A 128,511-nucleotide genomic window follows, 5' to 3' on the forward strand; every position below is an offset into this window, starting at 1 on the left:
TTGAGAAATCTCAAGCAAAAGCACAGGTACAGTCGTTTCTCCGGAGACGGGATCCCTTCCTTTTCAATGCCTGGCTTCCCATCGTTCACGTTTCACGCAGCTATCCGCACTCTTCGTGTATACGCTTTAAGGAAATGTACAAGGAATGCAAATCATTGTTAAACAACTAATATTCACGCATAATACTCTCGCAAGACTCGGTCTAGTACCAATAGCGAAGAAATCTTTTGAGCGTTCCGTAGCCTTTAAGAAATATTTGTCTTTGTTTTCACAGCTTTATCATAACTATTTTCTTCTGCCAAATATCGGCGCTGTCCTCGCGGTAAAATATTGAGGTTTCTGCTCGCCTTGTGGCATTTGCGTTCAATGAAAATAATTCTCCTTCACTTTACTGCAGGTATTTATGACAAGGACTAGTACTTCTTCGGGAATGAAGCTGGTTATGCCCAGGGGTCTGTAAGATATGTATTTCCCCCAGCCTTCATCCTAGCTAGAATACTAGTCGCAAGCGAAAAACCGTCGATGTGTATTTCTATTTCTTTAGACATCACTGGGCAAGTGTATAGCTAAGGCTTAGTCGTTTTGCGTATACGCCTTGTTCCTAACGACTTTCCGAATAGCAACAACGTATACAAAGACACAGAAATGTCAAGCGACCGCACTAAAATTATGATGTGGGGAGACAGCCGTCATGTGAAACGCTGACATTGTCTCAAAGGGAAAGCATGATGTCGTTGTCAGTGCCCATCGAATGGACTGAAATAAGCGGGAGAAAGAGGTGACTTCGGGCGATACAGACGAGCAGTACTCGCGACGTCAAGCAACTCACTGAAGTAACCGATCAATGAACGATGCAGAAAAGTGAAACCAAAGCTGTTTCGCAATACTATACCCGATGAGATAAATGAAATTACCAGTTATGATCGTTCATTTTTCGTTTATTTACGTTTCCTCTTGCGTACTTTTTCTCTTTTGGTAGATGATCATGGACTTTGCAGCCTTTCCAGTAACAGTGTCTGCCGAATGTCTCACACATTTAGCTTGGTTTTAACGCCTCACGAAGTACATTCTAGATAAGACCAACGCCATGCGTCGGCTCGGCTTCTCTCAGTGTGTCTCGGCTCAACAGTTCAACAGTAATAAAGCCATACTCTCAGTGATACAATCTCCGGCGTCCGCCGAATGGGGAACTCGCTTTCTAGCGCCTTTTTATACGGTTGGCCATTTTTACACCCGTTGTGAACTGGGAGAAAGATTCGGCCGTTGTGATGGGCATAGCGAGCGAATGGAACTTAAATTTCGGCGGCCCAATCACGGTTCCTAGCGCCAGCAAGTCACAGTAACGGAAGAAAAAAAGTTTCCTCCCTATAACCTCGGTCGTCTAAGCGTATGCAAATTCTCGAGGAGATAACTCTCCATGCATGCGTCGCTCCCGGGAGAAATCGACGGCGGGGGTGCCAGGCGAAGCCAGCGCTGCACTCCGGTTTCGGAGCCCTGCCTGTAACCCACTTATCTTTATTTTTTTCAAGAACGTGCGCTGAACCTTACGTAACATTTACGTGGCTAAGCATGCCCTTTCTCTGTCTGCCGACGCAAAAGATAAAGCCAATTCAGTGTAAATAAAGGCAGCACCCTCGTCATACGAATTAATATCTTTGAGGAGTATAAAAGTTAATACTGGAATGTGATCACCCAACGTTACCACGACAGTGGTAACTGTGGGTGGCGACTGTTGAAACAACCTACTGTTTGAACAATACATCTAACAATGTATTTTGGCAATTCTATACCGTAAAGAACAAATCTATTGCATTTCAACGTTCCATCACGCGCGTTTTTTGCCCGATGTGCATTCCACTTAGCTGGACTTGTTTGTGCTTTATAAAACCGGAAATAGAGCTTGGGAACAGAATGCAAACCTGCCCCCTCCTCCCACACACACTCACACACACATAAGCACAAAATAAAAAGAAAGGCACGCACCCGCTCGCAGAACTGCGTCGACAGTCTGTGTAAGCGTAGAGCAAGCACATTCCAAGAGTCGCTTTACCTAAGAATGCAATCGACAGGACGCATTCTATTCACCGAGGCTCATTAAACATCGTAAGGGAGAAAAAGGGGGTTCAAGAGTTCGTTCCCGCGAATGAAATGCTTCTCTTTTTACACTTTCCAGACTGATAAAATGAACTTGAAGGTGCCCTAGCCGTTTCAACAAGAGTCGGAAAAAAAGAACGCGAGGAATCACATCCACACATTTTGAATAGGTCGTTCCGGAGATTGTGGCTTGACTGCGTTCGACCTCATTCGTCGCCTTTCATTTTCTCGCGCCCCCAAATGAACAGGGAGCGCGAGCTGTGGATTGCAGTTTCCAGAAATGGGCACGCGTTCTTTTCTCGAATGCACATATGACACACTTGACAAATACATAAGAAAAAAAGTCGTTCCTGCGGGAAATGAAGTTCCGAGTTCCGCTTATCTTCCGCGCTTGCAATCGTATTTTATGTGGCGCTCCTGTTCCAAATGAATAATAGGGCCAATATACAGTGAAAAGCAACGGAATCACTTGGATTATCCAACGTCCAAATCACCTTCTACACAATTTAGGAGCAGTGGCAAAGCCAGGCTTTCTGCTTCATTGTTCAGCCCAAAAACAGTACTCGGCGCGCAAGTGATAAAAATGTCAATGAGAAAAGTAAGGTTTCTTCCTCACAAAATTATACGAATAGGTCAAGCGCCATAGCCAAAATGTTTCCGCAACCTGCAGAACTGCGAGCAATGGTATACAGCACCTTTATAACAAAGTTTGGTGATCAGGTAAACATGGCGAGGACAACCTACATTTGCGCAATTTCCGGAGGCATATTGAAAAGAGCTACGTGGCTAATGGGCACGAGAGCCATCGATTTTCTTTTTGCATCACTATACTAATGTCTAGCGAGAACAAATTGTTTGAGCGAAAGAAACGTAACGTTAATGGAATTGAAGCTTGCACAAAAAGCACAATTTAAGGATCAACGCTTGTGTTACACCAACTTGAACTGAAGCTGCGAAATGCGTACTGTTAATAGCCAATCAAAATTTTGCCCGTCATGCTTTTGCTTTCCGAATAAATTGGTTAACGGGCTTCATCTCCACCCGCTGAAATCTTACATATCGATGGCAATATCACATAGTGTGTTCATGTAGGAAGTGCACAAATCCCAGTGTTCAAAGCAGATGGTAGTACGAATTTTGTAAATGCAAGCAATTCTAGCCCGCACAGCGCTGTCCGATTCAAACGACGCAGTAGCGGTCGATGTACCACCGGGCCAGTTCAACGTTGCCTCCGAGCAGGTACAGCTGGCTCACGTTGAAGGCTATCTCCCGCCGCAGATCGAACACCTCTGGCACCTCCTGCAGAGCCGGCGGTGCGGCGAGCGCCCTTTGGTACATGTGGAGCGCCAGGTGCAGGACGCCCAGCTCGTGAAGAGCGCGGCCTACGTTATAGAGAGCCTCCTGGCAACCGCTGCCCCGCGCGACCAGGTAGCGGCCCAGGAAAGCCATCCCCTGAGTGGCCAGCCAGTGATGGTTCTCTGAAATCCTCTGGGTTGCCAGGTGCACCAGAGAGATGCCGGCGCAAAACAGCAGCATTGGTTCCTCCTCTCCAACCTGTTTCAGCAGTTCCGTGTATTCGGCCAGAGCGTGCCTATAGTTTGCCGAGAGGAAAGCATTGTGTCCGTTGAGAAGCTTCAATGGCACGCTGTTCTCGTGCTTGTAGAGTAGCCGGAGGTAGAAGCCCTTTTTGCGGTACGCCGGCATTTGGTCCGCCACGAGGCCCAGCAAGTTCCACGCGCGTACTTGCTCCGGATGCTTGAGCACCATGGCACGGACAAGGGGGAAGCTGTGCTCTACATGGTACGGGTCCTGGTAATGGGCAAGAAAACTTAGAAACTCCAGCTCATCAGTGCTCGTCGCGTCCCTGTTGAACAGGGGCGACACGAGGACTTCCGTGGCAACCTGCCTGAGATCGTCCATGCGGCCGCTTTCGTGCAGCGCTCGGTACAGCTCGAGGAAACACGCCTGCAGTTCGTCGAAAGAAACACCGCTCTCCAATGGAAGCCAGCCTGTTGTGAATCCGCGCTCCTCATGCAGATCGCGAAGTGCCTTCATACGACCCAAGTGAGTAGTGTTAAGGTACACTGCGTCGTATTCTTCGACGGTGCAAACAGACAGACAGTGCGCCTGCACCAACATCATAGCCGCCTCGATGAAAGCCTCGCGCGGTCCAGACTCCCACAGTAGGTGCGCCCTACAAAGCAGCACGGACGCCGAGTCTTGCTGCTGTTCCGGTGTGCTGTTGTTGGTGTCCTGCAGATGTCGCGCGTCTGTGGCGAGGCAGCTGATGGCACGCTGCCGATGCCCCTGCGCGTCTAACAACTGGCCCAGGGAGAGGCGCGCCTGCGCATGGCGCGGTGCCAGCTCGCACGTGCGTTCGTACGCCTTGGTTGCCTCCCCGTATTCGCCCAGTCGCTGCAGGCATTCTGCATACCGGAACCAAACAGCCGCCCGCCCATAGTTGCGAGTGCGCACAAGGACGCGCAGAAGAGGTAGAGCATCGTGGTCGAAGCCTTTATCCATGAAGGCCTCCGCCACGTCCAGTAGAAAGCCACCCTCCCCTTCGGGGTTCAGTTCGTGCTGCAGCTTCCCCACCAGATCCATCACGAGGTGCCGAGCGCCCAGATGTATTAGACACATCACTAACTTCGTCCTAATGCCAACGGGAAGCTCAACTGGCACTAGGCATCTGTCAAAAGCGACTAGGGAGTCGGCGAGTAGCTCTGCGGATATCGTCTCGTGCCCCTCGGGCAGTGGCAGCAGCTCAACTCCGCAGAGGTTGTGAAGCAGTAGCAGTGCCTCTGAGTGCAGTTTGAGTGTCAGTTGTATCTCCAGCAGCGTGGTGATATCTCCAGTGGAGACGTGCGTGGGGAACTTAGTGGCGACGTTTAGGAGCACTCGCGCAGCTCCAGCCAGGTTGTCCCGCTTACGGTAGACGGCCACGAGGCGTCGCGATAGCTGCAGGCACTCGGCCGGTTCCTCCATTCGGCGGGCGAGGGCTGCGCATGAAACCAGGGCCCGGCGCTCATCGCCCAGCTGCTCGTACAGCGCACATAACCAGCGCCGCAGCTCCAAGTCGCGCGGGTCTGCGCGCAGTGCCTTGACGAGGCACGAAGCTGCTTTAAGCACGAGACCCTGCTCCAGGCAAAGCTGTGCCAACCGGCTCCACTCGCACGCATCCTGTGGGCCCACGTATGCCGCGATCAGGGCGAACTGCAGCGATCGGCTGGGCTCATGCAGTTCCTCGTAGACCATGGCGAGCGTCTGGTAGGGAAGCGGCGAAGTGGGCGCCTGCCGCACAACTTCCAGGCACATCTTGACGGCATCCTCGTGACTGCCTCGCGCGAAGCACACGTTCGCCTCGCCCATTAGTCCCTGAAGATAGCGCGGTAGTTTGGAAACGTCCCTCTTTTGTGGGAGCTGATCCTCGCTGACGTCGTTTTCCAGCGAGTCATCCTCTTCGGAGTCTTCGTCGTCTGACGCAAAGAAGGAGTCCGCGAACCCTGTCATCTTGTTGAACGGGATCTGTGCATCGGTACAATTAGCGTCGAGCTTTTCGTTATGCCCTCCAATATCGTCCGTATCAGTCGCGTCACTGTCCTCCGATGTGTCTGGCGTCGTGCAGCAGCTAACTGAGCTTTCCGACGACGTGTCATCGTGAAGCAGGCCACCTTGCTGCAGATTCACCTCTAAGGCCCTGTATTCATCCCGCTTATCGTGGGTGATTTCACCGAGGATGGCCTTGAACGGATCCGTCTCGTCTGTCATCACCACTGCCTGGTTGCCAGCTACGTTTGAAATCACAAAGCCCCGGCGAACTGTTCTCTTCTTCTTCTTACTCTTACATTGCCCACACATGGAAGCACCCTCGAGACGGGCTAGCCATATATCTAAAGAAAAACAAAAATATGCTGATCCAACGCACATGTAAGAAAATAAGTGAAGCGAAACTTTAGTAAAGGGATTAAATAAATATTTTGCAAATAAGGGCGATGCCCACAATTGTTTACTTTCATGCAAGGCTACGTGTAATGACATGTCAATATTTATTTTATCTAACTCAGAGGTTACAACTCTATTCTTATCCTATAGTTATATTTATGCACTGCATCACTCACAAGTTATGCCGAAATAACAACTCTTAACTCAAGCGGGTCCACACTGCGAGATGACGATGATGATGATGATGATGATGGTGGTGGTGGTGGTGGTGATGATGACGATTATGATGATGATGATGATGATTATGATTATGGTGGTGGTGGTGGTGGTGGTGGTGGTGGTGGTGGTGGTGGTGATGACGACGACAACGACCTTAAATTCTTTGGCAAATATGTCGATGCCACAAGGACGAAGACGATGTATGATGCTTGTCGGGGGAATAGCCGGTGATGACAGGTGTATGCACAGAGAAGTACGACAAATATCTAGCTACATTCAAGGATTCTGTATCTGTCATGTCACAGTGTCACGTACTCATTTTGCAGGATCAGCAAGAGCGCGCACACACCCAGTGCTACATAACGAATGGCTAAATAAAAATAAATCAATCTGTTAATTATTGTCACTTCTACTATTTGTATATGACTACCTAATATCTCATCCTTAATTTACAAAATTCAATTTAAGGTTTCTTCCCTTTTTACCTACTGCCGCCCGATTCTTGACCGATCCGCCGTGGTGGGTTGAGCCATAGCAATAGTCACAAACTAAATCAAACCAAATCCGTCTCATAGTGCCCAATATCCGAAGAAGGAGAACGATGATACTTTCTCTTAGACAGGCTACTTCTGCGAAAAGCGTCTCTGTCTCCTGCTTCCTGTACACCGCAACAATATAATTCACCATTAGATTAACAGGTCGGTGTGCTTTAGAGTTACCTGTAAGCCGGCATTATATGTACAGGTTTAATGTAGGAATGCATTTTTTTGTTACTCGGAACAAACGTGTGCATACTTGCACTATATATAAGACCGTTCGCAAGTACTTTCCTTCGGAGCATATATAAGGTTTCTATATAGACCGACAAATATATCCGCCGAGATTCTGAGCAACCCAGGTGCAGCCCCGCCAAGCGGCGGGGAAGGTAGGCCAAAAAAAAAGAAACCTCGGTTGTATAGAAAACCTGGCGCGTATCCTCATTTTTCTTTCTTGTAGGCGCAATGTACTCCCGGCCAACGCTCGGCCACACAGAGCTACACATGGTCCTTTCACTGGTAACCATGGTATCGCTGGGCATTAACTACATCCTAGTAATGGTGGCGGAAGCTCGTTAGATTTAGGGCGCTATTCAGAACGCCGTCACTTTTGCGCCATATTGTCAAATTCATGCTGCTTGCTTTTGAAGCCAGTCAGAGGTAATGCAGCCACCCTGGTAACTAGTCAAAGCAGTCCGCATGGCGAATTTGTCGATGTGCGAGAATTTCACGTTATCCGGAATAGTGCCGCTAAAATTTGTCAGAGAAGTGTGCTGCGCGCCAGGATCCCTGCATCGTGCACTGCTCGCAGACACGAGTCCCGGGTCAGAGTTAAATGCGCAATGGAATCACCCAGCACTCCTCTCAATCAGCATGCCGATTAAGCAAAACGTATGTGCGCCGAGGCCCATCGTTCATCGGCTAGTAAGAAGGAAACAGGCCGACAACACACGATTTACATTTACAAGGACTGTGAATTATACAGGCCACCTCAGTCAGTAGTTGCGCGTGATTCCCTCAGATATGGCGCCCGTTTATCATGAAGATTTGACTTCACTTAGATGGGGAAAGCCGAGGTCGCCTTGAAGAACCAACAACATCGTTCCGTATGTTAATAAGTTTGCCGGATCTAATGTACTTCCTTGCATAGCGTCAGGTGAGCGGACCCTATAGTTTTCTATAGTATTGTCACGTTATACTACCGGAAAAACTAATAATAATAGTCTAAAGGCAGCCTAGACTGTCAAGCCGACACCGTTGTTTTCGTTAACGATTCGGGTATTCGCCGTCCACGACACTCAGCGACTCAGTCCGCATCGTCGTCCTCAACTTCCGCAGCAGCGGAAATTAAAGGACGCAAGTCGTCCACCCAACACCGCTGACACGAAATAGGCTTCCACACAACTGGCATGTCAGGCGCAAGAACGATCCGGCTCGCTGTTTGAAGATTCAACGAGCACATTTTCTAAGTGTAAAGTTCAGCTAGGCTAACATCTCCAGCATATCATTAAAGCTTGTTTTTTTCTCTCTCGCAGCGCCGTTCAACCGATGACGTGTTAACACAATTCTCGAATAGAAATTGTAAGTGGAAGAAATTGTGAGTGAAAAAAATAGAAATTGTGAGTGGAGTGAAATTGCATGCACAAGTGGAAGAGAGCGTAAAGCGTGTTCCAGAAGTGAAAATGCACAGGGCCCTCAGAATCATACGACGCTATTATGACCGCGGACACTCGAGTTCTACTCGTTCGGCCTAAAGCCGTCTGACGGTGTATAGAAATGGATTGAGTGATAGTGCTAAATCATCTCTAGCACGTTGTCGTCGTGATTATAGAAAACTAGACAGACCCAACTGCTTATTACCAAATACTGGTTTACTGTTTCTAAAGTATAGTGACGATGGTCTTTTCTGAGAGAGGTGGAATCTATGGATGCAGCGATTTTCAATGCGCGCGAATGCCTTGTACAAAACCGTCTATTAATGTGATTAGCATTCTTGAGATACTTTATGCACTTCCCTGGGTCGGTCGGTCTGTGGGTCTGCCTGTAGTCTGTAACCGTTATCACGCCAACTTGGATCATCGGGTATTCCATGGTCTAACAGGTAGCACTTCGGGCTGCTCTTCTGAGCAAGCAGAGTTTGACAACCGCAGAACAACATGGATCACTGGGTATGTGGCACTGGGTACGAGCCAATCTTCAATGAACTTCATTGACGCCAACTTGGGTCATTGTGTATGGGCCACTGAGTATGGACCGCTTTACAATGAGCTTCCTTAACGCACACTTGAGTCGTTGTGCGTGTGTCAATATATGTGTGTGCCGCTCTTCAACGAACGTATTTGGCGCCAACTTCAGTCTCTGGGTATTTGTCAGTGGGTACGTGTCGGTTGGTATGTGCCGCTCTTCATCGAAAAAAAAAAATCATTTAAACTTCATCCAGTGCTGGGCGGCATGAACCCACGTCTCATATATTTAGACTACCTTGTCTGAATTCCCCCACGTGCCACGCGCCAGGCGCGAACTTCGCGTCGGCACCGCTAGATGGTGCAGAGTATCCAGCAGGAAACGCGAGGGAGAAGCCCAGCTGCACACTCGCCTCATAAATGACGCGTCTCTGAGGTGGTGTTACGGTGTGTGGCTGTATCGATTCAATGCTAATCGCATTAACGTCGGCATTCATCGCGAGAGGGGTTCTCGCAGAATTATTCCTTTTACATTTAAGTGCTTCAATGCTTTCTCTGGAGAAAGATTAAAAGAGACGCTTTCATTGGTCGCGCTTTATGAGTGAGAGCATTACGGCTTCACAACAAATAAGCCTATACAGACTGCAGCTCACGAGAGCATATCCATGTCTAGAATACGGATATGCAATCCCGGACTGCGTGCGCGACGTGCTTGGAATGCAGCATCCTCGAAGCATGGCACGGGGGTGTGCTGTAATCTCCTGCATAGTGATTGTCTCTGGAATCGCATTAGTCCTTCCTCTTGTTTACGCGGCGGCGGTTGTTTTCTGAAAGTTGAAGTCGCAATCTCGTTTGTGCCTTCCCGATCCTCGCTGTTCCCGTTATTCAAAAAGGGTTTCGAGCTCCCTTGTGCTTTGATCTCCTTGTTTGCTCAGTAAAGTGCGCGTGTTTAGCCGAGACAAACATCTCGGGCGCTACTTTGTACATACATTTTAGTCTTTCAACAGAGGAGTTGTGTCATCAAAACTTTCGTTCTTTTTTGTGCTTCTGTCTTCTATCTCGACAAGTGCGCAACTACATAAGGTGTGTTTCTTTTTATGCAGTTATTTCTTTTTTAGAAAAGGCTATGAGCAACTACATAAGGTGTGTTTCTTTTTATGCAGTTATTTCTTTTTTAGAAAAGGCTATGAGCGAACTAACGTGGCGTTTTTGTGGAGGTCTTTCTAGGTGAGACGGACGAACTTTGCCGCGAATAACGTGACTTTCCGAAAGCTAATAAATATTTTTTTTATTTACTTTATTTTAAGAGTCGTGTTAGTGGTTGTTTATATGGCAAACTTGGACGCACTCACATTATAATGCAACCTCCTTTTTTCTAATCTTAATTATCGCAGCTAATTCGAGATATTCATCAATGAATTTCGACGCTCAATCCAGGCAATATTGAAACAGATCCCACCGGAAGCGCCAAAAATGCCACCCCGCTATTACATCAGAAAGAAGGAAAAAAAAACTCGCGACGAAAAGCCTGACGAAGTTCAAACAGGACCGTCTCAAGCAAATATCACCCCGTGCTGTATCAAAGTTTTGCGGCGACATGCCATGATTCCAACTGTATCACACGCTTCGTCACGGGGCGTTTCCCTCTGCCGTAGCAGAGGGGCGTGCTCGGTAAGATATTTCCTGGATCGAGCGTAGAAGTTAGATAAACATATCTAATTAGGTGCAATTTCCTTGGACAAAAAGGTGGTACAATAAAATGTAACTGCCTCTAAGTTTGCCATACAAACAGCTTCCACCAAGGCTTCACGAGAAAACTTATTGAACACATTTTTTCAATTAGTTTCCTGAAACTCCCGTTACAGGAAGAGGTCCACACCGTGAAATCCTACGTGAGTGATAAGGGACTCGCGTGTCCACCGCAGAAATCCGAGTCGATCCTCCTGCGCGGATATTGCGGCACGCAGAACATTAAAGACCCCCCACCCAAAATCACTATCCGCTTGAGCAAACAGCCTGTCGTCGAGGTCCCCATGACCACGGTAATAGGTCTTCACATTCGAAACACCGGATGCAATGCGGAAACACTTAGTCCACTGGAGAGCAAAGTCTTGCAAACCCTTAGGCTCACCACCAGGATAAGCAATATGTATGCGGGCATGAAGGAGCCGAACCTGCTTCGGCTGGTTCAGGCCTTCGTACTTAGCAGAGTTACTTAAATACTACCGTATACATCCGCCTCATACGGGCAGAGGGGACCAGGGTGGATACGCTGCTCCGGAAAGTGTACAAGACGGCTACTGGTCTCCCCGTATGGACTCCTACGGCCAAGCTCTTTGCTCTATAGGACTCGAGAACACATTGGGCAATATGATCGAGGCGCATCTCCCGGCGCAATACGAGAAGTTATCTCAAATTCCGGCAGGCCGCTTCACACTTGTCGAAGCAGGCATCCGCTACACTCCTGTCCTCGCATTCAAGATCAAAATCTCTTCTGACCAGTGGCGATTCCTCAAAATTACTCCCATCCCCTTAAACATGCATCCTACCCATCACTCAGAAACACGGGCAGTATGCTCCCAAACCTTACACACTCGTTTTCAATCCAATAGGAAAACGGTGTACGTCAATGCGGTAGAGATCCCGGATCACCTGGAGTTCTTGGTGGCCGTCGTCAACTACGGAGGTCAACTTAGGTTGGAACGATTGGTAAAGACGTCTAACCCGGAAGAGGTGCTGGAAGCGGCCGTATCAGCCAACACCAATACTTGCATCACAAGCGACTCCAAATCTGCCTTTGTAATTCCACGTAGGGACGCATTTCCCCAATCGACAATTCAATGCTCAATCATAACTATTAGCATCACACCGACCAAATTCTCTGGGCTCCAGCCCACACCTCGCTCCCCGGCAAAGAGGCCGCCCACGACCAAGCTCGAGCGTTCGCCTCCCGCGGGCAGAGCCCAATACCAACCGGAGTTCAGCATATAGAGACGGTGATGATGGGGCCGTCGATGCGCGACGATATGGCAGCGTATCCGTAAATAGCTCAACAGTATTGGTTGGCTAGACTCGAATATCACCCACAGATTAACCGCAAACTAAAGGACAGGAAACTGTCTTGAGGCAACTACAAACGAATACGTTCCCATGCCCCTTAATATAATCATCATCATCAGCCTGGTTACGCCCACTGCAGGGCAAAGGCCTCTCCCATACTTCTCCAACTACCCCGGTCATGTACTAATTGTGGCCATGTTGTCCCTGCAAACTTCTTAATCTCATCCGCCCACCTAACTTTCTGCCGCCATCTGCTACGCTTTCCTTCCCTTGGAATCCATTCCGTAACTCTTAATGACCATCGGTTATCTTCCCTCCTCATTGCGTGTCCTGATCATGCCCATTTATTTTTCTTGATTTCAACTAAGACATCATTAACTCGCGTTTGTTCCCTCACCCAATCTGCTCTTTTCTTATCCCTTAACGTTACACCTATCATTCTTCTTTCCATAGGTCGTTGCGTCGTCCTCAATTTAAGTTATGGGGTTTTACGTGCCAAAACCACTTTCTGATTATGAGGCACTCCTCAATTTAAGTAGAACCCTTTTCGTAAGCCTCCAGGTTTCTGCCCCGTACGTGAGTACTGGTAAGACACAGCTGTTATAAACTTTTCGCTTGAGGGATAATGGCAACCTACTGTTCATGATCTGAGAATGCCTGCCAAACGCACCCCAGCCCATTCTTATTCTTCTGATTATTTCAGTCTCATGATCCGGATCCGTGGTCACTACCTGCCCTAAGTAGATATATTCCCTTACCACGTCCAGTGCCTCACTACCTATTGTAAACTGCTGTTCCCTTCCGAGACTGTTAAACATTACTTTAGTTTTCTGCATATTAATTTTTAGACCCACCCTTCGGCTTTGCTTCCCCAGGTCAGTGAGCATGCATTGCAGTTGGTCTCCTGAGTTACTAAGCAAGGCAATATCATCAGCGAATCGCAAGTTACTAAGGTATTCTCCATTAACTCTTATCCCCAATTCTTCCCAATCCAGTTCTCTGAATACCTCCTCTAAACACGCTGTGAATAGCATCGGAGAGATCGTATCTCCTTGCCTGACGCCTTTCTTTATTGCGATTTTGTTGCTTTCTTTATGGAGGTCTACGGTGGCTGTGGAGTCGCTATAGATATCTTTCAGTATTTTTACATACGGCTCGTCTACACCCTGATTCCGCAATGCCTCCATGACTGCTGAGGTTTCGACTGAATCAAACGCTTTCTCGTAATCAATGAAAGCTATATATAAAGGTTGGTTATATTCCGCACATTTTTCTATCACCTGATTGATAGTGTGAATATGGTCTATTGTTGAGTAGCCTTTACGGAATCCTGCCTGGTGCTTTGGTTGACGAAAGTCTAAGGTGTTCCTGACTCTATTTGCAATTACCTTAGTAAATATTTTGTAGGCAACGGACAGTAAACTGATCGGTCTATAATTTTTCAAGTCTTTGGCGTCTCCTTTCTTATGGATTAGGATTATGTTAGCGTTTATCCAAGATTCCGGTACGCTCGAAGTCCGGAATCTTGGAAAAGCGCGAACTTGACTCATCAGCGTGAACTTGATCTAGCCAAATCCCGACCTCTTCGCCTGCTTGCAGTGACGGCAGATCTCTGACCTGATGACGTCGGTCGAAGTTCTGAGCAATATTTTTCTTGTAAGGTTCATCTCTGACTGCTACCTCATCCCTAACTGGCCAGTGTGGACGAAGCTGTTCGTCCGTCTTTGGGACTCGAATTCTCAGTCGCCTGCCCATGAGAAGATGAGCACGGCTAAAGTCACTCACCCCAGGTGTGTTTCTATAGCTTGGAAGGGCCATGTAATTAGCTTTCGCCTTACGGAGGAGGTCTTTCACAGTGCAAATCATCATTTCCGCCTCCCCATGAGACTGTGGGTAATAGGGGCTACTGATGATGCGGTCGAAGCCATAGGAGACAGCAAATACGGCGAATTCGCGTGAAGGGTGGACCATTGTCAGACCTTACCAGGTGCGCTCAACTATGTCGCGCAAACAGGCTTTTAAGCACGTCAATGACTACTTGAGCTGTTGTGCTCTTTAGTGTCCCCACTTCCGGTTACCGGGAATAGTAATCTACTGCAATTATGAAGGTTTGGCAGTTAAGGTGAAACAATTCCAGGCCAACAAATTCCCAGGGACGGCCAGGTAGGTTGGTAGGCAGTTGTGGTTCCGCTTGATTCACTCGCGTAAGGGCGCATTCTTCGCAACTGGCGACGAGAGAGGTGATCTCTGCCGCTATGCCCGTCCACTATACAGATTCACAAGCGAGGGCCTTTGTGCGACTTATGACTTGATATCCTTCGTGTAGAATCATCAAGATTGCTGGCCTCAGTGACGAAGGGATAGTGAGGCGAGTGCCCTTGAAAAGATCTTCACAAATGCAAAGTTCATCCTTCACTGATACATACTCTGTTACGTGAGGAGGCATCTTTCACTTGTTAGGCCGGCCGTGATGGCGGAAAGGAATCAGCGCGCTGCGCTCTCCATCACAGCTTTGGGCTTTACTGATATCCTGTATGTTCACAGGAAGCACATCTGGAGCGAAAGCCACGACTTCTGTAGGAAAAAGTCCCACTGTGCCTACTGAACGCACCTTGGGAGGGGTGCGAGACAATGCATCAGCTGTAGCCAACAATTTCCCAGGGGCGTACATCATCTGGAACTTTAGCCTGAGTCTTTGCACCTTTGGAGGAAGCACATCAAATTCAATCTTGCCAAGCAGTGACGCGAGAGGAAGGTGATCAGTTTCTACACTGAAGGTGATGGCTCTGATGAACTAGTCAAATCTCTGGATGGCCCTCGCTGTAGCCCAGGCCTCTTTTTCCGTTTGGCTGTACCTTAGTTCTGTTGTGGTCATTGACTTTGAAGCAAGGCCTACTGGCCTGCGTTAACAACATGGTTGTGATTGCAACAGGACTGCTCCAAGTTCAAAAGAGCTGGCATCAGCCGAGACTGTTGTGGCATAACACGGGTGGTACTTGGCTAAGCAGCGGTCGGACGTCGAAAGTTCCTTTATGTTTGTTAATGCTGCTTCCTGTCCATGCTGGCAAATCCAACTAGCAGGCACGTACGGGGGGGTACGTGCCTGCTACACAGCGGCATACCCCCCCTCCCCCCCTGGTCGTCGACGCCACCATTCCTCACACACATTCCTAAAGCGCCGCGAAATCGATGTTGAGACTTTACAGCTATTCGGCGGTCAACATTTTGCTCCCTTTTTCCCTCCTTTTGGGTGACGGTAGTTATCGGCATCTCCTAGGGTGCGAAGGCCACTTTTCTCATAGATTCGGTGCCCGCGCGACTAACTCGAGATGCGTTGTTACGTTTCGCCTACAACGCGCGGTAATGCCGGCGCGGATGCAACGGACGCCGGGGCTTCGTTCAAAGCGGCGGACATTTTGGCCCATGCGACGTCGCCGCAACGCCTCCCCGCCAAGCGTGTCCAGGCGTGTTTCAGTGCCACGTGTCTTCGTGTGTGCGTGTGTGTGTGTGTGCCCTCGCTTGTCAAAGCGCGGCAGCCGGGGAGCGGAGTTCCCCAAATGAGGAGCCAGGAGGTCTCTCGGCTCAACCGTGCGCGCCGTCGTGTGGGCGGGTTGGCGATGCGTCACTGCACTCGGTTCGCCATGTCTCTCGGCTCGACCGTGCGCGCCGTCGTGGGCTCATGCTCCGCCGTCGCGTGGGCTCTTCCCGTGACCTTCCCTTTTGGACCGCGACGCCGAGAGTATAAGAGCAGCTGCCCCGGACGCCAGGAGGGAGGCTCCGATTTGTACTGTTGAGTTACGTGCTCTCCCGTCTCTCCACTTCGGTCGACCTGACCGGCCGCTCTTTTGCTATGTTAGAATAAACAAGTTGTTCTGTTACCAGTCTTCTCTTGCTTTGCCGGGACCTTCGGATGCTTCCAGTGCCCCAGGCCGCCAGGCCAACGCTACCCTTGGGGCTTGCGACCCATTGGCAATAACGGGCGTCAGCACCGAGACCCCAACAACTCGTGCCAGCGGTGCGATTACTACATCTGGTTGCCAGCGGTGAGATCGCGACAACGGAGGCCAGCAGCGAAGAGATGCGGTTGAATGTATGCTGAGCAGCACAACGACCATCCGGGAGCAGTGCAACGAGCCCTGTGTGATGACTGGTTGCCTGCAGCGGAACGACTGCGCTGAATTCTTGGCTGCGAGGTTTGGTGAGTGCGGGACTTTCTTCTTCTGAGTTTTGCCAAGCTTTTGTTAGTGTTAGAAACAGAGCTGGTAATTGTGGTTGTCGTTGCTGCCGGGTTAGTTTGCGGCAAGACAATAGTAGGCAGTAGAGAAAGCAGCATTCAGAGCAGCCATGGATTTGAAGTCGTTGCGCAAACCGAAATTGCTGGAGCTTGCGAGAGAGTTGGGTCTGGATGTCTCAGACAAACTCAGAAAACCAGAACTGCTAAGGGCTATTCTTGAGTTAGAAGCTGAGGATGACGAGCTGTCGGAATGCCTTGAGACCATTGAGGAGAGGGAGGAGCAAAAAGAGAAACAGGAGCGCGAACTTAAAGAACAGAAAGAGAAAGATGAGCGCGAACGTAAAGAACAGAAAGAGAAAGATGAGCGCGAACTTAAAGAACAAAAAGAGAAAGAAAAAGAAGAGCGCGACCGTCAACACGCTTTGGAAATGAAGCGTCTCGAGTTAGAGATGGAACGCGCTCGTAATGGAAGTCAGGCACACGGTGCAGGAGAACGAGTATTGTTCAAAATGACTGACCTGATGCGGCCGTTTAAGCTTGGAGAGGACATTGGTTTGTTCCTGGTTAACTTTGAGCGAACGTGCGAGAAGCAGGGGTTCTCTCGGGAAACGTGGCCACAGCGCTTGCTCACTTTGCTACCCGGCGAGGCGGCCGACGTAGTCGCTCGCTTGAATAGAGAGGAGGCAGAGGATTTCGACAAAGTGAAATCGAGTCTGCTAAAAAAGTACAGGCTGTCAGCGGAGGCGTTCCGTCGGAAACGAGAAAGGCAGAAGTGAGTCATATACAGAGTTTGCGTACAGGCTTATGTCAAACATGCAGGAGTGGCTTAAAGAAGAGAAAGCGTTTGGTGACCACGAGAAAGTTCTGCAGTGTTTCGGGCTAGAACAGTTTTATAGTCGGTTACCTGAGAACGTGCGGTACTGGGTCTTGGATAGGCCAGACGTTAGTACGGTGGCTAGAGCCGCTGAGCTAGCCGAGGAGTTTGTGACGCGTCGGGCTCGCGGAGCTAAGGACGGTCAAAAGGGTGAATTTGGCTCCAAGTTTGAGAGGCCGAAGTTCACGCCCATGAGAAAGCGGTTCGAGACGAGGCAAGCGCGCGTGTGTTATACGTGCCAGAAGCCGGGTCACTTTTCGGCGCAGTGTCCGACCGAACGTGAGGAGACGGCGGCAGCCGAAGCCGAACGCAGAAAGCGGTTCGAGATGAGGCAAGTGCGCGTGTGTTATACGTGTCAGAAGCCGGGTCACTTTTCGGCGCAGTGTCCAGAAACAAAACCAAAAGTCGTGTTTTTGTCATTATGCAGCACTGACGAGAACATCAAGCTTCTCGAGCCTTACATGCGAGACCTCCTCGTGAACGGGAAAGAGTGCCGAGTGCTTCGCGATACCGCAGCTACGATGGATGTCGTTCACCCCTCTTACGTAGAACCCGATATGTTCACGGGCGAGTGCGCATGGATCAAGCAAGCAGTGGAAGCTCATACCGTGTGTCTGCCGGTAGCAAAAGTGCTTATTGAAGGACCTTTCGGAGCACTTGAGACGGAGGCCGCAGTGTCATCTATGCTGCCCCCCCAGTACCCGTACCTATTTTCGAACAGGTCCGATCACCTCCTGCGCGAGAAGGGGCTTTTGTTTGGTGAGGCTAGCGTTCAGACCTTAACCAGATCGAAGGTTCGGGAGCTCGCTGCAAAGGCGGTAGTTGCGGGGCCGACGTTGTTGAACGATGAAAAAGGGTCAGAGGCGCAGCAAGCTGGTATTCAGAGCACGCCCGAACGGGATAAAATTGAGCCTGTAGCGTTAAAGGCACCAGATACTGGAGAGGAAATTCCCGATGCGGGAAAGTTAGAAGAGCTTCCGGTCGAGCTTCCGGGACTAGGCTCAGTGACAAACAGGAAAGACACCGATCAAGTCATTAGTGACTTAATAAGTAAAGCATCGCTGTCGCCTGAGCAGAAAACCGAACTACACCAGCTCTTACAAGAGTTTCAAGGTCTGTTCTCTGAGAGGCCTGGTAGGACTTCTGTCCTTACTCATGACATAGAACTTACCTCCCCAGAGCCAGTACGATCCAAGGCGTACCGGGTGTCACCCCGCCAGAGCGATATTATGGAGGCTGAGGTAAAGAAAATGCTACAGCTCGGTGTTATTGAAGCGGGTGAGAGTGATTATACCTCCCCTTTGATTTTAGTTGAGGTACCGGGCAAGGAACCTCGTCCTTGCGTCGACTACCGCAGGCTTAATTCCATCACTAAGGATCAAATTTATCCGATCCCTAACATCGAGGAGCGCCTTGAGAGAGTGAGTAGCGCTCAGTTTATTTCCACCCTAGATCTTGTCAGGGGTTATTGGCAGGTTCCACTTACAGAAGAGGCTAGTAGGTATGCGGCGTTCATTTCACCAATGGGGACATTCCGTCCTAAAGTTTTGAGTTTTGGTTTGAAGAACGCGCCATACTGCTCTTCAAGCCTCATGGATAAAGTGTTGCGGGGACAGCAAGAATTCGCTTTACCGTATCTAGACGACGTAGCGATATTCTCCGCATCCTGGCCTGAGCATATGGCGCACTTGCGGGCAGTGCTAACCCGCCTGCGCGATGCGGGCTTGACAGTCAAGGCTCCCAAGTGCCAGTTAGCACAGGCCGAGGTTGTCTACCTCGGACACGTGATTGGTCGGGGTCGACGCCGCCCCTCTGAAATAAAGGTGGCCGCTGTGCGAGACTTCCCGCAACCGCGCACGAAGACCGATATTCGGTCGTTCTTAGGTGTCGCCGGCTACTATCAGAGGTACATCCCCAGGTAACCTGATATCGCGGCTCCCTTGACGGATGCTCTAAGAAAGACAGAGCCGCAAACAGTCGTCTGGGATGAGACGAAGGAAAGAGCTTTTAGCGCCCTAAAGAGCGCCCTAACAAGCCAGCCTGTGCTACGATCGCCCGACTACACAAAAGGGTTCGTTGTTCAGTGTGATGCTAGTGAGCGAGGCATGGGCGTTGTACTGTGCCAACGGGAAAATGGAGAAGTAGAACACCCCGTCCTGTATGCTAGTCGTAAGCTGACCAGTCGTGAGCAGGCGTATAGCGCCACCGAGAAAGAGTGTGCGTGTATCGTGTGGGCCGTTCAGAAATTGTCATGTTACCTAGCCGGCTCGAGGTTTATCATTGAAACGGATCACTGCCCTCTCCAATGGCTGCAGACCATCTCTCCCAAAAATGGCCGCCTCCTGCGCTGGAGCCTCGCTTTGCAACAATATTCCTTTGAGGTGCGTTACAAAAAGGGGAGTCTCAACGGTAACGCCGATGGCTTAAGTCGAAGCCCCTAACGTGGGAATCAGCCTCAAAATTGCTTGTTACTGATGTTTTTCTTCCTGAGGCAGGATTTTTTTTAACTTATTGCTTTTGTGTAGTGTTTCAAAGTGATGATGTGCTTTTTAGTGCAATTTTTCCGATTTGTGGACGCGTTCTGAGTGCTGCTAAACTACTGTAAGGAACTAGGCAGCAGTATAAAAGGGGAAAGAGCCTGGCAGGGCTTAGTGAGGGTTGTGCCGTGCTTGCTGACTGAGCGGTTGACTTTCGGCGTAGTTCTAACGCTTGCCGGAAACGAGAACAAAAATGTCAACTCTCCCGAAGTCACTTTGCAGTGTCCTGTGTGCACCTGAACGTGAGAACGAGGCCTTCTCTGTGCGCTGCGCTCAAGAAACGCCAAAGGACGCCCGACTTCGGTTATGAGCATCATCGAGCGACATCCCTCCGGACAGCGGATGCAGTCCCCTGACCATCGGGATCTCCTTCCCCCGGCGGGGCGGTCTGTTACGTTTCGCCTACAACGCGCGGTAATGCCGGCGCGGATGCAACGGACGCCGGGGCTTCGTTCAAAGCGGCGGACATTTTGGCCCATGCGACGTCGCCGCAACGCCTCCCCGCCAAGCGTGTCCAGGCGTGTTTCAGTGCCACGTGTCTTCGTGTGTGCGTGTGTGTGTGTGTGCCCTCGCTTGTCAAAGCGCGGCAGCCGGGGAGCGGAGTTCCCCAAATGAGGAGCCAGGAGGTCTCTCGGCTCAACCGTGCGCGCCGTCGTGTGGGCGGGTTGGCGATGCGTCACTGCACTCGGTTCGCCATGTCTCTCGGCTCGACCGTGCGCGCCGTCGTGGGCTCATGCTCCGCCGTCGCGTGGGCTCTTCCCGTGACCTTCCCTTTTGGACCGCGACGCCGAGAGTATAAGAGCAGCTGCCCCGGACGCCAGGAGGGAGGCTCCGATTTGTACTGTTGAGTTACGTGCTCTCCCGTCTCTCCACTTCGGTCGACCTGACCGGCCGCTCTTTTGCTATGTTAGAATAAACAAGTTGTTCTGTTACCAGTCTTCTCTTGCTTTGCCGGGACCTTCGGATGCTTCCAGTGCCCCAGGCCGCCAGGCCAACGCTACCCTTGGGGCTTGCGACCCATTGGCAATAACGGGCGTCAGCACCGAGACCCCAACAACTCGTGCCAGCGGTGCGATTACTACAGCGTTCAGTTGCCACCATCTATTCAACGGTCACGCGCATCGCTGTTGCTTCGTTAGCTCAACCTTCTTTGTTTAGACTGATCCAAGGACCAGGAAAGGGATTCGGTTCCTCGTCAGCTGGTCTGTATGCTTGAGGAACGAGTTGCAGCCGGAGAAAACGCCAGTCGCGTTTAACTTTTCCTTTTGCTTCATTATTTCCTCGAGATCGCCGGAACCATATACCCGTGATATGGGTTAAATAAAGTGCAAATGAATATAATGCGAAACAGCGTCCATCATCAAACCCTGCAATAACCTTTAAACCCATAAGCAATATGACTGTCACCCGTTACCTCGTCTGGTTTTTCCCTAATTGTGCAGCACTTTTTGTGCAAAACTGGCATCTGGAAACAAGAGTCGCAAGGAGTTGAGGCAACAGTCAAACAGGAAGGAAAAGCGAAAATTAACAAATTTAACCATTGTTTATGAAAATATTTACGGATCAACATTTTTTTACTAAAAAGGAAGTAGAGAAAACGCTGCCGGAAGTGGGGAAAAATTCTGTGTATTTTGAATGACACTTCTACAGTTATCAGTCGAGCCGCCTCACGTAGCCAATCCTCTGCTGTGCTTATGTAGGTGTTTTTAGAGCCTTCCGCGGTGGACGCAGTACGTCTAGAACCGCAGCGTCCTGCACTCTACGCGGCTGTACGGGACTGGCGGCCACGCATCTTTACGCAACTTCCCAAATAACAATACGAGTAGGTTTTGGCACTTAACTTGGTAGAGCAGTAAACGAGGGATCCAAAAGTACTGTGATTGTGCCGCATATATATATATATATATATATATATATATATAGCAGTAATCGAGGGATCCAAAAGTACTGTGATTGTTCCGCATATATATATATATATATATATATATATGCGGAACAATCACAGTGCTTTTGGATCCCTCGTTTACTGCTCTACCAAGTTACGTTATATATATAGTCGGACACAAGTCTGCAGTGAAGCCCCGCCCACGCCCTCATAATCGCCAGCCACTGTTCCTCCGCGAGGCTGCAAATAATTCGTATTTCAAACATTTCCTGTTACCCAAATAAGGCGGTAACCACAAAATAAAATCGTTAGCGCGTAATTTTATACGTTGTCACTCGCCTATTATAGTGGAATGGCGAAAGGGTAATTCTTTATTGAACTAAAATAGAATGCTTGCTTCGTTGCAACTGTTTATTGTAAAGTTTCACTTCAGTTGGCAGTGAAGTTACATGAGTAAAACGGGCTCAGCAGTGAAATGAACTGTACCGCAGACTTTTGAAGCTTTAATTGATTAATTATGGGGTTTTACATGACAAAACCACGATCTGATTATGAGGCACACCGAAGTGGGAGACTCCAGAAATTTGGACCACCTGGGGTTCTTTAACGTGCACATAAATCTAAGTACACGGGTGTTTTCGCATTTCGCCCCCATCGAAAATGCGACCGCCGTGGCAGGGATTCGATCCCGCGATCTCGTGCTCAGCAGCCCAACACCATAGCCACTAAGTTACCACGGCAGGTAGACTTTTGAAGAGTGAAGTGCTCAGACTCCATACACTTTGTCCATGTCTGTAGCACACCTCACTACTTCCGTCCATAAAAACACTCTTCAAGAACAGCAGACGCTCTGGAGGTATCAAGTACGACGCCATTTCGAAAAGGCCATATGCCGACGATTTCCTTTGCTTCTGTGATTGGCTGGCGGAGTATCACAACCCCACGTGGTCCGTGTACCTTGGTTACCAATTGCCGATTTTTTAAAGTTGTATTGTAATATACAAATCTTTATTTTACTCTTTCGCCTATTTACTTGTTCTTTGCAGTGTTCTTCCTGCGCTTCTTTACTGCGCGAGTCAATTTGATGTGGTTCTTGGTTTGCCAAGTAAAGGAAATGTGTATCTCACAGGCGAATGAAATAAGATGTATCACACAGGAAAACTGAAATAAGGTGTATCTCACACGTGTACCTGTGAGATACACCTTATTTCAGTTCTCTTTTGCGGGCCTGCGCGTCTTCATGGCGAATGATTGGCATTATTCACATTTGTACTAGTAATGGTAGCCTCCCCCCCCACCATTTGCATAGAAAAGTTACCTTGGGTTCCCCCCCTCCCTGAAAAAAATCCTGGGTACGTGCCTGCCAGCTAGTCGTCTTGTTTAAAAAGGTCCGCATCGGTGCAGTGGTTTCCGAAACATGTGGTATAAACCTGGTAAGATGACTTGTCAACCCGAGTAGACGTCTGATACCTGCAAAGTCTGTGGGAGGTATCATTGCATGGACTGCTTCAATCTTGCCTGGATCTGGCTGGATATCTTGTGCTGAGACAATGACGCCTGGGAATGACACTTCGGAGACACGAAAGCAACACTTCTCTTGGTTTAAAGTGATGCCTTCAGTTGCAAGGCGAGTCGACAGTTGCTCAAGCCTTGCATCATATTCCTGCTTGGTACGTCCAAACACAAGAACATCATCAATCATATTAGCAGCACCATCCCGATCTTCGAGAATTCGCACCGTTTGTTTTTGAAAATACTCCGGGACAGGCGTGGTACCGAAGGGCAGTCAGAAGAAACAAAACGACCGAAAATTGTGATGGAAGTTGTCAGTTCTGGAGAGTCCGCCGACAGCTCGACTTGGTGAAAGCCTGCAGTCGCGTCGAGCTTCGAAAAAGCGGCTGCATCGCTGAGGAGACCAAGGACTTATTCAACGGACTTGTTTAATGTGACGCTTTCTGAGAACCACCTGGTTCACTCGAGCGAGGTCAACACACAGACAATACTTTGCATTCTTCTCAAGTGCCACTACCAGACCAGCACACTACGAAAAATGGCTTATCAATAGGACGAATGACGCCGTCGCCTCCAAGTTTCTCCAGTTCTTGCCGAACAACTTCATGCAGCGGGATAGGTATCCGTCGAGGGGCACTGAGTGAGAATGGTACAGCGTCTTGCTTTAAGCGAATTGTGTGCTCATCTAGGAGTGTATCGAGACCACGGAACAGTTCAGCGTGAAACGTTGGCTCTGCAATGCTCATGACGCCAAGGAATTCGACTACTTCAAGGGCCATGGATTACCGGTATACCCAGTAATGGTTCAGAAAGAGATTCAATGTCGTAAAGACGCTGAGATCTTGTCTTCCCATGCCAGAATAGACGTGCCAGATACGAGCCCCGTACATGAAGCACAGCCGCAGCAACGATCGCTCAGCTAGATCGGCAAACTGGCCACACGACACGCGATTGCGACAGCGCTTTCTAACGTGCCGATCTTCTTCTGGCTCCGAGACACAAGATGGTCACGGGACTTACCAGGGCCAATCTTTTTCCTTACATATCCGACAGTTTTTCCAGACGTCGCATCCTAACTACATGTGCGAGCCAAAGGCTTTACGGCAACGAGTACGCCGGCTATAGCAACGTACCGCATTGTAAATTAGCCGGCTGGTAACCGCCGGAGATCAAGCCACAGATAAAAAAAAAAATGCTAAGAGAAAGCTGCGCTCACGTGTGCGACGCGGAAAAACCCTATAGCGCTTTGACAAAATCGTTAAAACTCTTGCTCATTGTTGCAAGCTCCAGGTTATTTTTGTTGTAGCACAAACGCGCAGCGTGGTCCCTCACGAGTTATGCATATTGGCACAGAAACAAAGCGCATCGCATTGAGCATTAGTAATCGGACAGTATAACTGAACTCTCACTAAAAAGATCGCTTGGCAGTGTACAATGCAATAAACGGTGTATCTTATTGAAACCATTTTGTTTTCTTTCGCACTACGGCATATATAGGAAGCTTGCGTGCTCTGATGGATCGACGACCGTGTTCTCGTGGTTTCGGAATAGACCAAAAACGTAAAATGTTCTTTTTTCTTTTGCCTCAGTTGTATGACCAAGTCACAGATGCGCATATTTCAATTTAAAAATGGCAAAATACTTCCTTTTGCTCGTTTCACGGCAGTCATAGACACATCAAGTCGAAAGAGCCGCCAGAACCTCTAATTTTCACATCGCAGAATCAATGCACGCTTTTTCTGCAGGGCGACATCTAAAACGGATTGGATTGGCCGCGCCGAAACGCTATATAGTTGCCGGGGGGTGGCGCTGAAACGGATTGGATAAAATTGGCCCCGTGGACAGCGCTCAGCAGTCTCCACTAAAGACGCACACCGCGAAAAGTTTAGGGGTTCCTACCGAAAGTCGCATTTTGGCGCTTGCGGGCGCAAGCAGGTGGCTTGGCGCCCGACGGCGAGATTGACTCAGCGCTTCCATCCCTAATAGGTGCCTCTTCCATCTACTGGCACTGGCGACCGATGGAGTGTCGCAGCCGTAAATCATTCGATACGATGTGCTGAAATCGCCGCCTTGCCAGCCGCATTCGCAAAAGACGTCGCCTCGGTCATTCTATGCAACTTTTTCTCCGCCATGGCGCACCTCGTGAACTGCTGAGCAGTCGGTGTCGCGTATTCCTCTCGGACGTCTTGCAGGCACTCCTATCTGAATGTCACCGCACCACCACCGCTTATCATCCACAGACCAATGGCTGAACAGGACGATTCAACAGAACTCTTGGAGACATGCTATCAATGTATGTTGCATGAGACCGCTCTAACTGGGATTTTGTACTTCCCTTCGTCACATACGCAATAACACTGCATTCCAAGCCCCGCTGCCAGATTGTCGCCATTCTTTCTGCTTTACGGCCGCGAGTCCTGCAGTACCATTGATATGGTTCTCCCGTACCGGCCGGATTCTGCCGACTGCTCACCTGTTTCTATACGGTCGCTCAGCACGCTGATCCGTTCTTTGTCGTCCGCACAACAGTGTCGCCAAAAACAGGGTCACGACCTCAAACCACCTCATCACCCTTTCGCCGACTCCCCTCGTGCGGCTTTGGGTCCCGCCTGTTGCTGCTCTGGTCTTTCGTCCAAGCTCCTTCCAAAGTACCACGGGCCCTACCGCGTGGTTGCGCAAACATCAGCAGTTAATCACGTGGTTGAACCCGTATCGCCGTCTTCCGATCGCCGTCGTCACGGGCGAGATACTGCGCACACTGAGACATAAAACAATCCGCTCACCTCTCTCTAGGTCGCCAGGATGGCTACTCTTCCATAACGGGGTGATTGCGAGGAAGAAGATCGGCACGCTGAAAAGCCCCGTTGCCCATCGTGTGGCTCGCACCCAGTTCGCTCTCTGGCTGCGCCCTACTGGCTGGTGCTGCGTTTGTCGCTGCTACTCTACGACCAGAATAAACCCCCATTACAATATATATATATATATATATATATATATATATATATATATATATATATATATATATATATATATACGTACGTACACAGAAAATAGCAAATAGCTCATCTAAACCTCGTATGTTTATCACATAGGTCCATCTCTGTCCATCGTAAGAAAAAGTAACGCCTGCATAAAACCTACCCACATCTCTAAAGCACACCTGTATGTTAATGGCATGGTGATTTATGACAAGAGATAATATTATTTACACTACGTTATTCGATTTAAACACGCAGTATTTCACACTGGGTTCTTGATCACTCCTCCAGAATAGGCATGTCCCACTACGTACGATTTCTGAAAAGGGCATGGAGATATAATGTCGACTTACAGACAGCAGCCACGCAGCAGAAAGTTTCACTTTAAATAATTCAAAGCCCTTTCACTATGTGAAGATGGAAGACCTGCGAAGCTTTATTGCTCAATAGCTATATTAAGTTCTATATGGTGGTTATGCCATACTGGTTGAATAAAGGCGCAAACACATAACTTCGTTGTTTCGGCTTTTCTTTTTATCAGAGGTGACCCAGAATATTGAACAAAAGTACGAACATATTTATTATCCTAATCTCTGGTCATCGTGGCAATATAGGCACGCATACAGATTCGCGTATCACCTCTGTTGTTAAATGTGTCCTTCACGTAAGACAATGAATCGATCATACCACCTTAAGCAATGGCTTATACCAATGGCCTCTCCATTACGACGACAGAAGAGAAGCGAAATTCTACGCTGGAACGATGAGCGGCAACTGAGCCAGCCGTGGAAGACGACGCTCGAGTCATTGCTGGTGATGATAACTTTTTTTTTTTTTTGCACAACGGAGTCAGCTGTGAAAGAAGACGACGAACGCGCGAGCAGTGGCACTAGCGTGTTTTCGCGGTTGGCACCGAGAATATTTTTAACAGTCCTTTTTGAAAAAGTTGTGCGAAACATTTTTTTACAAAAACATCTGTTCTCACCCTTGTACCTTGGACCTATTCGGGTCGCACGTGCGACAAGGGTAGTTCAAGGGCGCGATACAGGTCCATGAACCCACAGAAGTACGTGCCATTGAGCTTGGACCCCTTCTGCACTACAACCAGGATCGGTTGACATGATTTATTTTTGTCAACGCCTCGAACACATTTCTTTTCCAGATTCTAGCCATAGACAGCTTCGCTGTGAAACTTTATCCGTTGTACAGAAAACTAATTCTATAAGCAGACAGAGCACGATTCCACTATATTTTACTTCCGTGTTTACTCAATAACATCCAAGTAAATGCGCGAAAGATGATTGTGAGCTCCTGCAATATTCTAAATCACTGAGACAATATTTCATCGATTTCGTTATTAGTACGGCAACAGAATTTATAAGTCAGCTCCACACAACCGTCTGAAGTGTTAATAAACCTGGGAACTCTTAAGAGATTGCGTTTCTATTTACAAAAACGTCGCACTTACGGTACGCGAACCAAGCCATTTACCGTGATGGTTAAAAGCGGCCACGACCCACGTTACACACGCAGTAAACGCGAGCCGAAACATTTACGCGCATGGTTCAAGTCCATCAGTGGTCACGGGAAGTCACTGAAACAATATATCACAAAATTAAAAAGGAAAAGAACGGCACAAGATCAATAACGATGTCACTTTTGAACGAACGCACATGCAGGTGTCTTCGCCATTCGATCGTTCTCCTGGCACTGAAATGCCCGGGAAAAGGTGTCGACGTACATCAGAGGGACGTCCACGGCGTCTTTCACCACATGCCCCGAAGACATCGGACAGCGGTAGAAAGCCTCGCGCATGTAAAAAAACCGGCTGTGGGACATGCTCCAGTGGGGCCAGGCCGCTTCTACTTTGTACCAGTCGCGCTCCTCGAAACTTTTCACTACAGACGAGAGAGCCAACGATGCGGCGACCGTGTCAATTTCATCCTCCCAACTGCGCATTGTTTTGTCTGCTGTCAAGTAACTACTTCGAAAGCAGTTCACGAGGTCGTCAATGCCGGCTCTTGCAGCATGGGACCACAGCTCCGACTCCCGTATAATGAAATTCCAAATGGATTCCGCCAAGGCTTGGGCGATAACCGGAGTGTTGAAGATATCGGTGTGTGTCGGGTCTATTCGTATGGAAGAATAAAGTGTCGGTGAGACGAGGATCTTATCTCCCTTCGGGAGAGCTACGTAGTTGTAACCCCGTCCAGGAGTGCCAGCGCTTTCGAAGGGCACGCCATGTTCAGCCAAGGCCAGACGAGTCTCGTGTTCCAACGCGCGGCCCCTGAGAAATTTCTGCACAAAGCTCTGTGCGAAGTGGACGTCTTCGATGCTTGTGAGACTCAACGGCCGCGGCAGCACCAGGGTCATGCTATCGAAAAATGTATTTAAGAGTGAAACGTCTTCGGGCTGAAATATCGAGCTCGATGTGCACTCCAACTTCACTGTCTTTATGACGGAATTGACCACGCGTGTGACCTGCCGGCTTCGTTCTGGCGTGATGAATTCTACCGCGTACATCGTGTTCCGCACGTTTGGCATGAGATCTACCAAGCGCATACAGAAATCTTTTTTGTTCGGCGACGACTGCGTTGGACTCCATTGCAAGTCCATCACTACGTTGCATGTGCTCGCAGCGAGAAAGTACGCTGCCGCTGCATCGTTGTTTTTGTTGGGCGTATTTAAGGTTGCAATCAGGGCGTCTATCTCGTGCGCACCACTGATGTCAACACGCGTAATCTCACCGAGGCCGATAGAGATTGCCTTCAATGCGGCCGTCACGTGCCACCGTCGCAACACTTCTGTAGCATTCTCGCCTGTGTAGCTTTTCAGAATGGCGTCTTGCTGGTAAATCTTCTCTACCGAAATGGCATAAGCAGTGACTTCTTCAAGCTTTATCGCTTTTTTAAATATTGCGTTCAGCTTCGCAGCGGAGATGATTAAGCTTGGTTTCAACATGTTATCGGACATCCGACACCCCTCACGCTGATTCTGTGCAAATAAAATTGTATCCACTCCTTTGAAAACGACCAGGACAACTGATGGAATACCGTACTTGATGTTCGTCAACAGCAGGTACGCGAACGCACTCGCGGGTCTCATATTCTGCAGGTGAACTCCAGCTATGTGGACGAGGGCGTCTCTGACCTCATTTATGATACTTTTCTCATTGGTGTCCGTGTTCAGGCACGTGTCGAAGAAGGACCTCAGGAACGTGCTCACCTCGCTTCTAGTGCCGTTGGCCGCCATCAGCACATCGAGCTCGAAGCTAGGATTCAGTCGAGGCGGCAGAGCGGAAGAGTAGGGCACCGTCGGTGGAGATGCCAGGCTGCGGTGCTCTACGATGTTGGAGCAAACAAAGTCGAAGAAGCTGTGGCACGGGTCGACGCTGGCATTGACGTACTGCGCGAGCGCCTGAACGTCACTCGGGCAACAGAAGGTGAAACCTTGCCCGTTTCTAAGTTGGTGTAGCCCCTCCTTAATGGCCAGAAAGGTCACAATTGCGAAGATGACAAGGCAGGCAGAGCCCACTATGGCTGGTGCCGCTCCGAGTCCGTTGGTCTTGCGGGGTCTGACCTCCTGGTGCACCGCACCAGACATCGCTTGTGCCACTACCGTGTCTGTTGACGATCTCGACGGCGACGGCAAACGTGGAACTATCGGCTTCTTTTTACCGTGTATCAGCGCCTTTAACTTGGCTGCTGCAATCAGGGCATGCAACGGCACTTCGGTGGCCTTTTGGGCCTGCGCATCAGCAACGGATTTTCGGCGTTTAACTGGCCGACGGTCTTTCAGCGGCTTAGCTGCGGTCGGGAGCACCGGCTTATTTTCTGTTGACCCCTTAGAAGATCGTTCTCGTTGCGCGCGTGCCTTTTTTGTCGAGGTTGTCGCTTCGGTTAGAGAACTTGCTGTCCGGACCGAGTCATCTGGCAAAGAAGTGCGTGACTGTTGAGAGTGAGAGCGAGGGCGGGAGCTATGCTTCTTCTTTCGGTCACCGCCCATGGTGTTAGAACGTTCCTGATTCAAGGATGGCTTCGTGAGGTGGATCAAACGCTCAATGAGGCGGAATGTGCAGCTCGTCAGATCACTGGCGCAGCGTTCCGGAGATCTTCTACTTTCTCCCGCCGCGCCACGTTGCACGAGAGTTCTTTCTCCTCTACTACGGTTCCTCGATATGTGTGCCTTGGGGCGGACAATTGCTTGAGGATCGAGAATGGTTTGAAGACACTTTATTACCAAGAGTGTCAGTTTGCGCACACCGGTGAGGCATGTTTAAGTTCAAACAGCGCGAAACGACGCAGACCTGTGAGTACGCGCGTTCCTTTTCCCCTCTTCTTTTCTTGCTTACGTGTGCTTATTCACGTTTAGCATTCAGCGTGTCATAATAAATGCATGGAACTAATGCAGTGACTTTGATTACTAGAAGAGAAATATCTGGAGCGTGAATAGTCGAAGCATGTCGAGATGCGCATAACATAAATAGACAAGTGGACAAGTCCACTTGTCGAAACGTTGGCTCCTGCTTTCATCTTGTTCACATTCTGCTCATCGTCTAGGATAACAGAATGCATTACAGGCCTAACGCAATTTTTAACGCGATTGGCATTATTTGCCTATTTCAAGCATTTCGAGCCCTATCCATCTACCTATCCTATCTATCTATCTAGCTAGCTTCTATACTCTCTTTTTATATCTCTCTTTTCAACACTGTACCTCCCCGCAGTGCAGGATAGCAAACCGGACGTGCGATTTGCTAATCAAGTTGCCATTTGCTTTTGCCGCATCAATGACAGCCTTCCGTAGAAATTAAAGTGGCGTTTGCGCGTCTCTGTCTGCAGTTTCTCTGGCGCGCCGAGTGTTTAGAATATGAGTTGCGTTATGTGCTTGAAACTGCTTGAAACCACGTGTTCGCCATTAATATATCGGTACAATCGACCAACATTGCTGCTCTTGCACGTTTCGACTACAAGGCATTGTCAGAGCAAGTTATTCTGGGCCTCTTAATGGGAAAATAAGGCTAATTTTCATGGCATGCCCGTCTTGCTTGATTTCATGTAAGAAGGGGGTTTGGAAGTCAGGCCTTAATTATGTTCATAATGCGCTTCACACCTTATTGTTGTAGATGTGGATGTAGAACCTAGATGTTCGTGGCACATACCCACTATGGGGGGTGAACTGGGTAGTTCAATATAACAAGAATAAAGAATTATAAAATAATCTAAACAAAATTTGTGAATAGGCATACGGGAAATAGTAAATTCTAGCTTGCCATTTTAATAGAATGAAGGAATAAATGAAAACAGAAATGCAGCTAATCTAATTGATTTTGTAGGAATATAACGAAAACGAATGTTCTGGTTTTATAGTCGAAATTTTTCTGACCCTGAAATAAAATCCTGGACGGCATCGCCAACCTTCCTTTCGCTGTGCCCAAGGCTCGAGGCCCCTAAAGATAGTAAATCTTGAACATTTAAGTCTAATCCAAGAAGGCGGAACGGTAGTTCTGATGTTCATTTCGCAATTCATAATACTTGGACAATCAATAACAAAATGATCTATTATTTCATGTTCCCCGCAAGAGGGACAGTTCGGTGAGGGAGCCAGACCAGCTCTGGAATTCGGCGGTGTAGTCTACTGATTGCGACTTCAAGTTGTCGCGTTATACAGAGTTTACTATTCCAATAATGCGACAAGTGCTGAAAATGTGAGGAGTTCGTTAAACAAGCGACGTGAAATTCACGCAGCATCATTTACCTCCGAAATATGACCCCTATCATGAAAGCTGGTGCCGGTAGGATTTCAATGAGTGGGCCATCCAGAGATGCTTTCGCCAGCGAATCTGCCGCCATTCTATTTAGAAATAGACCCTTACACCTTGGTACCCAAACCAATATAGTCTAAGCTAAATGAGGGAGCACTAACGAATTGAAAGCTCGCAAAACTTGCGAGTCATCAGAAGCAGTGAGGGAGAGGCACAGAGACAGGGAATGCGCCACGACCACTGTGGAACGTATTGATGTGTTTAGTTTACGGAGGGCTTGAATTACAGTCGAAAATTCTGCTAGAAAGATAGGTACGAAGTCTGGGAGGCGAAGAAAAAACGACCAGTCAAGAATACGAGAAAATATTCCAATTCCATACTTATCTACACCGTTTAAGACAAAGCTCAGCAGACGGCAAAATAGTCCGTTTGCATTTTTAGGGAAAATATCATCAAACCGAACATTAAAAAAGTTGGCGTTGCTATAAACAGGAATCACCTCATGAATTTAGACGTCTAAAATAATTTGAGATGTGTGGAATCCCAGTCAGTACACGCCAAAAAATCAATCTGGCTGGAAGATCAAAACTGTTTGTTAACGCCTTACAGGAGATTCACATACCATAGAAATGTTTGCACAGATAACAATCGAAAGTACATAACTAGAGAATATATCCTACCTTCCAGATGAAAAACTTCATTCTTTACAAATTTAGGTAGCCCTAAACATGGTCGCAAGGCCTGCCTCTGCAGAAGAAAAAGGGGGAGAAGTTTTTGTGCAAGAGCTCCAGAACACAACAGACAATGTTGCGACTGGGGGTCCGAATATGTCGGAATGTACTTTGCTCGTGGAGGAGTAAGGGAACGTGTGGCTGGGTCCGATATCCAGGACAATTACAAACAAGATTATATTTACATATTCACAAGAAAGTTTAAATCAGTACAGAAAAGTTCATAAGTTGTAGCAGCCGATCATTCCCGCCATCCATTGCTCTTTTTGTGCCCTGCGTGGTTATCGTTCAGTCAAATCCCCCAATCCGGCACCAGGCGACTGATGACATCAGGTGCCACCGATCTGGAGGTCTGTTGCCCTTTCCCTCCGAAGGGAGCTTTGTCGGAAACACACGCACATCACTGGGCACAGACAAGGGAAGGAGGATCGTACACTGACTTCGTCTCCGTCTCCGGCGTGGACGTTCCAATTTGGGCGACTAACAGGTGATGGACCGTATCCTTGCTAATTGCCCAAACCTCTCCTAACCGAGTTACTCCCGTGCTGGTCATCAATGATCCGTTTTGAGAACCATTTTGACGAGGCCGTCGGCCCGTTCCCCATAATCGGGCTAACCATGACCGGAGGTTGTCGCGGATGAACAGCCGATCACAACACCCAAATGCAAAGGTTGTCGTCGTCGCCTACCACAGTCTTCCTTCACACGCAACAGTGTTGTTGCTGTAGCGCTGTTATTTATTTAAATTTCGCCCCCGCACTCAGCCTTGAGTGGCCGCTAAGAAGTGCGCATGCGATTAGTTCATTTTACCTTCTTTTTTTTTTTTGCATAGTGAAACATCGCTTTAACAAAGTTGGAGAAGGCCTACTTCTTTATGTATTAGTTATCGCGATCCTTCGCCTTCAATGCTGACGATGGCCGTCAGGAAAGGCGGGACTATGCTGTTAGTCACCACTATATAAACCAATGCCCGCTGCGCATCGCCGAAGGACCGCCGAAAGACCGCGAAATATTTTAAAGCGAACAGCTTTCTTCGACTCATCAGACCAGTTTTCTTTCCTTGTATTCAACTGTTTTCGTGGACAATCCTGAAGGCAATGCAGACTGACATTAGTCGGCTCCCCCGTGTAGATATGTAATGCAATTATGGGAAAGCGACTTCTGCAAACTAATGGGTTCGAATGTGTTTCTGTACCCAATGAGTACTTTCGCTGAATAATGGCCCCGAATAAATAAAATCCACGAAAGTAAACAACTCAATGCAGCAATAGATGCGTTTTATTTTTTTAAGCATTCCAATATTTTTGGGGACAAAATGTTCAACGTATTCATTGCCTTCGTTCACTCCGCCATGTCGGCCCTATTGCGTTTCGATCAATTACTAGATTCTTAGCCACCTGGCTCATCTTGTCTCATCTTCATATGTGCACTTTACTCTTGAATATTCTTTTTAAAAAAAGCACAAGATTTCCGATTAGTAAAGCTAAGCTGAAATATATTTTAAAATACATATATTTCAGAACATTTTGCACATATACACTAACTTCTTTGTCCCCATCGCCTGCAAATTACATTATCTCCTGCCGTGTAGCAGTGCGCGGTACCTGATGACATAATATATATATACAAATGACATTAAATATTTCCTCGCGAAAGTGCCTCGAGCGGCCAGTCGCGCGGCAATTTTGCGTGCATTTGCAGGCTTCTTTCACACTCGCAATAACACTTTTATGTAGCACGTATTGAGCAACAGAAAACTGTATCGGGAGTTTTTCATGCTGCTCTATAAGTTTATCATTTACACTTTTCATCTAATTATAATATTTGAGAAGTTGATTGAACAATTAAGACTAATTATCTCATTAGGCGGAATGAAAAAGAATAATTTGAGTATCTCCAAGCGACGGCAAACATTACCTTTGTTCTGTCCAGCTACGTGGCATTCGCCTATATTTAAACTCTGGCTTAAGTTAGCTGGGACACCTTGTACATGTGTCCACTTATGCCGAGACTTGCAGGTGGTGCTTTATTGGGCATTGGAGCATGCGTTTACTTTGCCTTTTACAGATAAATATTAAATTTAAAGGCGGGGGGAACACCACACCTTGTCGTTTACTTAAACATAAGGAAGCAGAAATAAATAGGGCAAAATGGTGCGTTCGTCAATTTAAAGAATTTTGTACCTTGCTAAGAACATTGCGCATGCTTCGGCGGTTTGGTGTTCGAGAGTTGACCCGTTTTTTTTGTTTTGTTTTTCAGATATGCGTCAGTTGCTAGTCCAGCGTTGTGGTGCATCTGCTTTCCGTCTGTTTCCGTCTCAATCTTTTTGCTGGTTTTCTCAAGTTTCTATATATGGGGCCATTAGCAGTTTTTTCTTTTCCCCGATTTGGAAAGTCAACGTACAGTGTTGAGGCGACTTTCATGTGATATTTTTGTGGCTTCGCTTATTTTTCGTCTGTAGCCGCAGCCTGCGAGTTGTCTTTGCGCGATCATGTCTAATGACAGTGCATAGTGATGAATATAGTATTGCAACCGCATATCGAGTCGACAACGGAATTACACACCTCCCGTCGTGGCCTGAAAGCGAATACCATGTCGCAAAGAGGCAAAAGAGAAAAAGATGCTCCTAACGTACCTAAAAAAACTTGCAGTCTGAAACAGGCGCCGTCAATAAGTGCATGAACGCGGCAATCCGAAACGTTAACCGACGTTCGTGTCGTTCAAACTGTGCAACATGATTTCTAGCAAAGTGGGAACCCTTCAATCACATAATAAAACCACTTACCGAAGCGAAATAAAGCGATGTTGTTGCTGCCGTTCTTGCAAACACGATCCTGAGTTCTGCACACAAAAATTCATACCACTGTAAGCAAGCCGACAGCACGAACGAACCGCCGCCACGGCTGTCGAAAGTTTCAAAATCGGCAAGAAGAGCGCGAAGCGGCGCTGTTGCATGTGACGCCACCTGCGCTACAGGCGCTGTGCTTGAGTAAAGCTGTCTAATCTTTTCTCATGCTTACATAGTGTTCACTTATTTAAAACAACTTTATTGCATAATAATTTTTTTGAACAGCATACAGCTTTTACAGCGAAGCTGTATATGGCTAGCCGATTCGTCCGTCCGTCTGTCGGTCGCCTCTACGCTGAAAACTCCTCCGGCACAACCCCATGCGCATGCGCGAAAAAAAAGAAGAAAGAAATAGAGGGTTGCGATCAGCCAACACCACCTACATTGCACGAGGCCTGTTTACTCCGATCCATGATGTCACGCTACCTGGCCCTAAATTTCCATTGGCAAGGTTGGCCTGATGAAAGCGGTGACGTCAAAATCTCGGAAGCATCCTCATTAGATTCTATGGTAGTCAGGCCAGGTAAGACGACATCATGGATTGGAGTTAAAAGGCCTTGTGCTATCTAGGTGGTGTTGGATTAGCTGCGCCCGTAGTGATGCCGTTGCTCTCCGTCGCAGCCGAGCGTGCGCGCAGCAGTTTCTCTCCGGCTACGAAATGGGTAGGCCACGCGTCATACATACTCCTTAGGAACAGGCAGCTTTCGATCAGCATAGCCGCGAGCAGAACCGGGAACGAGCTCGTCTGCGCCATGCCTATGCTGCAGCCAGGGCACAAGAACAGGCTCGTGCAGCCGAGCGCAAGCAGCAACTGCGTACCGAGGATCCGGCAGCCTAACAAGCCGTCGTTTAATGAACCGACGGAATTAACCCATTGATAAACACCGGGGCGGCACGTTTCCGCTTCGCTGGTTAACCATCTGTACGGAGTGCTTGGGCGGTGATTTTTTTTTTTTTCATGGACGCGTTAGATACCCTTTGCCTTACTACAGATATTTATTTTCATCCACATATTTAACCTGTGTATAGTCGTGGTGAATTAAAGCCCGTACAGTTAATTGAGCATGTGGCTGATAGTACGCAATTAGTGCCACCTGCTGGGCATGCAGAGTGCCTGCTGTGAGAACGAAGGTGCTTGCTCCACTGGAAAGAGTTCGGCTATAGTTTGCTGCATACTTCCTTACTTGCTCTTTATGTATATCTTAAATTGCGCGCCCCCTTTACGGGCTGCAAGCAGCACCATCTAGGTGGTGTTGCTGCGAGTCGCAGCATCCTATTAATGTGGCGCCAGATTTGAACCGGCGAGTGAGCGCGCTTCAAAACGTGCGTAGGAAATGTATGAAGAATTCGTTTCTATGCGCTCCATTTGTGGTGCTGATTATGCTACAAGGGGTTCCATATGCTCTATCAACGCAACTATCCCCTCACTTTTTCTGAAGCATGAAGGCAACTTCCGCGCTTACAAAATTTATCGTAGGAACAGCGTCAGCCCCAGTTTCATATGAAATCGTATATTCATGGCATCGAGGGTGGGTCGAAGGTTGGACACCAAAGGCGGAGTCCGGCGAGAGGTGCGACACCATGGGTGGAATTTTGCAGACTGTGCGACAGATCCAATTGACCGAGAACACTGGATTCCGTCTTCAACCGCAAAAGGGAAATAAACTGTTTAAATAGTGTTGAAGTGTGTGGTCGGGGATGGAAAGACTGACATGCAGCGTGCTCTGAGAATCATGAAGCCGTTCTTGTAAATCATCCTTATGTAACTTTACATATAAAACGATTTTCTTTTCTTTTCTACTTCCCTACGATGGAACAATGCAATGTTAAGCACTAGTAATCGTCTCACCCCTACCTGGTCACGATGGTGTCCCAGACGCCTGCGGCTGCCGACATCGCCACGCTACCCTTATGTAACGCCGGTTGAGCTTCTAGTAATTGGCGTCGCAACAAGGCCCACAAGGGAGCGCTACTCGCCACAACAATGTTTATGTTTATCACAGGCCCAACTATATACCACCCACGCAATGGCCCACACTGCTCACGTGAGGAACGTGATCAGTGTGCGCCATCGAGTAAACGGCATATAAACCCTTTTCCCGGCGATCCCCTGGGCGCTGCCATGTTTGATCACGTGGTCACGCGTCCATTGCTTGCCTCCGTTTCCTCCATGCTTGCATGCGCATGAGGCCGGTGCAGCGCAGCAAACCTCCGTTTCGACGGTTATCGCAGACAGTGACTGTGTGGACGAAGCGAAGCTTCGACCACACAGTCACTGTCTGCGATAACCGTCACTGATCACACAATCCACACACAAGTCACTGACCACACAATCCTTTAGAGGACGTGTGCATGTAAGTGCTTTAGGAGCTCATTACGCCTTGTCCAAACAGCGCGAGCAGCGTAAACGCATGGCGCTTGCACTAAAAGCAGGGCTAGAAATGTATGCCAAGCTACCCAAACTTTCCGCTTATGAATTAAATCAGAATCAGTCTGTTTGTCTCTTCGTCCTTGATTTAGCAAACATTCTGAAGCAGCGGTTTATAATGTTTGTGACTCGGTAAAGTTAGACGGTGCGGTCACTATCGCTCGCGGGTGTGCTTAGTTGCGATAGGTTTGTTGTAGCTGCGCACAAGGCTTGTAATGCAAACTTTCCGTACTCTGTGAATAACTTGCAGCAGAGACGTGTTATCGCTAGTCATTCACTTACTCTGTGGACCGTGACGAACGTGCAGCTTCCAACATTCGTGAGTTGTCGGTGAAGTTGCCGTCACGTGCTTCGGAGCAATGATTCAAGTGTGCGCGTATTCACTTATTCTTGATACGTTGGCGATAGAGTGGGCATAAGTTTGCGTTGAGTAGGGGTGGATGTGTGTAGATAACGCGCAAGAAACGTACTATGCCAGTAAGTGGCGCCATACTTGGTTTTCACACGGGCGGTACTCACTCTTAATTGCCGACGTTCCGGGGTTGAAGCCCTTTCTTTGGAGGTTAGCGATCCAGCGCTGGCGGAGGAGTGATCTTTTTTTTATCCTCGACGAAAGCCGTGCTTCGCAAAGGGCCGGCAACAAAGGCAGTCCTTACGTTGCAACGGCCCCGCAGATTGATTCCATTGCAGTCACAATTTTTCCAGCCAAGTACCGCATACGTCTTCCCTCTTTCGTTCCACATTTTGCCGTATGAATCGAGCACAGTGCGTTAGCGAACATCCAGTTGCATTTGCGACAGCTGATCGCACCGTAGCGGGGCAGGAGCAGTAATGATTTCGTATCCGCGCGCTCTTTCTGAGGCAACGTGCGGCGTGCCGCCGGAAGCACCATCTTGTTCCTCAAAAGCAAACTGCCCCGTGGAATGCGTCAATAGATCGGTCTGTGATCGAAATAAACATTGTTGTTCATAGTAGCGCTGCTTGTGTGTCTCCTTTGTTTTTCTGTGCAGGCTTGTACCTTTTAGCGCAAGAACTAGTTACCTGTCATGCAACACCAACAAGTCAATATAGCAGAACTAGAAGGCCTCTTCCAGCGGTCTCCAATGACCCCTGTCTTGCGCTAGCAGAGTCCAACTTGCGCCTACAAATTTCCTAATTTGATCACGCCACCTAATTTTCTGCCGTCCTCAACTGCGCTTCCTTTCCCTTGGCACCCGTTCTGCAACTCTAACAGTGTACCGGTTATCTGCCCTACGCATTACATATGGCCTTACCAGCTCCATTTTTGATGCGAAAGTATCAAATGACCCATTGAGCAAAAAAGCCGGCGTCTGTAGCAGCGAAACGGCACCTGAATTCCCATTGGCTGCGACGCCCCGTCAAGAGAGCGCCTCGATGGAGCAAAGCGGGCGAAACGGCGTTGCGTGAGGGCATCGCCGCAACGCCACATCACCAGCGCACCTCGGCGGAGCAGATACGGCGACGATATAAGCGACGCCGCGGGGCGAGACGGGTTGCGATCTGCGAGGCAGTCGCGTGACGTGCGGGTGCCGCCGTCTCGCTCTCGGAAGCCGGCGCGCGGTATCATCAATTATCAATTAGAGTGATTGCGTCTCCTTGTCAGACCCCTTTCTTCACCGGTAATGTTCTTGTGAAGAAGCAAGGCAGCTGTGAAATCTCTGTGGTTATTTCCCAAGATATTCACTGATGCCTCCTCTACTCCTTGATTATGCAATGTCTCCGTAACTGCTATCTCTACTGAATGAAATGCCTTTTATAATTTATGACAGCCATATACAAAGATTCACTGTACTCCACAGACTTCTCAATCGATTGACGACATGGACGTGGTCAAATGTAGAATATCCCAGTCTGTTTTTTTGGTTAACTGAAGTGTTGCCCTGATTCTACTAGAAATTGTCTTGGTTAATATTTTATAGAATATACTGAAAGAAAGCTGCTCAGCCTACAATTCTTTAACGTCTCTTCTCTTATGGATTAGTATAATGTTGGCATTCTTCTGGCTCTCTAGTACATTTGAAGTCGTGAGCCATTGCAAGCTTTTTAAGTATATCTGTCATCTTTGATTAAACTGACAGTTATCCCATCTTCTCCTGCCCCTTTTCCCTGGGACATGTCTTGCAAGGCCCTTCTAACTTCATCGCTAGTTATAGAAGGAGACTGTATCCTGTTCATCACTACTTCCAATGAGGATTGCATGGGTGCTCTGGGTGTTGTACAGGTCAGTATAGAATTCTTTGGCTACCTTTACTACATTGCCGAAATGACTGACGACATTATCCTACTTCTCTTTCACTGCATACATCTTGCCCTATCCTATGCGAAGTTTTCTTCTCACTTATGTCATGCTGCTGTCATTTTTTACTGCTTCCTAAACATTTCTGACTGTAATTTCAAATATCGCTTGCTTACTTCGTGTGTATCAGCTTTGACAGTTCAGTGAATTCTACCAGATTTATTGAGTTACACCCTTTCACGCTTTGTTGTTTCTTTGTTAGGTCCTTTGTTACTTGGGAGAGCTTACCTACTGGTTGCCTTGGTGCTTTATCTCTCACTCCAATTGCTGCTTCTGAAATCAGCCTAGTTACGGTTTCATCTATTACCTTTTTGTTATTTTCATCTTGCTGCATCATGCTGTGTTTAGGTTGCCAAATATATTTGTGGATATATATACAAAAGCTATATGATGGCACCCACGAAGTGACTGATATAAACCTCCTATGCTGACCAAGTATGTCCAGCTATGGTCTGCGTAATGCCAACAACAACTATAAAAAGAAAACTTCCTCCACAAAACTGCCACATCATGCTGGCTCACAGGCATCTCTAAAGCGCATCGCTCTTTTAAAGGAATGGTGAAATATATTTACCATATTCTTTATTTTCTTAGATATCATCACTCAGTATGTACCACTGGTTCCTCCAGAATGGCATGTCCTGCAATGTACATTTCCTACATAAAACATTGAGGATAAAATGTCAGGTCACAGATATCTCCAAAGCACATCAATCTGTTAATAAATTGGTTCAATAGTTTATTACTTTACTTCTTTTTTTAGCCTTCCGATATGTGCCATTGGAGGTGTGCCTGTTCTTGTCCAATCCTCCAGAATGGGTATGTCTCACTGCGGCACAAGTACAGAATCTCTGAATACTGCTCGACACGTCTCATTCTTGTATCCATCACCATTAGCTGTAAAGTGTTTGACCAATTTACTTAAGCTTCACTTCGCATAGGCCCCAACATGTGCATTGGATCTGCATCGGTTCTTTTGACCTGTCATTACACTCACAAAAATTCACTTCTACATCCTTTGGTGTGGTAGAAAAATTCAAGCTTAAATGCTACAAGCTAAAAGGCAGTGTCACTTCTATATAAGGGCACAATGCTGACACACGACATGCTTCATGACGGCAGAGAGCATGCGCTGCTTCTAAACGTAGAAACAAGAATCCGCAAATTTAAGTAGTTTTAAGAAGCTTGACTTCCTGTCAGCCATAGCAGATTTTTAAAAAAAAGCTTCCGCTCTCACGGGATTTCGAAAACCACACCTGGAAAGAAGCTCACAACTTCATCAGCAGAGACAATTTTCACTAAGTGAGTAAGCGCCTCGATCGTGTATAGGAAGGCCTACACTGTCCTCGATTAAATATTACATGTGACCACGTTGAGTGACCGTGATCGTGATATGACGACGGGCGCAATGCTCTTGAAGCTCATATTCCACTAAATAAAAATCCAATCCGCATTAAAAAAATCTGACATTAGATAAATCCAAATTATGGGGCACACTAATATTTGCATAAACAGCATTGCACGAAGAGAGTTAAGCGTGCATATATTGCTCTAGCAGCCCGTCAAGGCAGGTGCCCTTCGTGCTGCTTTAGATTCAGTTGTTGCACAGCTGTATACAACAGATCATACGTGCAAGCATTGAAAGACATTGTTTCAGATGTTGCTCCGATATATGAAGATTGCTAAAGCATCAGGTAATTCGAAGGCGTTTTTTTTTCCGTTTCTTTTTCAAAGGCACTCAAAGGTTCAATGCAGAGCCACTTGGGCATCCCTAGACACGGGCAAAGTCATCAACGGAATGTTGCACAGCCCACGCCATGCAGATCTCCACACAACAGACAGCTCCCAAAAAGGAGCAAGATGTTGCTTGCATGAAGGGACAGTAGGTCTCTGACCAGGATGTCATGTTTGGCATCGCTCAAATGCCACAATGCTTATCCCATCACGAGACACAAGAACCACAACCAAGTCGAAATCCAGTTCGTTACCGGGGGTGCTTTTCAAACAATCCTGGTTGCGCTGATATGGCTGGCTGGCATATCACTAACCTTTGACATAGTCACAGAAGACTGCCACTGCGATCCTCGAGCCAAAGCCTGGAAATACCACGGTGTGGATTTAGGACCAAAATACGAATGAGTGTATCTGAAACAACCTGCAATAGCCCAGTTTTTCCTTCCGAAACTGGAAAAAGCACCACCCTAGTAAAGATCGCTGAAAGTTACTCAGAACATGAATTGCAAACCTATGTTGACTCGCTGCTTTGGGTGAATACTCATGCTGTGTACGGCCACATGTCTGGGTTATTGCACATTTTAGAGGCAAGCAATACCACAGGGACAGATCCCGGTGCACCATGTACGATTCTGATATTGACGACAATCCACATTAATGCATATCTGTGTGACACTGTCCCATGCAGCTACTATACAATAACGTGGATAAGGGCTCCGCAACAGCCATAGGCTACAAGGCAACCTGAATGAAAGGTGTGCGGCTGCTAGCCTTTGCACACATTAACTTTGGTGACATTCACTACCCGTATTTAACAAATTGAACTCGTCTGAGATTACGTACACATTCTTTAGCAAACAGCGCGAATAACGGGACACAGAAAAGAGGCACACGTCAGGTGTCCCGAAAGGCGTCCCGCTATTCCCGCTGTTTGCTAAAGAATGTGTTCGTACCAACAAGCCCGGCTAGCCACTATTCTGGAGATTACGTAGCAGTTGGCCTTTAAAAAAAGACACGTATGTAAAGCATCGCTTCAGTGATAAAACCGGGAGCTTTGGATGGTTCTGGATGTGCAATGTTCTGGATTTGACCAGCTCCACAGTAAACAGCTCCACAGTAAACACCACAGCATACCATGCACACGACAGCGTTGAGCAAGCAGCAAGGCTCAACACATTTTCAGCAATGGTGCAGTCAGTATACTGCAGGTTTACACCACATTTTGCAAATGTGTACGGGGGCTGCCACGAAGACCAATAAGCCATCCAACCATAGATTCCTTCAACAAATGCGGTGTCAACAAATTACTGCTTTCCAATGCACTGAAATGAAATGCAATAAGATGAAGTCCAATTTTTCACCAGCCCTGTCAACAGTGATGTTTAGTGTTTTGGCTGCACTGTTTATCTTGAATTAATGCTGAACGTGATTCTTTTACAAACATGTATGTGCGGCAATCCCCCCCCCCCCTTTTTGCATTACTAAGAAAAATAATTTCCAGACAATTTTTCTTTTTTAAAAAGAAAGGATCAGTGGTTTTAAAGTGGGACTGTGTTGCAATTGGTTTTATCCTGGCACATTTCTTGTTGTGCACTGTTGTACATTACTTATTTTTGTTTTGTTCTGTCATGTATTTCCTTTTTTCCAATTTTTCCACAACTAAGAAAAGTGCTATGCGTCAAGCTTGCATAGCAAGAGATAAAGTAATATGAAAACTGTCTTAGTTGCAGAGTGCCATAACCAATAACAGATAGGTATGTAGGAGGCAATAATGGACAATACGATAACATCTTCCCAACTTCCACGAAAGCAATCCTTGCTGGGACTATGGTAGTAAATCTTAGATCTGTGGCAGCATAACATGACTTCCCTGTAAACCTTTCATAGGGTATACTATGATGCTGTTGTCTGTAAAAAACAATGAATGCATATTTGGATTCGATGGCTTCAAACACAGGTGGGCATGCATTGTGATGACAAAGTCCATCACAACAAGACAACTCTGTAACTTGTGCCCTCAGTTAGTGTAATTCGCGCCGTACTGGAAAAATATTCCTGGCTAATAACAGCACATCGAAAATAAAGATGAAGGAAGGCATAGACACAACACCCAAGTGCTGACTATAAGATGGAAAATTCACAGAGGAAACGAGTTAATCTTTGCATATCTTTTTTATGTGCAATAAATACTCAAACTGTAGGAGGTGCAATCACTCAGCAGATATCTTTGATGCTGCAGATGCCCTCGACTGCTCATTCATCTTTGATATCCGCCGCATAAACTTCGCCGTGTGTGGTTGAAAGTCTGCCAAGGCGTTGATAAAGGCAAGCCAGGTGTCTTCAATCTGCAACAAATTAAGGGGAACAAAATGGAGAATTTCACAATTAAACATACACTGAAGGGCAATGGTTCATCGGGCTATCTTAAAGAGCAGGATACAAAAGCATGGACAAAAGTGTGACCTCCACCAGTGTGCAGCTTCTGCTTCCTTCTTGTGAACTTCCTTGGGCCACAGCAGCTTGAACAGGATGAAAATTCTCATTCGTACTGTGCTTGTTTTGCATTAGAAACGCTATAATTTTCGAATAACCGACCTTTTTTTCCACTCAAGATGCCCACTGCATTGGCAATCCTCCTGTGTCTGACCATACATCCAGAAACTTACATATAAAGGGACCACTAAAGAGAAATGCCAAATCAGTTTAGAAGGATTAAATATTATTTCAAACATTTTTTTATAATAATTTCATGAAAATAGGTTGATTGCAGCTAAATAAAAGTTCTTGAAACTTGCTAGGTTAAATTCTTGACTCTTTTAGAATACAATGTAGTGAATCTTTGCCGATATCAAATTAACTAGGCCCAAGTAAATTCCATTGAAATACATCTCAGTAAGTGATCTTGAAGCTTGCTATGTTTACTCTTTGGCGCTTCTACAATACACTGCAGTGAAACTAGGCTCAAGCAGATGGCATCAAAATCCATGCCAGCATGGCAATCTGGTGTGACAACATTAAAGTGGGATCACCAGTCTTTCATTCTTGTGCCTTTTCTGGCTCGCAAATTCTCTTATCACGGTAAGAGTGGCTTTTTGGGTGTTTTGTAACAGTAATTTACTAATAAAACTATTAATTTTTCTCTTGTGCAGCCCTTTAAGGTTCAAGACTGCCCAATGTTGAATACAGCTTCTTCCCCTAGTTTGGAGAACAGGAAGGCTGCAGATGAATACGTTGACCACTGTGTCTTGAACAATCTTGATGCTATGTCTGCCTGCCGTGATGTGCACATCTGCGCCCCATCTGTTGTGGCTTCCTTCAAGGATGTCATTGTAAATGACATATTAGCACTTGTCCTTGTGGGTTCCATTGTTTTGGAATGCTCTTCAAGAACAAGATTAGGAAACTTGTCTGCATCAATATCTGCATGCTGCTGAGCTACCTGTTCTTTTAACTCGAAAAGGATTCTTCTAAACTGACAGGTAGTGCTAGCAGTACAACCTTTTAAGGTCGACTTCTGACCTGAAATTAAATTGAATTTACTGAATCTTTACAGGGTGCAGGTCTTACGTGAGACAGGCATGTGGTTACTCGCTGAATCGTTGAACTACGTTCGAACTGCTATGCAAATAAACGCAACCACTGATGGCCGACTACAACCACATTTACAGTCACTGAGCAATTTTTCGGACACGGACTAGTGCCATCCTTTAGCAGCTTGCAGCAATTAACGAGAATGTGAGTATGCGAGTGACACTAAGCGAAACTTCTTTCAAAATTTTCCTACTGCAAAGTGGGAGTTCAGGACTTACACGAGTAAATGCGGTACACGCTACACGTGAGATAGGCTTCAGGAAAACCATTAGCTAAAATACCAATTTACTTCATTTGCACATTTTGGAGGCAGCCATACGATGCCATGGTCATGAGGACCACTGGCTAACACTCCCCAAGCTAGGTTGAAAATGCAAATGCCACCTTGATGTAACAAATACGGATATATATATAAAGAAATATCGAAGAATGAAACTTGGTCCTTTATGATTAAAGAGAATACCTTTGTACACAGCATGGAGATGTTCACCCATTCACTTCCGTGCCTGGTGGTGAGCAGGCCAGAAGAGGCTAAAGTTTAGGATGCCAGAGGTGCACCAACTGCCTGAAATTTGGCCTCTTCAGAGTATGTTTTAACTAGCCTTTATAGATGGCAGCACTATTTACTAGTTGTTTTGGGTTTTGCGCACTAGATGGATATACGTGCCCACATCTTCAGCACGAGTTGATAGTAAAACAATGGAAACCTTCCCGCTCGCCGGGCTCCACTTTGTTGCTGTAGCTGCTGCAACCAGAGAACCAGGCTCAAAAAAAGTGTACAGGCTCCCAAGCAAGCAATTTTTTTTTTTTCAGCACATACTGGCAAACACTGATCAGCAGGACCCTTCGAGGCTCTTAGTTTTTCAAGGAGCAAGTCAAACTGTCCAAGAGGCATTCTAAGTGCAAAAAACGCAAAGATACACTCCACAGTTCCTGCATGGTTAAACATATTTTATACATTTTTACTGCGTCTGATGCAGAAGTCTTTTGTCAACAACACAAACCAGAAATTTGAAGCAGGCTTTAGAGCAATTTTCTTACAAAGTGGAACATGCAGAACGAAGCAGAAAAATGCGCTGTGGAACATCATGAGCAGTGGAGTGCCGATTGGGCCAAAGCAAAAAGGTTAAAGAAACACTAAAAGAGAAATGCATTAAGTTAGGCTATATTGGAAAGTTACATCTCGAAGATCACTAAAAACTCACTGACAATTAGTGGAGGCTTGGTATGCCGGAAAACAAAAAACTAGAAGAGGGGTAGCAACGCTCCATACAAGTTTTTGCACGAGCTACTCATGATGTCCCACATTTGGCCTCACCTCCTTTGGTTTAGTTAATTGTTTGTGTACAAATAAAGACTAAATTGCATTCTAAGTAGGCCAAAGAATGAATACGTACAGGAAGTTTTAACAACTTCTTTTGCACTGAAAGGGTGTACTATACGAGAAAATATACTGTGAAATCCGTGACGTCACACCCATGTGCTGGCGCTGCAGCTTGGGTATGCCATTCAAGATAGAGAGGTCTGTCTTTCAACTTCTTTAGTAACCAGTGTTCTTGCACCAAAGAAATGAAAACAGCGTATTAAAAGAATACCTCAGCATTATAAACTGACTAAGTGTTTTTCTTAAATGTACATTTAAGTATATTATAATATTCTTTTGAGGCTTGTTACAACTAGCCTGTGTGACGAACAATTTGTGTCCCACTGCCAAAGTTCCGGCGAAAGCCTGAATGTTTGAAATATGCCAAGCTGCCTGCAACCATTGGTAAACATTTAGGAGGCCGCAACGCCGAAAAGACAGCCTTTGTGCACGCCTTCTCAGCTCCTTCCCCACGATGCGCATGACGCCCTGATATCTGCTGTGTGGGCTTGCCAGTGCTGTCTGCTTTCGGTGAGCAAGACGGTCAAGCTTCTTGTGCGCGTTCACTCCTTCTCCTCAGCACGGAACATGGCTGCAGTGTGTATGCGCATGGGTGCATGTGTGTGCTTTGCCTTTCCCTCTGTTGCAGCGGTGCCGGTTAGCAAACTTGTTGAGCTGACTGCCATGTACCAAGCGGCAGCTGCATTGTGTGGAACGCGCTCACTCTCTGCTTCTCCTGAACGAGGGCTTTCCAAGGACGTTATAAAAGATGCCCCCGCCAGCCGACTTCAGCCTTCACCACAAGATATAGACAGTTCGTGTCCCTCTCAGTCATGAAGCTTGTACAGCTGACTGCTCCACAGCAATGTAATTAAAAGTTCTTTGTTACTCATTACGTGGATTGTCTTGCACCTCTGCCCGGATCCTTCCCTGCTGGTCAAGCTCCAGATTGATTACTAGGCCCATGCTACCTTGATGGTCCTGGGTGCCCGGCCCACCTTTAACAGGCCTAAGGTTGAAATGCCAGACTATTATATCTATCTTTTTAGGCCACTAGCATACAGCTAAGTTTCAAGAGGAGAGAATGAGATAGTCTGGCTGCATAATAAAAGGACCAAGACTATATTATAGCAAGAAGACAAACAGCTTTTCTGGTGTTAAGAAAAAGTAAGATAGGATTAAAAATATAACAAGGCAACAGCGAAGGAGATTTAAAGTGGTCAATAAAGACAAATACAGGTGAACCACAATAACAAACTTCAAGTATAATAAAATTCTAGGTATAACAAAGTATTTGGCATTTTATAGACCAACACAATGTAACTAGAACCTCGATAAAAAGAAGCGTGTTTATACATGATTTCAATATGATGACATTTTACTGCTGCTGCAAAGGAATATTGAGGAAATGCTAAATGACAGCTACTGGGGTCAAACGTTTATATTACACGCAGCTGCTTGAGAATGCACTTCTCAATTAATGTGCAGTGTGACAGAGAGCGGCTGCTAAAGTGGAGCAGCATAGCAGCAAGACCCTCTTGCTATATCATGTTCCATATAAAGTCCAAATGTGATAAAATCCTTCAGTGCACTGTGTGCTGTGAGTGCGAGGAAAAGCATGATAAGGTGAGCCAAGAAGCATGGTGGCGTCATGCATGTTGTTACCCGTGCCAGCAAGAGTAAGGCATGTGTCTGAAGAAGCTGTAACATGATGAGGCATTTGCCTGGTGCAGGGGTAGTGGGGGCAGGTGTAGTGGGGTAGTGTAGCAGGGTAGTGGGCAGGGGTAGTGGGTGTATGGGGGCAGGTGTACTGCACGTCTCCTCCTCTAGCCTGTTCATGGCTGCACATGGCTGTCGGCACGGCTGAGTGCATACGTGGCCTGTGCGCCCTATGTTGGAGGCAATCTGTGGCGGATGGGCAAGCCGAGATGGCCTTGGCTTCACGCACACCGTCTTCCCGCGCATTAGTCCTGGAGGCTGCGTAATCTCGAATTTCGGGGACGAGCTGAAAGTAAGCGGCAACAAAGGAAGCGTTCGCTCCCCTCTGCGTGCACTCTGCGTGACAGCATTGTCCCACTGTGAGCGACACTGTCAGCCACGGCGGCGGTGGAGTAGACAAGGAAGCTCACAGGCTTCGCTTTGCACCGCCGACGTAAGATATTGCAGACACAGCATGAAACTGTATCTTTGCTCACCGACTCTCAAATCCAAGAATACAATTTTTTTTTCTCAATCTAATTCCTTTTTTTCTGATTGCCTAGTAATTTAATTTTACAGCCCCTTCCGTTTAGAAAAAATCTATCAGTGACTGCAACTGTTATGCATAAAAGGTCAAATTTCAATATAATGAAGTGTCAATAAAATGAAGCAAATTGTCAATTTTACAGACTTGGTTATATTGAAGTTTAACCCCTTTGCTTTCGCCCGTTCCGCTGTATTTGGTTTTCCACATAGTAAGAAAATTGCTTTAACCCTTTGACGGTCAATAATGTAAATATACGGCGTCACGAGTAAGTCCGAAAATGGTTGATGCCGTATATTTACGGCGCCGTCTGTACGTTTAAAAAGCGCGCCAATTTCCTAACATTTTCTTTTCTGTCATGTGCTGCCACTATGTGGGTATACAGTGAATCTTTTTCGCGCGCCTCCCTCTTTCGGTTTTCGTTGCATGGTTTGTTTTAGTGCTAGTTTGCTCCCGCGAGTCTATATACTACCACTCACGCATTGGCGTGCGCGCAAGCGGGTGGCCGTTTGGATTTTGTTTCGTGGGCGGTTTTTTTTTTTTTTCGCTTGCGAAACTGATGGCTATCTTGTCCCTAATCGCTCAAAGGGCAACCGCTTGTTTTTCGCTCGTTTAGTGCTCACAGGGGTGCGCATAGGAAGGATGCCGCAGTGCATGCGTTTCCATTTCTTTTCTTTTTTTTTAACACTCACGGAAACTAATTGCCCTAGCTGGTAGGCGATAAGATGAAGATTAACGGAAGTTTGTCACATGTGTTACTTCTTTTGATGGGCACACAACCAAACAGTTTTCTTGAGTGCGCGTACCTACGCAGTTCAATTACGCTATGGATGTACGTATCAGTGTAAGAGCAGGAACATTTGAGGCTTGCGAAATATTCTCGTGTGCGGATTTTGAAAGCCTCGAACTATGTGCATAAAAATGCATCAAATTTTTAATTCTGATAATTTTATTCCCTTTTTTATTGTTGTTAATCATGAATGAAGACTGCATATATACCAATGCAAAAGATTTTTTTCTCACTTTACGGTCACCCTAGAAGAATTACGGTAATTTCTTTTCGAGATAGGTCCCTCAGAAGAATTGGAATCTGCAATAAAAAAATCGACCCTGGGCGGTCACATATGGCAAAAAAAATTGACCCTCAAAGGGTTAAAATCTGGTACAGACATCACATCTACAAAATGTCCAATTTATTTTTTTTCCCAAACGACTTCTGCGTCATATGCGGTAAACAACTAGCAAGTGAGCAAAATAAAAGGCTAGAATGAGCAGGAACGTGGAGTGCACTCCTGCATTCTTTTGCAATCAGAACGCCTCTTGGGATTTTGAACTTGGCCCTCAAAAACTAAGCACAGCATCAAGCGGTTCTGCTTTACAGCTTTCGGTGGCATGTACTGAAAAAAATGAGCCCACTCAGAAGCCTGTACGTTTTTTTCGAGCCTGGTACTCTGGTAGCAACGGCTACAATAATAGAGCGGAGTCTGGCGAGCGGGAATCTTTCCATTGTTTTACAAACAAATCCTGAAAGTGTAAACAAATATGTCCATCTAGTGTGTGAAACCCAAAACAACTATATAAAATAGCCAGCAATGTGCTCCCACCTATGAACAATAGCCAGAAACAACCGTTCTTTGAGGAGCTGGCAAATCGCTGGCTGAGAAAGCAAATGGGTTAACTGCACCACAACACGAAAGCCAATGTTACTGAATCTTCCTGTGCAAGAACGCACTGATGCTGTCTATTCGCACTGCTCTACGATGGGATGCTAGGCTGGCATCCCAGCCACTTACCAGGACAATCTCGTGGGGCTCGACGTTGTGAGTACGACAAAGTTCCAAAACACGTTCTTGAAGCGCAGGTTGCCACCACAGCGCCAAGGGGCTATAACTGTCACTGGAAGAAACCTCCGGCGCCTCCAGGACAATTGGAGACAACTGCGGGCCAACAGCACATGCGCCCTTCCAGTCGCCGCTCAGTGCCAGGCCCAGCCAGACCGCCTGGTTATTGTACTCGCTGATCTTTGTCTTCAACCAAGTCAGTGGAAGATGCTCTTTTGCTTCTTCCAAGAAGTCCAACAGGCTGCCAGGAAAATGAACAAAGAAAAAAAAAGAGAATGATCGATAAAAACCTGCCAACCTATAAAGTTAAAAAGCACTAGAAGTGAAGCATAAACTTGAAGTTTGGCGAAAATGCTGGAAAATGTTTTATTACTTTAGGATCCTTATTCTTAATAAAAAGTTCGGAATGGGTTTTCTAAAAACGCTAAGAAATATCTCAGCTCTATAGTCGAAGCAAGAATGATAAGTGCCACAGAAAAAGTTCCCACGTGTCCACAGCGATCGCCTAAGAAACGCAAAGGCCTTGTAAAGCCTACTGTAATTCACCTTAATCGTGCTTAATCCTCATTAGTCCCCGCTAAACCACCTTAATCTAATCACTGATCAATCATGAATTAACTTTGCTAATCATTAATCATCTCTTAAACATGGGTGGACATGCTTTGGTTCACTTCTGGCCTTCCTTGGGTCACGTGATATTTTTTGTACCTCACAACGCCACTTTGAAACATAGATTTAAGGCTTTCGCCTTAAGATGGACATGTCTGTGAAGTTCATTCCAAAAATATTCCCGTAATGGCGGCTGAGATTTCAGTTGCTCTTGCAGTACATTTATCCTATGAGTGGGCAGCACTGCTGCACCTAGGCATGAATAATCGAGCAGGTCTGAAAAATTTGGATTTGAAAAATTGGTTGGCAATTGTATTTTCATTTTGTTGAGATCACTTTTGTCATAAATTGAATGCAAACGAAAAATCAGTGGTGTAAATATGACAATTGTAAACAAGCTACAAGAATTAGAAATTCGCAATGAAATCATAAATGCTGGCAGGAATGTTGCCAGCATGCTCTTAAAACATGTGGCACAATCGCGACTTAATACTCGCTGCACGTGCAATGTTGGACTACCAGTGCGAGTTTCTTTACGCACCTTACCTCCAGTAACTTTAGATAACAAGTATTGTATTATTTGAATGTGAGTGGCCCTACCAGTTTTCGACAAGTGTGAAAAGGCCCCTGCGTCTTGGAGACTTCAACGAGAAGGGGGAGAAACCAAGGGGCCCAATGTTTTTTAGTCACAACCACATGAAGACAACAGATAATAGGCCAAGAATAGCATAAGGGAAATCATTTGTTGTGTCAATTGAATGTGCAAGCAACAAGGTAAAAGAAAATGAAAGTGGAAGAAAAAACAATGACTCCAAGCATTACATAGCAAAATTGATTGAGTGGTAATCATCATCGATCAATCAAATGGCAATAGACGATTTATTTTGCAAATACAATAATGAACACTGCCAAATGAGCTCTGTGGAAATTAAAGAAGTTTCATGACGGAAGAATTGTCATCTGCCTGAGAGTTGGCCAAAGAAACACTGCTTCTTTGCGCTACTGTTCAGGTGGATGACAATTGCTCCCTTTCAGTAATGAACACTGTGAGCATATTATTGCATTTCCATGAATACTATAATGTGTCTTTGCATGTTCATACTATACGCACAGAGCCAGATCACATTTGTGTCACTTTCCTTCAGAAACTGCTCGCTACTCCACTTCCTCCTTACCTCAAGTACATTTTGCAGACTCCATCGATGAGTAGTGGATTACGTGAGAAGACTGGAAGCATTACAAATGGCCACTCGGGTAGGCATAGCATTATAACTCTTGCTTTCCTGAACACCTCCAGTCTCTGAAAAATAGAAGCAGGAAAAAACAGGAAGTGAGCCTTTCCACTACGCTTTACCATTGTGAACTCACCTACCACAAGGAGGGAGACAGTAGGCATGTTCGGGCACTTCAAGCTGGTCAGGAAAACATAAATCCACAATCAATAAATTGCCTTCCGTGCCTTCATTGCGTTGAAAGACCAGGCGCTGCAGAAAATTTTGGTTATGCACCTGGAGCTGAGAAGTGCCACTGAGGAAGCATTTTACGGCAAGAATTTCTAAATGGAATTTTTAGTAGTAACCAAGGTAGAAGCAAAAAATAACTACATAGAGTCAATGCACCTTTTAGCACCTATGAAGCTTTCGTGAAGCAATTAATGAAATGCTATAAATTTGTACATTTCATTCCTGCATCTTGGCACAAAGGGAACTGGCATGAGCACGTGCTCTCAAACACCCATGCACGCAATCTGACAACTCTTATATTGCCCCGTATTTCTTCATTTCTTTCTTTTTTAAATTATAGGGTTTTACGTGCCAAAACCACTTTCTGATTGTGAGGCACGCCGTAGTGGAGGAGTCCGGAAATTTCGACCACCTGGGGCTCTTTAACATGCACCCAAATCTAGGTACATGGGTGTTTTCGCATTTTGCCCCCATCGATATGCGGCCACAGTGGCTGGGATTCGATCCTGCGACCTCGTGCTCAGCAGCCCAACACCATAGCCACTGAGCAACCACGGCGGGTTTTTTTTCTTTTCATATCTTCTTATGTATTTTAAACGTACCACCTGCTTCTTAACGAAGTTGTGGGCCACAGTATGGAAATCATCATTGTCATCACGAACATGTGCAGATTATCTAGTCATCTCAAAGAGCTAGTTGGCATTCTCACTTTAGATGTATACATACAATTGTGGCCTGATGGTTAGAGCAGTGGGCTGCTGTGCTGGGGAACCAAGGTACAATCCCTGCATCAGGCATGTAATTCAATTATTTTTTACATATCCTGTGAGTTGGCCCAATGGATACTTTCAAATCCTATTACCTCAGCACAACAGCTCAATGCTCTACCCATTCAACCATGGACTTCCTCGTATATCGAGGCATGCACTGCACAGGATTGAGAGGAAAGAAAAGTGGGCATTTATTCTGCGCACCTCCCATATACCCAGGCCTGGTCGCCAACCCGCAAGACATGATACACATAGTGACCCAAGTTGTGAACTATTCGGCAAGAAAGCAGCAGCATCCAGCCAGAGTAGCCACGATCAGGAAAGTACAGGAGGGCTTGCAAGGACAGCTTTGCTTTAAAATATGTTGTAGAGCGGTGGTGTGAGAAAGTGAGCTACCTGCAGAAGCATTACCTAGTTGACTCAACTAATGATCCGAATGGCACAGTCAAACCTCATTGTAACAAAGCCATATATGACACAAAAATACCTACGTTATATCTAATATTCGTTATGAGCATGTATTCGTCATGTGCCGCTATTGGCAAGAAACACATTTGCTTCACTTCATTATGCTCAATCATTTGTTATGCCTGTGACATTAAGGTATACTAGCTGCATTAAGCCAAGAGCCCACATACGCCCCCCCCCCCTTTTTTTTTGTTACGAACCCTGCCTCTTATGTTTAGTCTCCTGTGCTTTCTGTGTGGCGCATTTCCGGAAACAGTTCTGCATGCCGGAAATCCCTTAGTTGTTTCCACTGCTGCTGACCATTTCAGTGCTGCAGGCAGCACGCACGTGATGCGGAAGCACCATGTGCAATAACATTCAATAACAACTCAACCATTTGACCATCTGTGTCCGCGGAAGTCTCCATTTATTGTCTCGGTATTTCTTCGTGGCAGTAGTGAAATTTCATTATATTGAAATTGTGTCTAAAGTACTTTGTTATATAGAGTTTCTAAATACATCGTGTTCTATGGACAAGAAGTCATACAAAGTTAAATACTTTGTTATATCAAGAATTCTGTTGTATTGAAGTTCGTTAAACGAGGACATAGCATGCTGAAAACAATAGAATCGCACCAAAATTCCATTGCAATATCAGAGGCCGCACCCGAGTGCTGGTTAATTTCTTCAAGCCGCTACTAGATGGTACTGGTTAGTGTCCTGTCGCGAGAAGAAAATTCCGGTTGGATGGCGTGAAAGCAAGATGAACCTCAACCATAAAGGCAAAAGTAATAAGGTTAAGACAAGCTCATACAGGCCAGTTACTGTAACATCGGTGACATATATGTAGAATGGCAATGCAAACCATAAAAGTAGAACTGCCGAAGTGGTAGGGAAGAATGATACATATAGTACAGGGGGAACTACAGAATGAGTTCAGGCTAGGCAGACGCCTAGAGGATATGTTTGTACTAACTCGGGGCATAGAGATTTTAGTAGCTGAGAATAGACCTTTATCGATAGCATTTCTAGAGCCTACAACAACGTAGACAAGAAATTGTTATGAAATATTATCAAGCACGAAGGCATAGATGATGATTTTGTGAAGCTGCTGAGGGACATGTATATAGAGAAAGCAGAGTACAAATTATGTGGGGTAGGCCGAAAATGTAATGAAGTAGTGGAAATAACTCAAGGACTGAAACAAGGGTGTCCTCTGTCTCCATTGTTGTTCCCGCTTTATGTTAAGGGCATAGAAGGACAACTGGAAAACAGTGAATTGAGGTTTGATTTATCTTATATTCATAATGGGCAAAGGGTACAACAGCAGGTCTGATGTATGTGGACGACATGGTACTACTAGTAGACAATGCAGTGAGAAAATCTATGCCTTAGGCTTAGCACAGCGAAATTGGGAATCGTGATCTTTAATGAGGATATAAGTGATTCCGTGGTATGAATTCAACAGCAAGCTGTACCTATAGTGAAGCAATATAAATACCTCAGTGCGTACATAAATGAAGAGAAAGCTTACTCAAGCACCCACCAAGATAATATAAAAATAAAGAAGGAGTGGACTGCAGCAATAATGAAACATCGAGCACTTTGGGGCTACAATAAATACTATGAGGTGGTGCGTGGAGCGCGGCACAAAGTAATCATACTAGCGCTAGCGCTTGCAAATGCCATTCTGTAAAGATTTGTAGGTCGGATGGCTTTGGGAGCCCATGGCGAAACCATAAATGAGGCATAAATGGGCCACTTCTGAAGCCAGAGAAGCGCACAACAACAAATGGGCGGCTAAAGTGCACTAGTATTTGTACCTAAAAAGTGTAAACATAGAATGGAGGAAGAGGCCAAGAAAGTTGGCAGCCATGTAGAAAGCAAGTGAAAGTGTAAATAGACAACCAGGAGTCATCGAAAAGAAAGTGAAAGAAACAGAGGGGGTTTATGCGCTTTTCTTTCCCTCTGTCCATGTTATTTCACGCTTCCTATGTCAAATGGATGCAAAGAATGGAAACGAAAAGACCATGCAGTTTTACAAGAATGAGAAGGAATTAGACGGGAAAAGCTGTATGATAGCACAAAGGGCAGTGCCTTGCTATTTGTGGCTCGAGCTGGTTGCCTAGAGACAAAAACATACCGGAACAAATATTCGCAACAAGATAAGCTATTTCTCTACTGCAGCAAAAATCCATGGACAAGTCAGCACATCCTAATAGAATGTGACTATTCTGCCAGTGAGACCCATAGGTAAGGTCCTAGAAGACGTTCTAGAAGCACATGGATTTAAAGAGGACGGAAGCATCAACCGGTCAGCAGCTTAGATTAGCAAGAGAGGTTTAGAGTATCAGTGGTAAAAAAGCAAGTAAGAGATTGATACAATCGGATCCGTTACAGGCATAGGTAGCAGTACAAGGTACACAGAGAAGTTTTGAGGAAGAGAAAACAGATTAAGGAGATGTACAGAAAAATTGTAGAAAGAACATGACAAAAAACTTCAAGCACACAACAAGATGAGGATGGTGAAAGAAGACAGGAGACATACGAACTCGTGAAATGTACGGAATCAATTGTATACATCATACCAATTTCTTGTGGTAAGAATTATATAGGTCAGAATGGGGAGATGTGCAAATGACTGCTTCCGTGAACACCGTAGAAATGTGGCGGACAAGTGCGGAGGGTTTCTTGATGTGCGTTTTAGGAAGCATGAACTATAAATGATCCTAGCGCTGTTTGCAGTTACAGCCTAAGCGTAGACTCTGGCGAAAAATTGAGTTGCGTGCCGATCTATCAAGAATGCACCATTGCCACGAGAAGCAGCTGCCAAATGACGCATGAAATTATCGAGGCACAGATCACTGATAATTTAGGAGATATCTGCGTGTCCAAGTCGTCCATTGCTTTATCTTGAAAGGAATTACAATACTTGCATCATCACTGCGCTTGCGTGATGTTTGGCAAAAAAAGCCTTTACATACTTCTCTCTGGGTGTCAATAAATTGTTGTAGCACTTGGGTGTCTACTGTCTTCTTTCACCGCCCTCGTCTGGTTGTGCACTAAGAAATTTTTGGCATTTCTTACCGACACGGCCAAACAGCCACAATATTGGTAGATAGAAAAGCACGTACATAGCATACCTGATTAACTCATGCAGGCAGGTGACTGTCATCGCCCCATTTCAAAGAGTATGCCAATAAGTTGCCATCATTATCATCACCAATGATGGCGTCATCATTACCACCATATCCTACTGGGTCACAATCACATGTGGCATAGATCCAGCATGCTTCAACAGTATCGACTGCGCCGGGTCACATTGTTTAGCAGGTTTAGCTGTATGACGCTTTTGGGTGCATTAAAAGGGCATCGCTGGAAGTATTGCATGTGCGGATATTGAATCATCACTCATGCTAACCAATAAAGGCACATTATAACCTCTCCTCCAAGCTTCCTCCTCCACACACTTCCTCTCCACAATCGAACCACTATTGCTGACATCAAAACCTAAACCCGTTAAACACCACAAAGAAAGCTTTGTTTAATATGGGCAGATATGCACACAGCTAGATACAACATTCTATGAGTCAAGGGCACCATTGTTGACAATCAACAAGATTTTGGTGTTACAAAGCAGCAGTCATTAAAAGATTCAATAAGCTACATGACTAAGTTTGTGCACCAAAGAAGTTGCGCAGTCAGCCTTAGGACATGATCTCATGTTGGACAAGCGCAGTGATTATCTCAGAAGACAGGCTCACCATGGAGTAAAGCTCGAAGACAGGCAGCAGGATTTCGACAAGCCTGTTCGGGTGAAGTTGCACTAGCGCCATGCCAACACGCCCAAGGTCAGTAATAAGGCGCTCTAATGCATTCATGGTTTCCTTCCCATAAGTCCTGACGAATATGGAATCCCTGCAGGAAAGTGCAGTTCTACAGACAGCCTTACAAGAAGCAACAATGGGTCACTATAAAACATTTAATAAGGTACAAATAGTAGTGCAGCTATTGCACCAGCACAACTATTCCACCAAGTCACAGGACTAAGAGATAGTTCAAAAGCAACAAAATACAAGCACTTGGAAGGTTTAACATTGCACAACATTTCAGGCACGGCCAGACATATGTATTCCCTTAACTGTTTTGGATGAGCCCTCCTCATCAGAGAACTCGCATCCCCAAAGTGTTTAGGAAGAGTGCAGTTGCAGTTTTCTTTTCTCCTTGAGCATTTTGGTCAAGAGACGCTTGTCCGTGGCTTAATTGGCATTTCAGTAGGCAGGGGGCAGTATGTACCAGTTGATTTCCTTCTTATATATCTGGAGTGCATTTCTCACGTGGCAACTAACGTATTCAAAATGGCGTCTGGAGGCGATGCAAGTATGGCCGGCTCGTCTTCCGGAAAAGGAGGAATTTCTTCACCGTCTTCTTTCGAAGATGATGGTTAAGACGCCAAGAGGTATATTGCTTCAGGAATCGAAGACAAACGTGACGACGAGTGAGGTCAGCAGCGCCTCGCACAGAGAAGACAAAGAGGAAGGCTTGCAGGACAACACTGTAAGTGCGCTTTCGTGGGGTAAAATTTATGTGAACAACGTTCTGTCAAAGCCACCACTGTTTCCTTTTTTTTTTTTGTATCCAGTAAAATATTTAGTGTGAGCTCACCAGCTGAATTGTTTGAATATATAATTACTATATCGATTGTTTTCAAGGTGGTGATATGGCTTTCATGACAGTTGATGAAACCAATAGGATAGCGACTCTGCGTAATCACTTTTTTAGCTGTGCCACATATCACCAAAGCTCCCTTAATCAAATAACGCACTCTCAGCATGCACAGCTGATATGACAAAGACAAAAAAATTCTGAATATATTCTTACCATAATTTTTGTTGATTAGCAGCAGGTGGTTGGTGCATTTATAATATTGCCACATGGTGTGGCACAGCAAGGGGACTGAAGAGTAAGAGAACGAGGTTCGTCTCGGCATCGCGCGTCAACGGTTAGGTTTCGTGAAGTACAAACCCATTCAGCTTGTATACTTCAGCAGGGTATACGCGACAATTTGGTGGAGTTTGCTGGGTAGACCCAACTTATGCAGGAGACCCCACTGGGCAGCAAGAACCTCGCACAATTGCAGTTGACTCCAGTTCACCGCACAAGCCGGCGAATACGAGGCCCCGCCCCAGAATTTGGAAACCTCCAGGAAAAAGTGATGACTACGACCACTATGACTTCTACGGAAAGGATAACACCGACTTACCTAACGCTGCTTAACCCCCAAGTGCCGACGGCTTTTCATGGCGACATATTTGAAGACGTGGAAGACTGGCTGGCAGAGTTCGAGCGCGTGGCTGCGTTTAACAAGTGGGACAACAACGCCAAAGTCAGGAACGTCTACTTCAGCCTCCAGGATTGTGCTCGCACGTGGTTTGTGAACTGCAAAAGTGCCCTGTCATCCTGGCCTGAATTCCAGCGCAAGCTACTGGAGACTTACTCCAGCCCCGATCGCCGGGAAAAAGCAGAGCGAGCCCTTCAGTCACGCATCCAAAAGCCCAACGAGAGCGTCACGATGCACTTGGAGGACATGACACGTCTCTTTCAGCGTGCCGATCCGAGCATGTCGGAAGAGAAGAAGGTGCGTCATCTGATGAGAGGCGTACAGGAACAGCTCTTTGGCGGTCTTGTTCGGAATATGCCCAAGACTGTTGCGGAGTTCCTCACCGAAGCCACCGCAATGGAGAAGACACTTCAGCAACGGTCGAACATGTACAACAGACAAGTAAATTCCGCCTGCACTCCGGATATGCCGGTAGGCTTCAGGTGCGACGTCGCCTTGCTTTGCGAGCTGATTCGCTCAGTGGTTCGCGACGAGCTGCAGAAGCACCACGGTACGTCGCCACCGCCAGTCAGCTCACTCGCCAGCATCGTACGCAACGAAGTACAGCAGGCACTGCAGGCATCTCTTTCCAGCAGTGAAGCGCCACCTCTGCCAAGTGAGTCCCGGCGGAAGACTTACGCAGAAACATTACTGAGCCCCGCCCAAGCTTTCGCACCTACTTATGTTGAGTCGCCAGTCACGTTGCAATCGGCGCAAGCCGCTCCGACAACTCTTCTACCATACTTCGACGACCGCCGAACGCCCGCGAATCAGAGGTTTGGCGAGCACCCGACCGACGACCGCTGTGCTACCACTGCAGCGAACCTGGTCATGTGTATCGGGAGTGCCCCTATCGAGAACTCGGCCTGCGGGGTTTTTCCATTGATTCGCCTCGACCTAGGTTTGGCCAGAGGCCTCCCGACATCGCAGAATTCATCGAGCAACAGCGCAGGCCGGGCACATCGCAGCGGCAGTCACGCTCACCCTCACCGCGGCGATATTTCCCTGCTCGTAATACCACCTCGAGGACGACGCAAGGGAGATCACCAAGTCCACGCCGGGAAAACTGACGTCAGCGACTTTCCGAGGCGGGGCCGCTGATACTTGACGCGCTGAAGACCTCGTATCATGCCGACCGCAGAACAACGAAAACACGACGACGCCAGAACCAGTTCCCGCCAACAAGATTTCACTGGACATACCTGTGTTGATTGACGACAGAAAAATGATTGTACTTGTAGATACCGGCGCCGATTACTCCATTCTTAGTGGCAAACTGGCGAGGGTTCTGAAAAAAGTTACGTTGCCCTGGGACGGGGCACCAGTTCGCACGGCAGGTGGCCACATCGTCACACCACTTGGCTTATACACGGCGAGAGTAGAAATTTGGGGTGCTGCTTTTCTCGCCACTTGTCTGGTTCTACGCGAGTATTCCCGCAATTTAATTCTTGGGCTGGACTTTCTCTGGGAACATGGCGCCATTATCGACCTCCGCGAGCGCTCCATCACTTTCTCGACGCAAAGGGCAACACAAACCGACGCCGTTGGACACAGATCCACACTTCACGTTTCGGACGACAGCATCACGATACCGCCGCGTGCGAGTGTTATGGTTCCGGTCAAGTCTGATGAGCTACAAGACGGTGAAGCCATTGTAGAAGGCAACATTTTTATGTTGCTGACCCAAGGTATTTGTGCAGCGCAAAGCCTTGTAGAACTTCGTGACAGCCAGACAGTGGTCCACGTTACCAACTTTACCTTTGAGCATCGGCACATTTTTCGTGGTACTGCCGTCGCCTACTCCGAAGCATCAACGGACATCGTCGAGTGCTTTGCTTCTGAAGTGGACACAGACGACGGTTCGCTCAGAGACATCGATGTAGACTCCGAGCTTACGGACGACCAAAAGAGCGCACTGCAGGAACTTCTGAACGAATTCCACGCGTGCTTCGCTCGGTCTACTAAGGTGGGCCAAACGCCGATCACAAAGCACCGAATAACGGCATCCGCCAACGCACGCCCCATCAAACAACAGCCTTATCGTGTCTCGACGAAATAACGTGAGGCAATTCAAGCCCAAGTTAAGGAGATGCTAGATGGTGTCATTCAGCCTTCGCACAGTCCGTTGTCGTCCCCGGTCGTTCTGGTCAAGAAAAAAGACGGAACGCTTCGTTTCTGTGTTGATTATCGACGCCTCAACGATGTCACCAAGAAGGACGTGTACCCACTACCACGTATTGATGACTCTTTAGACAGGGGTCGGCGAGCTAAGTATTTTTCGTCTCTCTATCTAAAGAGCAGTTACTGGCAAATTGAGGTAGATGAACGAGACCTCAAAAAAACTGCTTTCGTCACTCCAGATGGCCTTTACGAATTCAGGGTACTTCCTTTCGGGCTCTGTTCGGCACCAGCAACTTTCCAGCGAATGATGGACACCGTTCTCGCTGGTCTGGAGTGGCAAACCTGCCTCATCTACCTCGACGACGTGGTTGTTTTTTCGGCGACATTTGACGACCACCTGAAACGACTGCGGCAAGTTCTCGAAGCCATCCGATCGGCTAACCTCACCCATAAGCCTCAGAAGTGTCACTTCGGCTACAAGGAGCTTATGTTTCTGGGACATGTGGTCAGCACGGAAGGCGTTCGTCCCAATCCCGCGAAAACTGCCGCTGCAGCCACGTTTCCAACACCAACCGACAAGAAAGGTGTCCGACGCTTCCTGGGCCTTTGCACATACTACCGGTGTTTCATCGAAAATTTTTCGAAGATGGCGGAGCGGCTGACTCGACTCACGAGGGACGATGTATCATTCGTCTGGGCCTCAGAGCAAGAGACTGCTTTCACTGAGCTTCGACAGCGTCTGGTGTCAGCACCAGTTCCGGCCCACTTTGACGAGGAGGCGGACACGGAAGTTCATACAGACGCCAGTAACGTCGGTCTTGGTGCGGAGCTTGTACAATGGCAGAAAGGTATTGAAAGAGTGATTGCCTACGCAAATCGCACACTATCGCGTGCAGAGACCAACTACACCACTACGGAGAAAGAGTGTCTTGCCGTCGTATGGGCGCTGGCCAAATTTCGACCTTACCTCTACAGCCGCCCATTCAATGTTGTAACCGATCATCACTCGTTATGTTGGCTTGCAAATTTGCGGGACCCTTCTGGACGACTGGCACGGTGGAGTCTACGTTTGCAGGAGTACGACGTGACCATCGTGTACAAGTCGGGCCGCATACACGAAGACGCTGACGCACTCTCGTGCGCCCCTATCGACACTACCGACCAAGAAATTGAGGACGACGGCATTTTCCTTGGGGCCGTAAGCGTTACTGATTTGTCCACACGGCAGTGGGCAGACGACTCACTACGACCTATATTCGAACATCTGGAAGGACGAAACCCATCAATACCACGGAACATCGATCAAGGATTGTCGTCTTTTTGTTTACGACATGGCGTCTTGTATAAGAAGAACTCCGCTGCCACCAACAAGACATACCTTTTGGTCGTTCCAGCAAACCTCTGTGCCGAAGTTTTATTCGCCTGTCATGACGAGCCTCCGTCTGGCCATTTGGGTTTTACGCGAACGCTTGATAGAGTGCGCAAATCCTACCACTGGCTGAAACTTGCCGAGTGTGTTAAGCGGTACGTCCAAGCCTGCCGTGAATGCAAGCGCCGAAAGTCGCCAGCTGTGAAGCCTGCGGGATTGCTGAATCTGATTGACCCACCGGGCAAACCTTTCGACCAGGTCAGCATGGATCTTCTGGGCCCGTTTCCACTGTCATCTTCTGGCAACAAGTGGATAATCATCGCCACAGACTATTTAACGCGGTATGCTGAGACAAAGGCGTTGCCTCGAGGCACAGCTTCCGAGGTTGCCCAGTTTTTCATACAGAGCATTGTCCTACGACATGGCGTCCCATCGCACGTCATCACAGACCGAGGCAAAGCCTTTACAGCGCAGCTCCATTGAAGGCGTTTTTAGACTCAGCTGCACAACCCATCGAAGAACAACTGCCTATCATCCCCAGACAAACGGCTTGACCGAATGACTGAACAAAACGATGACTGACATGCTGTCTATGTACGTAGACGTACAGCACAAGACATGGGACGAGATACTCCCATACGTAACGTTTGCCTATAATGCTGCTACGCAAGAAACAACACGCTTCACGCCGTTTTACCTCGTTTACAGCTGTGAAGTGCAGACTATGTTAGAAGCAATGCTGCCGTGCGACAACATCGCTCACCTCGATCTCGCCCAAGATGGCGAACTCTTCGTGCAGCGCACGGAAGAAGCCCGTCAGCTTGCCCGAGTGCACATAAAGAAACAACGGAGCATCGATGCGCAACGTTACAATCTCCGCCATCGACAAGTCAAGTTCCAACCTGGCGATCAAGTTTTGGTCTGGACTCCTGTGCGCCAAAAAGGACTATCCGAGAAGCTTTTTGAGCCGCTACTTCGGACCTTACAAAGTGTTGCAGCGAATTAGTGACGTGAATTACGAAGTCCTTCCTGACGGAAGCCAGCCTCCCCAACATTGACAACCGCAATCTGAGATTGTGCATGTTGTGCAGTTGAAACCGTACCATAGCCCCTACAATTCGACATTTTCAGCCGCTTAGGTTAGTTATTGTTGTTGCTCGTCCCTCAGTGCCTTGTGACTATATCGCACACCACAGTGATTGTGACTATAGCCTATGTGTTCGTCCTAGGCCATCTCAACGCTCTCACGTCAAGCATATGTATGTTTTCATTCCTTTATTATTATTTTTTTTTTTGAAGAGGGGGTAGTGCCACATGGTGTGGCACAGCAAGGGGACTGAAGAGGAAGAGAACGAGGTTCGTCTCGGCATCGCGCGTCAACGGTTAGGTTTCGTGAAGTACAAACGCCTGGATCCCCATTCAGCATGTTTAGTTCAGCAGGGTATACGCAACAATATGCAATGGAATAAAAATAAAGTTCAGTAACCCCCTTTTATTTGTTTTATGAGTAATGTTTTTCTGCGTTAAAAACATCTTTTATATAACAAGTATATTTTCAATCAGCAATAAAGAAGTAAGCTTTCTGGGTAAGAAATTTCTTGATAGAACAAAATAGCTGCGGGGGTACTCAACGACAGTCAAACACATGAATTTCAGACCTTGATGCCATTTGCTACTTTCTGGCTACACATTCTATATGCTAAAGGACGTTGGTCTTGCTTACGAGATGAGCTACTGGATCATTTACCGAAACTGTTTCGTACAGTAAAAGTTAGTGTAATATTGCCTGTGTTTATATCCTAGCGAACAGTGACTGCCTGACCAAGACCATTTCTCTTGACTCAATTATCGACCCTCCTTAGCCAAGGAACAGTACACAGCACCAAAGCACATTCGTAGTTCTTAGTTCAAAGGTATATTCCTGCACCTGGGACCTTGACGTAAGCTTGAAGCATGTGTAATGCAGTAAATAGAAGTCTTTTGCACTGCTAGTGAGAATATGCCACTATGCTGCACAGAGCCTTGTAGATGACTCCCGCTGAGTTGGCATTTGTCAACACAAGTGGCAGTTCCTGGGCACGTGAAAGATTGCTGAGGCCATAGGCAGCATTCCAAGCAATCAAGATAGCTTCCAGCACACTGGAATTTGTTTGCGGTGAATTCCTAATTTATTAGTGGTTTAACAGAACAGACCAGCGTGTAAATTTACATTCGCTTTACATTCAGTGACCAATGCTGCAATAACAATCAAGTTGCAATCGTTTACGGAAAACAAGAACAAGGCCTTACACATTACTGCAAACACTACTGTACAGGCCACACTCAACCACCGAGCAACTAGGTCAACAATACGGCACACTGAGCCCCACTGTGCTTAAATGAAAGCCATGTGCTTGCTCTTGCTCCACTGTTTGGTAATATTGAGACATGTGAAATGGAAAAAAAAAAGAAAAAGAATAAAGAAAAAGAATCACGCATCTTTAAAGGCATTTCTTGAAAGATGCTGAAACAAAGGTAGTACAGACCTGCGCCCTCGAGAGCGAGGCACTTCCACTAGAGTCCAGAAGCGACACAGCTCCGTGAAGCACTGGAATATATTCACCTGTAAGATAACAAAATGCATGATGAGGACAGTGAGTGGTTTGGAGGCTTCTTTTAAGGCACATCTAGCTCCCAAATGTTGAAGTGCTCTTCCAAAGTGCTCTAAGCCAAGCAAATCACCAGATAATTTCCTACATTATGTGAAGCCTAGCCCACATCTCATTATAGTAATATAATTAAGTTATAAAAAATTCAAAGCAACAGATACTGAAATCACAGGCAGTATCAAAGTGTCTTTATTGCCTAAGGATGACTGGTTAATTGACTGGCTGATCTGCAAGGTTATGAAAGATACCATCGTGGAAAATTTCATGTCATTTTGACCACCCAAGGGGCTTTTACCTCGTGAGATTGGTTTAGCATCAAACTGCCCTCAGGGTTTTCCTGTCATGCTTTGCGTTCCCTGTTGCACATGTGTATCTTCCTTGAGTGTTTGCGCTTCAAGCAATACAGATTCACTTGGGAGTCAGCTATGTCTATGTGTGCTTCTCAGTTGTCCGTCTTTTTTTTTGCGCTGAAGGTTATGAAGATGAATGGCCAAAAACGCTTCAATTTAAAATCTTTTAACAGCTTGCACACAACAACTACCACCCTACCTGCATTTCGAGGCTCTGGTAGAAGAGAATCTGGGCAATTGGCTCCCAGATGCACAGAAAGAAATGGTTGGGCGAGGTCAGTGAGAAGCTGGATATGAGTGCCAGGATCTGCTCCCAGTAGTGATCCGCATCCCACAGGCCCACACACTCCATGAGCCACTGTTCCACAGCAGGCGGGTTCTCCTGAACACAGGAACAGATTGCCATCAGCAGCAATGCTACCAACCTCCTAAGCCAGTTTTACCCTAAATTGTATACAAAAATTTCCTAGATTTCTTTAGATTGTTGTAAGATGTTCAGTTCTTCAATATGATGTATGTATGCAAATAGATTGAAAATTTATACTGCCAATTTATTTCCAAGCTTGTTTTATTAATTTAAGGGGACAGAGTAAGCGAATATCATAAAAAAAGAAAGATGTTATTGTTTTTTTTTAAACATGAAAGTACATGCTTTTCTGCATCTTTTTCAGTATCACACTTCATTTTGCGCAATTGATATCAAGCCAAAAAAGAAGCGTTCTGAAAGCAAAGCAACCAGCGACACTCCCCTTTTTACACATGCTGTGTTTTTGTAGCATTGTTTTAGCGTTATTCTGCAAAAAACCTAGTTTTCCTAATTTTAGCTGAAAGAAAAAGCTGTCTGGCAACAGTGCGGCAACAATGGAGCACCGAAGTGGTTGTCACCTCGTACAGGACAACACCATACGGAACAGGACCTGACATGGCACGGCCTACATTAACGCCTACAACCTTGACGGTTGTGCTGGCTCAGCCGCAGGATCAGGGAATGTCCTGCGGCACCGACCACCTCGATGTGGAAGACTGGATAGCCACGTATGAGCGTATAAGTGCCCAACAAAGGGGATCTGACGATTATGTTGGGTAACTTGGTCTTCTACCTACAAGGCACGGCGAAGGTGTGGTATGACAACCACGAGGAAGAGCTTAACGAGTGAGACACACGCAAGCAGAAGATGAGGGACTTATGCGACCGTCCCGCCAGGCGGAAGAGCAATGTTAAGAAAGAACTAGTGACCCTCGCCCAGATGTCCACAGAATCATACATCTCTTACAGCATGTGCTGGCTCAGTGCCATACGGCCGACAGCGATATGGTTGAGTCAGACAAGGCTGGGCATGTACTGAAGGGGATCGCTGATGGTGCTTTCAACCTGCTCATGTGCAAAAATTGTGAAACAGTACAGGACATCATAAAAGAGAGTCAACGCTTTGAACGGGCCAGGAGCTGCTGCACTGCAACGCTGTTCGCACGTCTGCCAAACACAGCTGCGACATCCTCTTGCGACAACACACTAGGAGTGCAGCGAACATCATCACAAGACTTGACATGGATAGTGCAGCAAGAACTTGAAGTCATGGCTCTTACCCTTTTTTCTCGTCCCAGTGAACCGAACAACTTGCCTACAGCACCATTTGTGCAGGATATTTAATAGTCTGCGAAGAACTTGCTTATCTTGAGTTCATTTTGTATGTGCCATTACTGCTTCACAGCTATCTCATGCTTCAGGTCCATTGACTGGTCCATGGTATCCTGCATGCTACCGAAATCCTGTCGAGTGACAAACCGCAGACGATCGGGAAATTTGTTTTGCCTGCCGGCGTATTAGTCACGTTGCTTGCCATTGTAACAACCATACTGTCTCCTCCCCTCTGTGACCACCACTCACCAGTTATTATCGTCTCAAACAGAGCGAGCATCGTTACCAGCCTCCATGGGCACCGCAACAGCCAAACAATGACGCTCATGCTCCTTAGAACAGTCCCACGTCATCATTTTGATGCCACCAGTCCCGTTCGCCATCAGCTCGTCGACCATTGTCCCTATCAGCAGAGGCTCGTTGCCCACTGTTCCCGATGCAACCCCAATGCCCATCTTCAGAAAACTAAACGATGCAGCTCCTGGAAGTGACACTGCATTGACGACTCGACCGCAAAACCCTCTCATTACTTTGCTGACCAAACAGAGCTTGATGGACATTTTAGTGGATAGCGTCAAGTGTCCCACCACTCACTGACACTGGCGCACACGTATCCGTGATGAGTGCCCAATTGCGCCAACGCCTGAAAAAAAGTTCTCACACCCACTGCATCACGCACCCTCCATGTCGCCGATGGAGAAACGCCTACCATGCTTGGCAAGTGCGCCACTCGCATTGGCATTGCGGGGCGCCTAACGACTGTTTTGTTTGCTGTTTTGGAATAATGCCCCTACATTATGAACAATGCCCTTACGCTATACTCAGCTTAGACTTTTTATCGTCCCATTCAGCCCTATTTGACTGCACGTCTAGTGTCATTCAGCTTGAACTGCCCCACAGTTGCTATAGTCCACCAGTCACACAACCATGGTTATGCTTTTGCGAAGACATCTGCCCGTCGCCTCAAGCCACTACGTACGTCACCCTACTGTCGTTCCTATCCGTTCCTGATGGCGTCTATGTACTATGTTCCAGCGCTGACATACTGCATGAAAGAAATTTGGCCGTTCCCCATACCTGCTCACTGTTACAGACAATCATACTTCGCTTCCTCTCCATAACTAACTGCTCGACTCAAATTCTTTCCAGAGGCATGTCTTTGGGTGACATCTCGCCTGTGAACGATTGCGAGATATCGGCTCTTGACGCCGAAATTCCATCGCCCTCTACAGGAACCACCGATTCACCGACTCTCACAGATGAACTTAGCAAGATGATTGCACCTAATCTTCCGGCACAAGCTGCTGATCATCGCCATCTCTTGGAAACTTACAGCGGCAATTTTTACCTGGACGGCTGACTTTTAGGCCAGACATCAGCAGTTACCCATTGTATTTACACCGGAGACGCCAATCCGATATGCCGCTGGGAATAATTGGGAAGGACTGGGAATAATTGATTGAGCTCGACACACGCTCGAAATGCTCCCCAAGTGAATCTGCCTGGTCTTGCAGGGTTTCGCCTTGTGTGTTTATCAAAGGGAGGGGGGGTATGTTTGTCGCCCTCTTATCCTACTAACCCTGTTCCAGACTTTGGCCTCATCTGTATACGAGTTGATACACGATAAAAACGTTTGCCAACTCTCTCTTCTGGCATGTCGGCGGGTTCGCCTGCCTTGGGATTTGACTTTTTTAAAGTTTATAAGATTCTCCGCAGTGGGGGAGGCGCGTAGCAACCCCCACACTTTGTTTTGTTTCTTACGAGCGATCCTACAATCGTCGTTCCACCACGGGACACGCCGTTTACATGCCAAGCCATTTACTTGTGATATGCATTTAGATGCAGCATCTATTATCAAGGCTGTAAAATATTCCACAGCAGCATCAATTTCTAACGAGGAGATGTCATGCCATGAGATACCAGTAAGAGTTCGAAATTTCTCCCAATCAGCAGTCTCAATCTTCCACCGAGGTGCCTGTGGTGGATATTAGTTTTCTTTAGGTGTTCGTAGTAGTATGGGGAAGTGATCGCTTCCGTAAGGGTTCTTTGTAACTTCCTATTCGAGTTCAGGCAGAATAGAAGGAGAAACTATGCTGAGATCGATTGAAGAAAAGGTTCTGTTTGCTAGAGAGTAATATGTGGGTTCCTTCTTATTTAGAAGGCATGCACCACAAGAAAAAAGGAGCTGTTCAACAAGACGACCTCGCGCATCTATACGAGAGTCGCCCCACAGGGAGCTGTGCGCATTGAAATCGCCAAGAACAACATAAGGTTCTGGCAATTCGTCTATAAATGACTGAAATTCATGTTTGTTTAATTTGTAGTGTGGGGGTACGTAAATCGAGCAAATCGTGATGAGTTTATTTAGGAGAACAACTCGAACCGCCACTGCTTCAAGGGGCGTTTGTAGCTGTAAACACTGACACGAAATGCTTTTATGAATAAAAATGGCAACACCGCCTGATGATACGACAGCATCATCGCGATCTTTGCGAAACTTGACATACGGTCGGAGAAAGTTTGTGCGTTGTGGTTTTAAGTGTGTTTCCTGTAGACACAGCACTTTTGGATTGTGTTTTTGGATAAGTTCCTGCACGTCATCAAGGTTCCTAAGAAGACCTCTGACGTTCCATTGAATTATTGGTGTATCCATGTTGGAAGTAAATAGGTGCTGTGTATACGGAAACAGTAGTAATAATTACAGAGATTTCAGAGATTAGGTTCCAGAGCTCTTTCGAGGCCCTGTAACCGGGGTTTTGCTCTTTTTGAAGCGTTCGAGGGAACCTCGCCGCTCCTTAGGCGCTTGGTGTGCCTTGAGGATAGGTGTAGTGTCCATTGCCTCTTGTGAGGCGCCGGACACGTGCTCTTGCGAGCGAGAAGTTTCCCGAGAGAGTCCCGCCTTGGAGGGCAAGACCCCTGTGCCCACCAGCCCAGAGGTCGATGGGGCTCCCTGAGGGATTTGGCTGCGCCGGCTGTTGCCAGCACTGGAAGAGGCCGGGGAGGTTGGGGCAGTCTCGGCTGAGCCCACCTTCGCGGTTGATACTCCCTTCTGCTCGGTTGGTGGAGCAGCACTAGCTGCGACCACCGTGGGGGCAGATGGCGTAACTGCCGACTCACTGCTTGTGGGTCGGACAGCCGCCGGAGGCCATTGTGACGCTGCCCCCTGACGCGCCACTTCGGCAAAGCTTTTCTTTGGCAGGTATGCTACCCGCCTTCGTGCCTCTTTGAACGATATATTCTCTTTTACTTTTATCGTTAAAATTTTTTTTTCCTTCTTCCAGGAGGGGCACGACCACGAGTACGCGGCGTGATCCCCGTCGCAGTTTACACAGTGGAGAGAGTTCTTACAAGCTTCAGTGGCGTGTTCAAGGGCACTACATTTCGCACATGTTTGGCGGCCCCGGCAGCTCTGCGAACTGTGGCCGAAACGCTGGCATTTGAAACATCTTAGGGGATTCGGCACATATGGTCTGACACGGAGCTTGATGTACCCGGCCTCTACAGACTCAGGCAGAATACTTGTAGCAAATGTGAGTATTAGGTACTTAGTTTGAATTTCTTTTCCATCCCTTCTCATCTTAATTCTTCTCACATTGACAACATTCTGATCACTCTGTCAGCTGGAGCAAATCGTCATCCGAGACAATGCCGCGGGTGGTGTTGAGAGTGCGGTGTGGAGTTACTGTCAATGGAACATCTCCAAATGATACTAGACTGGGCAACTTTCCGTACTGTTTCTGATCATGGAGCTCTAACAGGAGATCACCACTTGCCAGCCTTGATACCTTGTAGCCTGGACCAAGGACATCAGTTAAGGACTTGGAAACTAGAAAAGGGGAAATGTTTCGTACTTGTTTATCGGATTTTTCTGAGTGGATCACATGGTAACGTGGAAAGTTTGGTCTTTGACGTCCAAGGAACTGGAAAACTTCATCGGTGCGCCCTCTTTTGTGAGGGCGATCAGGAAGCGGAGGGAAGGAGCTAGCCATAAAGGAATTGAATTTTCGGAAATAACGCCAGCCACCCACCATGGAGCCCTACAAGGGGACGCTACAGGGACTGTATGTACAGGTCCTGTAAATGCCAGCTGTACGTCATCACTATAACCAAATATGGTGTACCCAAGGTTGGATAGCCACACAGGGTTAACCCTTGCCGCCAAGAAAAAGGAAGTAAATAGAAGAGAGAAGGAGACAGGAAAGGTGGAAAGTAAGGGAAAGACGAAGGTTGTAGAAAGAGAGAGACAGGAAAAGGCGACTGCTGATTTCCTCCAAGTGGGTCAGCCTGGAGGTGCCGTCTATGTGAAGCCGAGGCCGAAGAGGTGTGTTGCCTCCGCCGGGGGGCCTTAAAGGTCCAAACACCCAGCATCGGCTCAACCCCCAGGATCCCCTTTTCCCCAGACACGGCTAAGCCGCACACGGCTACACGCGGGAGGGTCCAACCCTCGTGTGCTCGGGTCCGTGGTGTCGCAACACACCAAATGCCTGCTGGCGCAGACGCCCCTGCGGGGAATTTACTTCAGTAGTATACAGTACACTCCCTTTAAAGCGAACCGCAAGGCACCATGAAAGTTTGCTCATCTTATCAGAAGTTCGTCTTGTCAGAAGAATAAATGGCAACACGATCAGGTGCATCTAAATATCTTACTTTAAAACGGCAAATGAAGTAGAGTTGCAATGGGTGAAAACGACATATATAGCATTTATTCAGCTGAACACAATATAAAACTGTGTTCAAGTGGTACTTTAGCTTGGTTTCATTCAGTCCGTGATGGATGTTTGCCGCTTCTGTCCAAATCGGCGAGCAGCCACAAACGACATCATCTCATCTAATAAGCTTAATAATCCTTCTATGCCTTTGTGCTGCAGGAAGAAGTTCACTAGGGCACTAAGGAGTTCAAGAAGGCATCTGCCGTCTCACAGGTTATCGGTGCGAGCTACTAGCTAGTGAAACTACGAAGGAGCGTGCTGAACGTGCAGCAAAGCAACGCCACCTAGAGGAAAGGCTAGGAGAAGTTGGGCAAAGTGTGGAAGGAGAAATGAGGCAAAGGTCGTGGAGGAAGAACGTAGGCAGAGGCGTGCTGCGTTGACCTCCAATAGCAGTTGCTACAGGTTTTGTTTGCGATACGGACGTACCGGGTTCGTCTCGTTATAACACAGTCCTCGCACACCATACGCTGCGTGTGCGAGTGAAAGCATGCAACGGTGAGCTGACGATGGCAGCTCAATCTCACGTGCGAAAGGGAGGAAAAGGGGGAAGAAGCACGGGCTTTATCTTGGAAGCGTTCTGCTTCGGGGGCACAGTCTAGGTGAGCTGATGGCTCGTAGCTTTGCGTGCACTGTGTTCTTGCAGCTCATTTTTTGTTAAAGCGAGAGACAGCAAGAAGCTCATCTTGCTCGCTGCTGCCGCAGCGATCCCTCACGGCAGCATTTTGACAGAGAACATTCGCAGTCATCGAGTGTGGTGTATTCATGTTTACCTACGCGCGCTGACACCATGCTTGTTAATGTAGTTAGTAAGGGAATGTTTACACGGGGGCGTCCTACTCTGGTGGCTGCTGCATATGACGTGGCCGCTCAAGCCCTGTCTTGAATACAATCTGTGATGCAGACAGTGTAGGCATCTAGGCGCACCGAGGGCCGATAGCTTCGTGTGCGCTATAGCACCCATGCGCTTGCGTGTCACCCGCATTCACGAAGTGAAATGTCACTGTAACTTTTTTGTTTCCTCCTCTTGTTTTCACCTCTGCACACAGGAAATGTGCACCACAGGCCTCCAGTAGGGTGTCTCTATGCGCGCACCCCCGGACTGGTAGTGGAGGCGGTCACTCAGTATGTTTGTCTTAACCAAAGAGAACGTCTGAGGCAGTTCGTCTTAAGCGGATTTTTTTGCATTCAGTCTATGGAAAACCAAACAAACATTCCCATGCTGTTTGTTGTATGGGAGAATTCAGCGTTCGTCTTAACGATAGATCACTGTACATGGTACTCTTTTATTAACTATGCAGCCGACGTGAACTGTTGTTGTCGTCAGCCTTGAAGTGCCATGACCAAGTGTACTCGCTTGGCCACCAACGCACAGCCCTGGCCATGCCAGAGATGAATTGAGAATGTGGAACACCCGTAGACTGGTTGCGCCACCTGATACTCGGACGTTAAAAAAAAATTTCTATGGTAGGCTTTGTTTTTAAACAACAGGTGGCATGACAAAACTTACTGAGTGTCAGTGTTGCTCATGTCTCTTACTTTCCAACACTGCATATCGGCATATTTTGAATGATGTAGAAATTCAAGAACTTCTGTTGATGCAGAAATAGAAGGGTCTCTTATGAACTCTGATTCAGAACACGTTAATGTTTATTACGCAATGTCTTCAAGGAACAGTGACAGCAATGAAGAAGCTACTTGCTGCCCGAGTAGCATTAATGAATATAATAAATTACTACAAGTCATAATCTTTTTTCCTTGAATGTCCAGATTTATTTTATAAATGTTCAGCAACATATCACCAATGAATAGCATTTGAATTTAAAGCCTGCTAATGCGCTACTTGGAAAGAAATTGAAATTGTTGCACTTGGAAAAACACTCGGCACCCAAAGGGTTAAATGTAGTAACTCATTGACCCAAATTCCCTTTAGTACTAAAGGAGCCTTCAGTCTCACCTGTAGTATGCTGACCATGCTTGCCAGTGACTTGAGGAAATGCCTGCCCTTATCAGTTTCCGGGCTACGGAAAACTGCACAGTCAAAACGTGGTATTGTTGCAAGAGAAACTGTGCAAGCACAACTGTGATTTTAAAGCAATGTCATTGTCACCACCAGGGTTTCATTGTATACTCTGGCAGTTTGAGGGAAAACTACAGTGGCTTCCGTTAATAAGTGGCGCGAACAGAACACACAAACATGCTGGAAAAATAGAGCAATGTGATGACATGCTAACTATATTAATCATCCATACTACTACACAACCCTGTGGGCATGGTATATTAGGCCTATTGTATTAACTATCAAATAATTGTAGCACAGCTTCAACTTTAAGGCAGCACATAACATGAATCATAAATGTTAATATTGATAGAGCATTCTTTCAAAAATTTATGTGCATTTCTACAATACAAAGAGGTTGATTACTAGTAGTCAAACTGAAGGTGAAACTAGGTAGTTCTATTTCTCAGTTTTGCACTTGAAGTCCCACCAATGTAACAGATCTCACTGCATTTTTACGTTCTACTTTGTCCATTATTTCTGAGAGTCTGCAAGGTAGCCAGGAAGAATGTACACCTAATTTCAGATGCAGTTATTCTTTCCTGCAGGTAAATGATTGGCAGCCCTGAACAAATGCTGTTAGAGGGTCCCTGAAACGGTTTTTGATGTACACCTAGACACCGAAAGTATCTCTCAAGGAATACTTTTTTACAAGAATTTCATGTCAGCGCCCTACGATTACACAGGTACGAGTGCTTAATTATTACCCTCCCTTCAAGCCGCGGCATTCCCCCTCATATATTACATCGTACAGACATCACTATGTTCCACCACCTTTATGCGGTGACACAAGTGTTGTCTACTTTCGGCTGAGTTAAACTGAATGGGTTTCCATGTCTCCTTTCTATGCAGTTTTTCTTGTTAAGCGTGGGCTACATCGAGCAAAACTTAGACAAACTTCACGCGGCAGCATTACACACTCTGGTTTGTGCTGCATGAGGTGAAAAGAGACAGCTGCTACCGCATTGCTGCAAGCGTATATAGATGTACAAACTACAAAAGTAGCTGTATCCACTATTTCAATTTGATAATTGCCTTATGACATGTACACATCTAACAATATATTATTTTACGATTACTCGTAAGATTTATTTGTAGTTGTTACTTAAATTGAGTGGTGCTTTAACTTGTGAATGTGGTGAAATGGCTACATAATGTTTCCTTTACTCTAGAATAAAAAAAAGAAGAAAAAGTTACACTGACATAAGGAATCGAACCCACAACTTCTGCATGGGAAGCGAAGACGGTACCACTACACCAGTCAAGATGGCGGCTCACTGATGGAAGTTTTGACACATTGTAAGGCATGTTTAATTGCTTTCACAAATTTTTTTTTCTGTATTTCAGCTTGTTAGGGCATTTTCTGCTACCATTCTGGGCAGATTATGTACAAAACCTACACTCTGACAAATGCTGAACCTATGGTTACAGCTAAAATCGCCTTTCTTTTCAAAACTGCGGGTAATCGCTGTGTTGATCAAGGAAGTAGGTGTTGACATTGACATGCAGCACCCGTGCAATCTACAGCATGTAGTCACTGCAGTTTATTCCCTGCACACACCTACAATCCAAGATGAGCATAATAGAGCACTGGTACATTTCATGTTCCTGCCATCAAAGAAGACATCGCTGCTCCTATTCTCATGTGAGAACCCCCTCTGCATCCTATCGAGCTGTAGTAGACGATCCGCATTCTCAGGCGGAAGTATGCCATTGGTTTGAAGAAACATCTACATTTATTGTATATGTGTACTTATTTTTAAGGGTACACAAGTTACTATCTATAGGTATGCTATTCAAAGTAAGCTTAATGCAGCGGCATGCTTCAAGCATTTCCAATCACGTAACATGGGTAGTTGATCGTATCACTTGCCTGAGTGATAAGTGGAGCGCGAAGTCACCTCTCGCTCAAACGCTCTCTTTTCAACAGAAGCCTGTTCCTCACTCTCTTCTGGACGCTTTATTTCATAATAAAGCAGACTCCCACATGTAGCTGCTATTGGTAGCTGTAGTCAGCTTTGTAGTGTAGATACTGCCGCCACCGCGGGGTGCCGCCACAAGTCCAGTGACGAAGTGCACTGCAGCTCGCTGAGGACCACCGGATTTGGCTTATGTTTAGCATGTCGTAGGCACCAAAATCGGAAGTTGTAGTGTCTATGTTAACATCCAAAATGAAATTTGAACTGCATGCCATGGTGACATTTAGAAGGTGGAGCGTTGTGGGCACGCTCCATTCTGTCGTAGCCTTTCCAGTGCAAGGCATTGAAGAAGGAACGGGAACACAGCGGAGGCTCTGTTTGATTGCCATTAACTTTGCTACTGCTGAACGCATTGAAGTACTCTTGGCAGCAAAGTATTTCTGAAATAGCCTATTTTCATTTCAAATGCCTTTCTACACTTCAATAAAAGTGGTTCAGGGCCCTTTAAGGGTTCAGGATTTCAGGAATAAAAAAGTAATTCAGGGTTAGGGCCCCTTGCTAACCAGAATGACTTACCCTGCCGATTCAGTAAGCTTGTACACCATTGGCAAAATCATTTCAGGGTCCTTTTAATGTGCTTGAGACCATGTAGAGCTGGTGTGGGAATGTTCAGGTGTCTTCGCTAGTCATCTTTAATCTTTAAGTCCTTCCTGGCTTACCAAGCTTTCAGCTTAACGATAATGATGTATACATGTGCATATTTGGCATTCTTGTGTGTCACATACCAACCTAACTTAATATTTAAGGCACAAGGCACCGTTGCAAGGGAATGAAGCAATTCAGGCGGTCAAGCAACTCACCATCATTGAGTGCCATCCGCAAGTGGCTCTGAAAGTAGTCTATCTGGCGATGCTTTCCCTCGCTGGCCATGGCCTTCAATATCTCCGGATTCAAAAGCACTGTCATCAGGTCAAGGGGATGCCTCTTGGGGACCAGAAACACACATTCTGTGAGCAGATCAAGAGTTAACTTTTTTTTTTCATGGTGACACGACAACTGAAAGCCTTAAACAATGTGAAGCTTGCAATTAGAATGAGCGAAGCTTTCATGTCCATTCTGCTGCCACAGCTTGCCAGCATAACCTCAGCTGTAGTCCAGGTTGGTATGATATCGAAAGTTATGTTCACCGAGTGGAACTGCTCTCCACACAATCCAATCAATGCCACAAAGATACGTTTTGAATGACGCAAAAAAGTTTTGCTTTAAAATCACATGGATGTGAAGTGACAACCTAAATTACAAAAGCTTTGTAGATAGCTGCCACATTCTCTTTTTTGTGAAATTGCTTAAGCATCGCATCCAAAATATCGAGCAAGATCCAGTATGGTGCCTGAAATTTAGGTCACCGTTACGAATTGATTCAACAGAGGTCGTACAAGTCAGTTTTACCACAGAACATTTATATAGTTTTATGGAGTAGGTAGCGGTGCCACAGGCAAGTGCAAGCAACTGAGAAAAATCGGTTGGCTACTTAAATTTGAAACCTTTTGCAGGAGCTTTGCAATCCTCAAAAACACATTTATCTATAGTAAAAGTAGTCTGTTAGTTTCAATCTTTAAGCTGCTTTCGTTGGGAATTTGTCCCTTTCTTCAGCAAGTCAAGGACAGTTTCTTTCGACTTCAAAATCGTAGTAGCAATGACATAAGGAAATTGCACTTGCAGCGAAAAACTTCATCAAATCCCGAATTTCGTTTAAGCAGTAAAAATGAATTAACGAATTCCCAGAACATTCCTCATGGATATCTTGACAGTAATCACTTATAAACAAATCGCAAGGAGGTTGTGCCATAATAGTGTGGTTATGAGTGCCAGCACATGCAGTGCAGATCGCGTCGAGTGCAATGCATTGGCATGGCTCACGGCACCCAAGTTAGCATGTCGCGTTGCGCAGTGCCGTAAATCTTGGCCGTCATGGACGACCGTGCTTAGTGCCCACAGAAGTCATCAGATGGCAACCTCAAACAAAAACAGAAGTGCAAAAAGATATATATTCGCAGTGCTTGAACTCTGGGAGGGGACTGGGAGAGCCTACGCCACTCCCTCTCCATAATTTAAGTCATCCCCCCCCCACTGGAAAGTCAAATGTGTTTATTTATTTATTTATTTGTTTACTTATTTATTTATTCAAAACACTCACAGGCTCCAAATACGAGTATTGTGTGAGGGGGGCATGTACAAAAAATGAAGGATACAAGAAAAGCAGCTCATGCATCATTATACAATGAGTAACAGTTTCACAGGACGCAGAGAAGTAATAAAGTTATAAATATAAGGCCAGAAGAATATTGCACAGTATATGCAATCTCTGAAGGAACACTGAAATGGCGGCCAGAAGGGTGACTAACAAAGTACAAGGCAGTGAAACAGCTAAGAAAACCAGAGCAGTACTTGGTCTTTGAAGGCTGCAGAGTCATGAATGGCAACGATGCAATCAGGAAGATCATTCCAGTAGCTTATGGCACGTGGAAGCGCTGATGAATTAAAAGCCGTGGTTTGGCAAAATATGCACCTAAAGGTGTGGCTATTACAAAGACGACGGGATGTACGATGTGGTTCGGTAAGGGGAAGGGTAGTAGGATGCTGACTATGAATTATTTTGTGGAAGAGACAAAGCAAAGCTACCTTCTTTCACAGCTCTAGTGTTGGGAGTGATAGCGAGAACTTCAGGTTAGTAACACTAGTCTGTTGGTCATGTTTCCTGGTTATAAAATGTACCGCGCGGTTCTGAATTCGTTCAAGTGATTGTATTAGATAAGCCTGATGCGGTGACCATATGGGCGAGGCGGATTCAAGTTGAGGACGAACAAAAGTCTGATAGGCTAGTTTTCGAGTGGGTAATGGGGCATCTCGAAGATTACGTTTCAGATAGCCAAGAGTGCACGATGCTTTGGCGGTAATGTTATTATTGTGAGTCTTTCAGCAAAGATTTACAGTGAGATACACGCCAAGGTACTTGTATGAAGTCACATGTGCACAAGGTTTAGAATTTAGTGAGTATGGGAAGGCTGAAGGCATCTTTTTGCGGGTAAAAGTCGCAGTTCTGCATTTGTCAGGATTCAGCGTCATTTGCCGCGATGTGCACCAGTTAGTGATTTGATCTAAGTCGTTCTGAAGTTCAAGGTGTTCAGAGGGTGAGCTAATTTTCCTATATATTATGCAGTCGTCTGCGAAAAGTCTAATGGTTGAAGTAGTGTTAGACGGCAGGTCATTGATGTAGATTAAAAACAGTAATGGACCCAAGAAGCTGCCTTGGGGAACACCGGAGGAGACGTCAGTTAAATCGGATGAATATCCGTCGACGACGGTGAACTGCTTACGAAATGACAGGAAATTATGCAGCCGTGAGATTGTTGAAGAATGTAAGTGCAACAACGATAGTTTAGCTATTGGGCGGGAGTGTGGAACGCGATCAAATGCCTTGGAGTAGACAAGAAAAATGCAGTCAGTCAGGAAACCTTCATCCATGTTAGAAAAAAGTTCGCTGGTGAATTCTATTACCTGTGTGTCACACGAATATCCTTTCCTAAATCCATGCTGGTTTGGGAAAAAGAAGTTACTGCATTCAGGTTAGAGATATAGGGTGATAGTTACTGACATGATTTCTATCACCGGCTTTAAAAATGGGAATAACTTTAGTGATTTTCCAATTATCAGGTATTTCCCCGGTAGACAATGATTGCTCGAATATGTTACAAAGGATAATGCTGGAATGATTTACTGTGTTCTTAAGGATTTTAGCATTAATGCCGTCAATGCCACAGCAAGTTGATAACTTGAGGTTAATTAAAGATGCAATTCCAGCAGCAGTCACGTTTATAGGTTCCGTGTACTGATAGTGGACATCGGTTAGCTGTGGGATACTGGAATGGTCTTCTTGAATAAAGACAGATATAAAGAAAGTGTCAAAAACAAACGGGCACTCTTGTTCCCTTATGGGTGTCCCGATGTCGTCTTGTGAGATATGAGCATCCTTGTTTTACGGTGATATGGTCTTCCAGAATTTTGATGAGTTATTCTTGATAAGAGATTGAAGATCACATGAATAGAACGCGTGTTTAGCTTTGCGTACAGCTTAACAGTATTTTTGATCAGCTGCTTTGTGGGTAAGCCATGATTGTGGGGTTCTTAACGGTTTTGCTTTCCTAAATAAACGTTTCTTTTTGTTCTTTAGCGTGCGCAAAGACCTGTGAAACCAAGGCTTTGATATATTAACCCGGAAGGAAATTTGCGGTATGTAAGAGTGAACAAGCTCAGTTAATATTCCTTTAAATAAACTACAGTTTTCATTGACCGGTCTGCCAGAAAAAGTAGGAATATATGTGTGGCAAAAGTTTTCTAAACCGAGGTTGATGGCATCGTAGTCTCTTTTTTTATAATCTAAGATTTGTTTGGGCCTTGTGGTACGCTGATAAAAAGACGTATTTGTGAATTCGAGAAGCAGACGGTCACTAAATCCTTCATTAACCCTTTCGCTGTCACGGACGTACCGGTACGTCATCGCGCTTCCCCCCCACAGTGTCACTGACGTACCGGTACGTTCTCTATCGCGCGTTCAAAATTTCGCGCCTGAGCGCAACGCTGGCGCTCCTGGACGTGGCCACGCCATCTGTTGACTCTTCCTACAAGTTCGTATTTTCGCCCCGACCTATGTTAATACATGTATTGAAGAGTACGGTGCGACTGCCACGCCCCCCTCTCTTTTTGCCGAGTGGCGTGGTGGCTCCGCGTTCGCTGGATCATGCGTCGCGCGCGTGTGGTTATGGGTTCAAGGGTTGTTCTGCCATCTCCGCCGGTTTGAAGGTTTTTATTTTTCTTCTGTTGGCGCGTCTGCTACGGCGCGTCAAGTTCAGGCGCACGCGTCGCCGTTGCCTCTTCGAAAAGAGTGACTCGATTGCTGCTTTCGCTCTCTCGCCGCACCCTCGCTTCCGACTTGCAGCAGTAAACGTAAAGCCCTTCGAACTTTGTTTTAGCCTTTTTCCATCTCCCTCTTCTTGATCATGCAACGTCCCATTTATCTCCGTTGCGCGGGCGACTGAAAGCGCATCCTCCCTGCGCGCGGTTACTTTCAGATAGCTGAGCGGCGCGAGACCTTCGTCTGTTCATTGGAGCGGTGGCTCTTACGATTCAGAATACGAGCCGAGCTCGGATTTGGACTCGGACAGCGTCTTACGCGACGAAGAGATGAGTTCCGCATCATCAGATTCGGATGTTGAACGGATGTTATAGCCAGGCTGATGATGATGATGTTTACTAATAAAAGCTGCAGAACATTGAAATGTGCATATTGCATGGGCTATGTTATTTGTTTACCAATCATAATAAAAAATAAATTGCTATGTTCATTCCCTGTTATGCTCGTTCCCTGAAACCAAGCCGACATTGGGGGTGCGTCACGGCCAGAAAGGTCCGACAGCGAAAAGGCTAAAAGACACTGGGCTGATAAACTCGGGAGCAGTCGTAAGGATCAAATCAAAGATGTTTTCACCATAGGTAGGTTGTTTTAATATCTGGACAAATGAGAAATCTAGACTAAGCTCTATGAATTCATTAGAGTCAGTAGAACGGGATGTTAGGTTTTTCCAGTCGATGTCAGGATAGTTGAAGTTGTCCAAAAGGAAGATATGAGCTGTTTGGAATTTCCGTTTAATTGCACTGAGGTTATCGGTCAAGTCTGAAATGAACGAGCTCGTATGATCTGGCGCTTTGTAACATACCCCAAGCAGGCACTTGTGCGCCTGTGAAGGAAGACAAATCCACAAGATTTCTAGTGGGGAGGAAACATTATTTTGTGATCAGCATCGTCTGAGTTAAGCCAAGTTTCTGTTAATAAGATGTCAGAACCATTGCTTTCTAAGTGAGAGCACAGAGCTGTAGCACTGTGGCACGGTTTCGACAAGCACTGGAAGTGATGTTACCAGTAGTACGTTGTGCAGGGCAATTCTAACTTTTCAATTCCTCAATTATCGATTTAATCATGATCATGTACTTTGCCATCCATTTGCATTTTTCTCACCACCTCCCTTAATGCTTTCCTAGATTTCGGGCCCAATCTCTTTATTAACATAATTGGAATACTATCCGGACCTGCCGATGTGCTACTTGGTACATCCCACTCTCTTTGTCCAAGCAAAAGCAGTGGATTGACCGGGATGTCCCTCTCTGACATACTGCACGTACCATTTCTCTGTTCTGCAAATTTTTCCCGTGTCATGGTTCCTATATGCTCCATTGCCTCATCTCCTAACCGAGCACCTTGAGCTGTAACTATATACTGCACCTCTGCTCTAGGCTTGATCTATTACCCAAGGAGTTCAGATGTTGCCAGAATTTCCTAGCTGTTTATCTTTTTTATTGCTTACTTCTGACAGCCATTGGGACCCTTCTGTCTTGATTTTCTCGTTGATCAAATAGGATGCTTCCCTTCTGCCTTTTATGTAGTTTACCCATTTTCTCTCTACTTCTGCTTCGGGTTCTCCCTTACTTTTGGAATAGCAGTATTCCCTGGAGGCTTCCTGACGTTTCTTTATGGCTTTCTTAGCAGCCCATGTTCCTACAGCGCCATCTCATGCTATCTACATGAAGCGTCTCAACGAAGAGCGCTTCGTGGTCATACTGCCCCTATTCTAGTACACTGCACCAATACGGCCGACACGACGCAGGTCAAAGTGGCGACCTCGCTTCTGTGCGGTTGGCTACTGGCACGGCTAGTAGTAGCTGCGACACTGACTTGTCTAGATGGTGCTAGCTATGCACCATATTTAGCAGTTTCAATGAAAAGCTGGCGCGTTTTTAAAAATCCTCGAATCTAAGCCAACCCTAGAGTTCAGAATATGATTATTTGAAAAAAACTATTGGCCTAGATTCGAATAAATACGGTATCATCGACGTGGCATGAAATCGTATCTTTTATTGCCGACTCTCAAATTCAACAAAGTGATTTTTTTCTTCTTCAAGCTTCCTTTTTACGACTGCACAATAATTCAGAAAATTTTGCAGCCCCTTCAATGTAAGAATATTCATTGACAACCACTTATTTGCATAAAAGATCAAACTTCAATTGAACAAAATTCTGATATAATGAAGCAAATTGCAGATTTTACAGACTTAGTTATGTATTTAGCTTTAATTGTAATTTCAAAATTGAGATGTTGTGATATCCAGAATCAGCTGCAAAAGCTTTTCAAGAATAGAGGTGAAAACACGGGTTGGAACCATGGCTGAAAAAACTTTTTGAACTAACCAATATTTTGAGATATCAGAATTAAATTTATTGAAGGTTTACTGTACCAGTACATGTTAATGTCAAATGCATTTCCTGATATTGATAAAGAAGTGTTGCAGGGCCTCTTTAAAGATTGTTTTATGGAAGTGTAGAAGTGTTCACAGTAGGACATTTTTCCACAATTGAATGAAGCAAACTGGTGTGGAAATAATGTGAGACCTGACCCTGCACAACGTCAGAGCTTGCACACATACAGGCAAAGGTGAGACATAGCCTACCACTACCCCCTCTCTCAACCCCTGTTGTTATGAGCAGCAGTAGGAACCTAGATGAAGACACTGTTGATGCATGTTACAATGCATGCTGTTTACAAGTACTCTTGCAATCTACACTACAAGCAAAAAAAGAAGCAAGAACAATTTTTGACATAGAAATTTACAGGCAACCATAGGAGCAAATCAACATCATCAAATAAGCTGAAAGGCCAAATAAACAAATGCTAAACTTGCAGAATATTACTTTTCAAGTGATTAACAGTGGTCAAATGAGAAATGTTGCTGGAACATTTTTTGCTTTAGAAATATTTATTCCCTTCAAGGTTACATAGGTATTTATGAACTTCTGTCTTTCTTAGAATAACTTTTAAATTAAGCTGCACCAGGACCATAAATCATGACGGAGCTGTATTTCTCTTAAGTCACAATATGGGAGGAGACACACCCTATATGCAGAAACAAGAAAGCTGCGTTTTTTTTTTCGAGTGCAGCTGTTTAAGATGCGAGGGAAAAAAACAAAGAGAGGAGGGGGGTACTTCACTGGTATCACTAAAAACCGCTCATTGAGTAGAATGCAATATCTTAGTAGAAGCATACCTCGAAGGCTTCCAGCAGGTGCTTACTGCTGGTGTTGATGCCAATACACCGCACTCCTAGCTCCTGCAAGAACAACGAGACAAAATAACTTACACTGCCTGTCTATTCTCCGTTTTCATCCCACAGAAAGAATGCCTCGCAAAGCAAGCCTGTCCACATAATGAATTACCGTAATAACCCACGTATAACACGAGGTTTTTTTTTACTATTATTAGCGTCCCACATTTTCGCCTCGTACTATATGTGGATCCGAACAAAAATTTCAGTCAGAAATTTGGGCTAGAAGTTTTGGTTTTGTTATTGCTGCGTGGCTATGGCTTGACTTCGTTATTGCTGCGCTGCTACGGCTTGGCTTCCTTATTGCTGCATGGCTACAGCTTGGTTTCGTTTTTGCTGCGTCACTATAGCATTGTTTCTTTATTATTGAGTTTGCACCTTGGCAGCACACACGCAAACCACGCTTTGCGAAGTGCATCTTGTTTATCATGGCGTTGACAGAAGGAAGCCCTTTTCGTGTGCAGCAGAACGCGAAGAAGCTTTCGCGGCCTGAAGAGTGAGACATTCCCGGAAATCGAACTCGCCCTGACGGAGTTCATACGCCAACAGCGAGCTGCATATGAAGCTGTGAGTGTGGAGCTTATGCAGGCAAAAGCTAAGGAGCTTGCAAGAAAGGCTACCGAGCTCCGCCTTCAAAGCGAGCAAGCACTGGGTTTACCGCTACATCCCTGATGAAGGCATCATAAGAAGCGAACAAACAAATACACCAAGGTCAACGCAGAGGAAATTACTTGTACTTACTAATTGAATTAAAGAAATGATAAATCAATGGAAGTGAAAGTGGTTGAAAAAACAACTTGCCAAAGGTGGGGAACGATCCCCCGTCTTTGTATTACGCATGCAATTCTCTACCAACTGAGCTACCGCGGTGCCGTTTTCCCATCCAGTTTCTAGGATATTTATGTGTTACTATTAGGTAGAATTACTGAGAGTGTTAGCCAGCACCACAACTCACAAACCTTGGCGGTGGTTGTGAAACATCCCTTCTGCCGCAGGCGTCGTGAGTATGTGATCTTTTTTGGTGAAGGCAACTGGTCAATAAACTCACACGTGCTATCTGAAGGCATCAATGTTGCCGGACTCGAGAACCCCGTTATGTAATGAATGACAAGAAAGGTGGTTAACCAAGGGGCCCAATTTTTATTAATCGTATTATAAGTCAATAAACAAAAACACCAAGGACAGCACAGGGGAAATTACTTGTACTTACTAATTGAATTAAAGAAATGATAAATTAATGGAAATAGAAGTGAATAAAGAAACAACTTGCCGCAGGAGGGGAACGATCACACGTCTTCGCATTACGCATGTGAGCTCAATTGGTAGAGCATGACAGGCATAATGCAAAGATGTGGTAATGTTCCCCACCTGCGGCAAGTTGTTTTCTCATCCACTTTCAATTCCATTAATTTATCATTATTTTAAAGGGACCCTGAAACGATTTTGACGATTTTCTACAAACGTACTGAGTCGTTAGAGTAGGTCCTTCTGATCATTAATTGACACATCTAAGTGCTCCGCGCAAAGCGTGTAATTTATTATAAGGTTTTAAAAATGCACATCGCTGCTGATCGGAGCACGCTGCTCGGCGGAATTTTAAGCCGCCCCGACCCATATGACGAAAATCACCCATATGACGTCAGTGGGGCGAGCTATCCGATTGGCTGACCAGGGCGCGTGATCAATAATTTTTCCAACTTTATGGTAAACAAATGATCTTCGTAATAGTTGGAATGTTAGTTAATTTGTTTTTATAAACAGAAAGTAACATAAAGAGAATGCACAAGAACGATTTTTCACTACAATTAAGCACTTCCGGCACACAGCAAGTGTCGTCTGCTTGTGTTACAACGTACTCCATTTTGACGAGAGCTCCGCGGTCAGAGTCGGTCTCAGTCTTTTCGCGAGCACCATGATTCAACTTTGTTGCTTTGTGGACTGCAAACGCAGCGACTGGCAATATGTCAAGCTGCGAGATCCTGTCCCTCTGCAAGGCAGCATACGAGCGAGCTGGCTGCTGCGCATCGGACTGCCGCTATCCGATCGGTGCCAGGGTTTGCGCGTTTGTGGCCGTCACTTTACACTGGAAGATTACGAACGCAATAGCGTTTCGCGAGTCCGGTATTAGGGCAAATGCAAGCGCAAGGGGACAGGGTCTGGCCGCTTGACTGTGCCGTAACGGGATGAGCCATGGTATGAGCAGAATCGCAAATGCGAATGGTCTGCACGGTGCAGCCACCTGGTGGCACAGAGCTCAACCATACACAGTAGCAGTAACGAACTGTATTCTTCTTTGGCTGCTGGTGTGTATTTTTCGCAGGAGTGTAATCATCAACACTTTGTTTCTATAAATGTTTAAAATCTTTGACACTTGCTTAGAGCAATATTAGCGCTTTGTTTAACGGCTAGCGGAGAGGTTTCACGCTGGCGGAGGCGGGCTCCAAAACAACCGGAAGTGGACGATGTGACGTCGCATCGTGACGCGAAACCAGTGAAGGCGGAGCTTAGCCCCGATCGCTCGGCGAACGAGTTGAGGAGGAAAAGCATGACTAGGGAGGAGGGTAACTTCTAATCGCTTGTAGCTCCATTAATACGTAACGCTTCACTTAAATTGTGGTGTGAATGTTCTACTTAAGCTGTACCCTACGCGTCTACAAAATTTGTCGGAACCGTTTCAGGGGCCCTTTAATTCAATTAGTAAGTACAACTTCCCCTGTGTTGTCCTTGGCGTCTGTTTGTTGGCTTCTAATGATATAATTAATAAATATCTGGCCCCTCGGCTAATCCCCTTTCTTCTCGTCCCAAGTGAAGGGTCACGTACGGGTGCACAATCGTCCAATCTTCATGCAAACAGGTCAACGGCATTGATTACCTTGCCCCGCCCGTCCTGCCACCGCTAATGGCCGCCTTTAGCAGACACTAATCTTGAAGGGGTGCCACAAGTGCAACCCTTAAAAAAAATAGAAAAAAATAACAAAGGAGCCATGGAAGGGCACTACTGTTCACGCTGCCCCAGTAGACAGTAAACATTATGTTAGGGAGTTATGGGGAAGGTGGACATTGTGGTCTTTATGCTCCATTATTATTAAGTCCTTTTCAAACATTTTTGTGGGAGTACATTTGAATGCATAGCACTCACTACAATATGTTCTAAATTTTGGGAAACAATAAAAAAAGGTGATGCAGGATCCCTGTGAGCTTGCTCTGCAAGGTACCTCACTGCCGTAGAAACAAACATTTTTTTAGGGCAACATTGGCTCACCAAAATAGTGAAAAAGAAGGATACTATACAAGTGAGTTGTAACAATCTGAAAGAAATATTGAAACTGCTTTTTCTGCACAAGTTCGCACAAATCGCAAATCACTGTCAGTGAATACTTCAGACAACAAAGATGAATAACCTTTGCCACTTTTCAATTTCTGTGAAACAGATAAGCATTCACGAAAACTAGGGGTGTGTGAATACACATTATTCGATTTAGAATTGAATAGCAAACGTCCGAATAATTCGATTTGCGAGTTCAATATTTACTATTCGACTTTCTATTCTTCAAATGTCCAATAAAAGACTCAGCCGTGCTTGATGCTTTGACGTGCACATCTTTTCCATGACACACACTCTTTATCAGTACAAGGTTCATCTATATCGACAATACCATTTGAAATGATTAACGCAATGCAGACAGAGGGTACTACAAGAGCATTGCACGTGGAAAGTGCGAGTGCATGTACGAAGATTGGTTCGATTAGCCACCATAAGGCACGTAGATTGTACCTCATACGCCGCTGTGGTGTGCGAAGTGCACGAATATAGTGTCGTGGAAGGATAAGAAAAGAAGAGAATGACAAAGGGTGTATGTCTGGGGGCAAATCCAGTACTGAATGGAAGACGACGACATCGAGGAGCATTATGCACATGAACGCAGGGTGCAAAAAAGATAAAAAGGAAAATGACCCAATAGGGAAACTGCAGGGTTCCCAGGGGGCGAATCAGCAAAAGGCGAATTCGCCAGATTGGCAGGAAAACGAGGTGTGCTGGTGGAAGAGGGGGAGAGTTTGAGAAAGCAATGCAAGGGTGAAGATTGTCCACCAGGCCCGGAGCTGAAGACAGACCGCCGTATTTCCGGACCCGTGCCTTCAGGGCATCACATGACCAAGGCCTCCTGCCCTCCCATTCCAAGGCGTCACTACTCCTCCCAAGCATGGATGGCTACCTATGGCCGGCAAACTTCTGCACCCGCTCGCAGAGAGTGAGCAGTAGAGCTATGGGTCGGAGTTGGCACGCAGCTGCCCAGCTGAGACGCTGCCTCTATCTGCCTGGGCCACCAAGCTGCCCGTGTCCCCTCTCCAAGCTGGAGCTGTGCTCTGGTCGTTGGCTCATCGGTCAACTACATCGATATTGTGGTGAGACCAATGCCACTACCTTCGCCGCCTCATTTCCGCCTGTCTGGGTCGAACTGTTGCGTGCACTCACACTCATAATCTGCCCCTAACTCGAGTGCTGTGGCTACTCTTATAGTTCTTACTGTATTTTATTTCTGGTCATGAGTTTTTCATTGAGTGGTTATATTATGTGTTTATTTATGTGTTATTTATCTTTTTATGTTTATTGTGGTTATTTTATGTGTTTATTTTCGTTCGTTGCATTAAAGTGTCGTGCGCGTTTTGTAAGAAATGGCTTTGTCCTCAATTGAGTTCTCCGAGGCGAAGCGCCTCGGAGAACCGTCTGCAACAATTAAAGAAAAAGAGCCTGCATCACAGGCACTTAAAGGCCGTCAGTCTAACCAGGCCATATGCATGATCTCACAGCCGATCACCGATGAGCCACCTGTTGGAATGTATTAGCAACAAGCTTTCCGCAATGGCTTGTTACCCATTACCACACTGGCCAACGGCCAATTTTCACTACAGCAACACCATTTGCCACATTGTCTAGCCCATTAGGCGTAATCAGAGCGGCACATCGTCAAGTGTCGGCGACTAAAGTTACGGTTTCACACTGATTTAATGCAAATCTATTCGCAGCTGTCACACAGCACTTAGAAAGCCAATAAACCGCCTCACCGACGAAAGCGAGTGTGTGGGGGGACCGTTGTTCACAGCCGCCATCTTTGCAGAAACAATGTATGACCGCCCCTCGGCAACCCGTAACAAGACTAGCATTGGATACACTATGTGGGCTAGAAAATGTCATATGACTAGCGCACTCACCTCCCGGCTGCAGACGCCGTTTACACGGACGGTATATGAGAGAGAGACAATTTATTTGAAAGAAGGCAGAGAGGTCGGCCTGAGCTAACTAACGCGCTCTAGCCTGCTGCTCTACATAGGGGGACGGGGAACGAGGACATAATGGTGTGATGAGGGATGATGACGACATAGAAAGAGGGATGTACAATGGTGCATCCTCTTTCATGAAGCCACTATTAGGTTCCATATCTAGTCTGCAGTCACCAATTCAAGTGAACCTAAAGATAAAAGGCACTAAGACGAAGCTAGTGTGTGGGCCTCCCTTGCGTGAGCAGCACAAGCACCAAACAAAAGCTTTACAGCAGGTAAAGAGCTGCGATAAGCAGCTCCAGCATGGCAAGCACCTGCAGGGCACTTTTAGTGGCCGGGTTTCGGACACCACCAAGAATCATGCACATTAACAGTATATGGATGCAAACAGAACGAAGGGGGGCGGGGTGTTGCGTGTATTTGCCGTGGTCCTCTTGATTCGAGAACATATAACAGGCAGCAAATGATGCCGAACATGAAAGTGTAAATGCGCTGCTCTTAACCATTGGTGCTGACCGCAGTCAACCGATGCTATGCCAATGACTGCGTGATGCGGTGCCGAGTCACGTGATGCATGGCCCCTGCTTTTATCTGTCTTTCAGATTGGCCTTAACAAGCTGATGATAGCCCAATGAAAGCACCCGCGATAAAGATGAAAAAACCTTTGTTTTCTGGAAGAAAACTGAAAAGCAAAACTTTTTAAGATATCAAAGATTGCCATTAAGCCCAGTTATGGCTTAATATTAATATGAAAACCTCACTGGTATTCAGGGCAACATATCCCTCTATTTCTTTAGCTTCAGAAGAAAAAAAGCCCTTGATTCTATTTGACAGGCATTCTATTGATAAAAAAAGTATTTTTCCAAACCATCAGATATGAACTGAGTTGTTATCAGTACTGGCATGCTAATTTGGTGTTCCCTTTAACAAGAGTAAACAATACCTTACATCTCCATTCCTAGATACCTAAGTTCCTGATAGCTAGCAACATTCTTGTCACATAATCTGAGTAAACTCCTGAGCATGTGCAGCACAGTGTTTTCTTGCACAAAATTTGTAAGCATAAAGCTTTGTGTATCATTTTCTTATGCTTAATATTTGATTCCATATTTGGCTATCCTTTCTTGATTCGATTCAATATTTGATTTGAAATCTACTATTCGGTATTTGCACACCCCTTACAGAAACCTAAAATCAGAGTGAACTCTCAGCATTTACACTCCGCAAACTAAGTAATATCGTTCAAGAGAGCTGAACGCTTATTACTGCAACGTATCTTTTTTTTTTATACTTTTTTTCCCCACAGATGCATGTAAATCTATCTGTGCAATTTTTTCGTGAATTTGCATAGTCCATAATGCATGACTAAACGCGACAAGTCAATTTAACTGCCCTGTTCAGGTCTACACGTAAAACTATGCCTCATGGCATCGTCAAACAAACCGCAAATCAAGCAGAAAGTTCATGCAGCAGGATGGACAATGAAAAAAAAAATAAAAATAAACAGAAGCGTAAATGTTAAACCTTCGCACGGTAGGGATGCCTGACTCTTCCAAACAGCTCCTCTTGCAGCTTATGCATGTGTGCTTCCCATTGTGACCCAACAGCATCCAGCTTCTGAACAGAGAAAAGCAAATATGCAAGGCAGGTCATTGTATCTCGTCTCAGCTGAGGCAGTAAACACACCAGCGCCAGCACAAACTGAAACTCAAATAGGAAAAAATAAATTAACATACTACACTTTTTGTATGCAGCACTTCAAACCATAAGTTTTCAGCCATATGAAAGCCTAATTCTTGCTGCGAAATACACCTCTCAGGGGTTTCACCCCTTTTATTGTTAACTTGAGAGCTACAAAACAACCTATTTTGTCATAAAACTACAAAAAATGCATTTGGCCAATACTTCAGTCACACAGGAACCCCATTTCTGAGGTGTAAAAAAAGGCAGCAGCTGTATCGGAGACTCATGGTTTTAGTGCTTAAAACAGAAGCCAGCAAGCACCATCTCAAACCAAGATCCTGGTTCTGAAATTAAGGCAGTCACAGGTAGTTCTTTAACAAAAATGAGCTCTTGTGCAGCAATCTTGGCCAGCTACTCAGTTCCTAGACTGACTTTCAAGAAGCAATGCAGGAATAATTTGTAGAAGAACAGGCATCAGGTGCAGCCATTGCAAGATGGCTGCATGCATGCAAGTGCCCACCCAGCAGTAAACTATGCTAGTGGGACCCCAGCATTACTTCTTTAGTGAAATGCAACAAAATATACAAGTCACTATCTGCAGACCTCGAGAATGGCTGACAAACTTCACAGCCATATATCAAGATCACGAAACGTCACACTCATCATCACAGTCCCAAAAGTAAACAAACGTGAAATTAGATTTTTAAACATGTTTTCTGTGCACCAGATAGAAACGCAAGTTTAAACGTTCTTAGCTACACAAGAAATGGTACATCTCCTGAACTCTGCCTCCCTGCAATGTGGTGGAAATTCCAGGCGTGCCATTCGCACAGTATGTTTACATCAACCCCCATTCGGCGTATACTATTTTTGTTTCCGCACACATACAGCCACCCCTATCGAAGGGTTAACAAAGGTACTAGCAGAAAAATGCAAAGTATATTACTCAGGAAAACGTATGAACGTGAAGTGCACGTTCACATGAAGTACATGAATGTGCATCATAATGTGAATGAAGTGCACGATTTAAGTGCATGTTGAATTATCGAGGGGTATCAAGAAAACATTGAACAAGTGCTTACTTCGGCAACATGCTTTTATTTGTTGAATGAATGAACAAATCTTGTTTATATTTTGTACAAAAGCAATGTTGAAGCTGAAATTCTCATCTCGTGACTGATTGGCTCTTGCAGTGCAGCAGTGGCATGTGCCTTCACCCGAGACACGCTTATCACTAAGGTGCGCTCATCGCAATCAGTTTTTCGCCAGCGAGCTGTTCACCAACAGATTGTCCGTTAATCGCGATGTAGCCACAACCACTGCAGACGAAACACCGTTCGCTATCGACGCGATCATGGATGGCGGCTACGCAGTTATACGTGGTGTTATGCATGGCGGTGAATGGAAGAATAAAGGCTTTAAGGGCACAAATAAATAAGCACAGTGATTTAGCGTTCCTGTCATTAATGTACGATTTCCATTGATGACTATGCAATTCGGACTCCACTGCTTCGTTTCAGTTGGACGCTAGAGCCGTTATTGCTCTTTTGTGTTGCAAATTCGCAGTGCTTGCCGGCCAGACACGTCTATATTACAGTAAAACCTCGTTAAACCGTACCCTCTTAAACAGTAATTTCGTTTTAAAAGTAGTAAAGTCAGATCCCCAACTCAGCGGCCATTGAACATAATGTGTTTTGTATCTGCATAAACTGTACCAGCTTATTGTGTACGCATCAGTTAAAACGTAGTGTTTGAACTTTTCATCGCGCAAACACGGTGGTGCGTCGTTTCCATCGGTCAGCCCGGCAGAATAACAAGCCTCAGAGATCGGAACAACGGCCTCCAAGCGCCCTGTGCGTTTGAGCGTGAAGCCACATCAACATCATTTCGACGCCGTGCCAGAGAGCATTATGACGTCGTGCAAACAAGGACCCGCGTCATTCCGAAGCTGGGATATAAAAGACGCCAGGTGCCCAGCATAGAAAAATTAGACATCGTCCGTGCTGTCGAACGTGACACGAAGAAGTCGGCGCTGGCACGCGACAGGGATCTGCTGTTGACCACGGTGTGTGGCATTTGGAATGCAAAGTTGCTAGGCAGCACTGCTGCGACCGCGAAGACATGTCAGCTACGAGGTTCGACTTTTCACACTAGTTGCCTCTGTTGTTGCCGAAGTGTCGACTAGCGACAGTGATGAGGACGACACGGAAAGCGACAGCACAGGCGATTCAGCCCCGACAGGGGCATAAGCTGCACGTTACGTCAGCCTCATGAATGCAATCGTCGCGATGAGAACAGGAGCGTGATAACGTAACTCTATTCCAAACGAAAAGTATTCCAAACTCCGGCACCCGGCAATGAAAAAGGCGCCCCCGGGACTTCAGCAGCACTACTGCGCGCGTGCACGAAGAATACGTAACGCCAACGAGGAATCTGCCATGCGTGTGTTTGCCGAGAAGAGGGGGCTGGCTGAAAAGCTGGCACGCAGCTTCAGTAAGTTTGAGGCCGCTGTCGTCGTGCTAGGTCGCCACGGCATCAAACGAAAATAACACTTTTTTGTCGCGCGAAGTGAATCAATACTGCATGTTCTTTTTCCCCTTTCATCGCACTCCCTCTGAGTTCCATTCTCGACAGGTAAGTGGGCAATCTCATGATATTTCGTTTAAACAGTACTACTGTTTAGTACGTACTTTTTCCGAGCTCCGGCCAACTACGGTTTAACGAGGTTTCTCTGTAACAAGAGCTTGATAGCATTAAATAATGCATATACCTGCACGGACCTGAGGAATAGCCCGAGTTATCACATTTTATGAATTAATGAGGTTTTACTGCAATACATATGAACCTAAATTGCTGCACGGTGGGAGAAAGAGAAGTATAAGGAAAGGCAGGGGGTTTAATCACGTGGCTCCATGTGACACAGCTAAGAACAAGTGTTTGTGTAGTAAAACACAACAAAATAATACAAAAATTGGTAGTTTTGCCTAAGGACAAAACATTGAAAGTGAGAGCAAGGTTTAGTGTTGCATTTGAACTTCTCGAATTATGTTCTAACATTAAGCAAAGGCTAAACGATCAGTGTTTCCATTTTAGAGATGTTATCGCTAGATTTAGCAACTTCCTTGTCTGTTTAGCAACAGATTTTTCCATTTAGCCACTGGCAACCTTCTTTAGTGGTGTGACAGAACAAGTGGCAACATTTTAGTGACTTAGAAGTTAGGAAAGTTGCTTCGAAAGTGGCCTTCTACTTCTACAACGCACTTTTACACTCAAAAGCAATAGGTACGTGGCTGAAATTGGTTGTACAACATGTTGGGTCTGCAGCCATGATGAAGCAACGGACGCTTTCGCATCGGTGGTCTTCACATTGTGCTTTAAAGGATTGATGTGTGTGCACAAAATGCATGTTTTTCCAAGATTATTTACGAAGCCAATTTGAATGGATCTTAACACTCTAGGCACTGTATATTCCCTAACTACATTCATTTGGTGGACATTTGCAAGAATTATAATTAATTTTTTTCCAGAACCTGCTGCCCAATTCTTGTGGTGAATACCTACCCTGCCTGGTACCTATCATATCAACATTGCTTTAATTCACACATAATCTTATTATTTTGTTTCTGATAAACCCATCAAATCAAAAGTAACTGCAATAGATGTAAAGAAGCCACCAAAATATTACAGAGGAGTTACCTGGATCATGATGATCCATGCCGGGCAGCCAAATTGCGCAATCAAAACAGCTGCTTAGAGGACAGCCCCTCACCAGGTCTGGTCATTTTGAGCTGACAAGCGCAGAGCACACAATGCCTGATAATAATCGTGTCTGCAAAGTACTAGATCATTACGCGCCGCGTAAAGATCTGAAAATTTGAAACCAAACGCCGTTTTCCCTTTGCTTCACGGGTGCCGCACTCCAAGCCCGAAGATGACGTACACATGCTAGTACGCCTACATACATGTGTTTGCGTGGCGACATCGCTCGTGGTGACAAGTGACTTCGAGAATTATTCAAACCAACATCGGTTATATGTGCAATATGTTGCTAGTACAGTCGAACCCGGCTATATCGAACTTGCAAAAAAACGCAGATCAGTTCGATATAGAGCATAATTCGATATAAGCCTGCTGAAGAATTGGATGTCATAAAAGCACATACCATTTATAAGATCACTTTATTGATGAAACTAGCTTAGTTTCGCATGAAATAGTCCTACATTTCTTTCTGCTTGGGCAATTTCGCTGCCTGTGACACACGCACTTCCCCACATTGTCTAAGGAGTTGGGAGCAGCTGAGGCTGCAACCTTCCGCATTTGCGCAGAAGCACCGGACTAGTGCGAGTGCACCAATCACTTCGGAGGATGTAGGCAAAGGGCCATCGTTGATTTCCTCATTGTGCCCACTTTCATTTGTGCTCGGTACGATGTCGGCAATGTAGTGAATGTGAGTGAGTGAGTGAAAAACTTTATCAGCTCTAGATTCGCTGGTCTTCTGCGATCTTCAGATGGAATCGTCCATCTTTTAGCACAACGATCGGTTGCCCTTAGTCCAGGGCTCCGCTGGATGCTGCTGCCAGTTGTGCGCGCCGTATCTTCGTTTTCGAGCTCTCCCGTCGTCGCGACACTATCATTTGCACTCACAAACTTGTCCACTGTTGATTCGTCAACAGCTTCCGGAAATTCTGACAGCTCGCTCCAAGTTTCGGCAACACCGGCAACGGCTGCGTCGCATTCACCAGAATTTACAGTCATCACCGAGCACGCGGAAGCCGGCATGGCTGAAGCAATTTCGGATGAACCACTCGTACATGGCCGTGTGTACGTGTCGGGTGCCACGGGCACCGGGGCGAGAGTTTGGCCGCTTTAGCCCTAATTTCCCTCTTATTCTTTAAGATCGTCCTGAGGGTTCCTCGGAATCACTCACGCTGCGGGGACACATCCGACTTCTCACCGCGTTCGACCCGACTTATGATTTCAAGCTTCACGACGAAAGGCAAATTCTGCCGCTTCATCACAGCAACACTGTGGGAGAAGGCCCACAAGGTACACACACAATGGACGAGAAAAGCACCGAGACAACTTGCACTTTCGTCATTTTGCACAATGAGGGCAGAAGAGCCTCTGATTGGCTGTCTGAGCAAGCGCTGCAGGCGGGCCAAGATCATTTTTTGCAGGGGGGTGTCGACGGCTCGTCCGAAGCAGCGCGGTCACGGTAGGAAGAGCGGTTGGATGGAGCCGCACCGTCGGGTTTCCCCACAACTGCGAGGGAAAGCAAACTTCTGGGTTGTACCTCTTTTTGTCATGGAAGTGCGGAAAGTGATGAAAGTAATGAAGTGAGGCATCTACTCAAGAATGTTTGGTGCGTGCAGACCGCTTGGTTTGTCTTGAAGAGTCGTTCGCGTAGCATTAGACAGATGGTAAGCGCAATCATTATTAGCTAGACTTGGCACACGACATATCGCTGCGGCAAGTTCGGGGTTAATCCTTACACGGGAGATGAAAAAATCTAATTTCAACGACAAAATTCAGGGATGCGATCATTATGCGAGTAAATACAGTATGTCATTTTCTACCGTGTTCGACTGCGGGATCATGCTCTGTGATCCGCTCGTGTCTGCCTCAGTATTCGTGTAGCAAAGACACACCTCTATTCAGGTTTCCTCTTGCACAACATGCAAAATCATGTGCTGCACGAAACGAGACAATCGCAACAGCTCGCACGCGACGCGGTCAGCAGAAGTGCACCGTGCTGCAAAAAAGTAAGGAGAAAGAAAATGAAGGCGGGTCCCGTGACGTGTGCGAGATCCTCGAGGTCCGGTATGTGAGAACACAGGGAAGGAATTTCGCTTGCGGAGGCTAGACGGGGCAAGTGGAGAGAGCATCAATGTTTCTGGTGAAGCTCGTCTCCTGAAATCATGGGTTCGTGACATTGAAATATTTTTACCTTGGCTATTAATGAGCCAATTCTAAACATTTTTGTGGCAGAACGCTCCCTAGAGGACGCGTGACAACTTCTAGCGTATAATAAAGATTTGCTATGGCGCCTGGTGAGTGGCCCTTCCGTGCACCTTGAACGCTGCAAAAGCGATGCGACATGAACAGCAGAAGTGCAATGGAGACTATGAAGCTGTGGCTGAAAATAAAGTTTTGTGTTCCACATGTCATGGAGACCAAATTTGCCCAAAATGTGATGGTGTTTGGATGAGTCTCCAGTGAGGGTAATGTGGTGGCTCCATACGTCTTTCCTCAGGGACTCACGGTTAAATTTGAACACGCACCTATGTAGGATGCTGTATGCTGTTGTGAAACCTTGGGTGGTAAGGGCAGTTGCCAGAGGAACTTACGTGTGCCAACGAGACTCGGCTCCCTGTCATACTGCTGAGAAAACAACGAGAACATTTACGATTTCACTGATCCCAACGTCTGGCCCCCGAACTACTCTGATTGTAACCCTACAAATTATTATGTCTGGTGAGAAGTTGAGCAGGTAACCAACAGCAATGCCAGTAGCACCATCAACCTGTCGATTGACAAGATTCAGGTAACTTTTGTGGCCGTCCCTCGAAACACCGTCAAGGTCGCATGTGCCAGATTTGCAAGCTGCCTCAAGGCAGTTGTGGATGCTGAGGGTGCCTTTTTTGAGTGAGGTTCCCTTGTCATTGTTTCATCTTTACGTCCCTTTTCCATGCATTCAATCAACTGTTTTGCTGAATTTATGGCCTCCTTTTGTCTTTCACCTAAAAATGTCATTACCCCGAACACCCTGTATCTGACGATATTCATGGTGGTACCCTCGTCGTAAGATTTGCTTAAAAGCAAATGACAGACCGCATTCACCTCGTCTTTGACAGCCTTGTCGCTTTCTGGAACAGGACGGCATCTCTCAAGAACATGGGCAAGGTACAGGAGCTCGTCGTCGTAAGGCTGAAAAGTCACAACACAGGCAATCAGACTGTAAGAGGAGCAAGATGACGCTGCAGAACAATGCAGACAGCAATAATAAAAAATATCAATTGCACCCAGACAATGCAGCGTCCACAGCACTATCGAAGTTATTAAAACAACAAAGTATCGGTACTGCAGCGTCCCAACGCTGGCAACAATGTGCGTCCATTTCCCGTTTTCGAACCGAGCAGCCTTGTTGCCACTTTCACTTTGCCTCAGACTGGTGTACCCACACTTTAGATTGTGCAGTGCAGCGCGAAGCAGGGACAAGGGACGCAAGGAAAAAACGAGAAGCGACTTATCCTCATATTTTCCTTGCGTCCCTTGTCCCTGCTTCACGCTGCACCACACAATCTAAAATGAAAAACCAACTAGCCCAAACCATCACCCTTCTAAGTACTCGCACTGCCACGTCTTGGCATCTCCGGGATTGAGCAGGAGCGTTCCTTACAAGTGGAGCTAGCATTCTGTCACAGCAACTGCCTTCCAGGGCATTGCGCTACGCCCAATGCTCGAGGATGCCATAACCCAGAACAGGCTTTGTTTGGTAGGAAATGGGGGGAGTGGGGAGTGTGCCAATGTGTGGTGCGACTGCTATCATTGCCTTTCGGCACTAGAAGCTGGGACACAATACCAGTAGGACTGGGCATCTGATGGACTAACCTCTTGATTAATTGATTAAAGGTTGAATTGCTACTAATTTTTTACTCCAAAAATCAGGCAAGCACTGTCGTTGACAGCCCCACTCACCTGCTCAACAGCAAGGAAGTGGGAATGAATTGCCTGCACCCCCATTCACGAGTGCTAGACTTCGCAAAATCTGTAGAAATGTTCAGTGTTCCTCTAGCATACGTATGAGCAGCATGTTTTCATGGCCAGAAATAGAGGAGATAACTTTGATTATCTTGCCTTTTCGGGGGGGGGGGGCATAAGAAAATATGCCGTACACACATGCCTTCGATTAGGCACCTTACTTTGCTTCAGTGCTTGAAAGAGGGCCCAGGCATGGTGCAGAACAAGAAAAGATACTGCCCCCTTTCACTTTTTGACTGAGTTTGACATGCTTGAATGTCGATTTGCACAGTGTGTCTCAAGTTATAATAAAGGCAACTGCTGATTCAAATAACACATCTTTTTTTTCTTTCTTCAAGTCGTATGTATCATGACAAATCACTGGATTTGGTTTCTTTCGCTTATGTACATAAATCCACAAATCCAATTAATATATTAACCGACTATACGGGTTAGAATTTTTAATCGATGCCAGTTCCTTCAGTCGTAGTCGTTCAACAAAACTGTCCTTCAGACCGTCACTCAATGAAACAATGTAGGAACAACAACCTAAACTGTCACCTTTTTCTTTGATGCTTTGGAAACCATGGACATGGTGAACGGCGTGGCAGTCTCCTTTGAGGCCAGCAGAAGCATCAAACTGACAACGTCACCGGACTGCAGAAAACCAGAACCACATACATTGAAAAGTCTAACAGTAAAAAACATTCCATTCACAAGTTGTTAGGACAGTGCAAGTTTTACCAGAGTAGAATCTGGGCTCTGACAGTGTGTTCATATTTTTAGGCTAAAAAGCTTCAAGAACTAATGAGCAAGTGCATTCTAACATTATACTATATTCGGCCCAGTCCTGTCAAAGTACAGCACCTTTAGCTGTGCATTCATAGTTGCTGGACTTCTCTAAAGCGAATATAGGAAAGTCCTCTTGCGCTGCGGAAGGATGGCCTGACTACAGGTCATCATACCATGCTGTCTTGAAGTCTCTCAGGCCAGTCAGCCTAGTCTTTCTAATATCGCCTGGTATTAGTGCACTGTATTATTGCCACTTACTGTATTATATTAGATTGTTCTGTCAATAATTTCTGCGACTTAGCACAAGAGACAATGTGAAAGGGGCACTACTTAGTAATACCAAGTTTATCTATTTTTGTAAATTACGCTTCTGGAACACAGAAAACATTAGTCTTACCATGCATGAAGAGTGCATGAGCCAGGAAAGGTGCAAAAATGAAAGATGGTTAGCCATGCCACCTTGAAGTTCCCACAGTAGCTGCCCATAACATCATGAATTTTGACATCATCTGCCAGAGCCTAATATACTTTTATTGTGATAACAACTATACGGACACTCCAGGCACATTTCCGGGATCGCGATCGGCATTGCCGTGAGGTTCCAAATAGTCCAAGTACCATACAATCGCAGCTGCATGCCGTGTGCTGTACATGCGAGGGAAAGTGTGCAATGGTGAGCTAAGCAGGAGGGTGGCTTGATCTTGCGCGCACAAGGACCTGAGCGGAGAGATATATGCAGACTAGGAGAGGGGGAGGGTAGGCAGGGCAGGCGCTTCACTTACTCCAGCCGTGGCTGCACATGGCACGGCTGAGCACAGCCACGCACATCCTATCTTGGGTGCAAAGGTAGGCAACCCAAGACAGCTTTGTGCGGCTGGTTCACATTGAAGCGAGAGGCAGCATGAAGAACAATTCGTTCGCCATTGCTGCCGCTCCATTACATCAGCGTTCTGACAGCAAGTGTCCCTACGTGTCCCCAGCACGCGACAGCAGGGTGATCGAGTGAGATGTGTTCATGTTTGCCTGTACGTGTGTGACACCACGCTAGTTAATTTAGTTAGTAGGGGAATGTTTACAGCATTTTACACGGCTGATAAAACTACTCAGCTTACTTCGTGTAGCTTCGCCTTTCAGAAAAACTGCAACTTTTTTAATGAACTAAGGTTATATACATTTTAGAAGAACAAAAGACTCAGTCTAGTGAGTTTTTTGAGCCACATCTACACAGAATAGGCCAGAAGACGCAAAGGTAGTTTGAAATCAGTGATGTGACACTGACCTACTAGCACTGTTGCTTATGCCTGACACTTATAAAATGGAACTTCAGCCTTCATTTTTCTGCAACTCCCATATTTAGTCGAACCTAACGTACACTTTTTTACGATAAAATGGGTCCAAAAATTGCATTCGCTTTCGAATCGAGTACGACCCTAAATCCGCGTTGCCATACCACCATCGGCATTCAAAAAATGGCCGCCTCGTACACGCTTCTAGCCTAGCTGCCGTAGCTTCCTCCATGTGCATACCTCCACGTTGTACGTGTAACCAGGCGCTGGTGTAACCTAGTCTGCTGCCTGTCTTCCCGTTTTCTGAGTTTATTCAATCAGCATGGAAGCGCTGACTGCGAAGACCCGCCGAGTCCACCATGATGCCGCATTTAAAAGGAAAGTTATCATGCGCGTGGAGACGGACAGAAATCGGGCCGCATCACGGGCGATCGGAGTTCCCGAAACTCGCATGCAGGACTGACGCAAACAGAAGGAGAATATTTTCGCCAGCAAAGCAACAAGGAAGGGTTTCAGTGGACTGAAGCAGGGCCGCTTCGCCGAAATAGAAGAGCAGCTTGCAGAATACGTGCAAGAGCAGCGAGTGGCACAGCGGCCTGTGACGACCGATCTGCACAAAGTACGAGCGATGCAGTTAACTCTACAGAAAGGGCTAATGTATAGCGACTTCAAAGCGAGCAGGTGCTGGCTATCAAATTTTATGAAAAGAAAAGGCTTTTCTCTTCGAAAGCGGACAGGGATATGCCAAAATTGCCCGAATGATATGAAAAGAAATTGTGCAGTTTTCAGCAGTACGTTCTGAAGTTGCGCAATAGAAACTGCTACCACTTCGGACAGATTGGAAATGCCAATCAGACGCCGCTCTACTTTGACATGCCTGCCATCAGAACCGTTGAAAAGAAGGGAGCGAAGCAAGCGCGTATTTTGTCTTTCGGCCACGGAAAAACTAGTCACTGCAACGCTTTGTTGCACTGTGGATGGGCACAAGCTGCCCTCGTATCTTATCTTCAGACGGAAGACGCTCCCAAAAGGAATCATGTTTCCGAGTGGCGTGATTGTGCGCGCAAATGAAAAAGGTTGGATGATCACGGACTTGGTCGCTGACTGGATTGATAACGTTTGGTGGAAGAGACCCGGTGGCAGTTCGGTTCCGCGTGGGATGCTTGTGCTCGACGCATTCAGGTGCCACCTTCACCAGCGCATCAGAGACAAGCTGACTGCATGCAACACCGACATTTCATGAACCCGGTGGCATGACATCATAGCTCCAGCCGCTCAATGTTTGTTTGAACAAGCCAGTGAAAGATAGAATTTGGGCACTCTGCACCAAATAACTTGTCAGTGGCTGCCACGAATTCATGCCCGCCAATAAAATGAACCATGCCTCGCTGCAGGACTTTGCTGGATGGGTGAAAGATGCATGGTGCACGATCCTGTCTGCCATGGTCAACAAAGCCATTAAATAGTGTGGGATTTCGAATGCCATGGATGGCATTGAGGATGAAACGGTTTGGTCTGTTGATAGTGATAAGGAGTTGTCTGATAGCGATGATGAGTGATGTCTATTTCCCCACGCGACTCATACCGGCGCAGTGAAAATCTTGGGGGGAAGGTACACCACTTCCATTGGTGTTTTTATTCATCGCAACTTTAGTGTATTGAGAATAAAAAAGTTTGTGCCAAATGAGAGAAAATTGTATTTCTATATAAAAGCACGAGATCCGCAGTATTAAACTACGTATTTTTTGAGGGGGGGTCAGGGAAAACGAGCGCGCCTTACAATCGAGTTTCTTTTATTTTATTTTTTATTTTTTTGTCACGGAGAATGGGTGCGCATTAGAATTGAGTAAATACGTTAGTAAAAAAAAAACATATTTTTCTTAAATAAATAAAAACATCAAGGGGAAAATCTGCCACCCACCAGAGTGCAACACGAAGCTACAAAGTAAATTCAATATAGGTTTCTCAGAAAGAAAGCTTCACAGTTGAAGAAAAATTCATGGTACTGTTTGGTGATCAAACTCGAGATCAATAGCCACCTAGGCAGTTGCTCTACCATCTCAGCTAACCAGGAGGCTAGCAGATGGCAGGGTGAGATGCAAATCAAGTGACAATTCGTAGTTTTGTGTTACCTTCAGGCAGATGACAATTTTTCCTCTCATGTTTACATTTATTTGGTGAAAAATGGTCTGTTTACTATCAAAAGAAATGGACAAACATTCCACTTTTTTTTATATTTTGTATTAAAACTGCAGCGACGGCTTCCCTTTAATGAAACTTCTTCTACCTTGCAGAGTTCTGCAGAACTGACTTATTATAAATGAAAACATTGTTGAAAAAATATACACACACTTCACAATCTTGAGATTCAATTGTGAAGGGCAAGAGAGCTTTATAAAAAGACAGAATCAGCATCACACTACAAGACTGATGTGCGTCCATGATACAGGGTCTATATCGAACAAAAAGGCCACTGCATCAATGACCAAGCATGAGGATACATGCTGCCCGTGAAGAAAAAGGGTGCATCCCATTTATTGAAAAAATGTTGGTCCTGCACCTGTGAGTAATTGATTTCTAGTACTCCGATTCTGGGTAAGGTTGGAGACACGCATGCGCAGGAATTAACATAACTATTTAATAAAAAAAAATAAAATAAGAAGGCTTGTATCTGTAAGACATTGCACAGCAGTAAGCAAAGGTTTACAGAAAAACTGCTGGTGTACTGTATGGCTGTATTGCTCGATTGCAGGATGAACGTTGATTTTCTTTTCACTTACGAGCAACGTGGTTCTATGCACCTATGTCACTTTAAATATGCATGCTGTCTACTCTGAATAAACTTTAGTTGAGAGTTAGTGTTGGTACTGCGTCCACCTTTCCTACATTGTTGCCTTAAAGCATGAGCATGTTAAAGCCTGCACCTGGCAAGCAGCGTACCAGGGATGTGTCAAGAAGCCTTAGCAGAGCTCTGCAGAGCAGCACTATATTGCAGCTGCCGTCAAACAAATGGTATGCAGCAGCCATCCACTGTATGATGTCTCTCTGTAAAAGATAAGAACAGGCGGTAAAGCAGATAATTACGCAGTTTTACGTGATAAAAGCAGAATCTGGTTAGGAGGCACGCTGTAGTGGGGGGGGCTCCAGATTAATTTTTACTGGGGTTCTTTAACAAACTGCACCTTTATGCACACGAGAATTTTGTCCACTTTGAATTTCATTTCAGCAAGCCACTTCTTCCAATTAAGGCAAGCTTATCATAAGACAGATTTTCATGGTTACTTCCAATTCTCTAGAACAGGAAGCTAGTGCAGTCTACAAATCTATTACCGATGTATTGTCTTGTCCCTTTGGGTGAGACAAAGCTACATTCTAACACATCTTGCAGTTGCCTAATGCCATATCATCAGCATGTTATGTCTCTCATTTGGAAAGTGAACCTCTATGCATGTTGTTCATGGCCATAAAGAGTACATTAGTAACTTATTTAGTCTAGTAATTAATTATTAATTGATTTTTTAAACTACAGACAACTGACAGTTCACTTAATACCAAGACAGTACTACAGTAAATTTCTGTTAATTCGATCCTGAACGAAGGTCTCGGCCAGTACTCACGCATTTCTAGGGGCATAAATTTTCATTATTTCGATCCTAAAATTGGCTTTCACCAGATCATTTGAACTTGACCAGTCAGCATGCACGCGCATGACCCTTAAGTTTCCCCAACAGCGACCCCTTTTTGACAGCATCGGCCTTGGCATAGCATAAGGGACATTAAATGCATTCAAAATATGTCATCTCCTGTCAAAAACGCATATATTCAGTCTGCCCTAGGAAGATTTTCAAGCCATAACAGTCGCTCACAATGTCTGATTACGGTATTTACCCGCTTTTAACGAGCGCCTTTCTTTTCCTCCATGAAAATGAAACCTAAAACTGCGTTCGTGGCGTCTGTACGCTTTGCCGCATAACAAGGCTGTATTACAGCGAAGGTGGCTGAAAAACCATGCATCGAAGCTGACTTTAAAGAACTGGCTGCCACTGTGCAGCACATATTAGACTCTTGCCCATTTTTCTTGATAAAGATCCATTCTGCATTAGATTTCTGCTTTGTTTAGGAGCTTTAATGTTATTTCATGTTACTTTTCTATTTCGGACACATAGAAAGTGGGCACCCTCTTGGTTCAGGGGCGTGTTAGAATCGGGCAAATACTGCCAAGTGAATCAGTGGTGGGTTATGATGTTTTTTAAGCATCTTGTTCAATTCGAACAGCTGGACAATTTGATCAATTTCGTCGGTCCTGCCAGGGTCGAATTAATGGAAGTTGACTGTATGGACTTTGCATTAGATTTGCCGTGCTTAAATCAGCCTTTTGAGGCAAATAACTGAGCTTATCAAAAATTTTATGTTGGGCTTTGTTAGGTTAAAGAATGTGTAAGAAGTCAACGCATGTTTTCAGCACCACTGCTAACTGCAGCTACTGTTTGCCAGCTTGGCTCTTGTAACAATTTGATTCCTATGTTACCACTGTTAAATAGCCAAACAAAAGACTCTCCTGAAGTGGTATGAAGGAGGGTGGAGATATGGGCCTCTTGGTCGGTAATCATGGAAAGGTAGATAACTGTATAGCGCAACAAAACAAGGACACAAGAAGAAACTGAAGAATACAAGTGCTAACTATCAACAACGAAAATTTATTTTAACAACCACGTACACGGCGATATCAACCATGAAGATATAAACAGTCTAAAACTGGTACACCAGGAAAACACAAGGAAACCTAAATGACATTTTGCAGATGCAAACAGCTTTCATGACAAGCGCAAATAATCTAACGCTCTCGCAGACAATGATAGCGAGAGTTTGCTGATGCATTGGTCAACGGCCAAGAGGATTTTCTCCGTTTCTATTATTAATCTTACATACTCGCACTTCCCTATATATAATAGTGGTATGTTCCAGAAGTGGGCATAGTTAGCGCTTGTCAGTCTTCGTTTCTTCTTGTTTCCTTGTTTTGTTGCGCTATCTAGATACCTTTCCACGGTGGTATGGAGGCACACTGAAATGGCCTTTAGTATCCACTACCTCACAGGGACCATTTAGTGCCACCTTTTACTATGATCATGCTGCTTGCAATGTCAAATACAGAACCTAACTTTGCAGTACTGGCAATATAGATCCAAGGAAAATTCTTGCACTGTAACTCTTTATCCCTACTGTCAGTACCTATGGAAACTATTAAAACCTCTACCCAGACATTGAGATCAACATCACAAATTGTGTAAGGCAACTAGCTTTGTTGCACAGCTTACAGACATGTAAAGAGCTGAAACTGCTGTCACTGCAACAGAGACAAGATAAACAATGCCCACCTTGACAGCAGGAGATAATGAATCACAGCATAGTGCTCCAGAAAAATTGAGGATGACGTCCTTAGTAACATTCTCGGCTGGCACCATGCAGTGGAGCAGGGACTTTGACATAGGAGATTCTGAAATCCACACCTCAGTTGAGACTACAGGACTACAAACCCACAGCAAAGATGGTTCAACTGCCAACTTTTTTGCTTTACTCCCATCTTCATGGACTACTTTTAGCTCATTGATAGAGTTCAGCGTCCTAAAGCAACACAGTGGTTATGAGAGACACCCGAGTGAAAAGCTCTGTGTTAATTTCAACTACCTCAGATTCCGATGATGATGAATGTGGAGTTTTGTGGCGCAAGGGCCAAATGTGGCCAAAGAGCGCCAGGCCGGTGGTAGTGCGTTCGCAATGGAGGTATGAATAACGAAGGGCAGATGTTACGGTGGCTGTAAAGGGGCCTAAAAACAGTCGGTCTAAAATGCATAAAACCTATACAAGATAAAATTATGCCGATGGTTAATGGGCTGTACAATGGACACGAAATACACATTGTGAAGTAATGATGATTTAGTGATACATTCACAAATATACTTTTTCCAATAAGCACTACTGCCTTACAGAGTCCTTGGGATGCAAGGGCCTGTAGGCATGTGCTATGCTAGTCTACCATCACAGCGGCATCCTCTAGAAAGAGGATGTGCTATGAATATCTGGGGCTAAAAACTTGCAAGTTGAGATCGTTCAAGAAATTTAGAACTGATTTGGTGTCAAAGAACGGTTCTTCACCAAGAAACATTGCTGGATGTAGAGGGGTGTGCTGGCGATATACAAGGGGAAAATGTCTCTTTCTCTCAGCTTTGGCTTCCCGACACTCCACGAGGACGTGGAGAACGGTCAGCCTCTCACCACATCTACCACACGTTGGAGGTTCATTTCCAGTCAGTAAAAAATTGTGGGTGTCATAGGTGTGTCCTATCCTGAGTCGACAGAACAGGACATCAGTTCGTCGTGTTTTCGTTTTCGGGGGCCAGAAACCTAACTTTGGCTTAATCAAGTGAAGCTTATTCGTAGCTTCCATGTCCCACAAGCGTTGCCAGTGGCTTCGCAGATTCTTCCGTAAGAGAGGCTTCAGATCTGTGACAGGGACAGCAGCCGTAGGAATAATAGCTTGCGAGGTGATTGCTGTAGCCATTTCGTCAGCTAGTACATTCCCCTCGATGCCTCTATGGCCAGGTACCCAGCATATAATGACGTGCTGGTTAGACATATACGTTCTACAGAGAATGGAATAGAGCTCAGTAAGTACAGGGTTTTTGTGTTTACAGAGTGGCTTCAAGGCTTTTACTACGCTTAAGGAGTCTGTAAATATAATTGATTTTTGAAGATTTGATTTTCTGATATGTTTCACAGCCGACAACAGTGCATGGGCCTCAGCCGTAAATATACTTGTTTCAGGGTGCAGCACACCGGATTCCGAGAAGGATGGACCAATGGCTGCGTAGGACACCCCGGCAAGCGACTTAGAAGCGTCTGTGTAGAACTCTGTACACGAGTACTTGTACTGGAGCTCCAAGAAATGCATTTTGATATGTGTCTCTGGCGCATGTTTAGTGACCTCTACAATGGATGTGTCACACTCTATCAGCTGCCACTGCCATGGCGCTAACAGTTTCGCTGGAGCCATAAGACAATGTTCAAGCACCAGAACACCCATTTCCTCCCTGAGGTTCCTTGCGCGCAAAGAGAACGGTCTTCTCGCTGCAGGTCGGTTATTGAAGAGTATGGCATCGGTCATATCGTTTATGCATGAATAAGAGGGGTGTTCGCGGTTAGAATTTACTTTGAGGAAATATGTAAAAGCGTTATATGATCTCTGAAAATGGAGTGACCATACATTTGCTTCTGCATAAAGGCTTTGTACGGGGCTTGTCCTGAAGGCTCCAGTCACGAGGCGGATTCCTAAATGATGGACAAGATCCAACATCTTTAAAGCACTTGGTGTAGCGGACTGATATATTATAGCGCCATAGTCAAGACGTGAGCCGACAAGACACCTATACAAGTTCAAAAGACATTTCCTGTCACTGCCCCATGTTGTACTTGATAGAAGCTTCAATAAGTTCATTGTTTTGAGGCATTTAGCCTTCAAGTATTTAATATGCGGGATGAATGTCAGTTTCGAATCCAGTATGATGCCGAGAAACTTGTGCTCGGCACTTACAGGTAATCTGCTACCAGAGAGCTCAATAGCAGGACGTGGTACTATTCCTCTCTTATTCGTGAAAAGAACGCAGGTACTTTTCTGTGGGCTCAACCTGAAACCATTTTCGTCAGCCCATTTTGCCACTTTATTTAAGGCATGCTGGACCTGTCGTTCGCAGATGGTTAAGTTGCATGATTTAAAACCAAGCTGAACATCATCTACATATACAGAGTATGAGATCGTTCGCGGTATAGCCATGCCCAAAGAATTCATTTTCACAATAAAGAGTGTGCAGCTTAGCACACCACCTTGTGGAACACCAGTTTCCTGGGTGAAAGACCTTGACAAGGCATGGCCCACCCTAACACGAAATGTGCGGTTTGAAAGGTAACTTTCAATGATACTTAACATACTCCCGCGGATACCCATAGCAGAAAGGTCTCGAATAATACCGAAGCGCCATGTGGTGTTGTATGCTTTTTCCAAATCAAGAAATACGGAGAGAAAAAACTGTTTGTGTATGAAGGCATCCCTTATATTTGCCTCAATGCGAACAAGGTAGTCTGCGGTCGACCTGCCTTCTCTGTAACCACACTGGTAAGGATCTAGTAGTCTATTGCTCGCAAGGATATAGATTAGGCGCCGGTTTATCATCTTTTCAAAAAGCTTGCAATAACAGCTTGTCAAAGCGATAGGCCTGTAACTACTAGGTAAGGACGGGTCCTTGCCCTGTTTGAGTATGGGTATTATTACAGCTTCTTTCCAAGAAGATGGAATATACCCAGCGGCCCACATTACATTAAAAAGTGAGAGGAGTGTTTTCTGTGTTTCAGGATGCAGGTATTTGATCATTTCATAAATGATACGGTCACCACCTGGTGCTGAGCTGTTGCAACTAGCAAGAGAAGTTTTGAGCTCAGCTAAACTGAACGGGCGGTTGTAATCTTCATGTTGGGCACATTTCCGATCAAGGCGCTGTCGCTCTGCGCGTTCTTTGAACTTCAGGAATGACTGTGAGTAATGCGATGCACTGGAGATATACTCAAAGTGTTGCCCCAGACAGTCTGCCTGGTCTTCCAGGCCATCTCCATGGGTACTTACTAAGGGCAGGGGGTTCGTCTCTCGGCCTTTTAGTTTATTCACCCTATTCCACACTTTTGCCTCGTCTTTGTAAGAATTTATTCTAGATATGTACCGCTCCCAGCTCTCTCTCTTCGCACGTCGACGTATTCGCCTGCCTTGAGATTTGACTTGTTTGAAATTAATAAGGTTTTCAGCTGTTGGAGAATTACGAAGCAATCCCCAAGCTTTGTTTTGATTTTTGCGTGCATTTCGACATTCATCATTCCACCATGGGATGCGACGTTTCCTTGCCAATCCGTTAAACTGTTTAATGCATTTTGTTGCAGCGTCAATAATAAAACCAGTTAGGTATGCCACAGCATCGTCTATATTAAAATCAGAAATGTCGTCCCATTCTAAACACGTGATTTCTCGAAACAGTTCCCAGTTTGCTTATTCGAGGTTCCATCGAGGGAAATGCGGCGAGCATGCATCTGGTTTGGTTAGGTTTAATGTAATTGGGAAGTGGTCACTCCCATAGGGGTTCTTGAGAACAGACCACTGCAGGTAAGGAAATAGTGAACTCGAAACGATGCTCAAGTCTATGGCCGAGTATGTGTTATGTGTAACGTTGTAATACGTTGGTTCTTTTTTGTTCAATAAACATGCACCTGAAGAAAACAGAAAATTTTCTATCAGGCGCCCACGCGCATCGGAACGCGAGTCGCCCCACAGGGGGCTATGCGCGTTTAAATCACCAACGACTATGTATGGTGGAGGAAGTTCATCGATAAGGCTTTCAAACTCTGCTTTAGAAAATTGACAGGAGGGGGAGACGTATATCGAACAAACTGTGATTAACTTACCAAACAGCACAGCTCGGACTGCAACTGCCTCAAGGAGAGTTCGGAGTTTGATTTGCTGACATGCAACACCCTTATCGACTATTACGGCTACACCCCCTGAGGAGGTGAGTGCATCTTCGCGGTCTCTGCGGAAAGTGGCATATTGCCTTAGAAAGTTGGTCTGTGTTACTTTTAGGTGTGTTTCTTGGACACACAGCACCTTTGGAGTGAATTTGCGAAGGAGTTCTTTAACATCATCAAGATTGTGAAGAAGTCCTCTCACGTTCCATTGTATTATTTGGGTATCCATTACGGGAATGAGGTTAGTGCTGTGTGTCTAGAAAGAGAATTTAGGTTACCGGACCCTTTTCCGGTCCTGTAATGCGATGTTTCTCTTTTTTTGAGCGGTCGAGCGATTCTCACCGCTCCTTAGGCGCTAGTGGCGCCCTTTGACTTGGTGTCGTGTCCATCGCCTCCTGCGAAGCGCTGGACACCCGCTCTTGTGAGCGATTTGTTTGTTGAGAAAGCCTCTTCTCAAAGGATGAGGCCCTTGAGGCCACCAGCCCGGAGGTCGACGGCCCCTTCTCGGATGACGGAGCAGCGCTAGCCGCAACCGCCGAGGGGGCAGGTGACGTCACTGCCGGCTCACTAGGTGTGGGTCGGACAGCCGCGGGAGGCCATTGTGGCGCTGCCCCCTGACGCGCCACTTCGTCAAAACTATTCTTCGGTAAGAAGGATACGTGCCTGCGTGCCTCCTTAAACGAAATGTTCTCTTTGGTTTTGAGTGCCACTATTTCCTTTTCTTTTTTCCAATGTGGGCAGGACCGCGAGTACGCGGGGTGCTCCCCTTCACAATTTACACAGTGTGGAGTGTTCTGGCATGACTCGGACGGATGTTCATGGCCGCTACATTTGGCACAGGTTAGTCGGCCACGGCAGTTCTGGGAACTGTGGCCAAACCTTTGACACTTAAAACATCGGAGGGGATTTGGGATATACGGCCTCACCCTGATCTTCACATAGCCTGCCTCGATTGTTTCGGGCAGGACACTTGAACCAAATGTTAGAATAAGATGCTTAGTCTGAATTTCTTTACCATCGCGCCTCATTTTGATTCTTTTTACACTGATAACATTCTAGTCACTCCAGCCTTCAAGTAATTCAGCCTCTGTCAGATCAATCAGGTAACTATCTGATACAACACCACGGCTGGTGTTCATGGTGCGATGCGGTGTCACATTTACTGGAACGTCCCCAAAAGAGACAAGATTCGGCAGCTTCTCGAACTGATTTTTATCTCGGAGCTCCAAGAGGAGATCTCCACTTGCAAGTTTGGTTACCTTAAAGCCTTGGCCAAGAATGTCGGTTATTTATTTAGACACTAGAAAAGGAGAGATCATTCTTGCAGACTTTGCGGTTTTCTCCGAGTGGATGACATGAAATTTGGGAAAGTTTTCATTATGACGACCATAGAACTTAAATACTTCGGTGCGCCCTCGTTTATGAGGGAGATCAGGAAGGGGTGGAAAAGAACTTGCCATAGATATATGTGGAAATTCGGCAGCACCGCCAGCCACCCACCATGGAGCCCAACAAGGGGACGCTGCAGGACCGTGAAAAGACATGGCCTGCATGCGCCAGCTGTACGACACTACTATAACCAAATCTGTTATAACCAAGGTTGGCTATACCACACAAGGTTAACCCTTGCTGCCCGGGAAAAGTGGAAATAAAAAGGAAGCTAGGAGGAGACAGGAAAGACCGAAAGCAAGAGAAAGACGAAGATTAGAGAGGACAGGAAAAGGCAACTACCGATTTCCCCCGGGTGGGTCACTCCGGGGGTGCAGTCTACGTGAAGCAGAGGCCAAAGAGGTGTGTTGCCTCCGCCGGGGGGCCTTAAAGGTCCGAACACCTGGCATCGGCTCAACCTCCAGGATCCCCCTTTCCCCGGACACGGCTAAGCTGCGCACGGCTACACGCGGGAGGGTCCAACCCTCGTGTGCTCGGGCCCGTGGTGTCGCAACACACCAAACGCCTGCTGACGCAGACGCCCCTGCGGGTACCTCAGATTCCAAAATATGCATCAAGAGATTACACGAGCTTCTACAAGCAGGGACAAAACCCACAACCCTGTGGTCAGCAGCAGGAATACCACAGTCACCAAGGCACCAAGAGCCCATTAACTCATCCCATCAAGCATAAATCAAACTACCATGCTAAACTATCATACTGCAATACTTGCAGCATAGTATATGAAAAAAATAGCCCAGTATTACCTAAATGGCTCAAGAATTACAGCAGCTTTTCAAGCAATGTACACTGTGTTACAGATATACTGCAGTTTGTGGAGATAAAAACTATCACAGCAAAAATGCACTTCGTCAGAGAAATGCGCTGCAGCAGATATGCGATATGGTTTTGCTACCACTGGTGATTAAAGTTCAGACCGACAATACCAAGTGATCTATTGAATGATGCAAACCAATGAGGCCTTGTTGAGTGCTAAACAGTGATAGGTGTGATAGCAGTTGTCGCACTGGCTAGGCACCCAAATGAGATGACCAGATAAACCACAGAAGCAGCAAAAACAAGTCTCAGAGATAATTACTTTCACAATGGGAAGTTGATTACCTGTGGTATGCATCATGTAAGTTGTATTAATCAAATACACATTACGATTGTTTTTGTTTTCCAGTTATGGTGGTTACTGTTCATTTGCTGCGTCACCAGATGTTGCATCGCTGCCCATGTCGTGAATAATAGACACGCACGGTCAGCTGGAAAGAGAGACAAGAAGCCTCCAAGAAAAACAATTACATCATCGATGGTCAGTGTAAATAATATAATAAATACATAAGCATAATTAAGAAAAACTAATATTTTATTGCGATTTTTGTAGTTCTGCTCGCCTTAGCTCAGCATTGGACAAGAAGCTTCTAAGAAAGGCCACTATTAGACAAAATGTTGAAGTATACCGCAATACACTACAAAGCAACAAAAAAATGTGTGCTACAACTTCCATATTCCTCCTCAGCATAGCAGAACCTCAAATTTCACTTATGAGGCACTTCATAACAAACTAAAATTTTGTACTCCTCAAAACAAAGACAAGTGAGCATATGTAGAAACAACCCCACATTGTTGAGTGGCTATACCAAGGCAGAATGTTAGACTTATATTCAAACAGGTGGTCAAATTGCCAGCAAAGCATATGGCCATGAAGACATGTGTACTTTCCTTTTTTCGATAGAAAAGAAAGAGAAAACTTACTTGTTCTGGGTGCAGTGACGACTCTACTCATCTGCAGCATGTGATCTGCTGAGAGACCAGTATCCAAGGCAAATGCTCGCAGCATGCGAACATGTTCCATTGCTTGCTCCGAATTCTCAAAGTGCTCATTTCCTACATTGTTAGATGACGTTTGTTGAATAGAATGAGCTCAGCTGCTTACATCTGGCATCAGAAGTCATCACAAAACTTAAATCAATCTTTGAAAATGATACACTTTTATTGTGGATTCAAGCATACCTTTCTTCAAGACAAGAAAATGTAAACATAAGGGGAACATATCCACATTCAAAACCAGTGCTATACGAAGTTCCACAAGGATGATTGCTTGGACCCTTACTTTTCTTAATTTTTAACAATGATAGTATGCAGGAGGTGCCAATTAAAATAAAATTATTTGTCGATGACTGCATTCTACAACAAATCTGTATTCCTGACAACCAGAAAATTTCAACATCCTCATTATCTACAGTACAATCATAGTGCAACCCACGGGAAACAAAAATAAATGTGAAAAAGACTGTTGTAATGACCTTGACCTGGAAATGATACCCTTTAATCTATCAATATTCTATTGATGGGCAAATTTTAGGTTTGGTGACAAGCTACAAATACTTGGGTATACTTATTATTAACTCAGACTTAAAATGAAACGAGCATGTATCATACATAGGAAAGAAAGCCATGTGAAAACTCCATTACTTGAGGCATTGCTTGTGGAATTCACCCCATGAAATTAAGCTGCTGGCACACAGACTTTTGTCGGCATGACTCTTGATTATGGATCGGTCGTCTGGGACACACACAGTGATGTTAACATAAAGAGTGCAGAAAAAATGAACAGAAAGGTGGTAAGATTTGTATTCAACTCCTTTTGTCAGCGTGCATCACTGACTGCGATGCTGGAAATAGCAGAATTATATTCCCTACAGAAAAGGTGCAGACTTGTACACGTTAGAGAAAAAAAAGTCCTCGATTACAATTACAATGAGTTTAAGAAAAATCTAATTGATTATAGTCGTCAATTTTTGCTCCACAAATGCGATCGAGCTATTACTAAACAGTAACATATCACTTTCCTCCTTATTTTTCTTAACGTGACAAAAATACAGCAAACAGAACAAGCTGGCCTGGCTCTTCCAGTGTATCCTGAGCAGTCCTTCACACATTATCTTCATTAAGAATTGCTCTTTAAAATTTCTTTCCGTAATCTTCCCTCATTTTCTTGTGAAGACATCTGCCGTCACACTGAAAACTCGCTCAATATATGCAGAGCAGAGAAGGCTTGTGTTCTAACATTTGAACACTTTGCTTGCAAGATTGCGGTTATGCAGTGCCATGATACTCGGGTCTGGGTCCTCTATGAAGCGCAGCACTTCATTGTAGCTGGCACTAGGAGAAGGTGCTCCCGATAGGTCCAGAGAAAAACTGAAAAACTTTCCATAGGCGATTTCCTGGCATCAACAACCGAATTGGCCATTGCTATGGAGTAATTCAAATGCGGTTTCAATTTGTCAGCCATCATCAGGTGGACCTCCTCCCAGCACCTTCCGCTCGTGTTAGCCATTTAGAATAAATACGACCAATACTAATGGAAGCGAGCAAACATTCACATTCCTTGAAAAAGTGACCAAGTCTGTGATGTAATTTAATATAAATCTACATAATATTCAGCTTTAAGATATTTCTTACAATCACAAAAGAAGATGCATATGAGTCATATATATCAAACAGACAGTAACATATACGTTCAATGACAAAGAACTTCCATCTATATCAAATAATTCATAAATGGCACTAAGCGAAGAAGATTGGAGCACCAGCTCTTACTGCTTATGCAGGTTGCTTAAAACCACTTCCAGAAGAAAGGTTATAAACAGCGATAAGGTGCCTCAGAAAGGCTGGCCCTTATCACTGTTTATAACCTTTATACCACAGTGTGCTAATCCGTCTATCAGCCCCATTATTGATTTTGGATTTCCAAAAGAGAGATATCGGAGAAAAGTTGAAAGGCCAGAGTTTGATGAGAGGTGTGCAAATCTGCAAGCCTGCCACGTTCAGGTGATCAAGACACAACCACAGGACATTCATTGTGGGAGGAAAGTAACCTCTTTCTTTTTTAATGATGGGGTTTTACGTGCCAAAACCACTTTCTGATTATGAGGCACGCCGTAGTGGAGGACTCCGGAAATTTCGACCACCTGGGGTTCTTTAACGTGCACCTAAATCTAAGTACACGGGTGTTTTCGCATTTCGCCCCCATCTATATGCGGCCGCTGTGGCCGGGATTCGATCCCGCGACCTCGTGTTCGGCAGCCTAACACCATAGCCACTGAGCAACCACGGTAGGTAGGAAGTAACCTCTGTACATGTTTTCATCCCTTTGGACAGTGTAGTTCTCGATAAATTTAAGTGCTCCAAACAAGCATTGCTTCTTATAGCTTGTTTAGTCAAAAATGTAACTGGTTACATGTAATTGCTTACTGAAAAAGTAATTGATGCAATGAGCAGTGCCAAATCAGCAAAGCAATCACTAAATTAAAAAAAAAAATTGTGAAAATGTAATTAATTACAAGTAATCAATTACATGTTTTTGCTATGTGCAAGTATGAAATGGCAATAATAACGGCAAACTAAAGTACATGTGTACTTCATCATGAAAAGCTGGGCATACATAAGAACACAAACACTAAGCCTCTCACGAGGTTCAGCTGTGGTTAAGAGCTTAAAGTGTACCACTGCATAACTGAAGCGTTTAGAATTTCATTCTTTCCACAAACCATTGGGAATGGAATATACTGCCTGGCATGGCAGTTGCCTGCGACACTATAGATTTATTTTTAAATGGTGAAAAAGGAACAAATGTGTGGGGTAAATTGGCTGCCCTCCTTCGACTGCTTTTCAACTTGTCCTTCTATGTGATCTCACACATGTGCTTTCTTGTGCTTCTGGAAATTTTTCATCATTTTACACACACCCATTTCACTGAGGGAATCTAATGAGATATTCCATGACACGTGTTGACACATGCATACATATATTTTTTTTCTGGTGTTTATGCTTTTCTATTCCTTCATTTTTGCTAACTGAGCCCCAAGAACAGCTCACTGATAGCACTAAATGCTATCTTTTTGCAAACATCATTCCTTTCATGCCTTGTATACAATGAAACGTTATGTTATTTTCTCAACATGTAACCACACCTGACTAGAGGCTGACAGTACACTTGAAATAAAACAAATGAATGTGTCATTGCAAGCACATGTTCAATTAACGAGACGTGACAGAGAAAAAATTGGCAGTGGTTAGCTCGGCTATGCCAGGATTTACGTAGCGAAAGCTAAGGCATAGCATGGTTAGCCTTGGTTAATCTTGATTGCAAGTCCAGGTTAGTCTGGTTGTATAGCTATGTTGCGGCGTTTAGCCAGTCGTTCGGCGCACTGTTCGTCTGTTTCCTGGGCGATTCGTTTCCTCTTCATCTCATTCCGATGTCGATTAAAGGCCTCCTCCTGTTTATCAGAATTGTCGCTGTCCATACTGCCGCCTCAACTGTGGTTGCGGCACACGCGAGCTCTTTTCAATCCTCCGACATGTTATCAGGCATGCGACGCAGCTGGCCAAACAAGCGGAGGCGAACGCAACGACGAGGAACGCGGTGTAACGTCATGTGCCTCCTCGGAGCACAGCCACGGTGAAATCGCAAGTTCGCGGCCAGTAAAGCTTTCGCTTTAAAATTAAAGTTGATTACATATGCGAAATATCAATGAGCACGTGCCCGGTGTACAGTGACAGTAAACAAAGAGCACAACCGTGTGCTATTACTATGCTAAGAGGGCGCGCCAGCCTCTCGTTAGAGTGATCTGCCTGTAGCGTGCAGCACGCGTTCCCGTGTTTACAGTCATACGTTCCCCACCCCTCGGTCATCCAAAGAAAAACAACTTAGCTGGTGCCAGGGCGCCGACAGCCGCTTCAGCGCAACCGTTCTCGCGGACGCCGCGTGCGGAGAAGAGGTGTCCTTTGCAAGAGGTACCGGAACTAGGACAAATGACGAACATCTATGCGAATAAATGCGCCTGCGAAGGTGTAGAGGAACACATGTCCACTATGCGCGGAACAACATGCAATGTTTTCAACGACGTGAAACGCAGGGACACCGCACGACTACTCGCTGCGTCTCGTGGCTCTTCGTTTCATTCTGTACAAAGCACTGTTCTAGGTTTCAACGTTACGGCCACTCACCGGATGCCAGGAAACGCACAGCACGTTCAGCGTGCGCTGTCATTGCACGAGACTGTGCGACAAGTTCAAATAGAACCAACAAACCACTAGCACAGAACACCTATTAGACGATTGCGCTCATGAAGCACTATTTAAAACAGATTTAAAACGTGCGATTGATGGCGATGATGATGAGGAAGCGCAGTGGTTACAAACATCAGAAAGGTAGGGAATGTTATGGTCCAGATGTTTGCAAAAGAGAAATACAAGAATTATACATCTATTTTCTAAATACCAAGCATGCACGAATGGCATGAACGCAGTGTTGGCTTAAACTAAATTATTAGGCAGTCCACGTTCGGTTTGAGAAGCGCGAATTTTAAACTTATTTTACCTCTTTACACAGCCCGCCCATGATATTGTTGCGTTGTAAAAAAGTGTGCTGTCAGCAGAAAAGAATTTTCACCTTATATATTACCGTACATTTTATTTATACCATCTCTCTTGCACTGGCAGCTTAGCTATGTTTATTTCTTCACAAATTGCGCACCGAGCTAAAATTGCATGACTCCAGAAAGTGAAGTTCTAACTACAGACACTTCTACTCCAGGTGGCATCCCACTGACATTAGTTAATGTTTATTTCCAGGCAGCTATTCAGAATACTAGTGTTCTTGATTCAGAAATTACGTCCTGTAGAAAAGAAATAATATTTGCCGGGGACATTAACTCCCATCATAAGAGTACGTCATAGGTTTCAAGACCCATTAGAGTGCTAAACGTTTGTGGGATTGGGCTGCTAACAATAATTTGTCACGCAATAACACAAAAACAGCCACGTTTGTTTGTAGTCAGTCACTTTCTGCAATACACCTTACTCTCGCTAGTTCTAATTTGTTATAATTTGCTTTATTTCCGCAAATCCTGACAACAGGAGAACAAGCGCATTATAAGTACCAGCGGCGGCTGTCTCATCCGTATTTTCTCACTTCAATATTGTTTTAAATTTCCACTGTAAACACCGTGTACATATATATACACTGTAGTTAAATAAATACACAGGACAATGCTTATTAGATTTTTAAAGAAAACGAGGCAGCCAATTAAAAATTATTTCTAAAGGTATGGATAGCTTATGACTAGAGAAGTAATTGTTGCTGTATGTTTACCTGGCTTCAATATACTCTGCGTGCTTTTTTGACTCTGCAAAGAAGCTGTAGACTTTAGTGGCCCCTTAGGCAGAGTATTTGATCAACGGCATGTGAAATGCACGTGAATGATATGCGTCTCAGTATCGCTTCTTTTCCAGTAAGAAAAGCTAACGACTCATTCAAAAAACACTTCTAATAATTTGCAACATTTATTAGGAATGGAAACATCGTCACTTGCATGCAGAGGTCATAAATATATACAGGGTGTCCAAATTACCTATCATGCACCAAAATTGAAACAAAATAATGCGTTACTCGAAGAAAACGTAGTGCATTTTGTTTCCAGCACAGTAGAGTAGCTGCCAGTAATTTTTTAGTTACTGAGATTTAATTAGGTAATTGTATTAATCTAGCTCGAGGCGTACTGTCATAATTATCAAAGTGTCAATGAGTCATTTGCAGGCACAGCCAAGGGACACTTAACTGCGGTATATTCAGCGACGTACTAATTGCGTACTATTCTTTTTTTCGGACTGATAAATAAACACTGCGAAATATGGCGAATACGTGGCCGCGCTCCCACCCGCATCATAAAGCAGTGCCCTCGAACAGGCTCCTTCTGAGTTAGCCAAAACGAAATAAAGGAAATAAATAAAAAAAAATCAGCGCCCAAGCACTCTGTAAAGATGGTTAGCCAGCGAAGCTGAAATGTACGGTCCCGTTGTTTATCACTGGGTTAATCCCGGCGGTTCATTAAACGATGGCGACGTAGCCAGCAGGATCTTCGGTACGCAGTTGCTGCTTGCGCTCGGCTGCACGAGCCTGTTCTCGTGCTCGGGCTGCAGCATCAAGACAGCGTAGACAAGCTTGTTCCCGGTTCTGCTCACGGCGTTGCTGATCGAAAGCTGCCTTCTCCTCAGGAGTACGTATGACGCGTGGCCTACACATTTCGGAGCTCGAGAGCGAGCGCTCGGCTGCGACGGCGAAGAACGACGTCAATACTGGCGCAGCCAATCGCACGCCTCTCTTTCACTTTTTTTTTTTTTTTGCATTCGCATGGAGTTGCGTCGGAGGAGTTTTCGGCGTATAGACGACAGACGGACGGACGGACGGACGAATCGGCTACCACATACAGCTTCGCTGTAAAAGATCGCGATCGAACTAGTGCCTTATCTGCCGTGCCTCGGCCGAAGTAACATGTCACGTTTGGTGCTAGTTGGAAACAAGCTGTCATAGCTGTTGTCTTAGCGTAGATAAAGTGCACGGATGGTTCTTCTTTTTCTTTGCCACAGAAACGAATTGACAATGTCCGAGCGAATGTTTAAAGGTGCGTTTTGTTTCATCCCAGTCGCCATGTCTTTTCTCTAATGAGCTGAAGGTAAAAATGATCCTTACCTTGGGAGCTGCAAATGACAACAATAGGAAGGCTGCAAATATATACCAGTCATGGAGGTGTGGCGGCAGACCAAACGCGCCGACTATAATCAGAAATGATGAAAACCTGAGACAAACCGGCAGCTTCAAGAAACAGCGGCGTAGGGCTCCATCTTTGAATCCTAGCCTATACGCACGTGTGTTCTAGCATTTATGGCCTCAAACACTCATGCTAGCGTTCGGGGACGTCGCCGCCCAGTTACCAAATTCCAAGTCATCAGTTTGGAGGATTCTTAACGACAGCCTTTCATCCGTGCCACCTTAACCAGCACCAATGCTTGGAAGATAGGAACCTGTAGAATCGTCTAGATTTCTCGAATTGGGTCCTCACAGAAGCTGATGAGTCAACGTGCTTTTTGAGCAACACCCTGTGCACAAGTGAAGCCAATTTTCACAGAAACGGCCTAGTAAATTTCCAGAATGCATACTATTGGAGTGACTCTAATCTGCACTCGGTAAAGCGCACTCGACACCAGTATACCAATGGTCGTTCAATGTGGGATGCGGAATTTACGCCCGTGCTGTAATCGGTCCTATCTTCTTCAATCACATACGGGCTGGACAGCGTTACGTGGACGAAACTTTTGAAGGAGTAGTGGATGAGTTTCTTAGCGAAGTCCCGCTCTCACGTCTTCCACTTCTGTGGTATCAGCAAGGTGGAGCACCAGCCCACAGCAGCAGCCGCGCACGAAACGGGCTGAATGCGACTTTTCATGCACAATGGATTCGAAGGCACGGGCCTGTAAAGTGGCCGGCTAGGTCACCTGAGCTCTCTCCACACGTTTTCTTTCTTTGGGGTTAAGTGAACGATCATGTTTACATGATCGAGACTGATGACAGATTAGCTCAAGGCAAGGATAATGAATGTCTGCTGTTGAATTCGAGCGTCGGTCATCAAGAAAGTCACTGAAGATGTGATAAAGCGGACTCAGGACTGCGTAGTTGCAAGAGACCTATTGGAACACGTCCTCTAGGCTGCAGCTGGTGTTCAACGGCGCTTACGAATTCATATATAATAAGGTCACAATGAAATCTGATGTATTTCTTTGTTTGTTTTAGTGCAGGCGCCCAGATTGCCAATTCGGCTAATTTAGAAGTGGTCATTAACCTTCTTGAACTCATCGGTTTTGCCTTTTCTCAACACGTGGGCCGCTTCGCGGTCTGTTTATTTCACTCTTAATTTATGCAGTGAACCTGTTTTTGTAGCACGTATACATTCTCATGAAAACTAAAACCGTAACTTTAATTTGGCTTTTGTGCGAAGCAAGTTTCTGGCGCGAAATATAGCTATGCGTGCACTCTGTCGATGCGGCGCGAGCAAAGCCGAGATATTGAAACATGCTATGCCTATTACATTGCTTTTCGCGTTTCTTGCGGGCTCACAGCTGCAGAGCGGCGCTTCGGCCGCGTTATTAAGGGGCTTTTGTTATCAATGTGATCAGTCGGCTTTGAGAGACGGATAATAAGTGTGACGTAGAGAGGAAGGAATCTCTTGTAAAACTCAGCTATTATCATTTACCAATGACCTGTTCTTTAATGCTGACCTAAGTTTTGATACTGACTGCATGTTCCTGGATTTTGCCAAGGCATTTGATACGGTCCCACATAATTTACTGATCCTTGAGCTCAGCAAACTTAATATTGATCCGAACGTCTTATCTTGGATTAGAGACTTCCCGACTAACAGAACACAGTATGTAACAGCTAATGATTACTCTTCTCCTTCCTTTGCTGTAACATCGGGAGTGCCGCAAGGATGGGTGCTGGGTCCATCGCTTTTCCTCGTCTATACTAACAATCTCCCTGATTGCATTACGTTTTCCTCTTTTAAGCTCTTCGCTGACGACTGTGTACTTTACTATAAAATTACTAATCCATATGATGCACGTAAACTGCAAAACGATCTGAATAATGTGGCACTCTGGTGCAGTAAATGGCTAGTGCAACTTAACGTAACCAAATGTAAAGCTATGCAAATCTACCGCTGTTCAAAATGCAGTAACATGCGCCTGTACTTTCTTAACAGTAATCAGCTAACGCCTGTTGACTCATACAAGTATCTCTTCCTTGATATCACGAATAACTTCTCATGGCACACCCACATTGAGTACGTCTGTAATAATGCTCACTGCATGCTTGGATACCTGCGTCGTAATTTTGCATCTGCGCCTTCATCCCTTAAGGTAATTCTCTACCGAACATTGGTACGATCAAAGCTCGAATACTCATGCACCATATGGGATCCCGCTCAAACCACTCTAACTCTTGCCCTCGAATCAAACCAAAACCGTGCAGCTAGATTCATTTTATCCATGCAATTACTCACGTCGTTCCAGCGTTACAGCAATGAAAAATAGCCTAAAGTTACCCGATCTTTCATCCCGTAGAAAACGCGCTCGCCTTTCGCTATTTCATAAAATTTTCCACTTCAACCGTCTATTAAAAGGGCAGCTTCTCACACAGCCGTTTTAGGTTTCATCTCGTTCAGATCATTGCTTTAAAGTAGGCGTGCCGTCATGTAAGACTAACCTTTACAGCGATTCTGTCATTCCTCGAACAAGCACGGAATCAAACCATCTTCCCACTGCCATCGCCGCCATCACGGACACTACTAATTTCAAGAACGCCATTCAACATGCCTTTGTTTAAATCCAATGTTATTTGTACAAATTGTTTGCTATGTTTCCCCACTCCTTTCTGTAGTGTCTCCGGGCCCTGAAAGTAAATAAATAAATAAATAAATAAATAAATAAATAAAGTGCCCAGCATGCCCGGCCAGAGGTACGGCTGAACATCTGTAGAGCTGCTCTGCCTTTGACACGGTCCGAGAAAGGACACTACACTCCCTGGGTGGGAACCGACCTGGCACCCTGCAGGAGTGGCTCGACCTGCCATCGCACATCGGGCTCAAGGACTCAGTCTAACTTTGGAGTGCTTTTTTGGACTTTTTCAGGGACAAGGAAGGGCCTAGCTACCTCTTTGCAGAACCGACCTCGGGACCACTCCACCTCGAGGAAGAAGAGAGCACCGGTCCCCCTAACCCTCCCCCATAGAGCACCCCTTCCTGCCGCAAGGCTTCGCCTATTAAACGTAGAAATAAAGACGTATTAAAAGAATAATAAATAAATAGCTGCAAAGCCGCCAAACCTGCTGTTGGTGCTCCTTCCGTACCATAATCGCGGTGATGTGCTGTCTCTTCGGGTTTGCGACAGGGAATGCAGTTGCGTTCAATCAGCTTATTTGAGGGCGCCGCTTTATGATGCGGGTGGGAGCGCAGTCACGTGGTATTTCTCATATTTCGTAAGCTTTGTTTGCCAGTCGGAAAAAATTGTGCGCAATTACTACGTCACTGAAAGCACAGCAGTTAGATGTCATTTGCCGGTGCCTGGAGGTGCCTACAAATGCCTAATTAGCACTTTGATAATTCGGACAGTACTCCTCAAATTAGATAATTAACTGCAATTGTCGAATGAAATTTCAGGAAAGAAAGAATTATTAGCGGCTGCTCCATCGTACTGGAAACAATAGGCACTAGATTTTCTTCTAGTAACACAACTGCTATTCTTTAAAGTCTTGGTGCATGATAGTTGGGGCACCCAGTACAATTAGCTCAGTAACCGACATGAGCCCAAACCGGATTCACTCAAAATCAGAATCAACAGCAGTCATGCGCAGGATCCCTTCCACTCGGACTCATAAAAAAAAAAAAAAGACAGACAGAGGCTGCAGTTTCGCCGGAAAGGCGAAGCAGTATTAATGATAGCGAAGTGTACGACAATTAAAAGAAGGAAAATTACACCATCGAGAGACGCCAGATTCTTGGTGGTGGGGAGGACTTAGGCTGTGAAATTGAACTGTCTCCATCTATGAGGTCTGGTAAATTCTCATATAAGGCTGAACTTCACTGAAGAATTCTTCGAGGTGACACGGAGTGTCCTCAAGTATATATATATATATATATATATATGGGGTTCGGGAAGCTAATCCGGTCGCAGACTCTCCACCCCCCCACCCCCCCCTGGAAGCTAAATTGAAAACTTTCTTCTTATGACTTTCATTGTAAGCACTTCGACTTGATTTAAAAGGCCGCCAACAGGAAATCACTCTTTCCATTACTGAGAAATAAAATAATCGTTCTGGCACAAATGAACGTCGACTCTGTTGTCCCAACATCCTGCGAATTGGCTAAATTACTGGAAGATATTCATAAAGGTCTAGAAAGTTGCTTCTTGTGTTTTTCCCTATCACACTATGCCACCTACTCATGGTGAAGACTTCGAAGAAATTACAGTTTTGGAGCTGACAAATGCAGTAAGCCAGTTGCGCATTTTAGCGCCAGGTCCTGATGGTATTACTACGCCAATAATAAAAACTTTATTTAAGACATCGTCTCACGCATTGTTTACCATGGTAAACCATTCCATTAAAAGTTCGTGGATTCCTCTTGAATGGACTCGCAAAAGTAATTGAAATGACGGAACGTAGCCGGCGGGTAGTGGCACACCAAAGAATGCCCTCAATTGCTTGGTGTTCTAGTTTTATAACGAAACAGAAAAACATCACATGACTGGAGATGATAAGCAAAAGTGCGACACCTGTAATCCGTTTTGCTCGTGCTATACATCAGCACGCGGGCTTGATAACGTTACATCACGCGTGCTTGATCACACTACAGTAATTCTATTATTAAAAACGCAAGGTTCTGGTTAAGCCTCACATATCATTAGACCAATATCTCTTACATCTAACCTAGTAAAACTCATCGGAAGAAACTTACACAATCGCATAGATAACTGGCTGTTAGAGAACATAATTTTGAGCCCATATCAAGATGGCTTCAGATGTGGGTGCTCCATTTGGTGTGCCGATGTCTACCTAGAAAGTTTAATTCGGCTTGCTCGATGTCAGAAAAAATATGCTGCCTTAGTCCCCTTGGATGTCACTAAAGCTTATGACAGTGTTGAGCATGTAAGTCTAATAAGCGTACTTCAGAACGCAGATCTGCCGAATTATTCTGTCGCGTGGGTTTAGGCATTTATAAACAGCAGGAAATTTTAGTGCTCTAAATGCGGATTGTCTTCATTAACTTATAAACAGCCAAGAGGTCTCCCTCTGGGATCAGACCTATCATCATTGCTTCTTAAGCACTGTCCCTTTACAACAGGATGTACTCCGATGACATGCCATCTTTTGCTGAATCAGTAGATATACATGCATTTTATCAAATGTTACAGTCCTATATGAGTAGCCTTGAAATTTGGCTTGATGGCATTAATAATAATCACCCTCTTAGTATCAGAAAAATCCTAGTTTTCCCTCAAAGCTTTCCTGTGCAAAATTTCGATACTTTATCGACAAGAAAGTATGCCGCAGGTGAATTCACTTAAATATTTGGGCGTGCACATGATACACACCGAAAAGCTTGGAGTCCGCACGTAAAGCACGTTACCTCAAAGAGAGCACGTGCAGTAGGAATCCTGCTTAGGTGCAGCAGCCGTCGACCAGGATTGCGCCTACATGCCCTCATTATGATGTATTGCATGTATGTTCGCCTGATGAAATAGTTCGGCTATAGGTTTTGTTTTCTGGCGGACCTGTTTACAAAATTCGACCTGTGGTTCTATTAGAACGAGAGGCATTGTGTTTATGTCTTGGGCTTCGTAAATTTGTCGCGAACGACATCTTATATAGCACGCCTGCCTTCTCTTCTCGTGCGGTTTCATATCCTAACAGTGCAAACTTTCCTAAAATATACGCATCACCACAGGGGACGTCACGATATGCTTTCATTATTGAGTCGGCTTCATTTTTTAACCATCACTGGTCTCGCTTACGTTGCCCTTGAGTTGTTTTCGTACAATAAATAGTGGCGCCATTAAATGTTCCTCTATACGAGGTGGTCTTCCTAAACTGTTATGTTCCAGTCGCTAAAATTGAATTTGATGATATTTTGCCAAACAATGCTAAACATTTACCATGTCAATACCTGAATGACATTTTTTAAAGACCGTCTTACAGACTTAGACACAAAGATCGTGATAGCGAGTGATGCTTCCGTCTGTGAAGAGAAGGAAGATGTGGTCATTGTATCATCACATCTAAATTGGGCTTTTGCCTTTCGGCTACCTGATTTCATGCCTAGCTTTCAGGGTGAATTAGAGAGAATTGTTTTAGCTTTATGAAACTTACCATCACCTCTGCCATCACGTAATTTTAACAGAATGTCTGTATGTCTATTACTCGCTAACCAGGCCTAACTCGCGAAATTTTTTAGAAGCAGTCTATTCGCTCGTTGAAAGACGTTTACGTCTAGATTGTTTAATATGGCTGCCAGGCCACAAAGGTTTAGCCTTGCATGAATATGCATATGCACTCGCAGTAGCTAGCATCCCACTATGGTACTGTAATTCCAATTTTACTAACTTTGGCTTTCATGACGGCGGTGCGATTCAGAAAAATCACCACCACCCCCCATCATCATCATCACCATCATAACTAACCACCAATCTGACTTGAGTTTTCATTCTAGAGTCAGATTGCAGGGTGCCATGATTGTTGATGGCAGAAACCATCGTAGATGATTCTCAAAGTCAGCAAGTATTATTGCATGACCTTGCTAATTCGCTGCAAACCTTACTATGGATATCAGCAGACACACTAAAGCGCAACGTCGATGCCAAACCCGCTGCCAAACTTGATGTCACTCAAACAGCATTGGTATGCCGAGCGCGTGAGATACAGGGTCCTGAATATTTGGCTGCGCGTGTCAAAAAAAAAAATAATAATAATAAAGATTTTGCGCTCAGCGCTGCACTGTTCTTGCTCAAATTTTGCAGAACGGTCGCATTCTGGCATTGACTTCGTTTAGTGTAAAACTTTGCACAGTTAATTTCCTGGAAATTTCTAAGAAAAAATGGAAATTTGCCTGCGCTTATAGGGATGCGAACTGCTGCCGCGACGGCGCATGGAACGGAATGGATGGAATGGATGTTATGAGCGTCCCCTTTGGAACGGGCGGTGGGTTGCGCCACCAAGCTCTTGCTATTATGCAGCTTACCTAGGTTAAGCATAAACTTGTATCGCAAACATATACCTGTGTCGCCACCTATCGTCATCCGCAGAAAGCGTTTCAGCTAGGGCAGTCACCTGTTCCAGGAGCAGGCAACACGCGGCAGCCCTCCCTGAAACGCTGCTTTCTGCAGATGACGGCAGGTGGCAACACAAGTCTGGGCCAGGTTTATTTTATGCGGACGGCATTGTGTTGCTAACTAACAAGCAATAAGATTTGCAACGCTTGGCTAATATCTGTGGACAGGAAGGCGAAAACTTAGGTTTGAAATTTACCGTTAGATAATCAGGTGTTATATTCAATGAAGACAGTGAACAGACAGTGACAATACAGGACCAGCAAATACCTCGTGTACAAGAAGATACATATCTTGGTATATGAATAAACGAAGGCAATAGATATATGGAAACACAGAAAAAAAGAACAATAACAGTGAAGGGGAAGCGAAATGCAGCCATAATGAAGCGCAGAGCGCTATTTGGGTACAATT

The 128,511-nt window shown here is 45.7% G+C and overlaps 2 protein-coding genes across 7 annotated transcripts; both read right to left on the reverse strand.

Moving 5' to 3' along the window:
* Positions 1-2,882: 2,882 nt before the first annotated feature.
* Positions 2,883-5,865, reverse strand: LOC126536826 (general transcription factor 3C polypeptide 3-like). Its single transcript, XM_050183828.2, has one exon. The coding sequence runs from the start codon at positions 5,860-5,862 to the stop codon at positions 3,274-3,276; it is 2,589 nt and encodes an 862-aa protein (XP_050039785.1). The 5' UTR covers positions 5,863-5,865; the 3' UTR covers positions 2,883-3,273.
* A 38,164-nt stretch (positions 5,866-44,029) lies between these two features.
* On the reverse strand, positions 44,030-118,521 carry LOC126536548 (centromere protein I-like). 6 transcript variants are annotated; one of them, XM_055074081.1, is made up of 16 exons: positions 118,390-118,521; positions 114,133-114,264; positions 106,761-106,879; positions 104,326-104,430; positions 99,869-99,964; positions 98,408-98,494; positions 91,409-91,501; positions 84,548-84,610; positions 77,254-77,377; positions 74,373-74,446; positions 66,270-66,452; positions 65,598-65,674; positions 57,967-58,120; positions 52,698-52,822; positions 50,866-51,154; positions 44,030-44,221 (listed from the first exon to the last, which is right to left on the reverse strand). In XM_055074081.1, exons 1-16 carry the CDS (start codon positions 118,430-118,432, stop codon positions 44,087-44,089), a joined length of 1,899 nt encoding a protein of 632 aa, XP_054930056.1. In that variant the 5' UTR covers positions 118,433-118,521; the 3' UTR covers positions 44,030-44,086. The 6 variants fall into 6 exon arrangements, with proteins under 6 accessions (XP_054930056.1, XP_054930055.1, XP_054930057.1 ...); XM_055074080.1 differs by having other exon boundaries at positions 98,399-98,494; XM_055074082.2 differs by having other exon boundaries at positions 98,399-98,494; positions 114,133-114,315; positions 118,390-118,483.
* Between the last annotated feature and the right edge of the window lie 9,990 nt (positions 118,522-128,511).

The sequence above is a fragment of the Dermacentor andersoni genome, chromosome 4, assembly GCF_023375885.2.
Source record: "Dermacentor andersoni chromosome 4, qqDerAnde1_hic_scaffold, whole genome shotgun sequence".
NCBI classification, from domain to species: domain Eukaryota; kingdom Metazoa; phylum Arthropoda; class Arachnida; order Ixodida; family Ixodidae; genus Dermacentor; species Dermacentor andersoni.

What these genes read in the sequence shown, in the direction of transcription:
- LOC126536826 (XM_050183828.2), bottom strand. Translation starts at nt 5,862, where the DNA reads ATGACAGACGAGACGGATCCGTTCAAGGCCATCCTCGGTGAAATCACC.
- LOC126536548 (XM_055074080.1), bottom strand. Translation starts at nt 118,432, where the DNA reads ATGACAGCGCACGCTGAACGTGCTGTGCGTTTCCTGGCATCCG. An exon ending in ACCAGAGCCTCGAAATGCAG is followed by an intron (nt 65,675 to 66,269) that starts GTAGGGTGGTAG and finishes GTTATCTTACAG; the next exon opens with GTGAATATATTCCAGTGCTT. An exon ending in TCTTCGAGCTTTACTCCATG is followed by an intron (nt 52,823 to 57,966) that starts GTGAGCCTGTCT and finishes TCTATTTTTCAG; the next exon opens with AGACTGGAGGTGTTCAGGAA.